This window comes from Elaeis guineensis, chromosome 2, assembly GCF_000442705.2.
Source record: "Elaeis guineensis isolate ETL-2024a chromosome 2, EG11, whole genome shotgun sequence".
Classification (NCBI taxonomy): Eukaryota; Viridiplantae; Streptophyta; class Magnoliopsida; order Arecales; family Arecaceae; genus Elaeis; species Elaeis guineensis.
Window position 1 is genome coordinate 79,992,062 of NC_025994.2, and position 144,179 is coordinate 80,136,240.

At 38.6% G+C, this 144,179-nt stretch overlaps 7 protein-coding genes across 37 annotated transcripts; 5 read left to right on the plus strand and 2 right to left on the minus strand.

The window, feature by feature from the left end:
* Positions 1 to 23,667: 23,667 nt before the first annotated feature.
* On the plus strand, positions 23,668 to 32,783 carry LOC105033161 (putative disease resistance protein RGA3). 4 transcript variants are annotated; one of them, XM_073251935.1, is made up of 6 exons: positions 23,668 to 27,053; positions 28,312 to 28,452; positions 30,560 to 30,765; positions 30,860 to 30,989; positions 31,758 to 32,059; positions 32,326 to 32,783. In XM_073251935.1, the coding sequence occupies exon 1, from the start codon at positions 23,782 to 23,784 to the stop codon at positions 27,001 to 27,003; it is 3,222 nt and encodes a 1,073-aa protein (XP_073108036.1). In that variant the 5' UTR covers positions 23,668 to 23,781; the 3' UTR covers positions 27,004 to 27,053; positions 28,312 to 28,452; positions 30,560 to 30,765; positions 30,860 to 30,989; positions 31,758 to 32,059; positions 32,326 to 32,783. The 4 variants fall into 4 exon arrangements, with proteins under 4 accessions (XP_073108036.1, XP_010906147.2, XP_019702118.1 ...); XM_010907845.4 differs by having other exon boundaries at positions 28,320 to 28,452; XM_019846559.3 differs by having other exon boundaries at positions 28,320 to 28,452; positions 30,896 to 30,989.
* Positions 32,784 to 37,899: 5,116 nt separating this feature from the next.
* On the minus strand, positions 37,900 to 54,468 carry LOC105033162 (protein CHLORORESPIRATORY REDUCTION 7, chloroplastic). Of its 6 annotated transcripts, none has more exons than XR_012138604.1 (4): positions 54,303 to 54,468; positions 52,661 to 52,791; positions 45,608 to 45,936; positions 37,900 to 38,461 (listed from the first exon to the last, which is right to left on the minus strand). XR_012138604.1 is itself a non-coding variant. In XM_010907846.4 (3 exons), exons 1-3 carry the CDS (start codon positions 54,355 to 54,357, stop codon positions 45,664 to 45,666), a joined length of 459 nt encoding a protein of 152 aa, XP_010906148.1. In that variant the 5' UTR covers positions 54,358 to 54,466; the 3' UTR covers positions 45,436 to 45,663. The 6 variants fall into 6 exon arrangements, 1 of the variants encoding a protein (XP_010906148.1); XR_012138603.1 differs by having other exon boundaries at positions 37,900 to 38,474; XR_012138605.1 differs by lacking the exon at positions 37,900 to 38,461 and adding an exon at positions 41,239 to 41,463.
* A 29-nt stretch (positions 54,469 to 54,497) lies between these two features.
* Positions 54,498 to 59,929, plus strand: LOC105033163 (sister chromatid cohesion protein SCC2-like). Its single transcript, XM_073251936.1, has 6 exons — positions 54,498 to 54,718; positions 56,395 to 57,126; positions 57,210 to 57,320; positions 57,397 to 57,628; positions 57,802 to 59,095; positions 59,486 to 59,929. The coding sequence occupies exons 5-6, from the start codon at positions 59,006 to 59,008 to the stop codon at positions 59,672 to 59,674; spliced, it is 279 nt and encodes a 92-aa protein (XP_073108037.1). The 5' UTR covers positions 54,498 to 54,718; positions 56,395 to 57,126; positions 57,210 to 57,320; positions 57,397 to 57,628; positions 57,802 to 59,005; the 3' UTR covers positions 59,675 to 59,929.
* A 21,341-nt stretch (positions 59,930 to 81,270) lies between these two features.
* Positions 81,271 to 86,784, plus strand: LOC140855281 (uncharacterized). Its single transcript, XM_073251152.1, has 3 exons — positions 81,271 to 81,680; positions 81,785 to 82,314; positions 86,622 to 86,784. The coding sequence occupies exons 1-3, from the start codon at positions 81,297 to 81,299 to the stop codon at positions 86,782 to 86,784; spliced, it is 1,077 nt and encodes a 358-aa protein (XP_073107253.1). The 5' UTR covers positions 81,271 to 81,296.
* LOC105033164 (putative disease resistance protein RGA3) lies at positions 86,672 to 107,306 on the plus strand. 21 transcript variants are annotated; one of them, XM_073251921.1, is made up of 8 exons: positions 86,676 to 90,249; positions 92,557 to 92,761; positions 93,754 to 94,063; positions 94,211 to 96,062; positions 104,259 to 104,311; positions 104,621 to 104,768; positions 106,174 to 106,667; positions 106,777 to 107,306. In XM_073251921.1, exon 1 carries the CDS (start codon positions 86,963 to 86,965, stop codon positions 90,197 to 90,199), a length of 3,237 nt encoding a protein of 1,078 aa, XP_073108022.1. In that variant the 5' UTR covers positions 86,676 to 86,962; the 3' UTR covers positions 90,200 to 90,249; positions 92,557 to 92,761; positions 93,754 to 94,063; positions 94,211 to 96,062; positions 104,259 to 104,311; positions 104,621 to 104,768; positions 106,174 to 106,667; positions 106,777 to 107,306. The 21 variants fall into 21 exon arrangements, with proteins under 21 accessions (XP_073108035.1, XP_073108022.1, XP_073108026.1 ...); XM_073251925.1 differs by having other exon boundaries at positions 104,624 to 104,768; XM_029261238.2 differs by lacking the exon at positions 94,211 to 96,062 and adding an exon at positions 97,847 to 98,051.
* Positions 107,307 to 119,317: 12,011 nt separating this feature from the next.
* LOC105033166 (LRR receptor-like serine/threonine-protein kinase RPK2) lies at positions 119,318 to 127,681 on the plus strand. 3 transcript variants are annotated; one of them, XR_829940.3, is made up of 3 exons: positions 119,318 to 123,022; positions 123,666 to 123,890; positions 126,782 to 127,681. XR_829940.3 is itself a non-coding variant. In XM_010907856.3 (2 exons), the coding sequence occupies exon 1, from the start codon at positions 119,608 to 119,610 to the stop codon at positions 122,989 to 122,991; it is 3,384 nt and encodes a 1,127-aa protein (XP_010906158.1). In that variant the 5' UTR covers positions 119,318 to 119,607; the 3' UTR covers positions 122,992 to 123,022; positions 126,782 to 127,681. The 3 variants fall into 3 exon arrangements, 1 of the variants encoding a protein (XP_010906158.1); XR_829941.3 differs by having other exon boundaries at positions 123,800 to 123,890; XM_010907856.3 differs by lacking the exon at positions 123,666 to 123,890.
* Positions 127,682 to 128,793: 1,112 nt separating this feature from the next.
* Positions 128,794 to 138,375, minus strand: LOC105033167 (glycerophosphodiester phosphodiesterase GDPD6). Its single transcript, XM_010907857.4, has 8 exons — positions 138,111 to 138,375; positions 137,190 to 137,368; positions 135,948 to 136,131; positions 133,827 to 133,901; positions 130,926 to 131,035; positions 130,183 to 130,401; positions 129,738 to 129,893; positions 128,794 to 129,182 (listed from the first exon to the last, which is right to left on the minus strand). The coding sequence occupies exons 1-8, from the start codon at positions 138,124 to 138,126 to the stop codon at positions 128,946 to 128,948; spliced, it is 1,176 nt and encodes a 391-aa protein (XP_010906159.1). The 5' UTR covers positions 138,127 to 138,375; the 3' UTR covers positions 128,794 to 128,945.
* Between the last annotated feature and the right edge of the window lie 5,804 nt (positions 138,376 to 144,179).

A 144,179-nucleotide genomic window follows, 5' to 3' on the forward strand; every position in this document is an offset into this window, starting at 1 on the left:
AATATTTTATATATATGATTATAGATAAAATCATAATTTATTCTTGCCATGTATTGGTATCATAGTTCAAACATATACTGCTCATAGATATTTGTTCTTTGATCATTTTACACCCATGATAGGATTATATTTCTTAATCAACAGAGTTTATATTTCATATGCCAACTTTATACCTACTGGTGAGGCTATGTTTCATATGGATGCTAGCTCTAGGTGTCCATCTTTCCTAATTTTAGGGGGTTCAGACATAGCTATCTGACAACCTTTAAAATATTTATCTCTTTTTCTTAAAACATACATATTAATAGATGGAAAACATACTAAATGACATGAAAAGGTTCATACTTCATAAATATATCTTTTTCATTAAAAATATTCATTCATATCACATATATTGGTCCTTATTTTAAAATAAATATGACTTTATTATTAGCAAACCATATGCATGGAAGACATGATAATTTAAAAATTAAGGAGTGTAAATCTACTTTCATCGACCACCTGAGACCATTAAACTTTGCTAGGCAAATATGCTAATCCTATTTAAAATATCTAAAATATAATAATTTATATTCGATAGTTTTAATAGAATTAAATAATAAGAAGAAAAGATTGTTGATTGGATAATCGGTCTGATAGATCACCCATGTTAGGGCCTCCTTGATGGGTCAACTTAGATCTCTAGAACAAGAAGACAGACTTGATACTAGGATGCATGGTCTTCTTAGAGAGAGAAAGAGGAAGAAGAGAAAAACCCTAGAGAGAGTAAGACAAGAGAAAGATGTCTTCTTTCTTCTTCTTATTTTTGTTCTTCTTCTTTCTTGGCAAAATAGGGGAAGAAGTAGGTGGTTAGTGGTCCTATACGGTGCATTAGTGCAGCCGTATGTCCATTAGTGGGTGGAGGTAGATAGTTGGTGACGATGATCCATCGATGAGAAACCGTGGGAGAAGGCTTGGAAAAAATATGGGAACTGGGCCTTTTTCTTCTTTGTGACAGTTGATCGCTCACCAGTGGTCATGGACGGCTTCATTAGGAAAGGTTGGTAGGAAGGTCAAGGAGCTCGACCAAAGGCTCGATGTCAAGAAAAGGCGACACTGACAATCGAAAAAATGAAAGAAAAAGCAAAACAGGGGTGGTGAACGTGGGACTTTATTTTCAATTGATTTCAGCAAACTAAAAGCTGACGGTGATGCTTTAAGGCTTTAGGAAGAAGAGAGAGCAAAGGGGAGTAAGGCCAGACTTTACCTCAGCTCTGATGACATTCTCTGACCTAAATCTATAGTGACCAAAATGCTAGGGAACAAGGAATTCAAAGGGAGAAAGAAGAAAAAAGAGAGAGGAAGGAGGATAACTCTCGATGGTGGAGTGTCATAGAAGGGAGGGGTCCCATTTATAGAGGACTTCCTAGGGTTTTGTTGGCCCTAGGAGTCTGCTTTTTTGTCGGACTCACATAGATTTTTTTATTATATCTATGTGTGTGGGCTTGGGACTATTTTGGAGATGGATAGATCCAGTGGATCAGGCCATCACATTCTCCCATCTTTAAAAGAGTTCTATCCTCAAAACTTAACATACTTTCACTCTTAAACAATTATGGATAATTAGTCGTCAACTAGTACTTTATCATGTTTTCACTGTGCAACTCTTTCTATCCTCGTCCTAAGTCTAATCCTACGAATCAAAGATTTTAGCTTAATTTTCTACCCATGATCAAAACTTATTGTTCTAATACTATAAAATATCATGCTCCAAATCTAGAACATAATATGGTTCAATTGGAATCACCCATGATAATACGAAGCTAACAATCATAATCTCAAATAAAATCAAAGCTCTAAATCCATCATTCATTAAATAATTAAACATATGCTGGTTTAGAGCATTTAAATCCAAATTTATTTGTGAGACCCAATTGTTTGGGCTAGTGATCAGTCCATGCTCAAAAAAAAAAACCCCGATGGACACCTCCCCTAATTAGGAAAAAGGGGAGTCCCTTTGTTCTTGCATGATGGAGGAGGAAGAGTCCTCCATCTCTACTTCATTGAAGGCTAGGAAACCCTAGCCTCCATTGCTATATAACCTTCCTCCAAACCCTTAATTTCTCTCACCAAAAACTCGTCACTGCAACCATCTCCCTTCTCTTTCATTTTTCCCTCTCTTGACTACTGGTGACTTGGGCTCACTGTGGCTTCCAAAAACTGGCACCCCCGGCCATAATCCACCACCACCGCCATCTCCTGTGAGTTTCCTTCTCCTCCTCTTGTTTATTTTTGGTCTTAGTTGCCACCATAAGGCAGTAAAGGGCAATGCCCTTCATTCTTCTCCCTCGGCTCCTTGTGCACAGCCGACCACCACCACTAGCCACTGCTACTCCAGCCGCATCATGCCTGGCTTATCTACCCTTGCTGCACCACCACAAGATTCCACCCCTTCTTCTCCCCTTTTCTCAATTTTCTTAAGCGACAGGGAAGATCCCTATTTCAATTTGAGAAAGAAATGAGGAGAGAGAGAGAGGAAGAAAAAAAAAGAAAGAGGAAAAAAGGGGGACAGATAGAGAGAGAACCCAATTTTTTATTTGAAATCTTCTTGTTGATCGGATCTCAATCTGATTGAATCTAGATCAATCTGAGATGTTTAGGCCTGACTCATGATCCAACCCAAAATATGGTTTGAATTGAGATTCTCTCTCTTTATTCTAAATCTCTCCTCGATTTAAGGCTAAAAATATTTTTAAAATTATTCAATCAAAGCTTTCAATGCCAGAGAAGCATTGGATCTAGAGATCGGGACATGAGTTGAAGGTCAAGAATTTTAGATCTGAGTGATTGTAAAAATTTTTTTTTTGAGTTTTTAGTGTATATTCATGTATTTGAAAATTAGATTTTACACACAAAATTTATTAAAATATTTATAAATCAAAAAGTTCAGAGAGTATGTGTGTGCAAGGAAATTTAATTTAAAATTATGGATCAAGCATAGAGTTATCTTAGCATGATTTCAAATTGAAATGAGATGATTTCTCTATTTTTGTATGAACTTAGAAACAAAATTACATATATTTATCCTTGCATAAATTTTGAATAAAAATTATTCTCTTATTTCTAGAAGTGATATGTGAAAAACTTGATTTAATATTATTAAAAAAATAAGCATGACTATTTATAAGAAATTGGTTACGATGAAATTATAAAAAAAAATCTCTGGTTAGACTATGATTTGGGTCTAGCCAATGGGACTAATTGTTGGCCACATATTGAAAACTAGTTTCTCCTGGATCTAGCCAGTCGGGCTGATCGTTGGTAGAGTTAGTTCTTTTGGACTTTACTACAACAAATATGATTTTTAACTATGAATTTTTTAGCCACAATCATAAATTCATCATGGATAATTAATGTTCTATGATAAAACTTATATTTTATAGTTTAATGCATGAATTACATATGTTTTAGTGACAAAACACAATTTTGATAGCAAAGTTTTATTTACTAAGCATTCCCATTAAAAAATATATTGAATCCATCTTTTGCATAATATTTAGCTACAAAATTGATATTATTACTGATGCATTATTTTGGTCATTAATACAGGACACAATATATGATAAAAAAAATTATTTGTCTCATTAAATAGTTCAATTTAGATACAAAAAAGTTTTGTCACAAAAAGTACAATATTGAAATCACGATGACTAGAATTTGTAGTTAAATAGCGTGAACTTTGGTCATAAAATTATGATTATTTGTGACAATTAGCTTTTGTCCTTAATATTCTAGACCATTTGTGATGAATATTATTTTATCATGCTATAATATCAAATTTAACTACAAGAAAGTTTTGTCACACAAAATACACCATATAAATGGCTACGATAAGAATTTATAGTTAAATGGTATGAATTTTGATGATAAAATTTTATTGTTATTTGTGATTGTAGTTTTTTGTTACTAATAGTATAAAAATTTATGATAAATATTATTTTATCTCTCTACAATATTCAATTTAGATACAAGAAAGTTTTCTCATAAAAAATACAATGTTGAAATGGCTATGACTAGAATTTGTAGTTAAATGCTATAAACTTTGGTGATAAAATTTTATGGTTATTCGTGACCGTAGTCTTTTGTCACTAATTGAGATTTTCTTCAGTGACAAAGTAGTTTCCTCGAAAAAAATGATTTTTTTAGTGACAAAAAAATAATTTTTACCTACAAAATTATTACACTTTTTATGACCAATAATTCATCATTAATACTATGCATTTGGGGATGAAAAAAGTTTTGTAGTTGAAGTGACATTATTTTAGTGATGAAGTATTAAATTATCTTTATATACCTTTCATGATACATGATATAGCTATGAAGGACTAATAATTTTTTCAACAAAAAAAGCTTTATTGTGATAAAATAATTTTTTTTAGTGATGAAATAATTTGTCACTGATCAGCAAATTTGTTGTAGTGTCTAGCTAGTAAGGACTGATAGCTAGCACATGCTGATATATCATGCGTTTGTTTTTAGAACTAATATCTTTACTCTATTATGGGGTTAATCATGACCATGTGAATCAGAGCTAATTCTCTTTTGGGCCTAATCAGGAGAGCTAATCACTGGTATATGCGATGGATCGCGTGTTTGTATTTAGGAGCTAGTCTCTTCTGAATCTTGTCATGGGACTGATCGTGGCTATAGTCACTTAAGATTAAGAGAGGATTCTATATTATATTATTATGTATGACATATTTTAAAAATTAAAATTATATTGGCTTATGTATCTATTGCTGTTAATTAGTATATTTAGAAAAAAATAATTATGCTTAATCCCTTAAAGATTATTGAGAACTTACTGAGTCTATAAAGCTCTCTCCCTTTTTCTATTTTTCTTCCAGATCTAGAAGAATATATGGGGCTTAGGACCAAATAGTGAGGAGCATTAGACTTTAAATATCATTAATTTGCTTAGTGTTGGCTTTGAATAAAATTTGCTTTGGACTTTCTGTTATTCATCATTATTAGTCTTTGTGAACTATCCTTTTATTGAATAAATATTTTAGAAGATTTGCTTTTATTATCACTATCCGAGTTTGGATTGATGTGAACATGTATGCATAAATTGACAAGCCTTGCATATTCTATGGCATTAAACCCTAGGACTATGCAGCCGTCTGTCGCATGCGCTGGCTTGGGCCATCGAATCGGGGCATGATATTTATATACCAAACTCATAGCCCTAAAATTCATGAAGTTATCAATTATAAATTTATAGTCAATTAAAGAACTAAAATTTTATCATACAATTACTAAGCTTGCTAGTGCAAACTCCAAGTTTGGACCATCCTTCATTTTTAGTGACTTTATTCATCTAGGAAAAAAAATAAAAGGAGATATGAGTTACACAGCTTTCTTAAGTAAAACTTACACTATCTTATTAGATTGAGTATAAGTTTTTCTCATGAACAATGGATATTTAAAGAAAATAATAAATATTATAAAATTAGGTATTTCATAATACAATATTAAAATACACATCATAAAGTAATTTATGCATGCAAAAATCATAAATATTTCATAAACATGATTGCAAATAAAATCATAAGTCATTCTTACCATGTATTCATATTATAGTTTAAAATACTGCTCATAGATATTTATGCTATGACCTCCAATCATTTTTTACTCATGATAGGATAATATTTTTTTAATCAACAAAGTTCATGTTTCGTATGCTAACTTTATACTCACCAACCGGGATATATTTCGTACGGATGCTAGCTCTAGATGTTGATCTTTTTCAATTCTAGAGGGTTCATGCATATCTATCTATGAGCCTTTAAAAATTTTTATTTTTTTCTTAAAACATACATATTAGTAGTTAAAAAAATACTAAATGACATGAAAAGATTCGTGCTTCAAAAATATATCTTTTTCATGAAAAACATTCATGGAACAATTGCTCATAACAAAGCATGATTTTAATATCATATATGCTAATCCTTATTTAAGAAAATTATGATATCATTTTTAGCAAACCATATACACAAAGACATGATAATTTGAAAATTAATTAGGATTGTAAGATCTACTTACCTCAACCACCTTAGACCTTCCAACTTTGCTAGATGAATATATTTGTCCTATTTAAAATATTAAAAATATAAAACTATTCAATAATTTTAATAGAATTAAATAATAAAAAGAGAAGACTTGACCAGGTGATTGGCCCGACAGATTGCTCAGTGGGGCACCCTTGCTAGGGTGAACTCAAGTTCTAGAATAAGAAGATAGGACTTGATACTAGAATGTATGGGTCTTCTTAGGGAGAGAAAGAGGAAGAAGAGAGAAACACTAGAAAGAAACAAATAAGAGAATGCTATCTTCTTTCTCTCTCTCCTTTTTTTTCTTTCTTTCTTCTTCTTTCTTATTGGCAAAATAGGGGAAGAAGCGGGATGTCAGTGGTCCTGCAGAGTGTAGAGGCATAGCCGGAGGTCCATCAGTAGGGGGTGGTGGACGACCGACAATGATGACCGACCAGCAAGAAACCATGGGAAAAGGCTTGGAAAAAACATGAGAATCAGGCCTTTTTCTTTTTTTGGTTGTTGACCACTTATCGATAGTCCCGACTTCACCGAGAAAGTTTGGTAGGAAGGCAAGGGGCTCGACCAGATGCCTGATGTCAAGAGGTGATGGCGTCAATGGTCGAAAAAAATGAAAGAAAGAGTGAAATAGGGGCAGTGAATATGGGATTTTATTTTCAACTGATCTCTGGCAAAATCAAAGCCGACAATGGTGCTTTAAGGTCATCGGAAGAAGGGGAAGCAAAAGAGAGTAAGGCCAGGCTTTACCTCAGTTCCAGTAGCATTCTTTAGTCCGAATCTATGGTGGGCAAAGAGTGCTAGGGAATGGCAAATTTGAAGGGAGAAAGAGGAAGAAAGAGAGGAAGGAGGACAATTTTCAATGGTGGAGTGTCATGGAGAGGAGGAGGTCCAATTTATAGAGGACTTCCTAGGATTTCATCGATCATAGGAGTCCGCTATTTGCCGGACTCGCCTAGATTTTTTTTTTTTTTTTTTTTTTTTTGCATGTGTGGGCTTGGGGCTATTTTAGAGATGGGCCGGTCCAGTGGACCGGGCTATCATAGCACCCATGAATTTATTATGATTTTTTTCTCTTTAAATGTACAGGTGAGCATTTATCACCTAGATTTTATTTTATAAAGTTGTATTTTTAGTTTCAATCATTTAATTCTAGTTCATTATGTTTTGTAGGCCATTAGGTTATATATATTAACTACTAGCTAGCTAGGCTTGAGTATATGTTGGAAAAGGATATTGGGAAGATGGTAGAGAGCTCACTATCTTTTGGTGCTAATTCTCGACTAAAGGTACTTGTATTGTTTCCTAGTTATGTATAACTTTATTAGCGATGGCATTTTAATCTGTCTTGACTAGATGCAGGCATTACAAAACTTGTGTGAATATCTTTGGGATGTGGAAAGCCAACTGGGTGCAGACTCTATCAATAAGAATGCAAATAAATATCCAAAAGATACTACAAATAGAGTGCTTGAGGCTGCTGGTGCAGATGACACTGACATTTATGGGGGAATTGTTCAGTTGCATCAGAATAGTATTTTGGAAAGATGCTTGGATGTGAATGGACTAGTTCTTCAGCTTGCTCTTAAGATGAGATCTTATCTTCTTGACTATTCTACTCTTCCTTTTTTTGGGGGGTAAGACGGAGTACTCATCCAATGTGAATATGAACACAACCAAAAAGCTCGATAAGAAGAATATTCTGAAATGCCCATGGCACCTTAGTCATCTTAGTCCATACAAGTCCACCAGAGTGCTTACCACAAAGGAGCATCCTTGAACATGATGCCAAGTATCACTAAAAGGAGGATAAGTAGCACCAACCCTTGGCTGCTGCCGCAGCCAACAATGACCATGGTTGAATCACCCTACACAACTAGCTTCTTGGCCCACAGCCTCGGTCTTGAAAGAAAATACCAGCTTAGGTAGCCCACAACTCTATTGCAAAAATGGTACTGTCAAGGAGGTGACACCCACCAGTAACCACTAGTTTAGAGTCAGGGCCGAGAATGACAAAGCCTGCACCACCCCTAAGACCTCTCATACTGCTGTTGAAGTTGACCTTGAGGAAACTTAGGGGTGGGGGCTTCCAAGTGATAAACACTACACAGGGTCATTACCTGAGTGGTTGGGGAGTCCTAAGTGTCCTAAGTAATTGAGATCAGATCAATTAACAACACATCTATAACCTTCCTAGCCTGCACCAATGCCCTCCCCATGGTAAATCTTGCTGGCTGCCAAGATGCCTCAGAGGTTTCTCTATTCCTAGCAAGCCAAATATGATAAGCGATATACACTGCCTTGATTCCCCATCTCCTAGTAGAATCACTTTGTAGACTCCACTGTAGCCCCTCCAGAGAGTACTAAGCTAGATCCATAGAGGCATCCGCCATCCGAGAGAGTCTTACTAAAGTCCGAACATGTCGAGCCTTAGAACAAAAGAACAAAATATGGTCCACTATCTCGTCATCATTACAATCGCTCAAGCAGGACAGAGGGATGTCCATACCTCTGGCATGCAGCATTGCCCTAGTCAGAAGAGAGCGCCAAGCCACCTTCAAAAGAAAGAGACGAACCCTCGAATGGACCTTAACCCTCTAAATCCATGCACCATCCATCCTCCTAACCATCTCCTCCTGAACATCTTATAAAGATCTCTCGTCATTGCCCTTGATGTGCAAATAGAACCCCAAACTCTAACATCCAGACATCGAAGATAGGGACAGCAGTGGCCAGCACTCTCTCCACAAGGACCGGCCCGAAAAGCTGGGATACCACATTAGCATGCCAACACCCCCCTCCCTAGGCTGGAGGAGATCTACTATCTGTATCGAGTCTATAGTCTCCATACTGATATAGGTCGGCCAGCAGACCATTGACACATCAGCCACCCAAGGGTCATAGATAAGGTCAACATCCTGTCTGTCCCACAATCCATCTAACACTGTCAAGAACTATCTAGACCTATGGATAGATCTCTTTCCACATAAATAAGTCCCTCTGACTAGCCCAGATGTCCATACCTATAGTCCAAGAGCCATATCTGGCTCTAATCACCTCACTCCAAATGCAATTCAGTTGAAGCAGGAGTCTGACTGCATGCTGACTAATCAAGACCTTATATCTTGCCACAAGGGATTAAATGCCCAATCCCTCCTCACTGATTAACTGGCAGACCACATCTCATGTCAGAAGATGAACTTCACCTCCACCTTGGTAAGATCCCCACAGGAAGTGCCTAAACTATTTTTCGACCTTCACCATCACCGCTTTCAGAATGATGGTGTTGGATAACATATAGATTGGGATTGAGCTAACCACTGATCTAACCAGAGTGATTCTACCTATCATGAATAAGCATTTGACCTACCAACCCTCCAAACGCCCCCAGATTGCCATCTCAATTCTGGAGCAATCTACTCTTTGGGGTCTTCGTCCAGTGATAGGCACTCCCAAATAGTGGCAAACTCTATTTGCTCAGCAACCCTCAGCCGCTCCCTGATAGCCTATCTTAGCTGGACCTTGGCCTTCGTACTAAAGTACGGAACTGATTTGAAAAGATTCACTTTTTATCCTGTAGCACCACAATATCTCTCCAAAATCCTCCTAAAAAAGTCAGCATTTTGGACAAATGCCGGCCCACCAAAAGACAATCATGTACAAACAAAAGATGCAAGATTGGCCTAGCTCCAAGGGCAGGCACAACTCTTCTTTTCTTTTTAATATAAAATTGGCCCATCACTTTCTCATGAACATGAATGAAATGTATGGAAATCTAATTAGCCTTATTATCTATGCAATGTATTTCTCCACAATGGCATAGCATATATGAAGAAATAATGGCATATTTGAAGGCATCCTTTTTTCTTTGAAAGCCATTTAGGGGATGGCCTCCAGATGTCACGTAAGTTTGCCCAATCCATTGCAAGCAACCAAACTACAGCATCAGGAAATGTGAGACAAAAGTCTGATGGAATTTCCTTGGCATTTGTTAGGACAGGAATATCTCAAATAATAGGCTTATTCGAGGAAATTGTATTTCAAGAAACGAATTTATGTTCTCAACAGTGCAGAAATTTGAGTCTGGTGGCTGAAATAATTCATCAGTTAGTTTTCTTCTATGAGTATCTGAAAATCATGCATATGCTAGATTGTAATTTAATCAGCATTTGTGTTGAAAAGTAGATATCCTTTCTCCAGATATTGCATGGAAATTCTTGCATCTCTTTCATTTATTGGCCCTAATGACCCTCTTTACTTGATTTATGATATCAATCTAGTAATGTAAGTTAGGGCTGGATCTCTTCTAGAAAATATGAAAACCTGGATTTCCTTCTCATGGCTATGGTATTCTTAAAAGCTCCATAGCAAAAATCTCAATGTGGATGCTGAATCTAGAGTAAATTATTTATCTAAGCATAACATGATAATAAATCCTGAAGGCATGTCTAATAATACATGTATTTCGAAAGAGGACCTATAAAAGTTTCAAGTGATTACATTTTCTATTTCATTTCAGTCAGTTAACAGTTGCAGTGGTTTTGACAAATGCTCAGCATGCAAATTTTCTGTTTGCTTCTATAATTTTTGGTGGTTGGCTTCACATGGATGAGAATCAACTGCACATTTCACCATTAATGTCTCTGTTTCTGTCAATGGGCTATTTATATTGAAGCTTCCGTTCCTATGTTGCTTTCATATTTTTTCTATATATGATTCAATGTGGTTTTGTTCTTCTATAGAAATCGTGGATTGTCTGTTTGGCCATAATTGTAGTGCTATTGTATTATTATCTTAGTCTCATTTACAAATTATTTACTATTGGTTATTGACATTTTGTTTGTTTTTTCAGGCTGATTGCCATGATGCAATAGCTCTGCAACTCCTCCTAAAGGTAAAAAGACATTTAAAAATTGTGTATGGTTTAGATGATGGCTAGGCTTGTTGTTTTCTTAACTTAGCAGTCATTTCTTGCCTGTTCTTTGTAGCTGCAAAGCATGTACGTCTAATTATCTCAAGCCAGTTAATGAAATCTTCATTTCTTTCCAAAGTAGGCATTTTCTCTAAAGGAACATCCAAAGCTTGGAGAGATGATAAACAAAATATTCCCTTCAACATCCATGATGCTCCATCCAATTTGCCTACTTCCTATGAAGATATGGTTCAAAAATACCAGGTTTACTACTGAAACTTTAGATTTCTTTATTTACACCCTGTATTTCTGCACTACCAATGTTATAGTCTCATATCTTTCACCATGAAGTGTTTGGAACTTATTGACATTTGGTTGTCGTTTCCCTATCTTATGTTGAAAACCTATTTTGTTGGACATATATCTATCAACAATTTGGTCAGGCTTCAGCTTCACATTAAAGTAAATATGCTTTCATTTTATTGGCTAATAGGTCATATAACTATAAAGCAATACTTGGTGGAAAATATTTCATGTTGCATTTGTAGGGTTTCGGTGGTGCAATAGAAGGTTATGGTGTCATAAAAAATTTTGATATGAACACCTAATCCATCAAAACCCTAGAACCCAAGAACCCTTGACAATAGCAATAAAGATATAAATTTAAATAAATAGGATAAGAAGAATACCTATAACACTAAAATTTCTATAGGCACACAAATGTTTGCCCTCCAACGAAAGTCTACACAGGAACTACACCAAAGACAGAGCCCCTTCAAGAATCTTGCTTCAAGAGTTCTAGCCTCTAGAACTCAAAAAACCTGGCACTAGTTAGGTTTCTTCAAGAACCTGACTTTACCCTTTCAAACTCTCTTAAGAACTTTAGTGGCACTCTATTAGTTCTTCTTAATTCTCTTCCTAAGCTCTCGTCCTAAAGCAGACTCTTTGTCTTTATTTAAAAGACTTTGTCTTAACAGGAGAAGGAAGAGAACTAATTAGATCGAATTGTTCTAAATAACTTGAATGCCTTATCCATCTGCCTTGGGCTATTTATAGGATACGAGGGGGCACCAAATGAGAATCCATGCCTATTAGAAAAAGGCTTATCTAATCTACATATCAAAAATAAGAGAGACTTTAAACAGAAAGACTCTTATACTCTGATACGTCGATTCAGTCTTCCCCCCGCTTGCGCCAAAGGAAGAGGCATTATGGTATCCATTCAATTTTCTGAATTCCCCATAAAATGCCATGTGACAAGGGCATTCAAAATTGAATGTCAAACACTAGATAAGATCACAAGTGGCACCTCCTTCTGCCCAAAGCAAAAGGACTCTTCATGCACCCCTTCACTATTCCTTTCTTCGTGTGCGCATGCCAAGCAATACCATAGCCATTCCATGCCCAGAATAAGTCCAAAAAAAAATACAAAACATCCTTTTAGATGTATGATAAGTGGTATATTTTTATATTTATTTTAGATAATTTTGATAATTTTTGATGCTAACATCTTCTAAAAAATCTAATTTCATAAATAAATTAGATTTTCTTGCAACAATAGATAATTTTTTAAAAAAATATAAAATTAGAGCATATTTATGAAAAATAGATGTTGATTTAATTGAGTAATTTAAGCACTAAAATAATAAAAAAAATTATAAAATTTAATGCATATTTTTTCTTATTTTTTAGATAAAAATTAGAGTGAAAATCAAGTCAAAATACTCTAAAAAATAATTTTTATTATCTTCGGTATATGGTGGACTAACTGCTCGATCCACAGAGTTAGGGCACGGTCCACCGAGAACAGTACGTAGTGCATGATGTGGCTCATGGGCGAGGCGGAAGGTTTTGCATGATCCAACAACTAGAAATCGATCTGAACTTCGATCCAATGGCCAACATCATTTCTGACTTTGAATAGGATTTCTGAGCATGATCCGACGGCCTAGATTCAATCCGATGTGAGATCCGACAGCTGACAGTATTCCTGAATTTGTTAAGGAGATAAAAGGCACCATGCAATGGCCAGAATTCAATCTGGAGTGCGATCGGATGGCTGTGATGATTTTCAATCATGATAAAAAAATTAAAATACTATTTTTTGGATGATCTAGGCGGTCCATTAAAGATCCAACGGTCAGAAAAAATTGATAAGGGTATTATACAATTTTTAAGAGTTTTAGGACTCCTTTTGTGATTAAAAAAAAGATAAAAAATTCATCTATAAATAGAAAGTTTGGGAATAAGTCTTGAGAGCAAAAAAAATTAGTAAAAATTTAAAAAAAAAATTAAAAAAAAAATTAGATAGTTTTAGGAACTCAAGGGGAAGAAGAAGAGAAGCCAATTCGTTCTACGGAGTACAAAAGAAGAAGGAGAGGTCATCAACCATCTTTTCGATGAGGCTGAACTGATCAACTTCAGATCTTTGTTATAATTTTATTTTTATTTTATTTTATTATTTTTTTAACTTTTTTATACTTAAATTTTAATTTTAATTAATATAAAATTTATTTTTTTATACTTTAAATTCTTATTTTTTTTATTTCTTTTACAAGTAGATGCTAGGATCTAGTTAGTAGACCTTAGTATTAATTTATTTTATACTCTTTAAATTTTTATTATTTATTTTTATTGCAAGTAGAAGCTAGGATCTAAATAGTAGATCTTAGTATCCAATTTATTTTTCATATTTTTAATTTTTATTTTTTGACTTAAATTGCTTGCTTCAAAGCTTTATTATCTTTTTATAAAATCAAAAATTTCAAATCAAAATCCTGTCTTCTCTGTGAATTTGATCCGACTCACTAATTTTATATATTTTTAATTTTTGTTAAAGTCAGATTAGATTGATAATCATGGTGTCCTAATGACAACATCGTGAACCTATCAATTTTTAGCACCATTGTCAGAGAAGGTATCAATTTTAATATTTGATTTCTTTGATTTTTGTTATAAATATAGCTTACTAATTTTTTTATTTTTTTATCTTTTTATGGAAAAAAAAATTTAGAAAAAAGAGAGATAGAAAGCTTCCAATTTTGTTTGGTGAGATCAATCCTAACCCTAACCCTAACTATTTTTTTTAGTATTAATTACTATTTTTTTTTAAATTAACCTAAAATTCATCACATAAACCTAATAAAAATTGCATGATAAGAGTAGAAACTTAATTGTTAGAAGCATTCATCTTCTTAGATTTTCTTTTGGTTATCGCTGGAGATAAGGTAAGCTTTCAAGTTTGATTAATTTCATGCATCTAATTTAGTTGCATTGAACTCCTTGTTTGAAATTGATTGTGCATATTTATCTCAAATCAATTTAAGGACAACACCCATAAACAAGATAAGATGAGAATTTCATCATCCTTCCTTAGCTCAAAAATAACTAAGTAGCATCCTTCATTAACCCTAACCTAATTAAAATTTAGTAGACGTTGATCCCTCGGATCAATTGAGTTCAGTTTGAGTATTGTGGTGAAGTCAAGTGCAAAGTAAGTTTGGACTCATCCCTGAAATTGATGTCTAAGGCAAGAGGTTACAAAGGCTAAGCCTAAGTGGACTCGTGGTTATTTAATTAGTTTCGTTAGCTTACCTAACCAATCTACTTGGTATCTAAGGCAAGTAATGGGGGGACCCCATGACCCCACCTCTTACTTGGCTAGTTGAAGGAAGTGCGAACATACATAATTTGCATATAAGCTAAGCCACTCTACATCAAACTATTAGGTCTAAAAAATCCGTAGGTGTCTAGGTTTAATTGTTTGCTAACTTGATTGTAATTAACACTTAACCACAACTAATTTTTCTCATCTTTCATCCTTAGGTCTAGAACTTTCTTAAGGATCTCATCTTTAGAACTTCTCTCTTTTTTTTTCTTCTCTTTTCTTTCTCTTTCTTCTTTAAAAAAAAAATCTGAATCACACATATTAGGGTTTGCACTGGTATACGCACGGTATAATTTTTTTTATTCTGATTTAGTTGAACCTAATTTTGAAATTGAACGGCTAATCCATGTTAAAATTGATAATAAAATAGCTGAAAATCCTGAAAACCACCTAGGTAGATGAAAAAATATTTTATTTCTTTCATTTATAACCCATTAATATTTTTATCATTTTATGGGATCAAACATTCAGACTCTAATCCTAAGATCAATTTGAACCTAATAGCTCAAAAATTAGATAAAGTTGACTTTCTTATAGATAAATGCCTAGCCCTAGGTCCACAATCTCCTGTGCAATACACACAACCTTCTAATTATCAGGAGATTTATTTTATCTGTGCTAGCCCAGCCCAACATGAGAGTGAATGTCCCACGGCTGCACAGTTTTCACCTTTCATCCAAGAACAAGTTCAAGCTGCTCAAGGTTACTCCAATCCTGTCAATAATCCATTCTTAAATGCATATAACCAAGATTGAAGGAACCATCCTAATTTTTCTTGGAGACTCCAACAGACTCAGGCTCAGATCTAAATTTTTTGTGCAGAACTTTCAAAATAGGCCCCAATACCAAAATTATGCTTATAATAGAGGTCAGCCTAATCAGCCTATCCAGTCATCCTATTACAATCAACCATCATACCCACCTTCTCAATAGATCAATCTAGCCGACGATAGGTTTAGCCAACTTCAACAAATGATTATGACCCATAACAATCCCTTGCCAGATTAGAAGTATAAATAGATCAGTTAGCTGAGTCTTCCATGAGAAGAGAACTAGGTCAATTGCCGAGCCAACCAATATCAAATTTTAAAAATAACCCACCCATCCACCAACCACCTAGACCTAGTCATCAATCTAATGTCCCACCTCAGAATCTTCAATTTGAAAATGATAAAGTAATTGCTGAGTTTAGAAGTGATAGGATTCTTGAGGACCCATACCAAGATCAGATGAAAGAGGCTAGTACTGATGCTAGCCAAAAAAAAAATTTAGAAGAAGAGGCTAGTATTGATACTAGCCAAAAAAAGAATTTAGAAGAAGAGGCTATTGGGTTAGTACTGAGACTAACCCAATAAAAGAACCTGAGCTCAATATTGATACTGATCTAAGCGATAAAGAGAAGAAAGCGGATGAGTTATCTGAGATATATTCACCAAGAGTTTCATTTTTTTCAGTCCTAGAAGTCGGTTCTTCCACTTTAGAATTACCTCCTCTAGAACTGAAGTCATCTTTGATCACATTTAAATATGCATGTTTAAAATCAAGTGATACCCTTTCAGTACCCATTGCTTCAAACTCAACTCCTAATTCAAAAACTCAATTCATAAGCATTTTAGAAGAATAAATAGAAGAAATTCTCAACAAACAAGGGTCTGTGAATGGATTTGTGAATTATCTTTCTAAAATTAAGAAAGAGAATGTGAAATACTTTCTGAAGATTGATAATAAAATATTAAAATTTATTGTAAGCCATCTTCATGAGATTGGCAATCCAAAATTATTAAAATTTATCAATCTAATATTTGACACAGGATAGATGAGAGAGTCGGTATGGTCTGGCTAAAGACGGTAAATTTAGCGCTTCCTGAGAAGCAACCCAATTTTTAATTTTTAGCTTTTATTTTTTGTTATCTTTTATATTTTATTTTGGTTAATCGAGTCTTACTTAATATCTTTTATAGAGATTTGAAGACAATATTGGCTAAGTTGAGAGGAGAATCAAATTTGAAAAGACTTCTGAATCAAGTGATATCTTTCTTTTCTTTCTCTTTTTATACACCCTTTATTTTTTCTACTCTATTGAGGACAATGTTGATTAAGTTGGGGGGGAGAATAAAAATTTTTTAAGTCCTCAAGTAAATTAGTATTTAGCATTTAAGCACCTGATTATACTTAAAAATTGAATTAAATCAAGTATTTTTTTAAAAAAAATTGATGTACAGACTAGAGAGTTTGTGAGATATTAAGGGATTAAGTATTAAAAAAATTTAATAAAGAGTCAAGTTTAGAACTTAAGCAATTTTTTTTAAGCATTTTTAAATTTTTCTACCAGCATCAAAGAAGAGTTTACTTCTTATGGACTTGTGTAGAGTAACTATACATATATATATATATATATATATATATATATATATATATATATATATATATATATATATATATAAGTTTTCAAATACTTCATACTGAGTAACCGGGCCTTTTTGCCTAAGCAAGCATTAAGTTTCACGTCAAAAGGTATGAAAGACAAAAAAGCTTGTTGTAAAGCTCGTTTTAATAACTCGTAGCCTATTTGATTCAAGCAAGTAGATCCGAGGGATATTCTATATCTAGTACCCTAAATCCATCTGGTTTGAGAGTCATTGATTGAAAACTCGCTACATGGGTCAAACAAAAAGCTTAAAGGATTAAGACATTCAGTAGCAGTACAATGTTTAAAAAGTTATATATATATGTAGTTAAAAAAAAAATCAATCAATAAATGAAGGATGGAAGTAACAATATACTTGTCCATATGAAGATTAATAATTTGGAGATAGAGGTAGAAATAATTTAGAAAAATTTTAAAAAATTTAATATTTTTAGTTTAACTCCCACATTGATTAATATTAATATCCTAATGACATATCTCACTCACGCTCTACTGAATATCAAAGGTTTTTTTGAAAATTATTTGATAAAATTCGAAACTTTAAGTTAAATGGTACTTAATTCTAAATTCTTTCTTTACTCGAGAACGAGCAAAGTTCAAATTGGGAGGTATAATAAGTGACATATTTTTATATTTATTTTAGATATTTTTAGTAATTATTGATGCTAACATTTTCTAAAAAACTTAATTTCATAAATAAATTAGATTTTTTTATAAAAATATATAATTTAAAAAAAAATAAAATTAGAGCATATTTATGAAAAATAGATGTTGATTTAATTGAGCAATTTAAGTACCAAAATAATAAAAAAAAATTTAAAAAATTTAATGCATATTTTTTCTTATTTTTCAGGTAAAAATCAAAGTAAAAGTTAAGTCAAAATATCCTAAAAAATAATTTTTAGTACTTTTCGATGCACGGTGGATCGGCCGCTCGGTCCACAAAGTCAGGGGTGCAGTCCATCGCGAACAGTACGTGGCGCACGACGCAGCTCACGGGCGAGGCGAAAGGTTTTGTACGATCCGACGGTTGAAAATTGATTTCGACTTCGATCTAACGGCCAGCATCGTTCTCAACTTTGAATAGGATTTCTGGGCATGATCCGATGGCCCAGATTCGATCCGATGCGAGATCCAACAGCTGACAGTGTTTCCAACTTTATTAAGGAGATAAAAAGTGCCATCCGATGGCTAGAATTCAATCTAGAGCACGATCGGACGACTGTGGTGATTCCCGATCATGATAAGGAATTAAAACATAATTTTTTGGATGATCTGGGTGGTCCATTGAAGATCCGATGGTTAGAAAAAATTGATAAGGATATTATATGATTTCTAAGGGTTTTAGAACTTCTTTTGTGATCAGAAAAAGATAAAAAAATTTATCCATAAATAGGAGGTCCAGGAATAAGTCTCGAGAGCAGAAAAAATTGGTAGAAACTTAAGAAAAAATTAGATAGTTTTAGGGACCCAAAAAAAATAAGAAGAGAAGTCGGTTCGCTCTACGGAGTACGAAGAAAGAAGGAGAGGTCATCAACCATCTTCTTGATGAGGCTGGACTAATCAACTTCAGATCCTTGTTACAGTTTTATTTTTATTTTATTTTATTTTATTATTTTTTTAAATTTTTTGTACTTAAATTTTAATTTTAATTAATGTAAAATTTATTTTTTTACACTTTAAATTTTTATTTTTTTATTTTTTTTGCAAGTAGATGCTAGGATCTAGTTAGTAGATCTCAGTACCAATTTATTTTATATTCTTTAAATTTTTATTATTTATTTTTATTATAAGTAGAAGCTAGAATCTAAATAGTAGATTTTAGTACCCAATTTATTTTTTATACTTTTAATTTTTATTTTTCGACTTAAATTATTTTTTTCAAAAATTTTATTTTTTTATAAAATCAAAGATTTCAAATCAAAATCATGCCTTCTCTGTAGATTCGATCCGACTCACTACTTTCTACATATTTTTAGTTTTTATTGAAGTCAGAATTAAATTGATAATCACGGTATCCTAACGACAACATCGCGAACCTATCAATGTGTGCCAGAGAGTGGAGGATAAGGAGGGATGCCACATAGTTCTTAATCCCATCTTAGAAGGACTCTTTCCTTCTTCCCATGCCAAACCGCACGCCAACATCTTAAGCGTGCCTAGAGTCCTTTGCTCTTTGGACTCTATCCATTATGGCGTGTAACATGATTTTAGGTACCCCATTTGGGGCTACTCCAGGTGGCTAAATTTGATCCAATTAGTCCTCAAATTGGTTTAGTCAAATAGCAAGACAATTGATCAAATTCGACTTGATCAAGGGACTAGGGCTTGCCACATGTGCTAGCATACTTATAGGCAATCCAATTGGATTCAATGATCCAATCAACCAAATCAAATGGGTCTTTGATCAATTTTTTTATATATATGATCTATTGGATTCCATATCTAGCCAGTAGTAGGTCCAAGTGCAAATTGATTTAATTTGATTAGAACCTTTTCTAATCAATTAAAGTCCAAACCAAACTAATTCGAATTCAGCAATTAGAACTCTTTCTAATTGGAGTTTGAATTTAACACTTTCATTTAATGAAATCTATAAGTCAAAATTGACGTCTGGCAACGTATCATGACTATCTAGAAGATGTAAAATTTAATAAAAATATCAAATATACTCTTCAGTAAGTTATCGTGCAATGCAATCCTTCGATTATCCTGCATTCCGAATATGTTCTAAGTTATGAAATTATATTAAAATCAAATATATATTCATATCGATTCTCCATCAATCATTGATGACTCAAATGATAAAACACTAATCATCATCCTGCTTTAGCCAAAGACTTTCCGAGTCATCTAGAGATGAAAATACCTAAAATGCCATCTCTTCTTACTAAGAGTGATCGATTCCTTGTTGACCTACTCATAACTTTCATACATAATCTATCACATTCAGAACATCCCATACAAAATTTTATGTTTTGCCTGAGTATGAACCAAGATAAGGATTCATGTGCATAAGATTCTATGGTAGTCTCAGATCTAAGAACCATATACATAACTTCTACTTAGAAAATAATCTTTTGACATGCAAGTAAGGCTCCATAAGATATTTTCTATCGACGAGTCAATTTAGTGAACTCATATCTTAATGAGCACCCACTTTCATGTATTAATGTCCCCACACAAGTGGCTTGTGAGATCAGCCACTCTCTCCATCGAGCATATAAAGGATGTGCCAGTCTATTTGGAATATTGATCCTCAACTCAATATTTCTATGATCAGAAATATTTAAGATTAAGATTTTAGAGTTTTAGATCTCACGATCATGATTTCTTCATGACCCTGAAACCATTATCCTAATTTATGAGGTTCATCATCATCTTAATAAGATACAACTTTAATGATGAATCAAAATATCTTATTTTATTGATAAAAGAACAAATGTTATTACATGAGTTGAAAATTTATATAAAAATATCCCATGGTATTACTCGCATGATTGACTTCCAAGATACTATTCTTTTAGCATTTCTTTTTACTTCCCAACCATGGCCCTATTATTGACTGTGCTTTAGAGGTTTAAATCTATTATCTTATAGTGCTAAGCTTTTTCTTGTGCCCATAACAATAAAAAAAGATTCCAGATTGCACAAATTCATAATATGATTTCATAATGCAGGGGTCCAAGAGGTTGCTTAGGGAAGATACTATAGATTTTTTTTTGATGCAATGAAGTAAGCAGCTTCCTTCAGTGGTATATTAAATATATAAGGGATATACAGAGAGTGATTTCAAGAAACTTTACAAAATGAGAAAAGAGAAGGAGATGAGGGAATGAGAGGGTTGCCTTACAGAACACAGATGAAGGCAAACTACGTGTGGGCCCGAAGTTACATAATCATGAAAGGGCGGGAATGTGTGGACATAGACTTACATATAGATTACTTCACGTATCTATCCTGTCAACTGGGCGGGATACAGATGAATTTACGCCTCCTCCACATAAAACGACCCGGAGTTTCACAAAGGAAACTTTGGCCTACCCTTAACAACCAAAGAGGAAAACTGATTTCAGAGGTATCGAAGAGGTCTTTCCTAACAGCGCTCAAAATGCATGAGGCTTCAGCCGCTATGCATTAACAGTAGCTGGATTATCTATCTTCAGCAAAAGGATGTTGGCCAACTTATTAGGTTCTCTGCCCTCCACTTCCAAGTTTTGGGCCTGCAATTTTTTATATTCCGAAGCCACTCTCCCATACAAGAAGGAGATCTCCAGATGTATTCCCAACGACTTCGAAGTTCAGGTTGAGATGGCTTGATGCTTCTCTTGTCCATATTAACCATAAGGTCCGCAAGTATAGGACTCCAAAAAATCTGCACATCACTAAAGAGGAGCCGACGTGTGCAAAAGTGCTTTCATGCATCTGGATATCTGGCTGAACTCAGTGGATGTTCGTGTAGACTTGTGTTCTGTCCAAGAGAGAAAAAGCGTTGCAATATTTTTCGCCCCATAGGCTGGCATAAATGCATGAAAATCAAAGCATCGTTTATTGCGTTCCTTCCAGCGAGATCAAATTGTTGTTGCAATGAGAGCATCCAGACCCGCTTGAGAGGTATATGTGGATGCGTTTAATCTCTAGGAGTGCCATAGTGAGGATTGCGTTTAATCTCTAGGGGGTCCTTGATCAACAAGTTCTGCAGTAATATTGTCCAGACAGTTGAGGAAAATGGGCATTGAAGAAAGAGGTGGTCTACCGTTTCCAAATGCGAGTCGCAAAATGTACAGTTATCTGCTCCCTGCCATATATCCTCTCCTAACAAGATTGGATTTAGTTTGAATCTTCTCATTAATGCTAAGGTAAAGAAAATATTTGACTTTCTCTGGTACTCGTAATTTCCATAGAATTTGTCCAGTATGAGGTCGGATACCTCCGTCCATGATGACGTTGTAGAAGTTCTTTGTTGAAAAGCGTGTTTGAGGAAACCACTTCCAATGTATTGTATCCGGAATGTTTGAAAGTTTCATTGATAGCATCATGGATCTGAGGCGTTGAACATTCCTATCAAGAGGACCTACTGAGGCCATCGGCCAGTTGGATGAATCGCTGAGGCGAATATATGCTTCGAAAACCGTGATATTCTTATCAGGTGTAAAGGTAAACAGGCAAGGAAAATGATCCTTGATGACCTAAGGTAACAGCCAGGAGTCATGCCAGAACAATATATTTGAGCCAATGCCTAGTTTAAACTGAATGAAGCTTGGAAATAGGTCTCTAACCTGCAGTGCAGATTTCCAGAATTCCGACAGATTTCGATGCCGTGGTATACTCAGAGTGAAGGGATAGCGATGATAGTATGTTGCTGAGATTAGAACAATCCATGGCAAATGTTGAGCCGCAAACAACTTCCACCACCATTTACAAAAGAGCACTTTATTCAGCATTGTGATATCGGTTATACCCATTCCTCCAAACCGTTTGGGTCTACAGACAGTTCTCCAGTTTAATAAACACCGACCATTCTTGACTTTGTCTTCTCCCATCCATAGAAATGCTCGTGGCAACCTTTCTATTTTTCGGATGATACCAGGGGGAAGGAGGAAGTTGGACATCCAATAAGAGATGATTGGTGTAACAACTGAGTTGAGCAAAATGATTCTGCCCGCTATAGTGAGCAATTTACCCTTCCATGTCGCAAGTTTCTTAGAAACTTTCTCGACCAGTGGTGTCCATTCTTTTTGCTTCAAATGCCTGTGTTGCAGTGGGAGACCCAAATAATTAAGTGGAAACTCTGCTGTTTTGCAGCTAAGAATGGCAGCAATCTGGTCTCTATATGATTTAGGTATCTCAATCCCTACAACCACTGATTTGTCGAAGTTGATTTTCAATCCTGATAGTAACTCGTAAGAGTATAAAATGAACTTCACCTTCTATCTTCTCGTCCGCTTAACCCCCTCTGCCTCCTTCTTTCTCTCTGTTCGGAAGCTCCCCTCCACCTTCTCTTTCGCTCTCCTCTGCCTCCTCTTTTTCTGCCATCTGGATCATCTTTCCTTCATCCCCTCTTTCTCTATTCGACCCCTCCATCTCTTCTCCTTGTTCAAGATATTCTCTCTCCGCTCTCTCCTCCTCCTCCTCCTCCTCCTTCGGATGAATCTCTTCATTGATTCAACCATTGAACCGACGGTTGAATCATTGATCCACTGATTCCATGCCTTGTCTGGGTCGAAATCCGGGACGGATTTAATAACATTGCGTGGAATGGAACATTTTATGTTTGGCAAGCAACCTACGCCGCATTTAGTGCTGTCTCTTTCCAACGGAGTCGACAAGCTTTATTGAATGGTGGGAATGGTTGGCTGGAAATTTCCTTTAGGATACCGAGTCGAAGTTTGGATCCTGCGGTGCATGTTTTGCACCGTACAGGCCTTGGAAGCCGCCACGTCGATTATCTGTCTCCATGATGGATGATGTGGCGGTGATCAAGCGTTGTACAGCTCTCTGCGGTGCAAACGCGCACCTCAGAGGATCTTAACTCGAGTTAATGCGAAGGAGTCAATACCATCGCTCTCATCTCATATTTAGATTCCTGCATCGACGGCCGGACCTGGTCACTGATAGCCTGTGAGAGAAATCAGATCTAGCTCTCTCTTCCTTTGCTCCCAGTTCGAACTAGTCTAGGAAGAAGATGGTGATGATATTGAGCGCCTTCGCCTCCAGATTTGGCGAACTCCTCTTTGATTTGGCGAAGGAAGAGGTTGAAATGCTCTGGGGTGTGCATGGCGAGATCAAAAAGCTCCAGAACAAGCTCCGTATGATCAGCGAAGTCCTTGTCGATGCCGAGAGGAGGAGGATCAATGACAGGGCGATTGATTACTGGCTCAAGCAGCTTGAGGATATTATGTACGATGCCGATGACATCCTCGACCGTTGTCGCATCGAGGCCGACAAGCGTAGCGAAGGATCTTCCTCCACTTCTTCGGTACGCTTCTCCTTTCCCTTTCTCTCTAGCATCCGAAAGCTTCCAGTTGATCATGAGATTGGCACGAAAATTAGAGAACTCAATCAGAAGCTTGAAGAGATTTGGAAGTGGAGGTCCGAATTCAATCTCGAACTCACTTCCCCTGACATGCAGCAAGTGACATCTCCAATTTGTCGCAAGACATCTCCGGTAGTTGAGATTGACATTGTAGGATCTAGAATCGAAGAGGACACTCAGAGCTTGGTTGATTTGCTAATTAAGGATGACAGCCGGAAAAACATTCTTGTTTTTGCCATTGTTGGTGCAGGGGGGATTGGCAAGACTACACTTGCTCAAAGGATATATAATGATCAGAGGATTCAGGAGAAGTTCTCAGTGAAGAAGTGGGTGTGCGTATCGCGAGAGTTTGATGAGATAAAGTTGCTGAAAGATATCTTGGATGGTGACGAGAATGATCGTGCCCGGGATCAGAGTAGGTCCTCGCTTGATCCCAGAGTCCAGAGCAATCTTCGGGGTAAGAAGTTGTTTCTTGTTCTTGACGATGTTTGGACGGCAAACGTTTGGTGCGACTTGTTACGTAACACATTATATGGTTGTGCTGCTGGCAGTAGGGTCCTTGTCACTACAAGAAATGAACGGATCGCGATGCAGATGATGGCAGTGAACACCCATCACGTGGACAAGCTATCTTTAGGAGATGGTTGGTCATTGCTTTGCAAGAAGGTGGTCTTGACAGGTGAGGAGGGAGAGATCCAGCATCTAAAAGACATAGGGATGGAGATTGTTAAGAAATGTGATGGCCTTCCTCTAGCCATTAAAGTGGTTGCAGGGGTGCTATGCGCCAAGGAGAAGACCAGGCGAGCTTGGAATAGAGTTCTTGAAAGCACCGCATGGTCCACATCTGGGCTTCCTGAGGAGGTTATGGGAGCATTGTATTTGAGTTACGAAGACCTACCAAGCTATTTGAAACAATGTTTTGTATACTGCTCATTATTTCCCGAAGACCATCAAATTGAAATGGATTATATTACTAAACTTTGGATTGCTGAGGGATTTGTGAAAGCTGAGGGGAGTTCGACAATGGAAGAGACAGCAAAAGAGTACTACAGAGAGTTGACTATGCGAAATCTTCTGCAGGCAAATTTCCGGGTGCATGACCTCTTGCACTGTCTGGCTCGGCATATGGCACGAGATGAGAGCTTAGTTCTCACGAACATGCACAAAGTAGGCGGCAGTGATGAGCTGATGAAGCTGCGCCGGGCATTTGTGCCACGCTATAAAATTACAGACAATGAAATAACAGAAATCTATGACGTCCTTATAAAACATGACTCGCTGAGGACTCTATTGTGGCATGCGAGCTTGATGTCTGAGACTCGGATGGATGTTGTTTTTGATAAACTTTCTCGTTTAAGAGTGCTGGATTTGTCATTCACGGAAATTGAAAGATTGCCAGACTCTTTGGGAAACCTTATATATCTGAGGTACCTAAATATCTCATGTTCTAAGATCAGCGTGATACCAGAAAGCATAGGGAATCTCAGAAATCTACGGTTCTTGGAAATGCGGGAATGTCAGCACATTTCTCGCCTTCCCAACGGTATCGTGAATTTGCACAACCTAAGGAGTCTTACAGTTAATTCTATGAAGGGGGTTGGGATGCCGGCAGGGCTGGGAAGGCTTCAAAATCTTCATACTCTGAGGGAATTTAATCCGCCGAGCAACCGTGCAGAGGGATGGTGCACGATTGAAGAATTGAGATCCCTCTCGTGTCTCACGGATCTCTCAATCGGTAAGCTGGAGCGTATATCCAGCAGCTCCGAGGCAAGAGCAGCCGAACTTAGAAACAAGCCCAAGCTTGGGTCGCTCCGATTAAGTTGCAGCTACGACCTTCGGCCCAGCGAGGAGGAGATGAAGAGAATCGAGGTGGTGTTTGAAGCGCTCCACCCTCCACCTTGTCTAGAAGAACTAGAGATCAGTGATTACTTCGGCCATGAGTTCCCAAAGTGGATGGCAGAGACATCTCCATCAGCATCAATTCTTTTTCCAAATTTGAGGCATCTATCTCTACTCCATTGCGGGTACCATGAGCGGCTTCCACCTTGCGGGCTGCTCCCTAATCTAGAACATCTTGCCATCTGGGGTGCTGCGTCAGTCATAGACGTTGGACCTGAATTTTTGGTTGGTACTAATAGCAGTACTAGTAGTGCCGACAGCAGAATGGGAGTAGATACCTCCAAGTATGCATTCCCCAGGCTGGAGACACTGGTGTTTCGTTGTTTGCCTAATTGGCAGGACTGGCATTGGGATAAAGGAACAAAAGCAATGCCATGTCTGAACTACCTGTGGCTTGATGACTGCCCCAAGTTGATGTCTCTTCCCGAGGGTCTCCTGCTCCATGCAACCTCCCTGACAAAATTGGACATCAGCTTTGCCACCAGCCTAACAACAATTGAGAACCTCCTTTCACTCAAAGAATTGATTATAACCGTTGCTCCCAAGCTGGAGAAACTTTCAGACCTCCCTGCGCTCACAATCCTCCAGGTTGCATACTGCCCAGAATTGCGAGTGGTGGAGAATCTTCAATCTTTAAAAAGAATGAAACTGATCAATTACGACATGAAATCACTCCCATCATACTTGCTGAAAGGAGTGCAAACAGGTATAAAGAAAAGGAAAAGAGTAGAGATAGCACATCTGGAGAAGCTGGAGATCATGTGCAGCTCAGAACTGGCAAGAAATATTTGCCACAGGGCCAGCTCAGAGTGGCCAAAAATCCAAGACATCCAGCAGGTGCATGTATCCTCTGAGGATGGACCTGTGCTTGTCTACAACAAGTCCCCCTTCAGCTTCACAACAGAGTTCGAGGACACCAGCAGCAGTAGCAGTTCCGGGATGCCCTCAAGTAGCAGTGGCATTAATCCCTGATCCGTGCCTCGTCCATACTCCCTGTCAACCATGGTTATAGTTCTTTCCAGGTATATAGCATGCCTTGACCTGTCTTCGTTTTCTCTCTCCTTTTCTTCTTTCCTTCCAAGAAACAGCTTATGAGACCTTTACATTGCAATAGCAGCCAGGTAAACCCTTTTTCCTATTCTTTGTTCCCACACAACGTATTCCCTGATACGTATTTTAAAATTTATTTTATTGATTCCATTAATGGAGAAAGTTTGTTAGAATTATTTTTCTTGTTAAGTGGAGCATGTAAATGAACTAGAAGAATGGGGACTCTAAGCTTCTTTTTAGCCAATGGACTTAGCAGTTGGATCTCTGATTTTCTTTCGGCAGAACATGATCTGCTCTTGTGGATTTGATTTCGGAGGAATAACTGGATTTTCAAAAGGTCTTCTAAATCTTTATCTCAAATTCTGTTTGATATTAGAATTTTTTGAAACGAATGGAGTTCAGGATTTCATTTTCTAGTGCTATATATGCATCCGGTCTAGATCAATTTGGAAGGCCATGCTTTACTTGGACCTTTTTAGCAGGCAATGTTTTTATTAGACAATTTTTGGTACTTATGGTTGCGTTCTTTTCCTATCTCATGAAATAAATTATAGAGAAACCCTTGTTTCTCTTAAAAAGAAAAATATTGATATAATGGTATTTCAAATAGACTACATATATTTCTGTTGCATTAAATGAACATAGGTAAAAATGCAATTTTTCAGGGTGTTAATATCTTTCATCCTTAGCCTTCACAAATTGAAGGAAAATTAAGGTTAGATTATCAATCATCAATATTCATCCTCCTAGCCAAATTTATGATAATGTCTATATTTATGTGGTTGCAGAGGAAAATTAGAAATTCATTATTGAAGATGAAACTACAATTTATTGACCTAAGATGACATTCTTGAGTGGGAGATTAAGTTATATCTTATATGACTCTAGGTCCTGAAGCTGGAAGCTTAATGTAGCATGCCACAGATCTTATCATTAATCCTAAGTTTATGTATCAGACTTTTCAGGTTCACCGGCAAGAACATTGAGGTGGCGTGATCCTGGGTTCATACATACAAGTTTTTTAAAGGACTTGTGGCCAAATATAAAATATCTAATTTATTCTACTTTTTTTGTTTGGATGTTTTGATGGCTCATTTATAGTTTAGCTCATAGTGCAAATTCCACAAGATCATTCCATATTCAGCATCATTTTATTGGACTTTGAAAACTGATGATTGCTTCTATGAGAAGTCTTATGAGTCATAATATTCTTATATAACAATGTTGTAGCCTTGCAGGGATGCAGACTGGCTTGGGCCTATATTGTTTAATGGTTCATACAATTGCACTTAGTGGTACAGTTTCAAAGCATCTCCTTACCCTGGACAAGACTCTTTATGGTGTGTTGTCATCCTTGGTGATATGGAAAAGGTAAGAGATTTTCTTTTAGCTTCTCTCCAGGATTGTACCCAACATACCTTCATGCCTGTTCTGTATCCTATTATTTTTATCATTTTTTGATACCTATCTTGTTTCTCAGTATGTTAAACATTTCATGTTTTATGAGCCCATTTCATTCTTTTCTTGAATAAAGTGTACGTTACTGCATATTCTCAAAATATGAAATTTTTAGACAATGCTTAGAATGAGTTTCAAAACCTAAGAAAAAGTCATTTAGATGAGGACATTGTAAAAGTAAAAATCCTCTATGTGATTTGTTTGAGTTAGATTTCTCTAGAAGAGACTACTTGATAGTTGGTGAAGAATTTTCATGGACCTAGTCAACTACATTGTGGCATGTGAAACTTTCATGGATCATTATCAAAGGAATTGAAAGTATGCTAGAAGGTGAGAATGATTAAGTGGCAGTCAGCCGGAGAGCCGGTGCTGAAACCTAGGACTATAGCTGGCTGCATTCATGGACATGTTTTGATGTGGTATGGACCTAAATGATAGGACTAGGAAGAGTGGAAGTAAAGCACATTTACGTTAATGACTTGGCCAATGAGTCAGAATTTTATTGGACAAACAAGTTTCAGTGGCAGCTTTCTGGTGGCGAGGCAGCTGATTACAAAAGCAAAGGTCAGAGGAAAAGGGGTGCAGGGGATAATATATTAGTCAAATTGTTTCTTGTTTCACTGCCCTGACTGGAAGGAGCTCATCCATTTTATTGACCTTCAGCATCCCCTACTGTGTTTTTTGTTCTTTTCTTCACATTTTGTAATGGTAGCGGTTCTCCCAACCCCTTCTATAACCCCTGCCTCTGTTGTATAAAACTCTTCCATCAATAAAATTGTGGTGGCTGTTTTATCAGCCTCCTTTACAGTCAAAAAAAAAAAGACTTGGCCAATGAGTGGCTTGGGTGGGGTCAGTAAAAAAGCAGAAAAGCGATACTCTTGTCATCGTGGGTGGTATAGAAGTTTTACAGGGAGAGGAAAGGGCATGATAGGAATGATGCACTATACTGGTCACAAAATGGAAAAACTAGTTCCTGAAAGCATCACAACCATTGAAAAGACAAAAGAGTTTAACATCAAAAAGTGATCAAAAAGTCAATTAGCTGTACATAGTAGAAAAGTAAAATATGCTGCATATTATAATGGTTTGGAAATCATGATGGAAAACTGCTTTAATGGGAAATGAATCCAAGAAAAGCATGAGGTGAAGGGACCAGACAACATGTTCATGGAAAATTAGAAAAGGTGCAACAAACAGCCAGCAGGATAGGAGTGGAAGGTATTGGAGAGTGGGACTTGGTATTGAGATCAAGTGGCATAAAGTAGTTGGCACGGAATGTATGCTACTTGCACAAATGTCTCTTCTCTCTTGTCAAGAGTAGAACCATCCACCAAGAGCCATTACTTTCATAACATATATGGTCATAGCTGTTGATCAGCCCCCACTTATGAGTCTTTTTTTTCATATAAAACTAGTCACATATCCACCTATTTGCATCTTTTCTATATAAATGAATTACAGATGCCCATCGATGCCATCCACCGCTTCTCTCTGGATGATTTCAGCGCCATCTACTAAAGCTATTGTAGTTCATCATCATCACTATTTTCAACTTCCCATCAAGTGAATCTTCCACTTTTTGGATCTGCCTCAAACGCATTTATCAAAGCATATTTGCACTTCTAATTCTATAACCTTTTCCTTTCTGCAACCACATGCATGATGCATGGTTGCCTGATGCCAATAAACATAGCTGGAAAAACTTGTTCCATGTAATTGGGTCAAAAAAAATTTTATCTTGACCATTTTTTCAACGCTGTGCTTTTTATTACCATAAGTTTTTTTATTTCTTCCTTCAAAAAAAAAAAAAGTTTTTTTGTTTTTGGAATTGTTATCAGAATCACATTACCATTACACTGCTAAAATGAATTTTTTTTATCAACAATGAGTTGACAGTTCTCTAATATAAATCACATGGCCAGTTAAAAGGTCTCAAGTTCTTTACTCGTAGAAATACTAATGACTAATGGAAATTGTTCTAACATATCCTCACAAATGTTCTTTCTGGATGTTATTTCAGGCAGAAGCTGATGGTGCAAATGAATACAACAAGTTTCTGCCAGGCTCCCTCAACACTAGTTACCAGCTAATCAAGGACCTGAATAACATGGATATGGTTATCCATATTGGAGATATATGCTATGCAAATGGATACATATCACAGTTGGATTAGTATGCATAACAAAAGGAACCCACTGCTTCAGCTATGCCCTATATGATTGGAAGGTTAGTCTCATAAGTCCACTATTCCATATCATACTTTAGAACATCATTCTCATATTAGCATAGCAAATAACATTTGAGTATGTTTTCCCTTCAGTGGTAATCATGAGCATGATTAATTGGCCTGGAACAGGATCCTTCTATGACAAAAAGGATTCAGGTGGAGAATGTGGCGTATTAGCTGAAACCATGTTTTATGTTCCTGCAAAGAACAGGGCAAAATTCTGGTATACGACTCAAGAATGAGACTCTGCTGAATTTATTTTGTCTTAGTGACCTCTCTGAAAAAGCATAGCATATGCTATTATAGGTTCCATGATTTTAGTTGGTTAATGTAGTACCATTAGATTGCTTAATTCAATTAGTGAAATCTCTTCTAGATCAAACAGCCAGTCATTTAGATTGTTTCACTGATTAATGCCTTTTCCTCTCTTGTTATATCTATCAATAACTTTAGAGATTCACTGAAAACTTTGAAATACACAGTTTCTTTTGAGTTGAATCAAGAAATGACTGCCATATAAGTTGTTAGTATGGCTGGTTTTTTGATTATCATATGCATCATTGTTTTGTATGAAGGTAATACAGAAACATCTATAGTTGTTAAAGTACTCCAGTGCATTCGATCCTTTAGGCATCTCCTTTGAATAACAATTCTCTGAGAATTTCTTTGTGCAAAATCTTTTATGGAGAGTGAGTTCTCTTCAGCATTGTAGGGCACTGCACTCTTAATTCCATATTTTTCTTCTTGTTTTTGATATGTAAATGCCTTACAGATCAAGGTCATGGTATTGACTGCTTGTCTTTTTGTTGCATTGATATTATAACTACAATGAAGCTGGTGTAAGTGTAACTTCTACCATAGGAATGCCCTCTACTTATATTATTGAAATATTTAAAATTCTGATATCATGATATCCACCTGCATTGTCACATCTTGTTTCTGTAGCCAAATAATTCATCTTAAAGTTTGTTGTTATTATTGTCATCATCAGGTAGTCGACAGATTATGTATGTTTCGCTTCTATACAGCTGACACCGACCATGACTAGAGACCGGGGACTGAGCAGTATAAATTCATCGAGCACTGCCTACCATCAGTTGATAGACAAAAGCAGCTATGGTTGATCTTCCTTTCTCATTGGGTTGTTGGTTATTCCTCTGGAGCGTACTATGGTCTAGAAGGATCCTTTGAGGAGCCAATGGGAAGAGATTTGCTTTCAAGAGCTATGGTAGAAGTAAATGGTTGACATTGCCTTTTGTGTTCAACTGTGAAAGAACATGTCCAATTTTCCAGGTAAATATGTTGTCAGCAATTGGGCATTCCATTTTCTTAGTCCAAATACCAGCCATGTAAGCATGAATACGAATCCTTCTTAAAGGGATTGGCCACATCAAACTATACTAATCATATTGAACTGCTTAGAATTTAACTGTTTCATTCATTTTATTCCTTTACTGAGAAGCTGATCGTCTCATAGATTTGTTCCCCACTTTTCTTATCCTTTTCCTTTCATCATTTTATTTCCTTATCCGTATCAATATATCTTCCTTTGCTTGCAGCATACTTGCGTGTGGAACGCATCACACCATTATATCATGGTCCATTTGCAGAAACCACCCATGTAGTTGTTGGAGGTGGAGGTGCCAGCCTTCCCACTTTCTCCAAGGTTCAGACAATGTAGAGTTATTTTCAAGAATTTGGATTTGTGAAACTCACTGCTTTCAACAATTCTTCACCGGTGTTTGAGTACAAGAAAAGCAGTGATGGTAGGGTCTATCTCACGTGATTATCGTGACATCTTAGTTTTTGCCGTTGACAGTTGCTCGAGAGCTACATTGGCTACTTGAGCCTGCCTATGAAATGTATTAGTAAATGTATCCCTTAGAAGGGAGGGTTGTCATCACAATGAAATGTATTAGTAAATGTATCCCTTAGAAGGGAGGGTTGTCATGTGATGACAAGATCCTGCTTAAGGATGATATGCTATCTCAATGCTCGCAAAACTGCTAATAGATCATATACTGCTAGTGCTAAAATGTGTTAAATTCCCACCAAGTTCTCCATCTGTTTGACTAGTCAACATAACTTGCGTCTTCTAGCAATGTACTAATTTCTATGTCAAGGTAATGTTCATCTTAGCGAACAACAGAAAAATTAGGCCCAGTGGGACAGGATCGCTGGATGTGTGAATTGATAAATGTATTGCCAGCTCCTAGGTCCTTCTTAGAGAAGTCGTCTTGCTCTTTTTCTTTTGAGAAATTCATTTGATGCCAGATGGGTTCTCTGTTTTTTCTTCCTCTCCTTTTTTATTTCTTGTCAGCTTCTCTTTTTGTTAAATAAGTGAATAGAGATCTAAACCAAGTGTGCTATATTAATATCAAAAAGAAGAAGAGGATATGTGAACATAACAATTAGTGCTAAGCATATATAATGCATATATGAGGAAGTATAGATAGTTTTTGGTGAAAGACTACAGCATCCCTCGGGCCTTCCAGGTTCTACCCAGGGCCTTCAGATGTGGAGGTGACGAATTGAATCATCCATGGCAATTACATTTGCATTAGTTTTTAGCTACCCTATTACTTTCAATGGCATGGATCAATGATGATATATGGCTATTGATAGTTGATGCTGTTCCCCAGAACCATATTGTTGGATGATGTATTATCTCATTTAAGGTATGAAACTTATGTATGAGAAAAACAAACTCGGAGAATTTCTAGCTTGCTCATCTTTTCACCTTAGATCATGCCGTTTTATAAATTGGTTGATCACAATAGTAATTTCCTCGTCATTCTAGTATTTCATTGTTTCATTGAGAGAAAGGAATTTGAAGATATTATGCAACATTATTACCTCTAACAACGTCAGAAATGATTTTGTGAGGACCCAATTTTCCTGCATGGATCTTAGAGAAGACAAAAAAATGGGGAGCCCCGATTGGATTTTGTTTCTCCCTTTGAGTCCATCATGAGGACTCCTAGAGCTCATTGTACTCCGGTGAAAACCCTAGGAGTCGACCTATAAAAGGCCCCGAGTTCTACCCTTATGCATCGCCTCCCATCTCCGATCTTCCACCCGTGAAACCCATAGTTTTTTCTTTTTTGATTTTTTGTGGAGTGGGCTCAGAGAGCCACCACCGATCCATCATTAGAGTTTTGCTTCTAGACCTCATGGGACTTGGATGAGGGACCTAAGACCTTGATCCTCTCTCTTTCCTGATTTCATAACTGTCGTCCCACTCGAATTAGAGTCGGTGAGTCACCAGAGTTATCTTTAAAATAGGGGTCCTCTGTTTCGACCCCTTTCTCTTGTTTACTATCGTCGGTCAATCGATTTTGATCAGACTTTGCTATCTCTTAGAATCTTCTAAGATTGTACGTCAGAGTATGACCATCGATTTGAGGCTCGACCATGATCTAGATCAAGTTTGATATGATTATGGCACATTTCTTCTTCTTGATATTCTTCTCATCCTTCTTACTCTGGCCAAACCCACCACCCCACTTGTCATCATCGTTGTTGCCATCGGGGCTGTCACCTCTTCACCGTCGGACGCCGCTGCAAGTTGCTGGACTTGCCATCCATTGTCTGGATGGGAGGAAAAGAGGGAGAAAAAAAAACTCCCCTATTTGAAGAAAGAAGACGAGGAAGAGAGAGAGAGATTTATTCTTTTCTTTCTCTTCTCTTTCTTCTCTCTACCTTTTCTTCTCTCTCTTTCCTTTCTCCTCTCTCTTTCTTCTTTCTCCATTTTTTCTCTCTATGAGTTTCTTTCTAGTTTCTCTCTTTTCCTAGATTTCTCTATCTAGAAATTCTATAGATCAATGTAGGGTCCAAATGTCTAGGTAAATCTAAATTAATTAGTTGGACCCTAGTGTTGGGTCCTAGATTGATACTATAGGCGACCATCTAACTTATTGATCTTTGTCCAAGCTTTCATTGGCTATTTTCAAACTCATCATCAATAATCTCTAACTTGTTACCCTTGTCTTAATTGGACCATTTATTTATTGATCCGTAAAATTTGACTACAGTACCATTCTGATTGATTAGGATTGCTAGATGCCGCTATCCAATCGGCCCCATGCTCCTATCAATCTCGTTCCACGATAAGCATTAGTTTGCATGGAGACGCGATTGATTTGATGAGAATATGTTGGGCAAGAGGATTTATGTTCCAATCTCTAAATCAAAGTAAATTCCTAAATCTCTATGATTAATTAGTCATGTATTAGATATGGTCGAGAAATTTGGGATTAAAAGTAATTTGAATATTAGAGCTTTAAAAATAGAAATTTAATGATGATTTATTTTTTTTATGTTGATGATTGATCGAGGATGTGTTAAAGTTATATTATTGAACAGACAAACTAGTCGTGGATTGATAATCATATGCATCAAAATTTACAAAAAAGGTGTGATCTTAAATTTCAATATCTAACAAGCTTATAATTGAATTGTGTGACTAGATGTAGGGATGTGGTACTCTGGGCTAGCCATTTTATTGGTGCTCTATCATGGGCTTAAAACATGGTCGTAATAGTTCAAGATCAAACACTTATGATTTTTTGGTGTGCCATTTATGAGTACCCTATCATGGGCTTGAAATGTAGTTATGATAGTTCAGAATTGAACATCTGTGATCCTTTGTACTGGCTATTTTCTTGCTATCCTACCATGAGTTTGAAACATGGTTGTCATAGTCCATAGAACTAGCCATGTTGTTATCCTATCATCGGTGGTTGTGGTAGTCCACAGAACTAACTATTTTTATTATCCTACCACGGACTAAAAATGTGATCGTGGTAGTCTAGAGCCGAGTACCTTAATATGATCAAATCTGATATATGTTGGTTTGAGATAATTGTATAATACGACCCATTGCACAAAAAGATATATTTACTATGCATGTTTTATGAATCATGATATCTTTTGGCATGTGATTTATATAAATAATAACCATAGTTAATTTCTCATTTATCATTAATATATTGGTGTTGGTGTGTGAAAATTTTTATTGGACTATAAAGCTCACTATCCTCTCCTTCTCTTTCTTTTTCAGATATACAAGATGCATGCATTGGGCTTTGATTAGAATCACGGTTGAATGGATCGAATAGAAAGAGTATCACCAATATCAATTGAATGATTGCATTTTGTAAATTGAACGTGGTTTATTGTTTGTTACTATGGAATATTTCATTATGAATTGAGATCGTTCGTGCTAATAAAAAAAAATTGAAGCTATAATGGATTTTAAGGCCTTGCATAATCTATAGGGTATCACTCTAGAACTCATGTGGCCGTGTCTCATGGCCGACCCAGGTACTAAGTTCGGGGCGTGACAAATTTACTCATCATTCAGACATTTCATTCAAAAAAAAAAAAATCATGCTGCTGAAATTTAAGATATCAATTCATGAAGCAATCTGATTTCTAAAGGTATCTAATCTTTTTTCATGCAGAAGGCAGTTTACCATTGAAGATGGACTCATGCGCAACTCCTAGACCACCACTCTAGTCTCCCAATTCTCACTCTCTTAATATTCAACCGCAACTACATTCGGTCGTTAAAACAATGAGAAACCAATAGTTGTCCAAGCTCTCAGACAGGTAGAGGGTTTACAGATATTTTTAGTATGTTGTATGTTTTGATCTATCTAAAAATGAAAATATATATATTTGCCTAGTTTCATCTTTTATATATGTTCCTGTTCTTTATTTTTCATATGGTTTAATAGGATTTTAAGCTTTTTAAGCTCAGATTAGTTCAATTCCTTGTGTCACAGGTCCTTGTGCTGGAAACACTAAAGAGCAGCATGACCTCGGACATGCAAAATAATATCTATGGTACTAGTTTTGAAGATCTCAGATCAGGAACTAAATATTTCTCAGTTGCCAATGATCTGATTAGTGAAACCAAACATAAACCCTATGGATTTTTTTATTTTCTTTTTTCTTTCCAGATACTAGATTCACAATTGCAGAATGCAATTATCTTTAGCACTGAAGTATGCCACCTTACAGGCCGAGTGTTATGAATGATATGGGAAGTAAAAAGATAAGAAAAAATCATATAGATACAGTAATTTATCTGGTTCGGTAGTGTGCCTACTCCATAAGCGAGGACAGAGCAAAGAAATTTTACTATAATAAAATGGAGTACAAAAATAATGATTATCTCTCAAATACAAAATCCCAATACATCCAAATCTCACGCAAAAGAGAAACTCTCAAGTCTAAAACTCTCGCTCTCTTACTTTCTACAAATAGTGTTGTAGAATAGGAATATATATAATAAGGAGAGAGAAATCAGAGGGGAATCTTCAAAAAATAGTATTACTGGTTATGACTGATTTTCTTGATAGATTTTTTTAATTATCAAAATCATACTACTAGTTATCATCAATTCTCTTGACAAATTTTCTTAATTATCAAGATCGTATTACTGGTTATGACTGATTCTCTTAACAAATTTTCTCAATTATTGAGATCACAGTTGATCCTTGATTATTGAAATCTTGACTTGATTCTATCATTTCTTTCCTCTTTAATTTGATTCTATGAGATCAATATGATTTAGATTATTTTGTCAGATTGATATGATAACAAATATACCATATGTCCTATTTATAGACAATTAGGACACCAAAGGATAAAATAGGAAACTTGGCTCATAATTTTAGAGCTATATAACAAATCTCTATCTTGGCTTAAAATTGGGTCAAGCTACTCCAAACATAGCAAAATCCTTCTCTATCTTCTCCACTACTTTTCGAAAGAGAAGAAAAAACTCAAATGCTGCAAACACCAACCAAATCCAAGCAATACTTTAACTTGGCAATTGGAAGATTTTGTTAACATACCAGTTGAATTATCTACAGTACCAATTTTTATCACAGTAACATCACCTTATGAAATAATATCACAAATAAAGTGATACCTCACGGTAATGTGCTTTGTTCTCTCATGAAACATCTGATCTCTAGACAAATAGACAGTGCTCTGACTATCACAATGAACAACAGTCACATCATGTATCAAACTGAGTTCTCAAAATAAGCCTCTCAGCTAAATAGCTTCTTTAATAGCTTCTGTCACTACAATATATTATGTCTCTATAATCGATAAAGCAACAATAGGCTATAAAGAAACTTTTCAACTAATAGCACATCCATCAAGAGTGAATATATAACCTGTAATGGATCTCTTCCTATCAAGATCTCTTATAAAATCAGAATCAACAAAACCAACCACACTGCAGCTATATCTTCCGAACTCTAAACAAATATCAGAAGTACCTTGCAAATATCTAAATATCCATTTCACTACCTGCCAATGCTCTTTACCATGATTAGACATATACTTGCTAACAACACTGACTGCATATGAAATATCTAGGAGAGTACAAATCATGGTATACATAAGACTGCCAACAGTACTAGAGTAAGGAATGCCAGACATTTGATCTTTCTCATCATCTGACTGTAGAGATAAACTAGCTGAAAGTCTAAAGTGGGCGGCAAGTGGAGTACTAACCGGTTTGGCATCTTTGATATTGAAATGCTCCAAAACTTTCTCAATATACTTCTTTTGAGTTCAGTGAAGCAATCCTGCCTTCCGATCTCGCTGAATCTCCATACCAAAAATTTTTCTGGCTACTTCCAAATTTTTCATCTCAAACTCACTGCTAAACTGTGATTTTAACCTGTCAATCTCAGATATATCCTTAGCAGTAATAAGCATATCATCCATATACAACAGTAAATAAATAAAGAATCCATCAACAAGCTTTTTAAAGTACACACAACTATCATATTTATTTCTAAAATAATCACAACCCACCATAAAAGAATCAAATCGCTTATACCACTGTCAAGGAGATTGTTTTAATCCATGTAGCGATTTCTTGAGCAAGCATATGTGATCCTCCATGCCTTCAATAACAAAATCTTCAGGCCGATGCATATAAATGGTTTCTTCAAGTTCTCCATGTAAAAAGACTGTCTTAATATCAAGCTGCTCTAATTTCAAATTATGCATGGTAACTAAGGAGAGTAACACATGAATAGAGCTATGTTTGACTACTGGAGAGAAGACATCATTAAAATCAATACCAGTAACCAGACAGTAGCCTTTAGCTACCAAACATGCTTTATATCTAGCATCTTTTACTCCAAGGATACCTTCTTTTATCTCAAAAATCTACTTACAACCAACAATCTTCTTTCTTTCAGGTGGTTTCACCTAATCTCAAGTATTATTCTTATGCGGAGACTCAATCTCTTCATGCATGGCCACTAACCACTTAACAGAATCAACATCTGAAATTATTTTTGAATATATAGAGGGCTCGCCAGTATCACTTGTTTCTTGAGCTACAGACAAAGCATAAGCAACAAAATCAGTATGGCTAGATTGTGCAACATGGCTATATTTGATAGGTGGCTTTATCTCCCTCCTCTGTCTATGCTTGATAATGTAGTAAGACTCATCTTGTTGTGAAGTCTACTTTGAATTAACTTTTAGCATCTATTCTGAATTAAATTCAGGAGTAAAATCTTACAAAGAATTAGAATCAACTGCTCCCAGCTCCATCTGCTTGATGTTACCTTTAATCTGTATAGATTCAGAGCTAATAGTATTTTTCTGTCTAGGATTAATCATAGCATACTCATCAAAAGTAACATCTCTACTAATGATAAATTTGGTGACTGGGATTAGGGCACCATAATCTAAACCCTTTCACCTCATATGCATAGCTAAGAAAAATATATTTTTTAGCTCTAGGTTCTAACTTTTCTTCATCAATATGAGTATATGCAGGACAACCAAACACTCTCAAATAAGAATAATTAGAAGGATTACCAGACCATACCTCTTCAAAAGTCTTGAACTCAATAGCTGAAGTAGGAGATCTATTCACCAAATAGTATACAGTAGAGACTGCTTCTGCCCAAAATTGCCTAGATAAGCTAGCATTCAAAAGCATGCATCGTGCTTTCTCCAATAAAGTTCTATTCACATGCTTAGCTATCCCATTCTGCTGTGGTATATGCCTCACAATCTTATGTCAAATAATATCTTCATTCTTATAGTATTCATCAAACTCAGAAGAATAGAATTCTAGCCCATTATCAGTTCTGAGTTGCTTAATCTTCTTACCAGTCTGCTTCTCTATCATCACCTTCTACTGCTTGAAATTTTTGAATACTTCACCCTTATGCTTCAGTATGAACACTCAAGTATTCCTAGAGTAAACATCAATAAAAATTAGCATACATCGAGCACCACCTATGGAAGGAACATGTGAAGGCCCCTGAAGGTCAGAATGAATATAGTCTAAAGTAGCTTTTATTCTGTAAACTTCTGCACTGGAGCTAACTCTCTTTTACTTTCCAAGAATACAATACTCATAGAAATCTATCTTTCCTACACTTTAACCACAAAGAAGACCTCTCTTACTTAAAAGGAGTAGTCCTCTCTCACCCATATGATTAAGTCTCATGTGCCACAGCTTGATAAGCTCTGAGTCAGATATGGAAGATATAGAAACTGCAACTAAACCTATAATAGTAGCACCCTGCAAGATATAAATTTAGAAACAATCTCTTTGCTCTCATAGCAACCAAGGCACCTCTACTGACCTTCATTACTCCATCTTTAGATGAATACTTGTACCCTTTAGCATTAAGAGTATCTAAAGAAACTAGATTTTTCTTCATCTCAGGGATATGCCGAACATCTGTCAAAATCCTCACTACACCATCATGCATCGTAATTCGAACTATTCCTATCCCTACAATTTTACAAATTGCATTGTTGCCCATTAGGATAACTCCGCTGCTCACAATCTCATATGTAGAGAACCAATCCCTATTAGGACATATGTGGAAAGAACAAACTGAATCCATGAGCCAATTATTTCTAAAATAAGCATCACTAGTTGTAGCACGAACATAGTTAGCACCATTAAGATCTCCTACAACATTAGCTTCTGCTTGTTTTTTAATCTTTTTCTGACCCTGACCCTGACCCTGTTTGTTATTCTGTTTCTTATTTTTCAATTTATAACATTCAGATTTATTATGCCTCTTTTTCTTATAGTAATGGTAAGTCATATTTTTATTTTTTGATTTAGAACTATGCTTCTGGCTACTGTTACCTGAACCCCTATCATTAAACTTTTCCCTAGCAACTAAAGCATCACACCATCCTTTGATAATAGTCCCAGACATATGCTTTTCAAGTAACTCCGTAGAAAATAATGCAGCTTTAACATCTTCTAAGGATATGATTTCTCTATCGAAAGGAAAGATTTCTCTAAAATGCTTATAAAAAGGAGGTAAAGAACATAACAATAATAGGGCCTCGTCTTCCTCTTCAATTTTAACATCAATAGACTTCAAATCTGTAATAATAAAATTAAATTCATCAACATGAGTTTTCATGGATGTACCTTTAGTCATGTGTAGTATGTATAAATGGTGCTTCAAATATAATTTATTGATAAGAGACCTTGTCATATACAAGTATTCCAACTTCAACCACAAGCTAGTAGCTGTCTTCTCTGAAAGTATCTCTCGCAAAATCCCATCAGACAAATACAAATAGATTACTGTCAAAGCTTTGTCATCTATCTCCTCTTTCTGCTCTTCTGTCAAATTACTCGACATCTTCTCTTTTTCTAGCAGCACCTTTTTCAAACCCTTCTATGTTAAGACTGCACGTATCTTAACTTGTTATAAATTAAAACTTCTCAATATCAAACGATGAAGAAGCCATAGTGATTGATCTCACGAAACTGGCTCTGATACCAGTTTGTTATGAATGATATGAGAAGTAAAGAGATAAGAAAAAATCACATAGACATAGTAATTTACATGATTTGACAGTGTGCCTACTCCACAGGCGAAGATAGAGCAAAGAAATTTTACTATAATAAAATGAAGTACAAAAATAATGGTGTCTCTCAAATCTAAAATCTCAATACACCCAAACCTCACACAAAAGAGAACCTCTCAAGTCTAACTCTCGCTCTCTTGCTTTCTGTAGATGGTTGTGTAGAATGAAAATATATATAATAAGGGAAGAGAAATTAGAGTGAAATCTTCAAAAAAAATAGTACTGTCGGTTATGATCGATCTTTTTTACAGATTTTTTTAATTATCAAGATCATATTGCTGGTTATGATCGATTCCCTTGATAAATTTTCTTAATTGCCAAAATCATACTACTGGTTATAACTGATTTTCTTGATAAATTTTTTTGATTATTGAGATCATAGTTGACCCTTGATTATTGAAATCTTGGTTTGATTCTATCATTTCTTTCCCCTTTAACTTGATTCTATGATATCAATATGATTTGGATTATTTTGTCAGATTGATACCATAACAAATATACCATATATCCTATTTATAGATAACTAAGACACCAAAGGATAAAATATAAAACTAGGCTCATAATTTTAGAGCCATATAACACTAAGTAATTCAGAATTTTGCCTTCGGCTAATCTACTACCTAGCTTTTTAAAATTTTTGAAATGGATTTTCACATTTAAGTATTTAATTGTACTCCATGTTCTTGTGAAGCCTGAAACAAGGGTAGAAACTTCTTCTTCTATGCATCAGATGTTGTCAGTACATGGCCTTCTGAAGCTACTGCATATTGCATTTCTTTGCAAAGAAATGACCTACTGGAAATTGGACTGGCTAGGTGTCACACCCTGAACCTGGTTTCCCAGTCGGATATGTGATGGCCGTACACTTCTTAAGATAAGATCCTAAAGAATATACAAAGTCTTAAAATCTGATATAATCTCAACATCCATAATGATCTAATTTTTAAAATAATTAATAAAATTTACATAATTATAAATTTAATTCTTTTAATCATTTAGTCAAATATTAATAACATTCTATCTATTCATCCACTCACCCGTAAATCCAAATCCCAACCATGAGCATTCTGTAACTCTGAGAAGAAAAGAAAAATAGAGGAAGGTAAGCTTTATATAGCCTAGTAAGAATCTCTATACATCCATACCAATATTATAATATAACTTGAAAGTAGTAATAAGCATCAAGTATGAAATCTGATATCATATATCCAGAATAACTCAAATAATCATATAATCAATTGTCAAATATATATCTTGTCAAAAGAGAGTGTCACCATATGTCAACAAGTGAATCCTTTTATTCAGTATTTATGTCATGTCTTGTCATCTATTTCTCTTATCATAATTTTAAATTTTTTAATCTTTTTATTTCTGACTTTGGACTAACCAAGATCATGCCTCGATCTTTGTTGGATCAAATTTTCATGATTTTTATCAAATCAAATTTTTATATTCTTTCTCCAGTCAAATTCTCATGCATAAGCCGTGGGGGCTATCCCAGGTATAAACTCCTGGCCAATTATTTCTTGATCTTTATCGAATCAATTTTCACATATAAATCAATGGAGGCTATTCCATATGATGAGGCTAATCCAAACTATATTCTTTCTATCCGATTTAATGAAATTGATTTCATTAAATCAATTTTAGTCCACAGTATGATTAAGATAAGTATATCATACCTATTTAATCGTGCCATCAATCACTGATACATATATATAGTTGACACATAATGTATTTATGCTAAAAAATCTTACAAAAAATAATAGTGTCACAAAACATAACAAATCCATCTATACGAATCCAACGATGCAAAACCAACGATACAGTTTCAATGGTAAAAATAGCATATATAATAGTGTTTATGTACAGAAATTTTTACCTTAATTAGCCATAAACTGGATCCACTAGATTATGATTAGGCATCAAAACCCTACTCGATGTTCTCTCATCCGATGGATTGCTCTCCTATATATTCAAATTAATATTACAAAATAAATTCAATAAATCAAATTAATTATCTAGAATCCTCTATCAGGGTTCATCAGGCTCCACCCCCAGTCTCAAAATTTTTTCTTTCTAAAATTTCCCATAATCCATTTAAAAAGAGAGAAAATAAGTAACTAAATAATTAACTAATTAAATAGTTAATTAATTATTATAAACTAGAGAAGAGAGAGAAGAATCCTCTCTTCTTCTCTTCCCAAAATAGGGTCTATTCCCCGTTTCTCCTCCCTCACATGGCCATGGAAAACTGGGGCCAGCCGCCCATGGTGGCTCTCGACGGCGGCAAAAGCCATGGCCATGGTGACGGCCCTAACAATGGCTGTTGCTGATGATGATTGAGGAAAATAAAAGAAAATAGGGACTGCCCTATTTTGACTAAACTAGCAGCTTGCCGGCTCCAATCAAGCACCAGCAACAAGGAAACGACCAAAAATAGAGACGAAAAGGAGCAGGAAGGAGCTTACCATACTCTGATGGCTAGAGTAAGGTTCCGGTGACCTCTTTTCCAGTAGCAACCCATGAAGAAACCTTGAGAAATCCTAGAGAACTCCTGGTGATTTCTCAAATAACTCAAGTTGCATTTAGTAGCTAGCAATCTATCTAGACTGCTAACAATTTAATGTGGTAATCTGGATTACTGTATTTGGTATGCTTTTTAGGTGGTAATCTAGATTATCTTGGTAATTCAGATTGCCTCATAGGAGTTAATCTGGATTGTCTCGGGAAGGGATGGCTATCCAAATTACCACTTCTTTGGCAATGTTGCAATAAAAATTTTGAACAAAATTATCCCTAAAAAAAATCATACAAAACCTATTGCCCAACCCTCCCCCCACCCTCTTCCGCATGCGCCCCCGGCCTGTGGCTCCTCCATCTCCCTTTGCCTGCCTATGGCTCCTCTGCCCTTGTCCCCTACCATCTCCCCATAGCTCCTTCACATCCGTCCCCACCACCCCCATGGCTCTACACGTGCCCGCCCCCTCCCCAACCCCCTAATGCTCGTGGTTTTCCATACCCTCTGGCCCACCACTTCTCCGTGCTACCACCATACCCACACCACTCCCACCACTTCTCATCAGAGAAAGAGAAGAGCATCTAGACAAAATTATTGGAGATATTTTGAAAATCTGATTTCACATTACCGATAATCTGATTGTCATACCAAACATGTCAATCAAAATTTTTAATAATTTTACTGTAGCATTACTTGTGTGTACCAAACACAATAATTAATATTACTGATAATTTAGTGGTGGCAATTTATCCTGAAGGCAATTCACATTACCTTCCAAGATTGTCTAGCGATACACCAAATGTAACTTCAAGGTGTAAATCTAAGGGAGGGGGAAAGGGCTTTTGTAGAGGAGTTTTCCTAATCTAATCTGAACTCCCTCAGCCCCGATCTTGATGGAATCAAGAGAAAAGATGACTCCTAACTGGAGTCTTCTTTCTCCTCTCCTTTCATGTGCCACACACATGATCTGGTGGTTTTGGGCCCATTTAGTTTAGGCCAGTCCAAGAGTTCAAACAGGCTGGGCTATTACATTAGGCATCATTGTATGTAGAGCAGATATTAAATTCCGAAAATAAGTGTCCAAGATGTTTCTGCACATTAATCTGCAATAATTTTCCATCAAAGGTCATGTTCTATTTTCTATGCCAAATATATGTATTACAAAAAAAAAAAAGTAAAGATTTTTGGATGGCACTTTCGAGTATGTAAATGACTAATGGCAATAAAGCTTGCAGAATATAAATGAATCAAAAAAGGAAAGAAACAATTGTATTTTGCATCTTGCGCAACTTACAGCTATAACCATATTACTTTATGACGCATAAGACCCAAAAGGTCCGTTGCTACCTCTGTTGATTGCATGAGCTTTCATACATGTATTGGAAATTCTTTAATGAATTTACAAGAATGCTGACCTGAAAGGATCTTTCCCCCAATTCTAGCAAGTTAATGACACGCTTTAGAGGCCCTCTCATTCCAGCTGAACTTGGTACCATTGTATGGAGCCAACCTCGCCATCAATCTCAAGCTCACAAACAGACCTCACAAGGTGAGAAACGGCAGCATCAATGCTATCGAACCTGGCAAGATCAGGTGGCAAGACATTGCCAGGCGAATTTTCCAGCCAGCCCTTCAGCCTGACCCTAAGTTCATCCTCTGAAACGAATTCTTCGCTTTTTCCAGGTTCTAGCAAAACATAAGTATCGGATTGTAAATACGCCCTTCTCCTCCTAACTGCAGAAACCTGCTCATGCTTTCTCAGTCAGTAATGGGAGATGCTGCAATTAGCAATAGCATGTTGTTTTAATCTGCAAAAGCAACACAATTCGAGTGCAGAAAATGCATATAAGAATGGAGAGAGAGTTCATCTATCCATGCTGATTTACTTTTAAGATTGAAAATCTGACAGACGCAGATAAAAAGGAATTTATTTTAAAAGATCTGTTCATACATATGCAAAAAAACCTGAAGAAGCACCATGAGTATGAGGTAGTGAATAAAGTAAAATATCAAGTGAAAAGACATAATTCATATTCTTTAACATAATCTCCCAAGACATATTTGGTTGGAGGGAGCTGAACTCTAAAATGGGAATGAGAATGAGTCTCCCATTCCAGCTGCTTCGTTAAAAAAATTCCATTCTCATTCTGATTCCATAGAAGAATAGGAATGCCTCAATCCACCAAAGCTTAATCTCTACTCTCCTCTAGCATTCGAATTCTGTTACGTGACTCTAAAATTATGAGCTAATTTTTTCTTTTATCGTATGGTATATTTGTCATGGTATCAATCTGACAGAATAATCTGAATCATATTGATCTAATAGAATCGAGTCAAGAAGGAAAGAAATGATAGAATCAATCCAAAATTTCAATAATCAAGGGTCAACTATGATCTCAGCAATTGAAAAAAATCTGTTAAGGGAATCAGTCATAACCAGCAGTACGATTTTTTTGATAATTAAAAAAATCTGTCAAGAGAATCAGTCATAACCAGATCTTAGCAATTGAGAAAATCTATTAAGGGAATCAGTTATAGCAACAGTACGATTTTGACAATTAAAAAAATCTATCAAGAGAATCGATCATAACCGATAGTACTATTTTTTAAATATTCTCTTCTGATTTCTATCTCCTTATTATATATATTCCCATTCTACACTACTATTTGCAAGAAAGCAAGAGAGTGAGAGTTTTAGACTTAAGAGCTTCTTTTTTGTGTAAGATTTGGGTGTATTGAGATTTTGAATTTGAGAGATAACTATTATTTTTGTACTCCATTTTATTATAGTAAAATTTTTTTGCTCTGTCCTCGTCCGTGGAGTAGGCACACTGCCGAACCACGTAAATTACTGTGTCAGTGTGATTTTTTCTTCTCTTTTTACTTATCATATCTTTCATAACAAACTGGTATCAGAGCCAGTTTCGTGAGATCAATCACTATGGCTTCTTCATCATTTGATATTGAAAAGTTTGATGGTACTGACAATTTTAATTTATGGTAAGTTAAGATGCGTGCAGTCCTAACATAGAAAGGCTTGAAAAAGGCACTGCTAGGAAAATAGAAGATGCCCAGTAATTTGACAGAAGAGCGGAAAGAGGAGATGGATAATAAAGCTTTGACAGCAATCCACTTGTGTCTGTCTAATGGCATTTTGCAAGAGGTGCTTTCAGAGAAGACAGATGCTAGCTTATGGTTGAAGTTAGAATTTTTGTATATGACAAAATCTCTTACCAACAAGTTATATTTGAAGCACCGTTTATACATACTATGCATGATTGAAGGTATATTCATGAAAACTCATATTGATGAATTTAATTTCATTATTACAGATTTAAAGTCTATTGATGTTAAGATTGAAGAGGAAGATGAGGCCCTATTATTATTGTGTTCTTTACCTCCCTCTTATAAGCATTTTAGAGAAATCTTTCTTTTTGGTAAAGAAACTATATCCTTAGAAGATGTTAAAGCTACATTATTTTCTAAGGAGCTACTTGAAAAGCATATATCTGAGAGTATTACCAAAGGACAAGGTGATGCTTTAGTTGCTAGGGGAAGGTCTAATGATAGAGGTTCAGATAACAGTAGCTAGAAGTATAGATCTAAATCAAGAAATAAAAACTTGACTTGTCATTACTGCAAGAAAAAGGGGCATACTAAATCTGAATATTATAAATTAAAAAATAAGGAACAGAATAACAAACAGGATCAGAAAAATATTGAAAAATAGGTAGAAGCTAATGTTACGGGAGAAGATTCTGATGGTGCTGACTATGTTCTTGCTGCAACCAGTGATGCTTATTTTAGAAATAACTGGCTCATGGATTCGGCTTGTTCTTTCCATATGTGTCCCAATAGGGATTGGTTCTCTATTTATGAGACTGTGAGCAGTGAAGTTGTCCTAATGGACAACAATGCAGTTTGTAAAATTATAGGGATAAGAACAATTCGAATTAAGATGCATAACGGTGTAGTGAGGACTTTGACAGATGTTCGGCATGTCCCTGAGATGAAGAAAAATCTAATTTCTTTAGGTACTCTTGTTGCTAAAGGGTACAAGTATTTATCTGAAAGTGGAGTCATGAAGGTCAGTAGAGGTGCCTTAGTTGCTATGAAAGCAAAAAGACTGTTTCCAAATTTATATGTCATGCAAGGTGCTACTATTATTGGTTCAGTTGTAGTTTCTATATCTTCCATATCTAACTCAAAGCTTACCAAGCTGTGGGACATGAGACTTAGTTATATGGATAAGAGAGGACTACTCCTTTTAAGTAAGAGAGGTCTTCTTTGTGGTCAAAGTGTAGGAAAGATGGATTTCTGTGAGCATTGTGTTTTTGGAAAGCAAAAGAGAGTTAGCTTCAGTGCAAGAGTTCACAGAACAAAAACTACTTTAGACTATATTCATTCTGACCTCTAGGGGCCTTCACGTGTTCCTTCCATAGGTGGTGCTCAATATATATTGACTTTTATTGATGATTACTCCAAGAAGACTTGGATGTTCATATTGAAGCACAAGGGTGAAGTGTTCAAGAACTTCAAGCAGTGGAAGGTGATGATAGAGAAGCAGACTGATAAGAAGATTAAGTGACTCAGAACTGATAATGGGCTAGAATTATGTTCTTCTGAGTTTGATGAATACTGTAAAAATGAAGGTATTATTAGACACAAGACTGTGAGGTACACACCACAGCAGAATGGGGTAGCTGAGCGTATGAATAGAGCTTTATTGGAGAAAGCACGATGCATGCTTTTGAATGCTAGCTTGTCTAAGCAATTCTAGACAGAAGCAGTCTCCACTGCATGTTATTTGATGAATAAATCTCCTGCTTTAGCTATCGAGATCAAGACTCCTGAAGAGGTATGGTCCAGTAATCCTCCTAATTATTCTAATTTGAGAGTGTTTAATTGTCCTGCATATGCTCATATTGATGAAGGAAAGCTAGAGCCTAAAGCTAAAAAATATATTTTTCTTAGCTATGCATCTGGGGTGAAAGGATTTAGATTATGGTGTCCTAATTCCAAATCATCAAAATTTATCATTAGTAGAGATGTTACTTTTGATGAATATGCTATAATTAATCCTAGAAAGAAAAATACTATTAGCTCTGAATCTACACAGATTAAAGATAACATCAAGCAGGTGGAGCTGGGAGCAGTTGATTCTAATCCTTTGCAAGATTTTACTCCTGAGTTTCATTCAGAACAAATGCTAGAAGTTAATTCAGAGCAGACTTCACAACAAGATGAGCCTTGTTGCATTGCCAAGCATAAACAGAGGAGGAAGATAAAGCCACCTGTCAGGTATAGCCATGTTGCACAATCTAGTTATGCTGATTTTATTGCTTATGCTTTATCTGTAGCTCAAGAGATAGGTGACACTGGCGAGCCCTCTATATATTCAGAAGCAATTTCTGATATTGATTCTACTAAGTGGTTAGTGGCCATGCATGAAGAGATTGAGTCTCTGCATAAGAATAATACTTGAGACTTGATAAAACCACCTGAAGGAAAGAAGATTGTAGGTTGCAAGTGGATTTTCAAGAAGAAAGAAAGTATCCCTGAAGTAGAAGATGCTAGATATAAAGCACGTTTGGTAGCTAAAGGCTACAATCAGATTACTGGTATTGATTTTAATGATGTCTTCTCTCCAGTAGTCAAGTATAGCTCTATTCGTGTGTTACTCACCTTAGTTGCCATGCATAATTTGGAGTTAGAGCAGCTTGATATTAAGACAGCATTCTTACATAGGGAACTTGAAGAAACCATTTACATGCATCAACCTGAAGGTTTTGTTATTGAAGGCATGGTGGATTATGTATGCTTGCTTAAAAAATTGCTATACGGATTAAAACAGTCTCCTCGATAATAGAATAAGTGATTTGATTCTTTCATGGTAGATTATGGTTATTTCAAAAGTAAATACAATAATTGTGTGTACTTAAAAGAGCTTGTTGATGGATCCTTTATTTATTTATTGTTGTATGTAGATGATATGCTTATTACTGCGAAAGATATGTCTGAGATTGACAGGTTAAAATCATAGCTTAGCAGTGAGTTTGGAATGAAAGATTTGGAAATAGTCAGAAAAATTCTTGATATGGAGATTCAGTGAGATTGGAAGGTAGGATTGCTTCATTTAACTCAAAAGAAGTATACTGAGAAAATATTGGAGCATTTCAATATGAAGGATGCCAAATCAGTTAGTACTCCACTTGCTGCTCACTTTAGACTTTCAGTTAGTTTATCTCCTCAGTCAGATGATGAGAAAGATCAAATATCTGGCATTCCTTACTCTCATGCTGTTGGCAGTCTTATGTATACCATGATTTGTCCTCGTCCAGATATTTCACATGCAGTCAGTGTTGTTAGTAAGCATATGTCTAATCCTGGTAAAGAGCATTGGCAAGCAGTCAAATAGATATTTAGATATTTGTGAGGTACTTCTGATGTTTACTTAGAGTTCGGAAGACATGACAGCAATATGGTTGGTTTTGTTGATTTTGATTTTGCAAGAGACCTTGATAGGAGGAGACCCATTACAGGTTATGTATTTATTCGTGGTAGATGTGCTATTAGTTGGAAAACTTCTTTATAGCCTATTGTTGCTTTATCGACAACAGAAGCTGAGTACATTGCAATGACAGAAGCTATTAAAGAAGCTATTTGGCTGAGAGGCTTGTTTTGTGAACTCAGTTTGGTACATGATGTGACTGTTGTTCATTGTGATAGTCAGAGCACTATCCATCTAGCTAGAGATCAAATGTTTCATGAGAGGACAAAGCACATTGATGTGAGGTATCATTTTATTCGTAATATTATTTCACAGGGTGATGTTACTGTGACTAAGATTGGTACTGTAGATAATTCAACTGATATGTTAACAAAGTCTCTTCCAATTATCAAGTTCAAGCATTGCTTGGATTTGGTTGGTGTTTGCAGTATTTGAGTTTTTTTCTTCTCTTTTGGAAAGCAGTGGAGAAGATGGAGAAGGTTTTTACTATATTTAGAGTAGCTTAACTCAATTTTAAGCCAAGATAGAGATTTGTTATGTTGCTCTAAATTATGAGCTAAGTTTTTTATTTTATCGTATGGTATATTTGTCATGGTATCAATCTAACAGAATAATCTAAATCATATTGATCTTATAGAATCAAGTCAAGAAGGAAAGAAATGATAGAATCAATCCAATATTTTAATAATCAAAGGTCAACTATGTTCTCAGCAAATTGAAAAAATCTATTAAGGAAATCAGTTATAACCAGCAGTATGATTTTGGCAATTAAAAAAATCTGTCAAGAGAATCAGTCATAACTAGCAGTATGATTTTAGTAATTAAAAAAATCTATCAAGAGAATCGGTCATAACCGGTAGTACTATTTTTTGAATATTCTCTTCAAATTTCTCTCCTCTTATTATATATATTCTCATTCTACACCACCATCTGCAAGAAAGCAAGAGAGTGAGAGTTTTAGACTTGAGAGCTTTTCTTTTGTGTGAGATTTGGGTGTATTGAGATTTTGGATTTGAGAGATAACTATTATTTTTGTACTTTATTTTATTATAGTGGAATTCTTTTGCTCTGTCCTCGTCCGTGGAGTAGGCACATTGCCGAACCATGTAAATTACCGTGTCAGTGTGATTTTTTCTTCTTTCTTTACTTCTCATATCTTTCATAATAAATTTCATTCTAATTTTAATTTCGATTTCGATTTCAGTCACAAACCAAACACGTCAAAAGATATTGCCGTTCCATTCCATTCCGATTCTAATTCTGATTCCGATTTTAATTGCAAACCAAATATGCCCCTAGCTTCTATCTTGTAGATTTTTGGGATGTTTCGGAGCTTCTTCAAAAAAGGGTTGGGGAAAATGAAAAGAAAAATGGTACAAGCAACTCAGCACCATGTGCTTAATGTCTTCCATCAGTGGAGCACAGTCTTCAATCTACTTTTGACCTCAAACATGATAACGTGACATCTTTTGCAGCTTCTACCAACTCTAGATTTTGCATGTCTTTTGTTACTCATTCAACTGGACTAAAAAGAAATAAGTATCCAGGCATCGGATTGGAAACAAAGCTGAAATCTTATTTCTACAATTTAGTCCCTGCACCAAGGAACCAATGTTGTTCAATATTTGAAGTGTAATTCTGTTTTTACTTTATGGTACCTTATGGATTTGACAATTCATGATACTTTAAGTGCACATGTATGCCGATTAGATGCTTCAGTTATAGCTCTAGTAAGATCTAAGTCATACCATATTCAGGTCACATTCATCTCTTGTAAGCTTTATGGCAATAAAATTGTATGCATAGCCCCTTCTAGTTCATTTATTTCCTTAACCACAGTATCCAGTCCCGTATGTGAAAAATCAACCACACTTTCAACAGAAAGAAAAAGTTCATAGATCAGCAACAAATGATGATAGATATCAGGATGAAGTTTTGAGCAGAAGGTATGCTGTACCTTTACATGAAACTTGTTATTTTCCCTCATTTGTGGCAGTTCTAAATTGACCATGGGGCACACATCACCAGCTAGCAATGATAGCCTTTGTCTAAAAGATGTTTTTCTGAAAAATCCTGATGACTGCTTGCCTACAAAGAGGAGGTACATGACATAACACCAATGCTAAAAGGGACATGAGGGACCGGAAAAAAAAAGCAATAAATGTTTTTTCCTCATTGGAAAGCAGTTATATTCTTTGAACTTCTGAAGTAGTTATGATACAAAATTCATGAATGTATTCCATAACAGATATTGAATAAATAAAGCACTATCCTAGTATTGCAAGTGCATGTCAAATTTTCTAACCATCAAGCATGTGCAAATATTTTGAAAGTGGTGTACATGGGTGTTTGGTCATATCAGTTAGTCTTATATTCAACAGTAGAATACTACAAAATGGCATCTCTATCAATTTTTCCATTAAGAAATATTTGACCTTAAGAATGTTCATCTTTTCTATATTAACCAACTCATATATTACTCGGATGCCCATCTATGGTTGGGAGCCCACCATGGCCACATATCATGTCATAACACAACATTGTGTTTCCAGGATGTTTTGAAATTAGGTAGTATTTAATCACAAAATTTTAAATCTCATGGGACAAAGATTTTCTGATTTCTCTATGGAATGAAAAGCCCCATCATTCTATTTTATCACAATAACAACCTCGGTCATATATCCCCGTAGACATCCTCCATCTTTTTTTCCCTTCTTTCTTTTTTTACTTTTTTTTTCTCTATTTTTTTTCTTTCTTTTTTTTTCTTACTTTTTCTTCTACATTCTTTTCTTTTTTTTTATTTTTCTTCATCTTCTCATTTTCTTTTTTTCTTCTTTCTTCTTCTCTTACTGCAAAGATGGGATTAAGAGTCCCCAACCAGATCTGGTCTCATTTTCTAGTGAGTTAGGATGACCGGGATGCCTCCCATCCTACTGAGATGCAAAACTTTGCTTAATCATTTTACTAATATTTTGGATTGTTTTCTCTTGTTTCTTTTCATAGTCTTAGAACAGCTTCTCATAATATCCTTTTTATTTGCTTAAACTCATTTTCTTTGTGTTTTGTTTCTGACCTTTCAATGTCCTTGATAAGCAATTTAAATACCCAGCTCAGCATACTACCATCATTGAAAGAAACCTTATTCTCTTTTCATGTATTTAGACATCAAAGCTCTTCCTGATTGTTCATAAGATATTATTCTCAGACAATGCATGAAGGAACCTTAGCCCAATTTAATCAAAATCAGAAAGTAAAATGACTCACACATCCTCAAACACCATTTTCTCATTCACCCAGATGCAATAAAACATTAAGCCCTCCAAGTTTCATGTTTGCTTTCAAGTTCTCTCCTCTGCTTTTCTTACAAAATCACCATTTTCTAGAATCATGAAACTCTAAGTCATGAAATTCCCAAAAAACAAAGCACTCTTATAGACAATTAAAGCCTATCTCAACCTTGCAGCTATCAATTTTTCAGTCGCCCAATTCACCATACGATTAAAATTATCTTTTCAAAATAAGAAACAATATCACTATACGCTATGCAAGTAAATGTGCTAAATTATTTTTTTCTTTTCAGAGCAATAAAACGCGCTAACCATTGAAGCTTTGAACTCCATTGGTGAAAGTACGCTGCCTTAAAGCCCCCTCCATCAAAGCCTTTCCCTTCTCCTGCCCCGGCTTCCAATATGTATAAGAATCCTTCTCTTCCCATTCCAGCCCTTATCCTCTGAGGCGGAAATATAGGGCCCCGGATGAAGGCAACCGAGAGAGGATAACGTTGACAAATTTTCGCTCCTAGGATACCCCCACCCCCATGCCGTATTCCTATTCTTACCCCACGAGCACTAAGATTACTCAAATGCCCCGGCGCAGTTTGAAACTTTGCTCTCTTCCGCTCACCCTCCTGACATCCTATTCCTCGAACGCCCCTCCCGCCCCCTCCTCCACCTCCTCTCTCCGGCGGATTCCGGCTGCCAGAGTTCGATCCCCTCCGGATTCTGATGATCTGATGGTACTTCTCGATCTTCTCTCTTCCGTTTCAGTCCAATTGTCGATAGTTTTCTTTCTGATCCGTGCGAATTATTCGACATTTTCGAATTGTTGTCCAGTTTTCTTCAACCTTTCTCCCAATTTACGATCCAATTAGTTTTCTTCGATTCCTCCATTGCTGTGAAATAATCGAAATCGGAATTGGATCCCGCCTCTGGTTTCGGAACAGAAACGAGAATTTTGGATTGGAGAGCTAGAATTGGAGTTAGGGTTTCCGATCTTTTGGGAAGGCGGGAGAGAAGGCGAAGCTTCTCTGTGGCTTTGGAGGCGATTTTATTCTCAAGATTGTCACCTAATTAAAAATGGTTTGAAAGGGAATATTATGCTATGAATATCAACCAATAAGCGGATAAAATAGAAGATGGAATTTTACCTTAGATTCTCTCTACATTGAAACAAACTTTCAGGATATCAATTAGTCTCAGGATACATTTTCCAATTCTTACCAAAATTCTTCCTAGCAAAGAAGAGTCAGATAGCTGCAACTCATATCGTTTAAGGCCATCTCATTTTTGACTTCACACATGAAGCACAATCTATCGAAGTCAACATTGGAGGAGTGAACGGTGATATATTGTCTTTTTATTAAAAAACATAGATTTGTAAAGCAGTAAAAGGATTAGAACCCCTAACTGCCTTTTACAGCCTTTAGGACTATAAATGTCATTGAACATATGAAAGATCTGATACGTTTGATATTGCTATCTGATTATCCAATGATTTTGCATCATCTTTAAAAAAATGGTCTTGCTTCTAAAATATTAAGGTGAAATTATTTGTATCTTGAGCTTTCTCCATCTTTAGTTTTTAAATCTTTTTTCTTTTCATATTATGATTTTTAGACTAACTCTAACTCTCTCGCCCTTCCAACTGATCTCCAAATCTAGTGTCTTAAGCTTGGGCCCATTCTCTTATCCTGTCAACTATCTTTCTAGAGAGTAGAAGTATCCTAGACAACAAACCTCTGACACAATTCCTGATATTTATTCTTGTTGTGGTGCTTATATCTCTTTAAAACCAAATCATTTAAAATCTCAGGCTCCAACGAATTCTTTCTATTTTAACTTGCCACTCTGTAGTATCCTGCTTCAATCCCCTCAGTTTATTTTTCATTTTTCTTCTTTGCTTCCAATTTAATGATTTTGTGAATCAACTTTTTAAGACCTTGATGATTGATCAAAGTCCTGAAGATAACACTCCTTCCAACTTGATCAATCACCCAAAATGCAAATGCAAATTTACCTTCTAATATTTTCTCCTCCAATTTTATACACCCTTCTTCCCCCAAGTCCAACACTAAACCCTTTTCACACTCCGCTCAATTACAAATTCTCCGGTTATTTCCTTCAGATAACCCATGGGAAATCTTCCATGCATGTTTCCTCAAGAGTCTAGATTCTAATTTTTGCAACTCATCCCATCCATCCTCCTTTCTGCTTATCTTATTAAAATTATCACCAACAAAACTTGAACCCCAATTCCCTCTGCATGCCCGTCACGGCTCAAACAGTTATATATTGTAGTCACATTTTTAAGCTTGTTTCTCACTGAAGCAGCTTATCTGTTGTGGTTGCTGCAATCTATGCTTGCCATGTCAACTATATTGCTAAGAATATATTCTGTGGATGTATTTCACAGGTGTGCTGCAGCTGTATGCACATGGCATGTTCATGGCATTAAAACTCCCCAGGTCAGCGCATTTAGATTAAGGCCCTTGACACCAGAGCACATTTGTGTAAGATCAGAAGATGCTAGCCACCAACAGGCAACTGCAAAGTGGATTGCCAATTGCATGAAAAACAAGCTTCGGCAAAATCGAAACTATAAGCTGAGGGCAATTTTGAATGACATACTCTGGGAATATGGGGTTCTTATTACATAGAAGCAGGCTTTCCTTGACAGGGAGAAGGCATTGGAAGAGCTACATGCATTATGGTTCCCATAGAGAGAAGTTATGAGCCTTTCATGGAGAACAATTCAGAAGTTCGAACGTGAGGCGAGATACAAGACCCTCCAACAAAGAAACAGGCTTATAGGACCCATCTCGATGGTGAAGTGTCGTGGAGGGGAGGGGGTCCAATTTATAGATGACTTCCTAGGATTTCGTCAGCCCTAGGAGTCCGCTTTTTCACTGGACTTGCCCAGATTTCTTTTGTTTTGTTTTGTTTTGTTTTGTTTTTTTGTTTTGTTTTGTTTTGTTTTGTTTTTTGTTTTGTTTTGTTTTGTTTTGTTTTGTTTTTTTTTTTTTTTTTTTTTTTTTTTTTTTGTGTGTGTGTGTATGGGCTTGGGGCTATTTTGGAGATGGGCCAGTCCAGTGGACTGGGCCATCCCAGCACCAATTAATTTATTATGATTTTTTTCTTTGTGCAGGTGAGCATTTTTCCCCTAGATTTTATTTATGATGTTGTATTTCCAGTTTCAATCATTTAATTCTAGTTCATTATGTTTTGCAGGCATTAGGTTATATATATTGACTGCTAGCTAGGCCTGAGTACATGTTGGAAAAGGATATTGGGAAGATGGTATAGAGCTCACTATCTTCTTATGCTGCTTTTCGACTGAAGGTACTTGTATTGTTTCCTGGTTATGTATACCTTTATCAGTGATGCCATTTTAACCTGTCTTGTTCATCGGATGCAGGCATTACAAAACCTGTGTGAACATCTTCAGGAGTTGGAAAGCCAACTGGGTGCGGACTCTATCAATAAGAATGCAAATAAATATCCAGAAGATGTAACAAATGGAGTGCTTGAGGCTCCTGGTGCAGATGACACTAACATCTGTGGGGGAATTATTCAGTTGCATCAGAATAGTACTTTGAAAAGATGCTTGTATGTGAATTAATGAACAAGTTCTTCAGTCTGCTTTTGAGGTGCGATCTTACTTTCTTGACTATTCTACTCTTCTTTTTCAACATAAAGTTGGCCCATCACTTTCTCATGAACGTGGATGAAAAGTATGGAAATCTAATTAGCCATATTGTCTATACAATTTATTTCCCCACAATGCCATAGTATATATGGAATAATAATGGCATCTTTGCAGGTATTCTTCTTTCTTTGAAATCCATTTGGGGCATGGCCTCCAGATGTCATGTAAGTCTGCCCAATCCATTGCAAGCAACCAAACTACAGTATCAGGAAATGTGAGACAAAAATCTGATGGAAATTCCATGGCATTTGTTAGGACAGGAATATCTCAAATAACAGGCTTATTCGAGGAAATCATGTTTCAAGAAACAAATTTATGTACTCAATGATGCAGAAATTTGAGTCTGGTGGCTGGAATTATTCATCAGTTAGCTTTCTTCTATGAGTATCTGAATATCATGCATATGCTAGATTGTAATTTAATCAGCATTGGTGCGGAAAAGTATATCTCCTTTTTCCAGATATCGCATGGAAATTCTTGCATCTCTTTCATTTATTTGCCCTGATGAGCCTCTTTACTTGATTTATGATATCAATCGAGTAATATAAGTTAGGGCTGGATCTCTTGTAAAAAATATGAAAATCTGGATTTCCTTCTCACAGCTATGGTATTCTTTAAAGCTCCATAGCAAAAATCTAAATATGGATGCTGAATCTAGGGTGAATCATTTATCTAAGCATAGCATGATAACGAATCCTGAAAGCATGTCTAATATTGCATGTATTTCAAAAGAGGATCTATAAAAGTTTCAAGTGATCACACTTTCTATTTCTTTCAGTCAGTTAACAGTTGCAATGGTTTTGACAGATGCTAAGCATTCAAATTTTCTGTTTGCTTCTATTAATTTTCGGTGTTTGGCTTCAGAAGGATGAGAATCAACTGCACATTGAACCATTGTCTCTGTTTTTGTCAATGGGCTATTTATATTGAAGCTTCCATTTCTATGTTGCTTTCATATTTTTCCCATATATGATTTAATGTGGTTTTGTTCTTTTATGGAAGTCGCGGATTGTCATTTGGCCATAATCGTAGTGCTATTTTATTGTTATCTTAGTCTCATTTACAAATTATTTACTATTGGTTATTGACATTTTGTTTGTTTTTTCAGGCTAATTGCCATGATGCAATAGCTCTGCAACTCCTGAAATAAATGATGCCCGGTGCTAGGCTTGTTCTTTTGTTAACTTAGTAGTCATTTCTTGCCTGTTCTTTGTAGCTGCAGAGCATGTACATCAAATTATCTTGAGCCAGTTAATGAAATCTCTGTTTCTTTCCAAATTAGGCATTTTCTCTAAAGGAACATCCAAAGCATGGAGATATGATATCTAAACAAAATATTTCCTTCAACATCCATGATGCTCCAGCCAATTTGCCTACTTCCTATGAATATATGGTTCAAAAATACCGGGTTTGCCACTAAAACTTCAGATTTCTTTATTTACACCCTGTATTTCTGCACTACCAATATTATAGTCTCATATTTTTCACCATGAAGTGTTTGGAACTTCTGGACATTTGGTTGTCGTTTTTCCTATCTAATGTTGAAAACCTATTTTGTTGGACATAAATCTATCAATAATTTGGTCAGTCTTCAGCTTCACATTAATGTAAATATGCTTTCATTTTATTGGCTAATTAGTCATATAACTATAGAGCAATACTTGGGTGAAAATATTTCATGTTGCATTTCCCTTTTCCCAACCATGGCCCTGTTAATGACTGGGCTTTAGATGTTTAAATCTATCATCTTGTAGTGTTGAGCTTTTCTCGTGCCCCTAACAATAAAAAAAGATTCCAGATTGCACTATGCAGGAGTTCGAGTGGTTGCTTTAGGAAAGATGCTATAAATTATGCTCCATGCACAGCTAATGTCAAGAGGAAACGCCCTACTCCAAAAAGTTTGAGAGATGGAAAAGGACTGTGGGATAAAGGTGAAGATGATGAGCATGGACAAGATGATAATGATGATTGGACAGGAGGGCCATGAAGGATCGACTTTAGCAACTAAATGAGCAATGGTGGCAGGTTACCAGACGGTGATGGTAATTTTAACAGGTTCAGCATTACCGTACATCATAGGATTCTAGTGAAATGGGAGGGTTGGGGTGGGGAACTGTTCAATAGTGTCAATAGCAATGACTAGGAAGCTTGATTGTAGGGTCCCCTTTTTTTCTTTTTTTATGGTAGCAAGACTATTCAACTTGTGCTCCAGTTTCAAAGTGATCAATTTTTTTTTCTGGTATCTTCATGGTCCTTGGGTTCCACTGGTATGTTTGCAGCTTTTTTTAAAAAAAATTGAATCAGGTGTGTCAAATAATATGATGGTCATAAATTTTAAAACCCTTCTTTTTAGTGAATTTCTGCTAGCCAAATTGAGTTCTTCGAGATTTGGAAGCTATACATTGGCTGTTGTATAGTTGATCAGCTAGGTTATGTGGTTCTCTGATGCATCATAACCTACCCCAGTTTTGTCAATCTCATGTCCATTAGAAAATGATTTCCATGGTGTCCAATGAAATGTGTTAATTGTTCCTTGAGGACGCCATGGTCGATTCTGTGATAAACAATAATGCTTCCATGGTCATCATGTAGGTTGTGAATTTTTGGTTTCCTACCTTCGGTGACCAGTACCTGCAAGAGTAACATGGCTGCAGCTGATCAGGCCTCTAGATTGTTCTGATGTGATGGACAGTGGCTACAGGCAGAATCATCTCTGTAAGCTTCCCAAGAACATCAGGATGGGGAACATCCATTGGTCGAGCTGGAGCGATTATCTGTCATGTGTTTATGGCTTTAATCATAGAATTGACAACAGCTAGTGGGCATGATAGAGCTATTTTCCGTTATCCATCTACCTTTATTTCCTATTATTCCTTCACTTCTATCCAGAGCTCCGGCAGAGTTAATAATATTATTTCTTTCTCCTGTAAAATCTCATTTTGGGCTCTAAATTTATTATCCCAGCATATTGGAAGTTGGAAAGGATTGGGACTGCACATGCAAAAATTTCACAATATTTGTTTGTCAAAATAATTATTTTCTGATCATTGAAACCTGCAATTTTTCAATATATACATGTTATAGCATCTTCTTTTCCCATGCAGCCTCTCCTTCATGTTATGCAAACAAATCCGTGGTTGTGTTGTTCTCATAGAACAAAAATCATATGGGGCAGGCACTATAAAATATCATATAAGATGGACTTCATAATTTACTATATTTCTCTTAATATCAATATTTAAGAATCAATTTAAAAATCAAAGAGCTTTTTTACTAACAGAGTTATTAGTTTCGTGATATATGTATTTTTTTTTCTTATTTTCAGCATATATCTTTTACTGATACATACTATATAATCATATGATATACACTAAATATATAGTCCAGTGATATATATTATAAGCTTTTTAGAGATACACCTAGCAATGATTCAATACACACATACAGTTAAATTGATTGATAGTTTATTAAACTTAATATTCATCAGTACACAGTATATGATTAGTTGATACATCTCTCTAGATAAAATGATATACAGTTTTCAGAACATAACACTCATTTTTACATAGTACATGAGTAAATGATATATACTAGATGGCTTATTAATACATATCATAAATTTTTCTGATACATGCTCAGCAACGATCCAATATACACCTATAGATTAATTGATATATAATTTATCCAACTTAGTATCTATAAATACACAAAATATGATCAATTGATACACATCAAATAAAATATTCATCTGACATTCCCACACGCATCTCCAGATAAAATGATACACAGTTTTCATGAACTTTTAGATGCAAAGGTCATAGAAAAGAAGAGAGATTTGGAATAGGAGAAAAGAATTCGAGAAAGACCTCATAGATAGGAGGGATGGCATATGGAATTTGAAAGAGGAGAAAAAGATGCAGGAGGAAGACCTTACAGATAAGAAAAATGGTTTGATGAGAAAGATAATGGATGAAGAGATTTGATGAGGAATATAATGGATATGGACAGTTATGAAAGGTCTCTTTTAGATATGTATTTTATTTTTTTTATTATTTAAATTATGAAACTAACAGACTCCGTTAGTAGGAGAAATCTAATCCCTATTTGACTTTTAGATTTTTTCTTTAAGATGCAAAAAAAAGAGGACGTGGTATGAAATTAGGCCCGCCGTATATGATAGCGTATAGTGTCCGTCCCATATGATTTTTATTCACCCTCATACACCGCTTGATGTTCTTTCTGAAGCCACTGACATCATAGAAATAAAGAGAGTAGACAACATTGGTGAGTGCCATTAAAAGATACCAAGATTAACTAAACTTATTTACAGTGTATGAAAGACAAGACTATGACCCATCTAGATTCATGGAATGAAATGCTGTATCTTTTGCAAGCAGGCTAATTTATCTATATACCATACTATACATAAAAGGAGAGTTCAAAGCTCTCCCTATACGCCATATGTCGAGCTCTGAACTCCCTCGATGGATTTTTTTCCTCTGTTTTATTCTTCCAACACATCCCAAGCTCTCTCAAACCTTTCGGACCTCTCACGGATGCCCTCCATCTGTCCGCTCTCCTCACTGCCACCTCCCATCGATCTCCACCATCGCCTCCCCCCCATTATCACTGGCATTGGGCTTCTTGCTCCAATCTCCCTTAGGTGCTTTCCTTCCCATAGATCTCTAAGAGAGATGCTGACCTTCTTCCTGCTCGCCTCACGGTCACCTCTCATCGATCTCCATCATCACCTTCTTCTCCATCATCACTAGCATCGGCCTTCTCCTTCGATCTCCCTCAGGTGCTTTTCTTCCCATAGATCTTGAAAAAAGAGAAAGAAATGAAAAGAAATAAAAAGCCCAACACAAAACCCCAGCCATCATCTTAGCTTCCCCATTCGGCCGCTCTAAGCATCCCACCTGATTGGGACTCTTGAGGACAAAAAAAAAGAACAACACAAAACCCCAGCCATCGCCTTCGCTACCCTATTCAGCCGCTCCAAGCCTCCCACATGATTTGGACTCCTGAGGATGGGAAAAAAAAATCTAGTGCAAAATGCCAGCCATCGTCTTGGCTTCCCTATTCGGCCACTTTAAGCCTCCCACCCAATTGGGATTCTTGAGGATGGGAAAAATGGAAGAAAAAAATGGAAAATATAGAAAAAATCAACACAAACCCCAACCGTTGTCTTGGCTTCCCTATTTGGCCGCTCCAAGCCTCCCACCCAGTTGGGACTCTTGAGGATGGAAAAAATAGAGGACAAATGGGGAACATAAGAAAAATCAAGACAAAATCCCGGCCATCATCTTGGCTTCCCTATTCGGCCACTTTAAGTCTCCCACCCAATTGGAACTCTTGAGGATGAGAAAAATAGAGGAGAAATAGGGGAAACATTAAGGTTAAGACCTATCCCAACACAGATGATCCTTTTTTTTCTTTTCGCTTCTTTTTCTATCTCGTTATCCTTTTCAGACATCCATGAAAAAGAAGAGCACTTAAGAGATATTAGAGGGATTTCTTAGGTTCCAATTGTGTTTTTCTCTTGAAGTATATGGGATTTTATGCGAGCTTCGATGGCGTGAGCTGGTCCTTTGAGGTTTGAGAGCTTAATATTGGTAGAAGCATGATATTTTTGTAGGGTTTGGGGATTTCTGATTGAAAGGATTCTTCCTTGGTGATAAAATTTTCAATTTATGGGACTCTATTGTCATGATACTGATGTGGGGGGCTATCTGACGGGGATCGTCGGCAAGTGGCATTTTTAGTGGAGGCATGGTAGAGATGAATGAGGAGGCCACTATACAGTTTTTTCTTTAATTTTTATAACTATATAAAGAGTTCAGAACCCACAATAGCATGCTCTCCAAAAAGGGAAAAAGGAAAAAAATTAATCTATCTATGCAGGAAAAGGTCTTGCCTTTTAATATTTCCACCTTTCCTTTGTTTTTGTTGATTTTTCATATGTTGTTTTTTGATTTTTCCTCTACTTTTTCCATTTCAGGATTCTCAATTGGGTAGTTTTTTTTCTAGCAATGATAGCACTATTTTTTTTCAAATTCTTTCCGAACACTAGCAGACGTCCATTTCCTCCCTGCTCTCCTCACTGCCTCTTTCCATCAGTCTCCATCGTCGTGTTCCTCCCCATCATCATTGGCATCAGCCTTTCTCCTCCATTTAGGTCCACTTGCAATATTACTTGTGTTGGATATAAAATACCCCCCAGCCAAAGTTCATGTCAGAAGTGACCCTTCAGGGATTCTACCGACGTTCGACCTTCGGCGACATCTTTCTGAATCTCTCCGGCGGCCGAGTCTCCGCAACATTTTCAAGTTCTGCCGGCGGATAAACTTCCACCAATGTCGACCGGATTCTCCACGACGGATGGACTCCACCCAAGTTTCTGCGATGGTCGACCACCTTCTAGTCTTCATCCGGACTCCTACGGGAGCCGGACTTCTTTCCCAAACTCCGGCTGCAGGTAGCCTTCGTCCGGACTCCTACGGGAGTCAGACTTCTTCTCCAAACTCCGGCTGCAGGTAGTCTTCATTCGGACTCCTACGGGAGCCGGACTTCTTCCCCGAACTTCGGCTGCAGGTAGTCTTCATCCGGACTCCTACGGGAGCCGGACTTCTTCCCCGAACTCCGGTTGCAGGTAGCCTTCGTTCGGGCTCCTACGGGAGCCGGACTTCATCCCCAAACTTCGACTACAGGTAGACTTCGTCCGAGCTCCTACGGGAGCCGGACTTCGTCCCCAAACTCCGGCTGCAGGTAAACTTCGTTCGGACTCCTACGGGAGCTAGACTTCTTCCCCGAACTCCGGGTGCAGGTAGACCTCGTCCGAACTCCTACAAAGGTCGGACTCCGAACTTCTACCGCAAGCGATCTACTCCGAATTTCTACCGCAAGCGGTCTACTTCAAATTTCTACCACGAGCGGTCTGCACCAGATTTTCACTGTAAGCCTTCACCCGAGCTCCCATTGTGGATGAATTCCTTCCAAATTTCTATTGCAGGCAGACTTCGGCCGAGTTCCCTCGACAAATGATCCCCATCCGGGCTTCTACGGAGATCGGACTCCGACTGAACTCCTATAGCGGATAGATTCTGGATGAACTCCTACGGCACACGAACTCCAGCAGCTAGACCCTTCCAGCAGATGAACCTCTCCAGCGCCATCCGATATCCACTGCCGGTCGACCCTTTGCCGAATTCTGCATGAAACCGAACTTCGTCTACGGAAAGCCTCTGGCCGAGCTCCTACAGCGAATGACCCTCGCCCGCAGTGTCAATGCCCAAGGCACCCAACGGTAGAAGGCTCGCCAGCAACATCCGAGCTCCTCTCAGGTGGATAGCTGCCTCTCCCCGCCAGACACCTCAACTGAGCTTCGACCGACAGGCTTGGACTCTCTGGTAGACAATAGTAATAGCCACGACTCTGCTCCACTCCCTGCGACGGATCCCGCGTGGCTTCACCACTCCCTGGCAGGCCATAGTAATGGCCACGACTCTGCTCCACTTCCTACGACGGATTTCGCGTGGTTCCGCCACTCTCTGGCAAGTCACGACAATGGACACTGCTCTACTCCCCACAACAGGCTCCACGTGACAGGCCACTGTGATGGCCACGATTCCACTCCATTACTCTTCCTAACAAACTCCTCCTGGCCCCAAGCGGCCCACTACCAGGCGGTTACAAACGTCGCTATCAGTCTGTTGCACCCTCCGCCTATAAAAAGGGAGACCTCAGATACGTTATTCTCTAAGCTCTAAATTCTATCTCAAAACTCTGCTAAAATTTCTGTTTGAGCACTCCATTCTTGTTGAGGCAGAGAACTGACTTGAGCGTCGGAGGGTCTTGCCGGAGCACCCCCAACTCTGGTTTAGACTTTCTTTGCAGGTCCCGGTGGCGACCGTGACTCCCTCGATTCCAGCTTCTCCGATGCTGGCGGATTTTTGCACCAACAGGATTGGCGCTAGAGGAAGGGGCCGCTGTGTCTTCGCAGTACCCTTGCTCTTAAAGGAGCGCTCAACGGGACCGCCTCCAGTCATCTTCTCCGACATCCTTCCCTCCAGTTTCCTGCCTGATCTCCACCTGATGCCCCCCCGAAGGGCATCCTCCAGGCGGTCGACGGCCTCCGCGGCCAGATCTCAGCGGGCTCCGCAAGCCCCGGCCCCATCTCCGATTTCCCAGGCTCCTCTTCCTCCGGCGACAGCAGTCAGCATGGAGCAGTCCGATAATCGATCTCCGACCGAATTCACCAACACCATCTCGAAAGAATTCCGACAGGGAACAACCGGTGTATTGGCCGGACCTCCCAAGCGGCAAAGGATTGAGGAATCCATAACCTTTACTGAGGAAGATGCTCGGGGAGTTCAATTCCCTCATAACGATGCGGTTGTAGTTTCCTTAAATATAGCTAATTACGATGTGCGCCGCATTCTTGTCGACAATGAAAGTTCGACCGATATTTTGTTCTACGACGCCTTCTCAAAAATATCCATCCTTGACAGTTATTTGGGGCCGATTAGCTCCCCCCTGGTAGGGTTTACCGATGATGCTATCCCGATGGAGGGAGTAATAACTTTGACTGTAGCTGCGGGTCGATATCCAAGATAGTCCAGGGCTTTGGTAGATTTTCTGATGGTGAAGGCGCCGTCAGCCTACAACGCAATCCTCGACCGACCTGGCCTCAACGCCCTCTGGGCCGTGGTATCGACCTACCATCTGAAATTGAAGTTCCCTACTAACCAGGGGGTCGGAGAAATCAAGGGAGATCAAGCCCTGGCCAAACACTGTTACAGCATAGCCTTGCAAAGAAGTGACCAATCTGACCTCTGTCCGGTTGATGGATTGGACTCCCGCGACGATCTCGCTGAGGAAAGGGGCGGGCCAATTGAAGATCTGATTTCGATCCCTTTGAATGATGGGAATACAGAGCATGTGGTGAAGATCGGCCCCAATCTAGGGGAAGAGGTGAGGACGCAGCTCATTGATTTTCTACGAAAGAATGCGGATGTTTTCGCTTGGGTTCCAGCGGACATGCCGGGGATTGACACAGAGGTCATGGAACATCGTCTGGCCGTTGATCTGAAGCATCGACCGACGAAAGAAAAAATCTGAGGTCATGCACCGGAAAGGCAAAAAACGATAGCCGAGGAAGTGGATAAGCTCCTGAAAGCCGGATTCATTAGAGAGGTTAATTATCCTGACTGAATTTCCAATATTGTCCTAGTCAAAAAGGCAAACGGCAAGTGGAGGATGTGTATAGACTTCAAAAAGCTGAATAAAGCCTGTCCAAAAGACAGCTACCCTCTGCCCAGGATTGATCAACTGGTGGATGCAACCTCGGGCCATGAGCTTCTCACCTTTATAGACGCATTCTCCGGCCATAATCAAATCAGAATGGCACCAGAAGATGAAGAAAAGACTGCTTTCATTACTAACCGTGGTCTTTACTGTTACAGGGTCATGCCTTTCGGCCTCGAAAATGCAGGCGCGACCTATCAGCGGCTGGTGAACAAAATCTTCAAGGAGCAGATCGGCCGCAACATGGAGGTCTATGTGGACGACATGCTCGTGAAAAGCAGATCTTCAACGAACCACGTCGCCGACCTCGAGGAGACCTTCGGCGTCCTCCGGAGATATAAGATGAAGCTGAACCCGACTAAGTATGCTTTCGGAGTGACCTCGGGGAAGTTCCTGGGCTTCATGATATCGGGGCGCGGGATCGAAGCCAATCCGGAGAAAATTCGTGCCATCCAGGAGATGGCCGCCCCAAAGTCGATAAAAGAGGTTCAGCGCCTTACAGGGAGGGTGGCAGCCCTTAATCGCTTCGTTGCGAGGTCGGCTGAACGGTGCTTACCCTTCTTCCAAACCCTCAAGCGGCCGAAGAACTTCTGTTGGACCACTGAGTATCAACAGGCGTTCGAAGAATTAAGGAGCTACCTCGGCTCGCCTCCGCTATTGGCGAAGCCCGAGCCTGGGGAGGAGTTGTTCTTGTACCCGACGGTCTCCCCTATGGCCCTCGCAGCAGTTCTTGTCAAGGAAGAAGCAAAAATCCAACGACCGATCTACTACATCAGTTGCGCATTGAGAGACGCCGAAATTAGATATACCAAATTAGAGAAACTAACTTATGCCTTGTTGATTGCAGTTCGGAGGCTCCGACCTTACTTTCAAGGGCACACCGTAACGTTGCTCACCGACCAGCCGATTAAGGCGGTTCTGCACCAGGCGGATGCTTCCGGGAGGATAGCGAAATGGGCGATCGAGCTCACAGAATTCGACATCAACTATCAACCTAGGCCGGCAGTAAAAGCTCAGATATTGACAGATTTTATAGTAGAATGCACTATCTCGGAGGAGGCCGAGCCTGAACAAGGTGAAGTTGACGGCCTGAAGTCCCGACTGAACCCCTCTGAAGAAGAAACAGACCCCCCTGATTACTTTTGGGCCCTCTATGTGGATGGATCCTCCAACATATCGGGCGCAGGCGCGGGCCTGATTTTGATCAGTCCGGAGGGGACCGTAGTGGAGTACGCGCTGCGCTTCGAATTTCTCGCAACGAACAATGGAGCGGAATATGAAGCCCTGGTCGCAGGATTGAGGATCACCAAAGAATTAGGAGTAGATCGGATTCAAGTTTACAGCGACTCCCAATTGGTAGTGGGACAAGTCAGCGAAAACTACGAAGCACGGGAGGACAGCATGGCTTAATACCTTGAAAAAGTAAAGGAGCTCGTCTCCGTCTTTAGTAGCTTCAACATCAGGCAGATTCCAAGAACGAAAAATACTAGGGCCGATCTTCTCTCCAAGTTGGCTACGCTGGCTCCGACTGAATTGCCCAAGGGTGTTCTCTCTGAAGTTCTGAAGTACCCAAGTATGGAAGAATCACGACCCGTGATGAAAATTGATCATGAACCCAGTTAGATCAATCCACTGGTGGCATATCTCAGAGACGGAATTCTCCCTCATGATGCAAAAGAGGTTCGGAAGCTCAGAAATCAAGCCTCCCGATACATCCTTTACGAGGATAAGTTGTACAAGAGATCATACTCTTTGCCCCTTTTAAAATATCTCCGACCTTCGGAAGCTGACTACGTCTTGTGGGAGGTGCACGAAGGAATCTGCAGAAGCCACCTGGGGGCTAGATTTTTATCCCACAAGTTGCTCCGCCAAGGGTATTACTGGCCGACAATGTATCATGACTCCATTGAATACGTCAAAAAGTGTGACCGATGTCAGAGATATGCCAACATCCAGAGACAGCCTGCCTCCGAGCTTACACCCTTGAGCGCCCCATGGCCGTTTGCGCAATGGAGAATGGATATCCTGGGACCCTTTCCCATGGCGTCGGGGCAGAGGAAGTTCCTCCTAGTAGCAATTGACTATTTCACCAAGTGGGTTGAAGCCGAACCACTAGCGAAAATCACAGAAGCTAAAGTGCAAGACTTCGTCTGGAAGTCAATCGTTTGCAGGTTCGGCCTGTCGAGGACCCTAATTACTGATAATGGGTGGCAATTTGCGGGAGTGAGATTCATCGAATTTTGTGAAGACCTAAACATCTCCCACAACTTCACATCGGTAGCCCATCCTCAGGCCAACGGCGAAGCCGAAGTGACCAACAGAACTCTGCTGCAAGGAATCAAGACAAGGCTCGAAAAAGCAAAGAAAACTTGGGCAGACGAACTTTATCATATGTTGTGGACGTACCGAACTACCCAAAGATTGCCCACAGGGGATACCCTCTTCGCTCTAGCCTTCGGAACGGAGGCTGTTATCCCAATTGAGCTCAAACTCACGTCGGCACGAGTCGTGACATTCAACGAACATCGCAATTCGTAAGGTCTTAAAGCCAACCTTGACTTGTTAGAAGAAAAGCGGGAGGTAGCTCAAGTTCGGATGGCAGCCTACAGACAGAAAGTCGTCCGCTATTACAACTCCCGGGTCAAAAACAAAGTCTTTAGAGTGGGAGACCTAGTGCTTCGACGAGCCGCTGTCTCGCAACCTCAGGATAGAGAAAAGCTTGCCCCAAATTGGGAAGGCCCGTACGAAGTCAAGGAGGTAGTCCGGCCCGGAACTTACTACCTCAAGGAGCTCGGAGGAGCAGACCTCCCGCGACCATGGAGCTCAAAAAATTTATGAATGTATTACCGATAACTTTACTTTAAATAAAAGTTTTATATCCACATGTCTTCTCTCTTGGCACGAGCCTATATCGACAGGACAATCGAAACAAATCATGTTGGGAGTAGGAGGAGAACCTCGTCTCGACACAATCGAAGGCCCGGTTACACTTAGACCGGATGGGGGCCTAACAGGAGCAAAGTCGAAGGCCCGGTTACACTTAGACCGGATGGGGAGAGAGGCCCTGCAATACCCATATGTGCCCCCACAGCCTTGTTAGGGACAGGAGGAGAATCTCGCCCTAACAGGAGCAAAGTCGAAGACTTGGTTACACTTAGACCGGATGGAGGGAGAGGCCCTGCAATGCCCATATGTGCCCCCACAGCCCTGTTAGGGACAGGAGGAGAATCTCGCCCTAACAGGAGCAAAGTCGAAGATCCGGTTACACTTAGATCGGATGGGGGGAGAGACCCTGCAACACCCATATGTGCCCCCACAGCCCTGTTAAGGACAGGAGGAGAACCTCACCCTAACAGGAGCAAAGTCGAAGGCCCGATTACACTTAGACCGGATGGGGGGAGAGGCCTTGCAACGCCCATATGTGCCTCCACAGCCCTGTTAGGGACAGGAGGAGAACCTTGCCCTAACATGAGCAAAGGCGAAGACCCGGTTACCCTTAGATCGGATGGGGAGAGAGGTCCTGCAACGCCCATGTGTGCCCCCACAGCCCTATTAGGAACAGAAGGAGAACCTCGTCCTAACCTGAGCTGAAACCGATTACACCAAAAATAGGGGAAGAACCTCGTCTTGACATCAACTAAGATCCGATCATTCAAGACCAGATAAGGAAAAGAAAACCTTCTCGACGGCCCCTCCGCGCTCCCGCGACCTCGCTAAGAGCAGAGGGAAAACCCTCACTCGAGAAAAGAAAAAGAAAAAAAGGGAGAAAGTTAAAAAAGAAAAGCGACGAACTACACCAGCGACAAACGAAAAATAAATTACATCAAAGATACAGGGGACCTCGTCTCAGCGAGGATGAGAATTCTTATAAAAAATCCCCAGTCTCCAAGAGGGCTCTCAACACAGGCCAAGGATAAGACGGCTTCCTCGGGGTGACGAGAAGCTCGGACCTTCGAGCTCGAACTCTGAAAGGAGGCATCAAACTCGAGTGGCCCCGGACAAATCTGCGGCCATAAACAAAAGGACGGGTCAATGCGACGGCAATCGGGTACCTTCGAATGGCATCGATATTGAGCAAGGCAAAAGCCGAAAGGAGCTCGGCAAATGACAATTCAACACGTGAGTAAAAGAGGTAACAAAAAATTCTCCTCTCATGTCATTAACTAAGTATACATTACAGAGCCCTTGAGGCTGAAGAAGAAAGATGACAAGAAAAGCAAGTCGACGTGGCGACGATCAAGAACCTCCAAATGACATCAGTATCGAAAAAAAAAGAGAATACAACAATAGCAATAGTGAATGAAAGAAGTTCGGCAGGCGACAATTCGATGTAAAGTGCGGACAAGGTGACAAAAATCTTCTTTTCATTCTCGATTAACAAGGTGTACGTTACAAAGCCCTGAGGACCGGAGAAAAAAGAACATTATTACAAGACTTGAAAAGAATACATTAGAGACCGCTTTAAGCTTTCGACTTCTCCTTCCGGCTCCATCTTTCTCAGCAGTATTTTTCAGTGCATGTGATGAACCCATCGGCTCTCGCCCCTCGCCTCGTTCCGCTCCATTGCCGAAACCCCAACCCTAGGGAAAAAAGGGGGGTAGAATTCAAGGGAAGGCAGCAGCGACGGCAGCGGCAACGACGACCTGTATCGAAAAAAATCGAAAATACCCCGGAGGCCGCGATGACGCCGGAGGCATGCACCACCACCGTGTGCTCCCCGACAACCACCATCCTAGGTACTTCGGCGAGGTCGGCATGCGCTACTTCCACCGCCTCCGCAACAAGTTCTACTGTCCCACCGTCAGCGCCGACCGCCTCTGGTCCCTCGACCCCGACGATGTCAAGAAACCCGCCACAGCTTATGACGGCAACTCTACCCCCTTGACTGGTGTCGCCCCGTTCAACTACTTTGAAATTCTCGGGCAGGACGTGCTTACCGGCTGGTTCCGTTATTAAATTCCTGTTGTTGAAGGAATTCTCCTTCGAGCCCCTTCGAAGCTGTGGGAACCCTCAGCGGCAGTTCGGCAGCCGCTGAACTTGCAGGCCATTGTTTCCCCCCTCCTACTCCTCTCGATCCGTAGCATCCTCTCGAGATTGACCTCCAAGGCAGAAGCCCCGATGGAAGAACTCCCCGAAAGGGCTCGGGAGATTGAGGGCGGCGGGGAGCCGGCGGAGATGGCGAAGATTGGCGTGAAGAATGCTTGGAGTCGAAAAGGGCGCCGATGGGTGGCTAAACTCTCAGGCAGAAGAAAGGCGTCGTCTGGACTCTCAGGCGAAATGAAGTCCCTGGAGGGAAGGAGGGGGTTTAAATAAGCGACGGGACCTGGCACTGTTATGGTGGTGGATATCCCTAGGTCAACCAATGCCCACCACGTGTCCACTCACCGTGGCGTAGGGCTGACTGCTGGCGGGACCATTATGGTGTGGCACTTGGAATTACGCTCCAGCGAAAATTTCGAAAGGACTCTTCGGATCGCCCTAATTGGAAAAAGACTCCAGTACGCGCGCATTAAATGCCAAGATTTTCGAGGACGGTCGTGCGCAAAATTCAAGGGGGCCACTTCGGTTGTGAAAATTTTTCTGTACTTCCTTTATTCAAAACTCGAACTAGGAAGTAGGGGGACTGGTGTTGGGTATAAAATACCCCCCAGCCGAAGTTCATATCAGGAGTGACCCTTCAGGGATTCTACCGACGTCCGACCTTCGGCGACATCTTTCCGAACCTCTCCGACGGTCGAGTCTCCACAACATTCCCAAGTTCTGCCGGCGGATAAACTCCCACCAGTGTCGACCGGATTCTCCATGACGGATGGACTCCACCCAAATTTTTGCGGTGGTCGACCACCTTCTAGTCTTCATTCGGACTCCTACGGGAGCCGGACTTCTTCCCCGAACTCTGGCTGCAGGTAGCCTTCGTCCGGACTCCTACGGGAGCCGGACTTCTTCCCCGAACTCTGGCTGCAGGTAGTCTTCATCCGGACTCCTACGGGAGCCGGACTTCTTCCCCGAACTCCGGCTGCATGTAGTCTTTATCCGGACTCCTACGGGAGCCGGACTTCTTCCCCGAACTCCGACTGCAGGTAGCCTTCGTCCGGGCTCCTACGGGAGCCGGACTTTGTCCCCAAACTCCGGCTGCAGGTAGACTTCGTCCGAGCTCCTACGGGAGTCGGACTTCGTCCCCAAACTCCGGCTGCAGGTAGACTTCGTCCGGACTCTTACGGGAGCCGGACTTCTTCTCCGAACTCTGGCTGCAGGTAGACCTCGTCCGAACTCCTACAAAGGTCGGACTCCGAACTTCTACCGTAAGCGGTCTACTTCAAATTTCTACTACGAGCGGTCCGCATCGGATTTTCACTGTAAGCCTTCACCCGAGCTCCCATTGTGGACGAATTCCTTCCGGATTTTCATTGCAGGCAGGCTTCGGTCGAGTTTTCTCGACAAATGATCCCCATCCGGGCTTCTACAGAGATCGGACTCCGACCGAACTCCTGTAGCGGATAGATTCCGGATGAACTCCTACGACACACGGACTCCAGCAGCTGGACCCTTCCAACGGATGAACCTCTCCAGCGCCATCCGACATCCACTGTCAGTCGACCCTTTGTCGAATTCTGCATGAAACCGAACTTCGTCTACGGAAAGCCTCTGGCCGAGCTCCTACAGCGAATGGCCCTCGCCCGCAGTGTCAATGCCCAAGGCACCCAACGGTAAAAGGCTCACCAGCAACATTCGAGCTCCTCTCAGGTGGATAGCTGTCTCTCCCCGCCAGACACCTCAACCGAGCTTCGGCCGACAGGCCTGGACTCCCTGGCAGACAATAGTAATAGCCACGACTCTGCTCCACTCCCTGCGACGGATCCCGTGCGGCTTCACCACTCCTTGACAGGCCATAGTAATGGCCATGACTCTGCTCCACTTCCTACGATGGATTCCGCGCGGCTCCGTCACTCTCTGGCAAGTCACGACAACGGACACTGCTCCACTCTCCGAGCAGGCTCCACGTGGCAGGCCACTGTGATGGCCATGATTCCATTCCACTACTCTTCCTAACAAACTCCTCCTGGCCTCGAGCGGCCCACTACCAGACGGTTACAAACGTCGCTATCAGTCTGTTGCACTCTCCGCCTATAAAAAGGGGGACCCCAGATACGTTATTCTCTAAGCTCTAATTTCTATCTCAAAACTCTGCTAAAATTTTCGTTCGAGCACTCCATTCTTGTTGAGGCAGAGAACTGACTTGAGCATCGGAGGGTCTTGCCGGAGCACCCCCAACTCCGGTTTAGACTTCCTTTGCAGGTCTCGGTGGCGACCGCGACTCCCTCGACTCCAGCTTCTCCGACGCCGGTGGATTTTTGCACCAACAACTTGCATTGAGTTTGTCACCCATCGAAAATGCCACATTTTCTTAAAAAATAACATGGACAATTATTTTTTTTTATAAACCATATTGAATATTTTGGTCTCATTTATATTGATTACATCATGTGCTGACTGTAGTAATTATCTTAATCGAAACATCAAGTGGTTAGTGATTTCAATTTTGATGAAGTTGGTCGGGTCATGATATGTGAGAATGGAATTGCTAAAGAAGAGAAGGAGCTTTTCCTTGGTCATCAGCTTTTGAAAGCAAATGCCTCTTTGGTAAGCCATACCAATGGTCCAAATTGATTTATATTTAGGGCAAATTAAATGTTCATAATGAATTCTATATGTTCTTTATTGGGCATCTCCTACAACAATTTAAAAAAATATGGCTTGCAATCATTAATGTTTATATTTTTTTTCATATCCTATATACAATAAACTTTGATTGGTCGGTGACTTCTACTTATCACATTCCAAGTTTACATATAAATCCAGCAGCCTATTTAGAGTTACACCATTTTTGCTTTAGATGTTCATCATACTTGAATTCGGTGCTACTAAACGATATTTTTTTTCATGTTGATGATGCATGTCTAAGTGCAATTATAGCTTCAACAACATATACAATGAGCTACAAAAATCTTCATTTAGTTATACAAGCACACATAGTAAGATATCAAGATGCAACAATAGTAACATCAATTGCACAATGAACAGTATATGCAAGTCTTATGTTCTTGCTATATTTATTAAGTATAGGAATCCTTAAATATAAGCTGACAAAAATAAATCTTTTTTCGTTCTTAAAAGTTTTAATTGGGTGAGAGGCTCAGAGCGGCTGAATAGAAAAATTCATATCCGATCTCAGGAGTCTCAATCGGATGGGAGATTTGGAGCGGCCAAGATAATTCTCTCTCATCCTCTCTCTAACTCCTCTGCATCATTTTTTTTTTGTTAAAATTTAATGCGGTTAGATCCTAAAAGGAAGGGTCGATCAAAACTTCCAAAATGGGATTTGGATTAGCAATTTTACTCTATTAAAATTATTTTCTATATTTTTTTATTATATTTAGAGATGGTTGGTAGTTTTATTATTATAGTTGCCACTGTAGTTTATTGAGAATAATGTATATTTTTTATAAATAATTGAAACACATGAAGGTTTAATTATTTTATAAATTTAATATATATTCTGCTGTATGGGCACCCACTTAATCATCTAAACTATAGATGGAATCAATGCCTAGGATCACTTAGGCTATTTGGATTTAGTGGATGGCTTGGTATGGAGCTAGAATTTAGAGATTCCTTCTAGAGTAGTTGGTGATGAGCTCGCCTAATATATTTGTTATAGTTATTAGAATTTCAATTGACGTTAGTACAGTGAGAAAAATATATTCAAATTTTGAATAGAGTAAATAAATAATCTAATAAATATATATAGCAAGTTTAGTATTCTAATATTTTACTTAACAAAGTCATAGAAGTTTCTTTATGTGGGCATATTTATTATAAATTATCTAGTATTCATTGTTAAACCGATTTTTTTAATTTTTTTTATAATATTATTTATAGTGTTCTATATTGTGGGTCAAGATGGACATAAGCTACATCATAGCGAAGTCATCAATTGGATAAGACTATGAATCATATTATTTTTTTAACTATTAACTCTTTATTATGATTCAAAAAAATATTATTATTTTTAAAATATTTAATTTGTAAAAAAATAAATTTTAAAATCAAAGATAAAATTTCAATAGAAATGATATTTTCTGTATCATATTTAATATATATAGCTATTTATTATGTTATTGTGAAGTACCAGCTACGTGCATTAAATGATTGTATGCTTCTGTGTGAGAGAGAGAAAAAAAAAATGAAGAAGTACCAGCTACGTGCATTAAATGATTGTATGCTTCTGTGTGAGAGAGAGAAAAAAAAAATGAAGAAGGAGGAGGAGGAGGAGAGTCCTTTTCCAGAATAATGTAAAAAAAAAATTATTTATCAAAATATATCAAAATCAAACTTATTTACCAAACTAATGCAAAAGAGAAAAACGCCATTTTGAATGGCGTTTTTTTCCCTTCCACATCACCCCACATTTCCACGGTGGCATCGTCCCAAAAAAAAAAAAGAAAGAAACGCCATTTGGAATGGCGTCTTTAAAAACGCCATTTTGAATGGTGTTTTTAAAAACGCCATTCAAAATGGCGTTTTCCAATTTTCCCACCAAAAAAAGGAAAAAATCGTGAAAAAATAGAAAAATTGGTTTTTTAAAATTTGAAATTAATTAATAAATTATAATTATAATTTTGATTGAAATTAAAAATATAAAGATTTGAATTTGTAATTCATTAAAAAAATTAATTTAGAATTTTTATTAAAAATATTTTTTAAAAGATGTCCAAAAAAATCTTAAGAAATAAAAAAAAAATGATCATAGAAAATTAAAAAAGGAGAAAGAAATATGAAAAAAATAAAAATATAAAATTTAATTGAAAAACATCATTCGAAATACTTGTCCTAAAAATATTTTAAAAAATTTATAAATTTTAAAATTTTTAAAAAATCAAAAAAAAGAATTATAATGCAAAAATTTTAAAAAATAAAATTTTAAAGATTAATTGAAATTAAAATATTATTTCAAATTAATTTCTCAAATTAAAAATAATTAATTTAAAAAAGATTCAAAAAAATTTGAAAAATAGGCTAAAAAATTTTTATAAAAATATAAAGAATTGAAAAAAATAGAAATTATAATTGTAATTGAATAACAAATTTTATAATTTTTAATTTTAAGAAATAAGAATTATAATTGTAAATGAAATTAAAAATTATATTTTAAATAACTAAATTAATTTAAATATAAATTTTTAAAAAATATTATAAATAAAAGAAAAAAAATACGTAATAGAATATCAAAAAGATAAAAAAGAAAAAAAACTAAAATTAAAATTTAAAATTATAAAAATTATAAATTAGATTAGAAAAAATATATCATAAAAGAATAAAATTAAATTAAATTAATTATAATTTCTTTTTTAGGGTAATTTATAAATGTGACTTAAAAAATTTAAATTTAAATTAAATTTTGATAAAAAAAGAAATACATTAAAAAGTTTAAAAGAATAAGGAAAAGTTAAAAAGTTAAAAAGTAAAAATTTTTAAAAAGTCACAACAAATAAGGATTATAAATTAAAAATAAAAAAAAAATTTAAAGTTTAATTGAAATAAAAATATTTTTTAAATATAATTTATAAAATTAAAATTTATTTAATTAAAAAAATTTTCAAATAAAATTTAAAAATATCTTTAAAAAATTTCATAGAAAGATAAAGAATTGAAAAAAAATAGAAATTGTAATTGTAATTGAAGAACAAAGTTTATAATTTTTAATTTTAAGAAAGAAGAATTAAAATTGTAATTGAAAATTAAAATAATATTTTAAATAACTAAATTAATAAAATATTAATATTTAAAAAATATTTTAAATAAAGAAAAAAAAATGGGTGGAAAATTTAAAATTTAATTTGAATTAAATTTTGATCAAAAAATAAATACAGTGTAAAGTTAAAAAATGAGGAAAAATATGGAAAAAAATTTTGTAAATTAAACTTTAGAAAAAATAATATTTTTTTAATTAAAAGTAAAGAATACGTAATAGAATGCTAAAAAAAAAGAAATGGAAGAAAACTGAAATTATAATTTCAAATGATAACTATTTTAAAATAAATAAAAAAAGTATCATAAAAAAAAATAAAATAATAATAAAATAGGAATTGTAATTATTAATTTTAAAAAAAATTAATTTTAATTTAAATTAAAAATTATCATTTAAATTATTATTTTCTTTATTTAATTTAATTTATTTTTTAAAAGATTACAAATACATAATTAAAGAATTAAAAAAAAAAAAGGGAAAAACACCATAGAGAATGGCGTTTTCCCCTCCCCAAACCCTTCTTCTTCCTTCTCCCCTCCTTCTCCCTTCTCCCTCTTCTCCTTCTCCCTTCTCTCTTCTCCTTCTCTCTTCTCCTTCTCGATCTTCTCCAGCGTCTCTCCGGCGGCACGGCAGCGAGGTCTCGGCGGCGGTGAGCTCTTCCCCCTCTCTCTCCCTCTTCCTCTTTCTCTCTCCCTCTTCCCCTCTCTCTCTTTTTCTCATGCCGGCGGCGGGCCGCGCGTCCCGGCGGCGGGCCGCGCGTCTCGGCGGTGGGCCGCGCGTCCCGGCGGCGGGACCCGCATCCCGGCGGTGGCCCTCGGCCCCCTCCTCTCTCTCTTCCTCTCTCTCTCTCTTCCTCTCTCTCCCTTCTCCGTGGCCGCCGGCCACAGACCGCCGGCGGCGGGTCCCGCGTCCCGGCGGTGGTCCCCGGCCCCCTCCTCTCTCTTCCTCTCTCTCTCTCTTCCTCTCTCTCTCTCCCTTCTTCTTGGCCGCCGGCCACAGACTGCCGGCGGCGGGCCGCGCGTCCCGACGGTGGGGCCCGCGTCCCGGCGGCGGGTCCCGCATCCCGGCGGCGGGTCCCGGCCCCCTCTTTTCTCTCTCTCTCTCTTCCTCTCTCTCTCCCTTCTCCTTGGCCGTCGGCCACAGACGGCCGGCGGCGGGCCGCGCGTCCCGGCGGCGGGTCCCGCGTCCCGACGGCGGGTCCCGCGTCCCGACGGTGGCCCCCGGCCCCCTCCTCTCTCTCTCCTTTCTCCTTGGCCGCCGGCCACAGACGGCCGGCGGCGGGCCGCGCGTCCCGACGGCGGGTCCCGCGTCCTGGCGGCGGGTCCCGCATCCCGGTGGTGGCCCCCGGCCCCCTTCTCTCTCTCTTCCTCTCTCTCTCTCTTCCTCTCTCTCTCCCTTCTCCTTGGCCGCCGCCCACAGTCGGCCGGCGGCGGGCCGCGCATCCCGGCGGCGGGCCGCGCGTCTCGGCGGTGGCCCCCGGCCCCCTCCTCTCTCTCTTCCTCTCTCCCTCTCTTCTCCTTGGCCGCCGGCCGTCTGGGCCGCGCATCCCGGCAGTGGCCCCCGGCCCCCTCCTCTCTCTCTTCCTCTCTCTCTCTCCCTTCTCCTTGGCCGCCGGCCGTCTGTGGCCGGCGGCGGGCCGCGCGTCCCGGCGGCGGGCCGCGCGTCCCGACGGCGGGCCGGCGACCCCCTCCTCTCTCTCTTCTTCTCTCTCTCTCCCTTCTCCTTGGCCGGCCGGCGGCGGGCCGCGCGCCCCGGTGGTGGGTCCCGCATCCCGTCCTTGGCCCCCGGCCCCCTCCTCTCTCTCTTCCTCTCTCTCTTCCTCTCTCTCTCCCTTCTCCTTGGCCACCGGCCGTCTGTGGCCGGCGGCGGGCCGCGAGTCCCGGTGGCGGGCCGAGGCCCCCTCCTCTCTCTCTTCCTCTCTCTCTCCCTTCTCCTTGGCCGCCGGCCACAGACGGTCGGCGGCGGGCCGCGCTTCCCGGCGGCGAGCCCCGCATCCCGATGGTGGGACCGGCCCCAGCCCCGGCTGGTGGTGGGCCCGCGCCCCGGTGGCCCGCGCCCCGGCTGTCTTAAAAAAAAATTAAAATATATTGTCTATTTTTTTTAATACATCTGTGATAATATTGCTTGAGACAACGTATTATGGCTTACGATCCACGATATCCCGATCCTCGAGACAGCAGCATTCTTACATTGCAGGAGCACCATCGATCACAGACTATTTTAGATGGCGGTGTAAGCATTACAATCTTATTTACTTTTTAAATTTTATTTTAAAAATCATGTACGTTATCTAATTAGTATATTTTCTTGCAGGAGTCCAGACATCTTCGTCTACGACGATCCGATGCAGATTTCTGGAGGACAGAGGACATCCCAGATAGAGTGTTAGATTATTTACGATATCTGGGATTTTATGGAGTATATCGGATCGGTCGTATACAGATGGACGTTGGTCTTATTACTGCTATACTTGAGAGATGGCGTCCAGAGACACACACATTTCATCTTCCATTTAGTGAGGCGACCATCAGTTTACAGGATGTCAGCATCCTTACTGGACTACCAGTTGATGGAGATCCAGTTACCGGAGTTGATCCCACACTTACCATTCCGGAGTGGCAGGCTTTGTGCTTGCGGTTGTTAGGGTTTGAGCCCGACGCACATTTTTTTGATCATTCACGACTCAGGATTGAGTGTTTGGATGATCGTTATCGTCATTTTCATATTGCGGATGATGCACCAGAGGAGATGGTGCAGCAGTATGTTAGGGGTCAGGTGCTGCGATTGTTAGGTGGTGTCCTGTTACCTGATACTTCATCGAATAAGATGAAGTTGATGTTTTTGCCATTATTAGAGGATTTAGATTTCGCTCGTCGACTCAGTTGGGGCAGTGCAGTACTAGCATGTCTATACCGAGCTATGTGTCGGGGTTCCTATGCTGATCAGAGCGAGATTGGCGGTTATCTTGTATTATTACAGGTACGTGAATTAAAATTTTTAATTTTTAATATTTAATTATATTTTACATTCGATATATCATTTATTTAATTTTTAAATTTTGCAGATTTGGGTATGGGAGCGTATGCCGACTATCAGTCTATTACGACGACAGTTGCTCGAGATGCCATCAGAGCAGCAGGATCCTGATGTTCTATTCAGACTAGACGGACCATTAGGATACAGGTATCGAAATATTTTTTTTTTATTTAAATTTTATTATTTTAAATTTATTTAATATTAGTACATTGTGAAACAGATGGAACGTTGCATTCAACGTTCATCACGTATCGACAAGAGTGGCACGGGTTTATAGGTGCCAGTTGGATACATTAGTTGATACATCTAAACGGGTAAATTTTGAATTTTTTACAAATATCAATTTACAGTATTCATAATCTATTATAATTTTATATTAATTTTTTTTATTATAACTATATTATATCAGTTTTTGTGGGAGCCATATACAGATGGGATATTGGCTATACTGCCGCAGATGTGTACAGTTGGACACGACATATGGACTGCTAGGGTGCCACTTATTTGTTTTGATGTGGTAGAGTGGCATCTTCCCGATCATGTCCTGCGGCAGTTTGGTCAGACTCAGGGCATTCCAGAGCAGTTTGATACCAGCCAGAGACTTCATCGTATTGATCGACGAGGGAGAGCTCGTATCGACTGGCGTATTAGACATGCACAGTACATCGATATTTGGGATGCACGTCGAGATCACATTGTTCATGGTGATCCTATTTTGAGAGGCCGTTCATATACTGATGACTACATGGCTTGGTTTTTTAGCATTACGGTGCGAGTCATTGGACAGTCTCAGTATGCAGTTTCTGGATACGAGGGCGAGAGTTCTACTGTACGTCTTTTGGTAAGATTACGAAAATTACTTCATGTTATTTGTATTATATTTTTGTTTTATATTGTACACTATACTGATTGTTTTATACTAACAGTTCTATTTTTATTTTATAGACTGATTCTGTGTCGAATCTTGTGTTGGACACTCGTCGTGCTTTATCTACGACTGATGAGGACGAGCGGATTCAGATACTGCGGGAGATGGAGAGAACAGGTTCCGGAGCATTGGTGGCGATTGGTGTTGATCCACATACCTGTGCGCCTTGGTATGGAGCAGTTCGGGCGCCAGATATGAGTTATACGCCGTCACCATATGCTTCACATATGCCATCACCGCATATTCCGCATATGTCATCATTTGATGCTGCACAGATGCCACCGTCTTTTCATCCACAGATGGCAGCATCTTCTTCTTCCTACATCCCCCAGATGCCATCACCGGGTACCAGTTGGCCACATGAGTATGATACTTTTTTTTCAGGTCCATCCGTGTATCCAGATGAGAGAGTTGAACGGGTCTCTCAGTCCGTAGATGATCCGACAGCATCAGTTATTCCTGAGCAGCATGATCAGCAGATCTCCTCCACTGATATAGGAGAGGAGCCATCACAGCATGAGCAGCCGGCGAGGACCTTCCTGAGAAGGTCCAAGCGACCACGGGCGTCGCGACGTCCTTGTGGGACTTAGTCTTTGTTGTATTTGTATTTAGTATTTTTACATTTTTGTTGTACTATTTTTTTTTTGTACGTTTGATATTTTTATTCTATTGAATAATATTAAATATTGATTTTATTTTATATTATTTAATTTTAAATGATTGGATATTATGATCGGTGCATATGGATACACATATTCGAACGTGTCTCAGAACATTAGGAGAGAAAATATTATGCTGAAAGGACTATAAAAATTATAACGTAAATAATAATATATCAAATGTTGTTTTTTGAATTGAATTTTAGAAAAAATAAATATTTTTTTAAGTAAAGGAAAGGAATACGTAATAGAATGCTAAAAAGATAAAAATGGAAGAAAACTGAAATTATAATTTTAAATGATAAAATTTTTAAAATAAATTTAAAAAAAATATCATAAAAAAATAATAAAATAATAATAAAATAAGAATTATAATTATAAATTTTAAAAAAAAATAATTTTAATTTAAATTAAAAATTATCATTTAAATTATTATTTTTATTATTTAATTAAATTTATTTATTAAAGATTACAAATAGATAAGTAAAGAAATTTAAAAAAAAAATAAATAAAAAGAGAAAACGCCATTCTCTCCCCTCCCCAAACCCCTTTTTTCCCTCCTTCTCCCTTCTCCTTCTCCCTTCTCCTTTCTCCCTTCTCGATCTTCTCCTTCTTCCTTTACAAATTTAAGTAAAGAAAAAGAATACGTAATATATCATAAAAATAGAAGAAAACTAAAATTATATTTTTAAATTATAAAAATTATAAATTAAATTAAATAAATTGTTGCCCAGCTATGCAACCCAAGAGGGGGGGTGAATTGTGTTTTAAAAATTTTAAGCTTAACTAATTACTTATGAAAAGTATTTGTCAAAAGCTTGATGAATGAGGAGAAGGACTTTAGTTCAAGATTAATTACCTAAAGCAAGAATGCAAAGATATAATGAAAAATTAAAGAGAAACAATAAAGCACACCACAAACACAAGGATTTATAGTGGTTCGGTGCCAACCTTGCACCTACATCCACTCTCCAAGCTCCTACTTAAGAATTCCAAACCACTATACTTGTATGCAACCCGAATACAAATGTCAGAAACTCCGACACTAGCTATCCCAAGCTAGTCCACTTATTTCTCCCTTGTTTTTCACCTTTTCAAACCTTTTATAGCTTTAAGAAACAAAGGAAAACATTCTAGGCAGAAAAAGAGCCGTTAGAGCACTTAAAGTGAGTATTAAAAGCAACTAAAACGGGCTAAAAACTAGCCGTTGCGGATAATTCCCGTCGCAGGGGTCGACTCATGAGTCGACTCATGCTTCAGGGGTCGACTCATGAGTCGACCTCTGTTGCAACAGCCGAAAATGTGGGTTTCTGGATTTTTTGGCCCAAACCAGCAGAGGTCGACTCATGAATCGACTCATGCCTTGTGGGTCGACTCATGAGTCGACTCACAGGTCGTGCCAAGCCAGAAAATCAGCGTGCCAATAGGAATTTCAGCGTGCCAAGCAGCTCATTGTGCCATGAGTTGACTCATGAGTCGACTCATGCACTTAAAACATTCATAACTTCAAAAATATAAGTCCAAAAACAATGAAATTTTCACCAATAGATCACAAATCATTTGTTCTACCAAATGATACTATCAAATCAGGGTTTTGATAAAATTACATTTTTGCCCCTGAAGAGCATAAAGACTTTTTCAAATAAAAAATATTTGTATCCCTTCAATCTGCTTTGTAATCATCAAAATCAATCTAGGAGCAACATAAATATATCATAAAAATAGTAAATAAAAGAGAAAAAATGGTAATAAAATAGAAATTATAATTTAAAATAAAAAATTAACTTTAATTTAAATTAAAAATTATCATTCAAATTACTATCCTCATTAAAAAATTTAATAAATTAAAAAAAAAATAATTAAACAAATTATGAAAAAAATTTAAAAAAATTTTAAGAAAAGAAAAAGAATAAAAAAACGCCGAAGGAAACGGCATTTTCTCCTTTTCTCCCTTCTTCTCTCCTTCTCCCTCTTCTCCTTTCTCCCTCTTCTCCCTCTTCTCCCTTCTCCGACGTCTCTCCTACAGCACCGCGGTGAGCTGCCTCCTCTCTCTCTCTTCCTCTCTCTCCCTCTTTTTAAAAAATTTTAAAAATAAAAATTACCAGAAAGAAAATCAAGGGATCGACTCACAGAGTGTGGCAGCCAAAAATTTTGCGTGCCGTTAAACTTTTTTAGCCATGAGTCGATTCATGGGGTCGACTAAAAAATATAAATCTATTTTTTTTAGAAAATACGCTTCCAAAAATATTGAAATTGCCTCTAATAGATTACACATTTTTTGTTCTTGCTTTTGAGACTTCAGAATCATATCTGATAAAATTATGATTTTTTTTCTTCATTTTTTAACTTTTTAATGTATTTATTTTTTGATCAAAATTTAATTCAAATTAAAATTTTTTAAGTCACATTTATAAAATACCCGAAAAAACAAATTGTAATTAATTTAATTATTACATTTTATTCTTTTATGAAATATTTTTTTTATATTTTTTATAATTTTTATTTTTATTTTTATTTTTCTTCCACTTTTATCTTTTTGACATTCTATTACGTATTTTTTTTCTTTATTTAAAATATTTTTTAAATATTAATGTTTAAATTAATTTAGTTATTTAAAATATTATTTTTAATTTCAATTATAATTTTAATTCTTATTTCTTAAAATTAAAAATTATAAACTTTGTTCTTCAATTACAATTAGAATTTCTATTTTTTTTCAATTCTTTATCTTTTTATGAAATTTTTTTAGGCGATTTTTATATTTTATTTAGAAAATTTTTTAATTAAATTAATTTTAATTTGAAAAATTAATTTTAAAAAATATTTCTATTTCACTTAATCTTTAAAATTTTAAATTTATAATTCTTATTTTTTTTGACTTTTTACAAATTTTAACTTTTAAACTTTTTAACTTTTCATCATTTTTTAACTTATTAATGTATTTCTTTTTTTATCAAAATTTAATTCAAATTTAATTTTTTTAAGTCACATTTATAAAATACCCTAAAAATGAAATTATATTTAATTTAATTTAATTTTATTCTTTTATGATATATTTTTTCTAATCTAATTTATAATTTTTATAATTTTAAATTTTAATTTTAGTTTTCTTCCATTTTTGTCTTTTTGATATTCTATTACGTATTTTTTTTTATTTAAAATATTTCTGAAAAATTTATATTTCAATTAATTTAGTTATTTAAAAAGTAAATTTTAATTTCTATTAAAATTATAATTCTTATTTCTTAAAATTAAAAATTATAAACTTTGTTCTTCAATTATAATTATAATTTCTATTTTTTTTCAATTCTTTATGTCTTTATAAAAATTTTTTAGCCTATTTTTCATTTTTTTTTGAATATTTTTAAAATAAATTAATTTTAATTTGACAAAGTAATTTGAATGCTTATTTTTATTTCAATTAATCTCTAAAATTTTATTTCTTTTAAATTTTAAATTATAATTTTTTTTATTATTTAAATTTTTTTTAAAAAAATTTTTAGGACAAGTATTTCGAATGATGTTTTTCAATTAAATTTCATATTTTTATTTCTTTCATATTTCTTTCTCCTTTTTTAATTTTCTATAGTAATTTTCTTTTTATTTCTTAAGATTTTTTTGGACATCTTTTAAAAAATATTTTTAATAAAAATTCTAAATTAATTTTTTTAATGAATTACAAATTCAAATATTTATATTTTTAATTTCAATCAAAATTACAATTTTAATTTATTAATTAATTTCAAATTTTAAAAAACCAATTTTCTCATTTTTTCATGATTTTTTCTTTTTTTTGGTGGGAAAATTGGAAAACGCCATTTTGAATGGCGTTTTAAAAACGCCATTCAAAATGGCGTTTTTAAAGACGCCATTCCAAATGGCGTTTCTTTTTTTTTTTTTTTTTTTTTTTTTTTTTTTTTTTTTTTTTTTTTTTGGACGATGCCACCGTGTAAATGTGGGGTGACGTGGAAGGAGAAAAAACGCCATTCAAAATGACGTTTTTCCCTTTTGCATTAGTTTGGTAAATAAGTTTGATTTTGGTATATTTTGGTAAATAAATTTTTTTTTTATTATTCTGAAAAAGGGCTCGGGAGGAGGAGGGGCGAAGAATAATTTTAAAAGAATATATATATTAAAAAAATATTTTTTTATTTTTATTATATTTTTTTATTATTATTTGTTAGTACGCATTAAGTTGCGGCTCTGTCTTTTCCAACGATGCAATGCCGACGGACATGGTGCGAAAGAGTGGCCAGAAATATCTTTTGGGGATCTCGAGTCCGAGTTTGGATCCTGCGGGGCATGTTTGTCACCGAACAGCCCTCGGTCGCCACCACATCAGCTATCCATCTCCTTGATGGATGATGCGGTGACCGACCGCTGTACAGAGGCAATGCTATAGAGCCAATACCATTGCTCTCATCTCATATGATATTATTGCAGCGATGCTCGGACTTGATCGCTGAAAGCCTGTGAGAGAAATCAGATCTAGCTATCTCTTCCTTTCCTCCCAGTCCCGACTAGTCCAGGAAGAATATGGCGATGGTATTGAGCATCTTCGTCTCTAGAATTGGTGAACTACTATTCGATTTGGGGAAGGAAGATGTGGAAATGCTCTGTGGTGTGCCTGGCGAGATCAAAAAGCTCCAGAACAAGCTCCATATGATCAGCAAAGTCCTTGTCGATGCCGAGAGGAGAAGGATCAATGATGGGGCCATTGATGACTGGCTCAAGCAGCTCAAGGATTTTATGTACGATGCCGATGACATCCTCGACCTCTGTCGCATCGAGGCCAACAAGTGTAGCGAAGGATCTTCCTCCACTAGTTCTTCGGTACGCTTCTCCTTTCCCTTTCTCTCTTGGATCCGAAAGCCTCCAGTTGCTCATGAGATTGGAACGAAAATTAGAGAACTCAATCTGAAGCTTGAAGAGATTTGGAAGTGGAGGTCCGAATTCAATCTCCAAATCAGTTCCCCTGACAAGCAGGAAGTGACATCTCAAAAAAGTCACAAAACATCTCCTGTAGGTGAGATTGATATTGTAGGATCTGAAATTGAAGAGCACACTCAGAGCTTGGTTGATTCGCTAATTAAGGATGACAGACGGAGAAACATTCTTATTTTCGCGATTGTGGGTGCGGGGGGGATTGGTAAGACCACACTTGCTAAAAGGATATATAATGACCGGAGGATTGTGGAGGGGTTCTCAGTGAATAAGTGGGTGTGTGTATCGCAAGACTTTGATGACATAAATTTGCTGAAAGATATCTTGGACGGTGACAAGAATGATCGTGCCGGGGATCAGAGTAAGTCCTCGCTTGAGCCCAAAGTCGAGACAAGTCTTAGGGACAAGAAGTTGTTTCTTGTTCTTGACGATGTTTGGAGTGCAAAGGTTTGGTGTGACTTGTTATGCAATACGTTAAAAAGTTGCGCTGTTGGCAGTAGGATCCTTGTCACTACAAGAAATGAACAGATCGCGAAGCAGATGAGGGCAGTGAACACCCATCACGTCAACAAGCTGTCTTTAGAGGATAGTTGGTTATTGCTTTGCAAGAAGGTGGTCCTGACCGGAGAGGAGGGAGAGATCCAGCATCTCAAGGACATAGGGATGGAGATTGTTAAGAAATGTGATGGCCTTCCTCTAGCCATTAAAGCGATTGCAGGGTTGCTATGCACGAAGGAGATGACCCGGAGTGCTTGGAATAGAGTTCTTGGGAGTACCGCATGGTCCACATCTGGGCTTCCCGAGGAGGTTAGGGGCGCATTATATCTGAGTTACGAAGACCTACCAAGCTATCTGAAGCAATGTTTTATGTACTGCTCATTATGTCCTGAAGACCATCAAATTTGGATGGGTGCTATTACTCGACTTTGGATTGCTGAGGGATTTGTGAGAGCTGAGGGGAGTTTGACGATGGAAGAGATAGCCGAAGATTATTACAGAGAGTTGATTATGCGAAATCTTCTACAGCCATATAATAGATGGTCATGCAAGATGCATGATCTCCTGCACTGTCTTGGTAGGTATCTGGCACAAGATGAGAGCTCGATTGTCAGGAAGGTGCACGACGTAGGCAGCAGTAACGAGTTGATGAAGCTGCGCCGTGTATTTCTGAGAGATAATGAAACAACGGAAATCCCTGATGTATTCGTAAAACAGGAGTCGCTGAGGACTCTAATGTGGCCAAGGAGCTTGATGTCTGAGGCTCAGATGGATGTTGTTTGTAATAAGCTTTCTCGTTTGAGAGTGCTGGATATGTCTTGCTCAATATTTCAAAGATTGCCACATTCTTTGGGTAACCTCATACACCTGAGGTACCTAGATATCTCAGATACCAACATAAGCGTGATACCGGAAACCATAGAGAATCTCAGAAATCTACAGTTCTTGGATATCCGTCAGTGTGGGTACCTTTCTCGCCTTCCCAACGGTATCGTGAATTTACACAACCTAAGGAGTCTTAGAGTTGATTTTACGCAGGTGGTTGGGATGCCGGCAGGGCTGGGAAGGCTTCAAAATCTTCAGACGCTGCATGGATTTATGCTGCAGAGCAACCGGGCAGAGGGATGGTGCACGATTGAAGAATTGAGATCCCTCTCGTGTCTCACGGATCTCTCAATCGAAAAATTGGAGTGTATCTCCAGCGGCTCCGAGGCAAGAGCAGCCGAACTTGGAAACAAGCCCAAGCTTAGGACCCTCCGGCTACAATGCACGCGAGACCTTCAACCCAGCGACGACCAGATGAGGAGAATCGAGGAGGTGTTTGAAGAGCTCCACCCTCCACCTTCCCTAGAAGAACTGCAGATCGACAACTACTACGGCCGTGAGTTCCCAAAATGGATGGCAGTGACACCTTCATCAGCATCAATTCTTTTTCCAAATTTGAGGAAGTTGGTTCTACACATTTGCAGGTACTGTGAGCGGCTTCCGCCTTGCGGACTGCTCCCCAATCTAGAAGATCTTGAGATCGTTGATGCTGCATCAGTCATAGACGTTGGACCTGAATTTTTGGTCGGTACTAGTAGCACGAGTAGCGGCGGCGGCGGTGGCGGCGGCGGCAGAGCAGCAGTAGATACATCCAAGTATGCATTCCCTAGGCTGAAGTCACTAAACATTTGGAATATGCGTAATTGGCAGGAATGGCATTGGGACAAAACAACACAAGCAATGCCATGTCTAAAGCATCTGTACCTTATCAATTGCCCCAAGTTGATGTCTCTTCCCGAGGGTCTCCTGCTCCACGCAACCTCCTTGACAACATTGATAATCCAGATAGCCAGCAGCCTAACAGCAATCGAGAACCTCCTTTCGCTCAAAGAATTGTGTGTACTGTCAAATCGCAACCTGAAGAAAGTTTCGAACCTCCCTGCGCTCACAACCCTCCAGGTGGAGTATTGCCCGAAATTGAAAGTTATGGAGAATCTTCAATCCTTGAAAAGAATGAACCTGATCAATGATGACATGAAATCACTCCCATCATACTTACCGAAACGAGTGCAAAGAAGTACAAAGAAAAGGAAAAGTGTACGAGTATCACATCTAGAGAAGCTGGAGATCCAGTGCAGCACGGAACTGATAAGAAAGATTTGCCAAAGGGCCAGCCCAGAGTGGCCAACAATCCAAGACATCCAGGTGGTGCATGTATACTCAAAGGATAGGTCGGTACATGCCTTGTATAACAAGTCCCCCTTCAGCTTCACTACAAATTTCAACGACACCACCACCATCGGCAGTTCTGGGATGCCCTCAAGTAGCAGTGGCATTGCTTTCTGATCCGTGCCTCCTCCATACTTTCTTTGAACCATGGTTACAGTTCTTTCCAGGTATATAGCTTGCCTTGACCTGCCTTCATTTTCTCTCTCTTTTCTTTCTTTCCTTCCAGGAAGCAACTTAGGAGATCTTTACATTGCAATAGCAGCCAGCTAAACCCTTTTTCCAATTCTTTGTTCCCACACAAAGTATTTCTTGATACATATTTTAAAAAATATTTTTATTGCTTCCAATAATGGACAAAGTTTGTTAGAATTATTTTTCTTGTTAAGCGGAGCATGTAAATGAACTAGAAGAACGGAGACTCTGAGCTTCTCCTTAGCCTATGGAATTAGCAATTGAATATTTAATTTTCTTTCGGCACAACATCTGTTCTTGTTGATTTGGTTTCCAGGGAGTAACTGGATTATCAGAAGATCTTCTAAATCTTTACCTCAAATTCTGCATGATATTCCATTTTTTTGGAAAAGAATGGAGTTCAGTTTCTAGCGCTAAATATGCATCTGCTCTCGATCAATTTGGAAGTCCATTCTTTACTTGGACAGTTTTAGAAGGCAATATTTTATTAGACAACTTTTGATACTTACAGGTGCATTTGTTTCCTATCTCATGAAATAAATCATAGGGAACCCCTTCTTTTTCTTACAAGAATGTATTAATATAATGGAACTTCAAATAGACTAAATATATTTCTGTTGTATTAAATGAACATAGGTAATAATACAATTTTTCAGGGTGTTAATGTTTTTCATCCTCAACCTACACAAATCGAAGGTAAAGTAAGGTTAGATTGATTATCATCACCTTTCATCCTCATAGCCAAATTTATGATAATGTCTATATCCATACATACAAGTTTTCCAAAGGACTTGCCGCCAAATATAAAGTACGTAATTTATTCTACATTTTTGTTTGATATATTGATAGCTCATCTATAGTTTAGCTCATAGTGCAAGTTCTGCAAGATGATTCCATGTTCATTGTCATTTTATTGGACTTTGAAAATTGACGAGCTTCTATGAGAAGTCTTATGAGTCGTAATATTCTTATCTAACAATGTTGTAGGTATAGATACGGGCTTGGGCATAGATTATTTAATGGTTCGTACATTTGGACTCAGTCATACAGTTTCAAAACATCTCCTTACCCTAGACAAGATGCTTTACAGCATGTTGTCATCTTTGGCAATATGGGAAAGGTAGGATATATTCTTTTAGCTTCACCCTATGATTGTACTTAACATATCTTCATCCCTATTCTGTATCCCATGATAGGAATGATGCACTATGCTGGTCACAGATTTGAAAACCTAGTTCCTGAAAACATCATGAGTCATGACCATTGAAACAACAGAACAGTTTAACATCAAAAACTGATCAAAAGTCAATTAGATGTACATTGGAGAAAAGTAAAATTGCTAGATATTATAATGGTTTGGAAATCATGATGGAAAACTATTTTAAGAGGAAACAAATCCAAGAAAAGCATGAGGTGAAGGTACAAGACAACATGTTCATGGAGAAAATTAGAAACGGTGCAACAAACAGCCAGCAGAATAGGAGTGGAAGGTATTAGAGGGTGGGAATTGGTATTGAGATCAAGTGGCATAAAGTAGTTGGCATGGAATGTATGCTACTTGTACAAATGCCTCTTCTCTCTCGTCAAGAGTAGAACCATCAACCAGGAGCCATTACTTCCATAACATATATGGTCATAGCTGTTCAGCCCCCACTTATTAGTCTTTTTTTCCATGTAAAACTAGTCACATATTTACCTATTTTCATCTTTTCTATATAAATGAATTATAGATGGCCATCAATGTCATCCTCCGCCTCTTTCTGGAAGATTTCAGTGCCATCTACTAAAACTATTGTAGTTCATTATCATCACCATCTTCAACTTCGCATCCAGTGAATCTTCCACTTTTTGGATGCCTTATCTCATTTATCAAAGCATACGTGCACTTCTAATTCTATAACCTTTTCCTTTCTGCAACCACTTGCATGGTGCATAGTTGCCTGATGCCAATAAACATAGTTGGAAAAACTTATTCCATGTAATCGGGTCAAATAATTTTATCTGGACCATGTTATCAATGCTGTGCTTTTTATTACTACTAGTTTTTTTTTTTTTTTCCTTTCAAAATTTTTTTTTCTTTTTTGACATTGTTATCAGAATCACATTACCAGTACACTCCCAAAATGATTTTTTTTTTTAATCAATAATGAGTTGATAATTCTCTGATATAAATCATGTGGCCAAGTAAAAGTTCTCAAGTTTTTTGCTCATAGAAATAGTAGTGAAAAATGGAAATTGTTCTAACATATCCTCACAAATGTTCTTTCTGGATGCTATTTCAGGCAGAAGTTGATGGTTCAAATGAATACAACAAGTTTCTGCCAGGCTCCCTGAGCGCTAATTACCAGCTAATCAAGGACCCGAATAACATAGATATGGTTATCCATATTGGAGATATATGCTGTGCAAATGGATACATATCACAGTGGGTCAGTATGCATGACAAATCGAACCCATTGCTTCAGCTATGCCTTGTATGATTGGAAGGTTAGTTTTATAAGTCCACTACTCTATATCATACTTTAGAACATCATTCTCTTATTAGCATAGCAAATAACATTTATGTTTTCCCTTCAGTGGTAATCATAAGCATGATTAATTGGCTTGGAACAGGATCCTTCTATAGCAATAAGGATTCGGGTGGAGAATGTGGCGTATTAGCTAAAACCATGTTTTATGTTCCTGCAGAGGACAGGGCAAAATTCTGGTTTACGACTCGAGAATGAAGCTCTGCTGAATTTATTTTGTCCTAGTGCCCTCTCTGAAAAGACATAGCATATGCTATTATAGGTTCCATGATTTTAGTTGTTTAATGTAGTAGCGTTAGATCGCTTAATTCAATTAGTGAAATCTCTTTTGGATCAAACAGCCAATCATTTAGATTGTTTCATTGATTAATGCCATTTTCCTCTCTTGTTATATCTATCAATAACTTAAGAGATTCACTGAGAACTTTGAAATAGCAAAGTTTCTTTGGAGTTGAATTAAGAAATGACTGGAATATAAGTTGTTCGTATGGCTGGTTTTTTTGATTATCTTGTGCATCATTGTTTTGTATGAACATAATACAGAAACATCTATATTTGTTAAGTACTCCAGTGCATTTGATCCATCAGGCATGTCCTTTGAATAACAATTCTCTGAGAATTTCTTTGTGCAAAATCTTGCATGGAGAGTAAGTTCTCTTCAGCATTGTAGGGCATTGCACTCTAAATTCCATATTTTTCTTCTTGTTTTTGATTTGTAAATGCCTTACAGATCTAGGACATGGTATTGACTGCTTGTATTTTTGTAACTTTGTTGCATTGCTATTATAACTACAATGAAGCTGGTGTAACTTCTACCATAGGAATGCTCTCTACTTATATTATTGAAATATTTAATATTCTGATATCATGATATCCACCTGCATTGTTGCATCTTGTTTCTGTAGCCAGATAATTCATCTTAAAATTTGTTGTTATTATTGCTATCATCAGGTAGTCGACAGATTATGTATGTTTCGTTTCTATATAGCTGACACCATGCATGACTAGAGACTGGGGACCGAGCAGTATAAATTCATCGAGCACTTCCTACCATCAGTTGATAGACAAAAGCAGCTATGGTCTGATCTTCCTTTCTCATTGGTTGGTTGGTTATTCCTCTGGAGCATACTATGGTCTAGAAGGATCCTTTGAGAAGCCAATGGGAAGAGATAGCCTTCAAGAGCTTTGGTAGAAGTACACAGTTGACGTTGCCTTCTGTGTTCATGTCCACAACTATGAACGAACATGTCCAATTTACCAGGTAAATATGTTATCAGCAATTGGGCATTTCATTTTCTTAGTCCAAATACCAATCATGTAAGCATGAATACAAATCCTTCTTACAGGGATTGGCTACTTCAAACTATACTAATCACATTGAACTGTTTCATTCATTTTATTCTGTTAGGATTTGATGCCTCGAGATTCAGCTCACATTGAGCCCATAGCGAGGTTCGCGGCGAAAAACGGAGTCCAACGAGATCAAGATCATCTGAAACGGAGCTCGGATGGAGGAGATACGAGCTTTTAAAGTCGGCACGAGATTCGAGTAGCGGAGGACCGGCGGCGAGTGGCAGCGGCGCGGCCGCAGGCGGCGGCACGCGGGACGCATGACCCAGGCCCGCGCGGGACGCGCGACCCACGCGGGCGGGCGGCCCAGCCGGGCGCGCGGCCCAGGTGCGCGCAGGCCCGCGCGCGGGAGTGGGCCGGCCCAGGCCAGCGCTGGCCCTTTGCACTGGTCCACCGTGGACCGGGCGGTCCACGGCTGGGCCTGTGGACCGCATGGGCGTTTTCCACGCATTTCTCGCAGTCCATAGCACTATTCCGTGGATCGGAGCACTATCGGACGGTCCAGAGAGATTGCGGTCTTGATCCGACGGTCTAGGAGGTTTTTTGGCTTTATTTAGGACTCCTAATCCCTCTCTAATCAAGTTTTAAACCACGTTTAAGCCTTTAAAAAGGCCTGTGACGAACAAACAGTGGTAGTGGTTCGGATTTGCGCCGTACGAAGCCTGTACGGAACCCAAGAGAAGAAAGAGGCGGAAGCGCTGAGAGAGAAGGAGCAAGAGGCTCCTGGACAGCGATCGCCAGGCACTTCAGGGGTTCAGGGGGTCTTCCAAGAGAGAGAGCTTTTATGAGGGGAACTTCAGGTGAGAGAGAATTGGGTGTACAAGGATTGAGGGTGAGGTCTCCTCTTGTAAATTTTTTTTCATAGTGAAGTTTGCATGCCCCGTGGAGGTGAGCCCTTTTGTGGCTGATCCACGTATTTTGATTGTTTTTCTTTTGTTTTTGTTTCTTCTTTCTTCCGGCTGCATCGTGTGGTACTGAAAAAATCTTGGGAAGTGGTGTCCTAGCCAGATATCCACCCAACAAGTGGTATCAGAGCAAGGCAGTACAAAGACGCAGATTGCAGTGGTGGTGAGCAAGACTGAAGATGGAGAAGACAGAAACAATCAAGATGGAGATCAACAAGTTCGATGGAAAGAGCAATTTCTCCTTGTGGCAGGTAAGGGTGAAGGACGTACTCATCCAACAGGGGTTGATCGATGCTCTCTTATGCGATGAGAAGCCGACCACCATGGAGGTGCGGGATTGGAAATGGCTACAGATGCAGGCGGTGAGTACTATCCGCATGTACCTGACGGATGAGGTGGTGATCCATGTGCTGAGCGAGACTTTCCCGATGGTGCTGTGGTTGAAGCTCGAGGAGTTGTACATGACGAAGTCTCTCACCAACACTCTTTTCCTCTGGAGGCAGTTTTACCAACTGTGGATGACTGAGGGACAGCGTGCAGGAACATTTGAGCCACTTCCAGAAGATCCTCACCGACCTCCTTAGCGTTGGCGAGAACGTTGAGGAGAAGATCAGGGCGCTGGTTTTGCTGGCGTCGCTTCCTCCTTCGTACGAGTCTTTAGTGACTGCTCTTCTAGTGGGGAAGAGCACTATCAAGATAGACGAAGTTACCACGGCGATACTCCAGAACGAGGTTTTCAGGAGGGAGAATCCAGCTTCGAACTCAGGTGACGGTAGCTCAGCTTTGGTGGCTTCTGGAAGAGCAAGAGGCGGTAGACGGAGCGACAGGAGATCGCAACGAGAGCGGTCTAAGTCCAGGAGGGACTTGAGCAAAACCAGGTGTTACCAGTATGAGGAGTTAGGGCATCTAGCCAGAGATTGCCCTCAACTTAAAAATCGGACGGTGGCTGCTGTAGCGACGGCCGGCAGCGATTTAGATGGAGATGTCCTGGAGATATCTGACGAGGTATCTACTTCTTCCTAGCAGTGGATATTAGATTCTGCATGCCCCTATCATGTATGTTGCAGAGAGAAGCAGCTTCACTCCCTGAAGAACAGTGAGGACACTGTATATCTGCCGAATGGATCGAGCTGTGCGATCAGAGACATTGGGACGGTCAGCTGGAGGACACATGACGGTGCAGTGAGGAGATTGAGGGAGGTCCGATACATATCCGATTTCAGACGGAATCTTATCTCACTTAGCAGACTGGATTCGAGAGGCTACAGGATGGTAGCTGGTGGAGGAATCCTGAGGGTGTTACGCGGCGATAGGATTGTGCTGGAGGGGAAGAAAGGTAGCAGAGGACATTATTATCTGACAGGGAGCCCAGTGCGAGGTGGAGCTTCGGGAGCCAGGTGGAGCCCAGAGAGAGGTGAAGCTCCAGGAAGCAGATCGGGCACGAGACAGGGGACTCGGGAGGACGAGAGGCGACGTCGCAAGGTGAGATTCCTATTGCCGCAAGATGATGTCTCGAGCAGGTCTCAAGTCAGGAGGAGCACAGCATACGACGAAAATGGGATCGAGTAGCCTAGCTCGACTCCCATGTTTGCCCATCCATGATCAGCAGGCGATTGTCCCAGGGCATGTAGGTTGAGGAGATCCAGAAGCTCTCGGAGTTTGGAGGAGGCCGAATATCGAGTCGAGGTGGAGATTGTTAGGATTTGACGCCTCAAGATTCAGCCCACATTGAGCCCACAGCGAGGTTCGCGGTGAAAAACGGAGTCCAACGAGACCAAAATCACCTGAAACGGAGCTCGAATGGAGGAGATACGAGCTTTTGAAGTCGGCACGAGATTCGAGGCGACGGAGGATCGCCGGCGACCGACGGCGGGCGGCAGCAGCGTGGCCGCAGGCGGCGGCGCGCGGGATGCGCTACCCAGGCCCGTGCGGGACGCGCGACCATGCGGGCGGGCGGCCCAGCCGGGCGCGCGGCCCAGCCAGGCGCGAGGCCCAGGCGCGCACAGGCCCGCGCGCGGGAGCGGGCCGGCCTAGGCTAGCGCTGGCCTTTTGCACCGGTCCACGGCTGGGCCTGTGGACCGCGTGGGCGTTTCCCACGTGTTTCTCGCGGTCCGCAGCACTATTCCGTGGATCGAAGCGTGATCGAACGGTCCAGAGAGATTGCGGTCTTGATCCGACGGTCCAGAGGGTTTTTTGGCTTTATTTAGGACTCCTAATCTCTCTCTAATGAAATTTTAAACCACGTTTAAGCCTTTAAAAAGGCCTGTGACGAACAAACAGTGGTAGTGGTTCGGATTTGCGCCGTACGAAGCCCGTACGGAACCCAAGAGAAGAGAGAGGCGGAAGCGCTGAGAGAGAAGGAGCAGGAGGCTCCTGGACAGCGGTCGTCAGGCACTTCAGGGGTTCAGGGGGTCTTCCAAGAGAGAGAGCTTTTGTGAGGAGAACTTCAGGTGAGAGAGAATTGGGTGTATAAGGGTTGAGGGTGAGGTCTCCTCTTGTAAAATTTTCTTTTTCATAGTGAAGTTTGCATGCCCCGTGGAAGCGAGCCCTTTTGTGGCTGATCCACGTATTTTGATTATTTTTTTTTGTTTTTGTTTCTTCTTTCTTCTTGCTGCATCGCGTGGTACTGAAAAGATCTTGGGAGGTGGTGTCCTGGTCAGACATCCACCCAACATATTCCTTCACTGACAAGCTGATGGTTTCATAAATTTGCTCCCCACTTTTCTTATCTTTTTTCTTTCATCATTTTATTTTCTTATCTGTATCAATATATCTTCCTTTGGTACCAGAATACTTGTGTGTGCAACGCATCGCACCATTATCGTGATGCATTTGCAGAAACCACCCATGTAGTTGTTGGAGGTGGAGGTGCCAGCCTTTCCACTTTCTCTAAGGTTCAAACACTAAGGAGTTATTTTCAAGAATTTGGATTTGTGAAACTCACTGCTTTCAACAATTCTTCGTAGTTGTTTGAGTACAAGAAAAGCAGCGATGGTAGGGTCTATGATCACTTCACTATCTCATGTGATTATCATGACATCTTAGTTTGCGCTGTTGACAGTTGCTCCAGGACTACAGTGGCTACTTGAGCCAGCCTATGAAAGAAGGGGGGGTTGTTATGTGATGGCAAGATCCTGCTTAAGGATGATATGCTTTCTCAATTATAGCAAAACTGTTAATAGATCATATACTGCTAGTGCTAAAATGTGTTAAATTCCCACCAAGTTCTTCATCTGTTTGACTTGTCCACTTAAGTTGCATCTTCTAGCAATGTACTAATTTCAATGTCAAGGTAATGTTCATTTTAGGGAAATACAGAAACATTAGGCCCAGTGGGACAGGATCGCTGGATGTATGAAATGATAAATGTATTGGCAGCTCTTAGGTTCTTTTGTGGGCAGTCGTCTTGCTCTTTTTCTTTTGAGAAATTCTTTTGATGCAAGGTGGGTTCTCTTTCTTTTTTTTCTCCTTTTATTTTCTTGTCAGCTCTCTTTTTGGTAAATAAGTGAATAGCAATCTGAACCTAGTGTGCTATATTAAAATCAAAAAAAGAAGAGGATCAATGAACATAATAACTAGTGCTAAGCACATATAATGCATATATGAGGAAGTTTAGACAGTTTTTGGTGTAAGATTATGGCATCCTTTAGGCCTTCCAGGTTCTACTCAAGGCCTATAGATGTGGAGGAGGTGTCGAATTGATTCATCCATGGCAATTACATTTGCATTTGTTACAATCTCACGAATCTCAAGTAAATCTGACAGAATAAGCCAAAATCATATTGATCTCATAGAATCAAGTCAAGATTTCGATAATCAAGGATCAACTATGATCTTAGCAAACAAGAAAATCTATCCAAAGAATTTATCACTACCAGCAATACTATCTTTGAATATTCTCCTCTGATTTCTCTCCTCTTATTGTATATATTTTATAGTTGTTTATTATTTTTATACAGCCATACTTACCACTTTTGTATAGTCATACTTATCATTTTTTTTGGCTCATTGTATTTAAATATTGACCCATACTTGTAGAAAAAAAGACAAGATTATATTTTTCCTCATGGTATCAGAGCTCTCGTCTTTGGGTCTTTTCTTCTTCGTCAGCCTTCATTGTTAAGTTATCGGTCTTCATTGTCGATTGTTCCTGGTCGTGCCTTTATTGCACTTATTGCCAATCAGATCTTCCTCAGTTATCTCTGCCTTTGCCATTCATATCTGATTGTTTCTTCTCTTGATTTTTTTGATTTCTTCGATCTTTTGAAAATGTTGGAAGCCTCTAAAATTATGGCCAGTAATTCTACGGGACCAACTTTTGAATCTTTATCGAATGGACCAAATGGAGAGCTCCAAAACATGAATCCTTCCTATTGACTTAATGGGAAGAATTATCTCCAATGGTTGCAAATTGTTAAGACGTTCCTCAAGGGGAATGGAAAACTTCGTCATTTGAACAAGATGGGACTTAGTGCTGATGATCCAAAATTTTTCACGTGGGATGAGGAAGACTCGATGATCATATCTTGGCTATGGAATTCAATGCAACCCGATATTAATAAGAACTGTATGTTTTTTTCTACTGCTAGAGATATATGGGAAACGGTTCGTCAAACATACTTTAAGATGCAGGATGCCACTGTAATCTATGAGATCAAGATGAAAATTTCAATCACCAAGTAAGGTACTCTTTCGGTTACAGAATATTATAATATGAAGAATGGTTTTTGGCTTAAATTGGACCATTATCAAGATATTAAGATGCTATGCAATGAGGATACCAAAGCCCTTTTAAGTTTGGTGAAATGGGATCGGATTTTTGAATTTCTTGCAAGACTTAATGTGGAGTTTGATCAAGTTAGGATTCAGATTCTTGGGAAAGAATGGCTGCATCATTGAATGAAATATTCTCCATCATACATGATAAGAAAAGTCGGCGAACTATCATGTTGGAATCACAGGCTTCCGAAGGCTCAGCTATGGTCCCTACGAAGGTTGCGAATGGAAGAAGTAAGTCTAATAATTTTGGGCAAGGGTAGGATAACAAAATCACTGATAATCATTTCTCTAAACAGTCCAACCGAGATGGACTTTGGTGTACTTATTGTAAAAAGCCCCGGCATACCAAAGAAAATTGTTTCAAGCTTCATGAAAAAGCACAAATCCTTAGTCGGAATAGAAGATTTAAAGAACAGCAGAGAAGTCAGGCCAACTTCACCAATAGGGAAGGTATCTCTCAAGAAAAATCAATCCCTGATGGTGATGAATTCAGAAAATTCAACAAGAGATTGAAAACCTACAAGATTTTCTTAAATCCCTATTCATCTAGCTTGTGTTCATTGGCTCAATCTGGTAAGTGCCTTGTTTCTAAAATCTTTAATGTTGACAGTTCCACCCACTTTGACTTTTGGGTTATAGACTCCGGAGCTACTGATCATATGACACATACTCCGTTAAATTCGAAACTTATAAACTATGTCTAGGGAATAAGAAAATTACTATTGTTGATGGTTCTCCTATAACCATTGTGGGCTAGGGCACTAAAAATTTGACTCCTCTCTGCAAAATGTGCTACATGTTTCTAAACTATCCATCAATCTTGTTTCCATTCATCAACTTACCAAAGACTTAAACTATCAAATAACCATTTTTCCCACTCACTGTGTCTTCCAAGATCAGATTATGGGGAGAATGATTGGATTTGCTAAAAAATAGAATGGGCTCTACTATCTTAAAGAAGTCAGTGGTTCTACGGATAAAGATACTTGGTTAACCCTCTCCTGCTCTTTGCGAAGTACTTCTTCCATTAATTCTGGCTCAAACAAATCTGAAATTTGGCTTCACCACTTTTGTCTCGGTCATCCACCTTTTCAGCTACTCATGATCGTGTTTTCTTTATTTTTCAAAAATATTGCTGTTGAAAGTTTTCATTATGACACTTGTGAAATTGCTAAACACCATCGTGTGTCATTTTCTTTTAGTAGTACAAAGTTCTTTTAACCTTTTTTTAGTGCATACTGATGTTTAGGGTCTGCCTAAAATTTCTAACTTCACCGAGGCTAAGTGGTTTGTGTCTTTGATTGATGACTGCACTAGAACTACATGGCTATATCTAATAAAGGAGAAGTTTAAAGTAAGCAATATCTTTCTCATTTTTTATAATATGATAAAAACTCAGTTTCGAGTCTTTGTAAAACGAGTTAGATGTGATAATGCAAGGGATTACTTTAATCACACTCTCTCTACTTTCTTTCAAAAAGAGAAGATTATCTATGAGTCTTCTTATGTTGACACACCTCAATAAAATGGGGTGGCTGAGCAGAAAAATAGACACTTACTCAATATTACCTAAACACTTCTGTTTCAGTCTAATGTTCCAAAAAGATTTTGGGAAGAGACAGTCCTAACAGTAGCTTACTTGATAAATAGGGTATCCTCTCGCCTCCTAGGCAATAAAAGTCTTATTTAGATATTATCAGAACTTCATCCTGAATTTGATTTTTTCAATAACCTACTACTTAGAGTGTTCAGATGTGTCTCCTATATCCATATTTACCAACAAAATGGGGCAAATTCGATTCTAGAGCTTTAAAGTGTATGTTTATAGGGTACTCAAATACCAAAAAGGGCTGCAAATGTTATCATCCTTCAATTCGGAAGGTGTTTATTTTTATGGATGTCATCTTTAGTGAAATTGAATTATCTTTCAACCTCCACATTCCTATCTTCAAGGGGAGCGTTCAAAAGAAGATGCGGAATGGAGAGGATTTCTCCTTGCTGATTTCGGTGGTACTCAATTGTTTTCTTCTTTTTCGCATCAAACATCATCTCTGCCATCTTCTATTTCTTGGCAACCTTCATCATCTCAACCGTCCTCTATTTCTTGCCAACCTGCATCAAAACCTGACATCATTGTCCAAGAAGGGCACCAATAGCAACCAGACTCGAAAACATCTGAACTACTACAGTATTCAAGGAGGAAGCATATTTCAGAATTGATACAAGTCTATAAGTCTGAACCAGAATCATGTAAAAAAACTATTCCTCTTTTTTTATTTATCAACGAGTCTTATCCTAAGGACTCTATCCCTTAAGATTTGGACCTGCCAATTGCTTTAAGAAAAGCCACCAGAAAATGCACTCAATATCCAATTTCACAATTTGTGTCTTTTTATAGACTATCCCCACAACTCAGAAGCTTCCTCACTATCCTAAATTCGATTGACATCCCTAAAGCCATACAAGAGGTATTAAAAAAAGATAAGAATTAGATACATGTCATGAAAGAGGAAATGAATGTATTAAAGAAGAATGAGACATGGGAGGTTGTTACTCTATCCAAAGAAAAATAACTAGTAGGATGCAAATGGGTTTGCACATTAAAATATAAAGTTGATGGATCTTTTAAAAGGTACAAAGCTAGATTAGTGGCAAAAGGATATACTCAAACCTATGGGGTGGATTATCAAGAAATCTTTGCCCCTGTGGCAAAGATGAATACTGTACAGATATTACTATCCCTTATTGCTATGTTCGGTGTCTATAATAATTTGATGTTAAGAATGCATTTCTATATGGAGACTTGGAGGAGGGGGTTTTCATGGAGCCACCATCCGAAATTAATAGAAATTTTGGAATGGATAAGGTCTGTCAGTTGAAAAAGGCACTGTATGGCTTGAAACAGTCTCCTAGAGTATGGTTTGGAAGATTTACAAAGGTTATGTTGAGAATGGGATACAAATAAAGCTAAGGAGACTACACGTTGTTTATCAAACATTCAATTAAAGATGAAGTTATAGTTCTACTGGTGTATGTAGATGATATCATTGTAACTGGAAATGATGCAACTGAAAAAAAAAAAATTTTGAAAACATTTAGCTCAAGAGTTTGAAATAAAAGAACTTGGGAAGCTTAAGTACTTTCTAGGCATTGAAGTGGCATATTCTAGAAAGGACAATATTTTTATAGCTTAGAAAATACGTGCTAGACCTTCTTGAAGAAATAAAAAATCTCGGTAGCAAGATAGCAAGCACTCTTATTGATCTGAACCATAGAATAGGTAGGACAGAAGGAAGTAGTGCGGTTGATAAAGGGAGATATCAAAGACTTGTTAGAAGATTAATTTATCTCTCCCATACAAGGCTGGATATAGCTTGCTCAATGAGTGTGGTAAGTCAATTCATGCATAATCTAAAGGAGGAACACTTGCAAGCAATTTATAGAATTCTTCACTGTCTCAAAGCTACACTAAGAAAGGAGATTTTGTTTCAGAAAAGAAAATAACTAACTCTAGAAACCTACACGAGTGTGGACTATGCAGGACCTTAGGTGGATAGAAGACCGACGTCCGACTATTGCACTTTTCTGAGAGATAATTTGGTGACATGGAGAAGTAAAAAACAGAATGTAGTTGCAAGGTCTAGTTCTAAAGCCGAATTTAGAGCTATTGTTCATGAAATTTGTGAATTTTTATGGCTGAAGATAACTCTGGATGATCTCAGAATTAAAAAAGATGAAACTATGAGATTGTATTGTGACAACAAATCTACTATCAACAATGCACATAATCCTATTCAACATGATAGAGCTAAGCACATGAAAATAAACAGACATTTCATAAAAGAGAAGTTGGAGAGTGGCTTGATTAGTACTCCCTATATGCCATCAGATAGTCAGCTGGCTGATATTTAAACTAAGGGACTACCTACGATAAGATTTTAAAAAATTACTAGCAAGCTGAGAATGGAAGACATCTATTCATCAGCTTGAGGAGTGTTAGAATCCCTCATGAATCTCAAGCAAATCTGACAGAATAAGCCAAAATCATATTGATCTCATAGAATCAAGCCAAGAAGGATAGAATCAAGTCAAGATCTCGACAATCAAGGGTCAACTATGATCTCGGCAAACAAGAAAATCTATCAAGAGAATTTGTCACAACCAGCAGTACTATCTTTGAATATTCTCCTTTGATTTCTTTCCTCTTATTGTATTTATTCTATAATTGTTTACTATTTTTGTACAGCTACACTTACCACTTTTGTATAGTCATACTTACCATTTTTTGTGGCTCATTGTATTTAAATATTGACCTATACTTGGAGGAAAAATGAGAAGATTATATTTTTCCTCAGCATTAGTTTTTAGCGACCCTATTACTTTCAATGGCATGGATCAATGATGATATATGGCTATTGATAGGTGATGCTGTCCACCGGAACCATTTTGTTGGATGATGTACTATCTCACTTAAGGTATGAAACTTATGTATGAGAAAACCAAACTCAGAATTTCTAGTTTGCTCATCTTTTCACCTAAGATCATGCTGTATTATAAATTGGTTGATCATAATGGTGATTTCCTTATCATTCTGTAGTTCATTGTTTCATTGAGAGGAAGGAATTTGAAGATATTATGCAACATTATTACCTCTAACAACATCAGAAATGATTTATTCATCATTCAGAAATTTCATTCAAAAAAAAAATCATGCTGCTGGAATTTAGGATATCCATTCATGAAGCATTCTGATTTCTAAAGCTATCTAATTTCTTTTCATGCAGAAGGCAGTTTAACACTGAAGATGGACTCATGCGCAACTCCTAGACCACCACTCTAGTCTCCCAATTTTCACTTTCTTAATATTCAATGGCAACTAGCTTTGGTCGTTGAAAGAAGGAGAAACCAACAGTTGTCCAAATTCCCAGACAGGTAGAGACTTTAAAGATATTTTCAGTATGTTGTATGTTGGATGTTTTGTTCCGATTCCAGCTCTTCAGTATGTTGTATGTTTTGATCTCATTCTCTGAGGAAGGGTCTGAGCTTAAGTGGATAAAATAGAAGATAGAATTTTATCTTAGATTCTCTCTACGTTGAAACAAACTTTCAGGAGGTCAATTAGTCAGGATACATTTTCCAATTCTTACCAAAATTCTTTTTAGCAAAAAAGAGTCAGGTAGCTGCAACTCATATCATTAAAGGCTATCTCATTTTTGACTTCACACATGAAGCACAGTGAAAGAGTGAACGGTGATATATTGTCTTGTTACTAAAAAAACATAGATTTGTAGAAGGATTAGAACCCCTAACTGCCTTTTACAGCCTTTAGAACTATAAATGTCATTGAACATATGAAAGATCTGATATGTTTGATACTGCTATCTGATTATCCAATGATTTTACATCATCTTCAGAAATATGGTCTTGCTTCTTAAATATTAAGGTGAAATTATTTGTATCCTGAGCATTCTTCATCTTTAACTGAGCATTCTTCATCATTAATTTTTAAATCTTGTTTCATTTCATATTATATTTTTCTAGACCAACTCTAACTCTCTCGCCCTCCCAACTGATCTCCAAATCTCGTATCTTAAGCTTTGGCCCAGACTCTTATCCTGTCAATTATCTTTCTAGAAAGTAAAAGTACCCTAGACAGCAAACCTCTAACACAATTCCTAATATTTATTCTTGTCGTGGTGCTTTTATCTCTTTAAAACAAAATCATTTAAAATCTCTGGCTCCAATGAGTTCTTTCTATTTCAACCTACCACTCTGTAGTATCCTGCTTCAATCCCCTCACTTTGTTTATTTTTCATTTTTCTTTGCTTCCAATTTAATGATTTTGTGAATCAGCTTTTTAAGACAGTGATGATTGATCAAAGTCATGAGTATAACACTCCTTCCAACTTGACAGATCGCCCAAAATGCAAATGCAAACTTACCTTCTAATATTTTCTCCTCCAATTTTATACGCCCTTCTTTCCCCAAGTCCAACACCAAACCCTTTCCACACTCAGCTCAATTACAAATTCTCCACTTATTTCCTTCAGATAACCCATTGGAACCTCCTATGCATGTTTCCTCAAGAGTCTAGATTCTAATTTTTGCAACTCATCCCATCCATCCTCCTTTCTGCTTATCTTATTAAAATTATCACCAACAAAACTTGAAACCCAATTCCCTCTGCATGATCATCACAGGTCAAATAGTTATATATTGTAGTCACATTTTTAAGCTTGTTTCTCACTGAACTAGCTTATCTGTTGTGGTAGCTGCAGTCTATACTTGCCATGTCAACTATATTGCTAAGAATATATTCTGTGGATGTATTTCACAGGCATGCTGCAGAAGGATGCACATGGCATGTGCATGGCATCAAACCTCCCCCAGGTCAGCATATTTAGAATAAGGACCTTGACACAGCACATCTGTGTAAGATCAGAAGATGCTAGCCACCAACAGGCAACCGCAAAGTGGATTGCCAATTGCATGGAAGACAAGCTTTGGCAAAATCAACACTATAAGCCGAGGGCAATTTTGAATAACATACTCCTTGAATATGGGGTTCTTATTGCATCAAAGCAGGCTTTCCTTGACAGCGAGAAGGCATTGGAAGAGCTACATGCATTATGGTTCCCATAGAGAGAAGTTATGAGCCTATCATGGAGAACAATCCAGAAGTTCAAATATGGGGTGAGATACAAGATCCCCCAAAAATGAAACAGGCTTATAGGCCCCATCAACCCAAAGAAGTTTGGTCTTTGCACTGTACTAGGTATAACTAGACCGGGCATAACAGGAGGACTTGTACGATAGCTGAGTCAATGCAAGGTTGAGCTGCTTGTTTGCTTTCTTTCTATTATAACAGAATTTCTAATGTATGTTAGCATCTTGCAGTTGCTTTTGCTACAATCTAAAATAGTCTTGCATTTCCTTGCAGATGGAGTCAGCAAGAGCATATGTATCGTCAAGTTTCAGTAGAGTCATGACATGGAGATGTTCTGTGAGCCTCAGTGTTCATATTGTGATGTGTAAATTATTCATGTTTCCATAAAGCTACCGATGAGTGGTCTTTATAAGCATTCTTTGAGGTGGAGACGTCAGCTTATGTTCATTCTGTCCCCACGCTTTTCAAGATAATTGAATAGTCTCACTAACAACCGTTTGCATAGTTGTTTGGTGCCTCACCTAGTCTAGGCTTGAAGTCCTGGGTATTGTTCAAAAAGGATAATTGAATAGCCTTGGTAACCATACCATATGGCCTGTGTTCAATTAGAAACAGACAAATGGAAGAATCTTCTGCAATTGTTGTAGTTTGCTGTAAACTTTCAACCTTTCTGTCAGTTGGAAAATGGATTCAAGGCTTTGAGGAAAACTCAGCTTATCAAAGCTTTTCTGTAAATATTGCAACGGCTATTTCAAGTGATTACTGCAATAGATAATTAATGCCCTCGGAACCATGTATCTCAATTTGAGCAACTGTCCAGAGTGATGAAGGTTTGTGCGCTGAAACATCTTACTTCAGCAGAGAATAATGAAGTAAACCCCTCTGAGGCTCAAAACAGGCAGTGCTGAACTTTGTAGTGACATAACAGGATACAGTAAGCTAGCTGGTAACGGAATAATGGACCCAGTATTTAATTTTTCTTTAAGAGAACTAGAGTATCACTAACAGTTGGAGCCTTTTGTTTTGGTAAGCAACAGTTGGTGTCTTTGATGCCATCTAAAAGTTGAGAACATTGCATGTCTTATTATTAAGCCTGGTTTTCTACTATGATGGCTATTTCACATCATAGGACACCATCATATGCTGTAGGTTACTGTGCTCAGCAGGTAACATCCACATATTTTTTTTCTTTTGGAAATCCATGAGCCTTGCGGAAATGCTTGTGACTTCTTATATTATTCTGAGAGTTCCAGAACCAGATGATTAAAGAGAACAGGACAGGAATTACGGAATATAAAGGAATGATCATTCTGGGATCTGGATGGGATGACAAGAAGGCATCCTTTGTGATGAGATAAACTAAGGATTGGATTTTTTGGCAGCCATAAATGGAAGATCTTTAGGCTTAGAATGAAATAGCCATGCTTTGATGCAGTAAGTGTGCATGATCCAGGCCATGGCCACTCACCTTCTTAATCGAGCAACACTCGAATTTAAAATATAATATATGATGAAACATTGGTATTATTTAATCACAACAAACACATGGAAACACCTCAAGTGCCCTCTGCTTCTACAACTTAAAGTCATTTCAGCAGAAAATTGAACTGCAACATTTCAAGCTGCACTTTGAAATTAGACTTTAAAAAAAAAAATTGCTAGCGGAAGAAGCAAATTGCGGTATCTAGATTCACAAGTAGGCTAATTATAGCAGTGAACTTATAAATAGTTGCAGTTGAACATCGTTAGTAAGGTATTTCATCCATCTAGACAATAGTTGGACGATTAGCTCAAACAAATCTTGGAAGTATACACTGAAAAGATAATCTTTTTTTCTAAAAGAATAAATGACATGGTTATTTTATGGACTGACAGATTAAACTGAGGTAGCTAAAAGTAACATAAGATCATAATATTGATTGAGCGCAAGGTTTGTCATATTAGTCAGTATTAATACATATCAATCACATTATATTAATATCGAAATAATATAGAGCCGGCCCTGAGGCAGGTCAAACTGGGTGACTGCCCCAGCCCCCGATTTTTTTTTTTTTTCTGGGTAAACCAAACGTCGTTCTCCCTCTCCCGAGTCCTGGCACCCCAACGGCTCCCAGCAACAGCTTTTTAGCCCTCAATGTCCTCCGGATCCGACGACCTGTGGCTCCTCTCCCCCGCCTCCTCCTCCGTCTCCGACCTTTTCTCCCTATTCTGCTGTCCATCGGTGATTTTTTCTTATTTTGGACATCAAAAATCAGATCAAAATCCATCAAAAAGTCAAGTAAATCTCTTCAATCCTCCTCTTTCAATCTTCTATGAATTCTAAATTTAATTTTTTACCGATTTATTGTCAGAAAAATTCTTGAAATCCTAGTTCAGCAAGTTCCCTATTTTTTCGTTTTTTTTATCTTTCTGGCACCGTTAGACCGCCGCCGGTCACCGGAGCTTGTGGTTGTCGTCATCCGGTCGTCGAAGACTGCCCCTTTAGTTGTGGGCGGTGTTGGCTGGCCGGGGAGGAGGATTTCCTTGTGGGTTGTGGCCTTGCCTCAGGAACAAGGATGAGTTCTCTGTTTCGTTAAAAAAAAAATAGAGAGAAAGAGTCCCTGTTTTACCGTGAAAAAAGAAGGAAAAAAAAAATTATTCGACCACTGTTGGCTGAATTGGATTTTTTGATGCTTTATATATAAGTTTTTTTATTTCCCTTTTTAGATCTTTGAATATGTTGTACTCTCAGCTTCTCTTGTTCTCAGCTCATTGAGTCTTCCAGATGAACTTTTTCTCTGACCATTCTCTACGCACATGTAACAAATTTAAAATTAAAAAAAAAATCACTGGAGCCTGTGGTTGTCGTCATCCGATCGTCGGGGACCGCTTCTTTAGTTGTGGGCAGTGTTGGCCGGGGAGGAGGATCTCCCTTACGGCCTTACCTCAGGAATGAGGGATGAGTCCTCTATTCTGTTAAAAAAAAAAAAAGGATCCCCTATTTTACCATGGAAGAAAAAGGAAAAAAAAGAGCAAAGAAAAAATGATCCACAGTTCATACAATAAAAAAAAAAAAGAAAAAAGATGATCCACACTGTTCCATTAAAAAAAAGAGAGGATGAGTCCTCTGTTTTACTATGGAAGAAGAAGAAGGAAAAAAAAGATGGTCCACAGTCCACACAATAAAAAAAAAAAAGATGGTTCACACAATATAATTACATGGATTTGTTAATTATAATCCAATTGGTTTAGGTATATAAAATTTGGTCCGTCTATGTGAGAGTCTCAATCAATAGGTCAGTATTCTTGCATATGATAGAATATATTTAATTTTGTACACCTAGGACTTACTTTTTTAAATAAATATAATTATGGTCTTTATATCCATCTTATTTTTTTAGATAGCTTGTGGTTTCACTTCATTTCTTATTATTTTTACTATATCTTATTCTTAAAATAATTGATTAATTATCATATTTTATTTTTCAGATTTAAATTTTTATTACAATTACAGTAGCTTTTGTTCAAATTTTGTTCCATCAAAAAAGCCTTCAAGCAAGTTCTATTGTTCTATCAAAAAGCTTTAAATCAGGTTCTATTGTTCTAAACTTCAAATTTATTGATTACTAATTTTAGCTAATATTTATTATTTTATTTATCAAAATGATACCTAGAAAATATCCTTCGGGTCATGAAAAACTTAAGAAAAAAAGAAAACAAGAACAATTGACTCAATCATTAAAAGGAGGTCTTGATAAATTTATTATAAGTAAAAAAAGTGATATAGTTGAGAATTCAAATAATATTGCTAGTGAATTTGTCAATAAAAATACAAATATTACTTGTGAATTAGATAATGATAATAATATTATTAATAATGATAATACTAATAGCACAGATGATCTCATTAGTGATGATAAAAATTTAATGAATAAAAAATCAAGTGAATCAAATACTTTTGACATTTATGATCCTAGGATATGGGATAGTTTTGTTACAAATTTTAAAAATTTATTAATTAAAAATGGTCCTAAAAGAGATATTAATATAAAGTTTCCTCTTGATCAATATAATAAATTTTTTTTTTAACACATTATGATCGAACTTTACCAAATGGAGAGCAACATGATCGAAAATGGTTAGTATATTCAAAAGAGTTAGACAAATTATTTTATTTTTGTTGTAAGCTATTTAAATCAAATGATAATAGTAGTAGAAGTCAATTAGCAAGTGATGGCTTTAGAAATTGGAAACACTTTAGTGAAAGACTTAAAGTTCATGAAACTAGTAATGATCACATTCATAATATGACCACTTGGATTGATTTACAGAATAGATTTTAAAAAAATCAAACAATCGATAAATATATTCAAGAGTAAATTAATAAAGAGAAAGAATATTGAAAAAATGTACTATTAAGAATAGTAGCTGCTGTTAAATTTTTTGCTCATAGTTCTCTAGCTTTTCGTGGAATGAATGAAAAAATTTATCAAAATAGTAATGGTAATTTTTTATGATTAATTGAAATGATTACTGTTTTTGATCCAATTATACAAGAATATCTTAGACGTATTCAAAATAACGAAATTCAATATCATTATCTTAGTCATAAAATTTAAGATGAGTTAGTAATTGCATTAGCATCTAATATAAAAAATTTAATAATTAAAAGAATTAAAGAAGCAAAATATTATTCCATTATACTTGATTGTACTCCAGATGCAAGTTATTAAGAACAAATATCTTTGATCATACGATGTGCGAATATTTCAAAAAGACCAATAACAATAGAAGAATACTTTTTAGAATTTTTAAAAGTGGATAATACATCAGGTTTAGGCCTTTTTAATGAATTACAATCTATTATAGAAACTCTTGATTTAAACATTGATGATATAAGAGGACAAGGATACGACAATGGATCTAATATGAAAGAAAAAAATCTGAGAGTACAAAAAAGATTATTAGAAATAAATTTTAGAGCATTTTATACACTATGTGCTTATCATAGTCTTAACTTAACACTTTGTGATATGGCTTCATCTTGTAGTAAAGCTAAAAATTTTTTTGGTATAATACAACGTATATATAATGCATTTGGTGGTTCTACAAAGAGATGAAAAATTTTACTTGATAATGTACCTAATTTAACATTAAAGCTATTGTCACAAACACGTTGGAAAAGTCGCATTGAGAGCGTCAAAGCAATAAGATTTCAAACTCCACAAATAAGAGAAGCTTTATATCAATTAGCTGAAATTTGTGAGGATTCAAAAACAAAGAGTGAAACTGAATCTTTAGCAATACATGAGCTTGAAAATTTTGAATTTTTATTAGGAATGATTATTTGATATGATATACTATTTACTGTTAATTTAGTTAGCAAAAATTTACAATCTAAGGATATGCGTATAGATGTTGCCATTGATCAGTTAAAAGGATTAGTTTCATTTTTTGAAAGATATAGAGAGACTGGCTTTACTTTTGTCATGATTTCAGCTAAGAAAATTGCAAATGAGATGGAAATTGATCCTATATTTCGGATAAAACGTCAAGTAAAAAGAAAAAGGCCATTTGATGAAAATATTAATGTAGATATTGAACAATTATCAGAAGAATTATTTAGAGTTAATTATTTTTTATATTTAGTAGATCAAGCTATCTTTTCATTGAAACATAGGTTTGAACAATTTTAATTATATGAAAATAATTTTGAATTTTTGTTTGATTTCAAAACATTAATTTCATTGGATGAAAAAAGTTTGAAAAAATTTTGTCTTGATCTTCAAAATATTTTAACAAATGGTAATCATTATGATCTTGATAGGATTGATTTATTTTTAGAATTAAAAGTTCTAAAATCAATTATGCCAAAAGAAAAAAATACTGCTATGGATATACTTAATTATATTAATGAAATGAATTGTTATCCAAATACATCAATTGCATATAGAATATTATTGACCATACCTATCACTGTTGCCTCTGCTGAAAGCAGTTTTTCAAAATTAAAATTATTAAAATTATATTTACGATCAATAATTTTATAAGAAAGATTAAATGGTTTAGCTATGCTATCTATTGAAGAAGAATTATTGTCAAATATTGATTACAAAGAAATTATAAAAAATTTTGTATTACAAAATATACGTAGATTAATTTTTTAATAATAATTAATATTTAAAATATATTAATTTTTAATAAAGAAGATTTTTTTTTAATTTGACCTCGGGTCTAAAAAATATCAGGAACGGCCCTAAACTAATATGTGGTACAGAAAATAACAGAATGGTATTCATATGGAGTCTGAGATCAATAGCGAATCTTGGTTGAGTGGTTTTTTTTTTTAATAGGAGGAGAAAAACAAAAGAGTCCCACCTACTTATAATTATCAAAAAAAAAATTTAGAAAAAAGCCACAATTTATTTTTCCAAGAAAAAACTCATTTACCTTATAGACCTTCAGAATTTAGGGTGTCAATCAAATTCAACTCAGTTGCTGAAGCTGCTGGGAGACGTATATTCAATGCATCATAGTCCATCATAATCTTGCGACAAGGAAGTCTCTTTCCAAACTATGCGCCACCTACCCTCCACCTAGCCCTTGGTGTCATTCATGAGCGTCACTGGCGGTGCAGCGCCAGGTCCAAGTCCATACTCTAATATGAACCAAAGCCAGTCTGCATGTGGACACGGTTGCGTCTCCAAGGTGCCTTCCCCATTTAATTCTGCCCACGTTGCAGGGGATTTAAGTCCCACCACAAAGTGCACTCTCCTTCTCGAATATTTCCACCAAAAGTCCTTCTCACAAGTCTTTTGGCCCCACGGTGAGCTACGGTCCCTCTCCCTCACTGTCCATCTTTGGACTGGAGAAATTTTCTATCTTGGAGATGGTGGTTGCGAGTCCCACATGCCGCCTTCAAGTGGCGCAAATACTTGCTTCCCATGATGTAATAATGATGGAGTTCATGTAAAAAAAGGGAGTATAAATTGATGAAAAGTTTATCTTTCTCGGATTTGAATGAATTGGATATTAGTTTTTTTTTTTTTTTGAGCATTTTACCTAATCATTCAGTGAGGCCTTATATCAATGCACCATTGCTAAAAGAGCATTCGAGATGGGGACCATGCATGACAAATCCATCTACTGCTTGGCTGTCTTTATTTCCCGGCTCCCCAATCCATATCAGCGAACTTATTTTATAACCATTACTACTAGCCCTTTCCTTACGTTGGTAGATGGACCACTGCAGATTTATTTTGTTTGGGAGCACATTCCTTGGCAATATTCAAGTTTTTTTGCAGCTTTGGTGTGTAAGTTGGGTGGGTTTATTCTTTCTTATATCCGGAGGGGAAGGCACGTGTACAAGAACTTCATCTAGACGAGCTTATATATTCACTAGTTTATTCATATCTTCGTAGCAGATACATACAATACGAGTTTATTCACTAGTTTTTAACAATAAATTGTTGCAGAAGATTTTATCTACTCAAGTTGGACGGTATCATTAATGTATGCTGTCGTCTTTCGTGCTTGGATCCTCCCTTCCTTCATCTTTCTTTTTTTTTTTTTTTTGAGCAATACAAATTTACAAGCCTGGAGCAGACTCTCTCTCTCTCTCCCGTACACACATACGCAGGGACGCAAGCACACGGTGAACTCGCTTTGGCACTTCGTGACTAAAATTTAAAAAAATGTTCCATTAGATGACTTCCACGTTCATCTGGTCTCAAGTAGTATATGACAGATTTTGCCCATAATAGATGAGAACCGTGGTCAATACACCTACATAATTAAACAACTTCATTGGGTTTTCTACTTCTTATATCACAAAAACTTTTAGTATATATATATATATATATATATATATATATATATATATATATATATATATATATATATATATATATATATATCGTTCTTTATTTTTGCAAATAGTTTTTTTTTCATTTTTCTTCACATTAGATATTATGGTCTTTTTCTGAAAAACACCCTTTCAATAGTGCCAATTAATCTATGAACTGTGACAAATGAGCCAAGTTTAATATTTTGCAAAGAAAACACCGTCTCCCAAAAACCTCTAAAATGTCTTCAACTCGCAACTTTTTGTGAACTATTAAGAATAAAATTGGTGTCATGGTCCTTAACTAATTAAGGATTTTCTTTCTATGATGTTAAAAAAAAAAAAAACAAATTATGTTAACACCTATACAAGAACCTTCTAGTGTGAAATACCTAAGCCTTAAAAACCCATAACTTGTATAATACAACCCTAACTAATAGTCACAACAATCGGGCATTAACAAGTTTCACAAGAGCGACTTTTGATGGACCAATGATGCGATTTTAACTAACAAAAGTACTAATTCTTATACAAATTAGCATAGCCTACATCACTATCCAGCACCCACCTCTATATTTCCGTCAAACTATAAGCATTCTAGATGATTAAATGTTGGATGGATGTCTGGCCAGAACACCACTTCTCAAGATCTTTTCAGTACCACGCGATGCAGCAGGAAGAAAGAAGAAACAAAACAAAAGAAAAAACAATCAAAATACGTGGATCAGCCACAAAAAGGGCTCGCCTCCACGGGACATGCAAACTTCACTATGAAAAAGGAAATTTTACAAGAAGAGACCTCACCCTCAACCCTTGTACACCCAATTCTCTCTCACTAGAAGTTCCCCTCACAAAAGTTCTCTCTCTCTTGAAGACCCCCCTGAATCCCTGAAGAGCCTAACGACCGCTGTCCAGGAGCCTCCTGCTCCTTCTCTCTCAGCACGTCTGCCTCTCTCTCTTTAATCGGGTTCGTACGGCTCTGTACGGCGAGAAACCTGAACCACACTTTCTCTGTTCGTCACAGGAGCCTTTATAGACCTTAATCACGACTTAGATCATGATTAGGACTCCTTAATCAACCCAAATCACGTCCCAGACCGTCGGATCAAAATCGAGAGCCACCCATGCCGTCGGATCGCGCTCCGGTCCACAAAATAGTACCGTAGACTGCGAGAAATGCGTGGAAAACGCCCACGCGGTCCACAGACCCCGCCGTGGACCGCCCGGTCCACGGTGGACCGAGGCAAAAGGCCAGCAGGACCGGCAGGGCCTGGGCCGGCCCGCGCGCGCGGGCCTGGGCCGCGCCTGCGCGCAGGCTTGAGCACGCCTGGGCCGCACGCCCGGCTGGGCCGCGTGCCTCGCTGGGCCGCGCGCCCGCCTGGGCCGCGGGCCTGGGTCGCGCGTCCCGCGCACCGCCGTCTGCGGCCGCACCGCTGCCGCCAGTCGCCGGCGGTCCTCCGTCGCCTCGATTCTCGTGCCGATTTCAAAAGCTCGTATCTCCTCCATCCGAGCTCTGATTCAGGTGATCTTGGTCTCGTTGGACTCCGTTTTTCGCCACAAACCTCGCTGTGGGCTCAATATGGACTGAATCTCGAGGCATCAAATCCTAACAATCTCCACCTCGACTCGATATTCGGCCTCCTCCAAACTCCGAGAGCTTCTGGATCTCCTTGCCCCCATGCCCTGGGGCAATCGCCTGCTGATCATGGATGGGCAAATATGGGAGTCGAGCCAGGCTGCTCGATCCCATCTCCATCGTATGCTGTGCTCCTCCTGATCTGAGACCTGCTCGGGGCATCGTCCTGCAGCAATAGGAATCTCACCTTGCGATGTCGCCTCTCGTCCTCCCGAGTCTCCTGTCTCATGCCCGATCCGCCTCCTGGAGCTCCACCTCGCTCTGGGCTCCGCCTGGCTCCCGAAGCTCCACCTCGCACTGGGCTCCCTGCCAGGTAATAATGTCCTCTGCTTCCCTTCTTCTCCTCCAGCACAATCCTATCGCCGCGTAACACCCTCAGGATTCCTCCACCAGCTACCATCCTGTAGCCTCTCGAATCCAATCTGCTAAGTGAGATAAGATTCCGCCTGAAATCGGGTATGTATCGGACCTCCCCCAATCTCCTCACTGCACCGTCATGTGTCCTCCAGCTGACCGTCCCAATGCCTCTGATCGCACAGCTCGATCCATCTGACAGATATACAGTGCCCTCACTGTTCTCCAGGGAGTCAAGCTGCTCCTCTCTGCAACATACATGATAGGGGCATGCAGAATCTAATATCCACTGCTAGGAAGAAGTAGATACCTCGTCAGATATCTCCAGGACATCTCCATCTGAGTCGCTGTCGGCCGTCGCTACAGCAGCCACCGTCCGATTTTTAAGTTGAGGACAATCTCTGGCTAGATGCCCCAACTCCTCACACCGGTAACATCTGGTTTTGCTCAAGTCCCTCCTGGACTTAGACCGCCCTCGTTGCGATCTCCTGTCGCTCCGTCTACCGCCTCCTGCTCCTCCAGAAGCCACCAAAGCTGAGCTACCGCCACCTGAGCTCGAAGCTGGGTTCTCCCTCCGAGAACCTCATCCTGGAGTATCGCCGCGGTGACCTCGTCTATCTTGATAGTGCTCTTCCCCACTAAAAGAGCAGTCACCAAGGACTCGTACAAAGGGAGAAGCGACGTCAGCAAAACCAGCGACCTGGTCTTCTCCTCAACATTCTCATCAACGCTGAGAAGGTCGGTGAGGATCTTCTGGAAGTGGCTCAGATGCTCCTGCACGCTCTGTCCCTCAGTCATCCGCAGTTGGTAAAACTGCCTCCAGAGGAAAAGTGTGTTGGTGAGAGACTTCGCCATGTACAACTCCTCGAGCTTCAACCACAACACCATCGGGGAAGTCTCGCTCAGCACATGGATCACCACCTCATCCGTCAGGTACATACGGATGGTACTCACCGCCTGCATCTGTAACCGTTTCCAATCCTGCACCTCCATGGTGGTCGGCTTCTCATCGCACAAGAGAGCATCGATCAACCCCTGTTGGATGAGCACGTCCTTCACCCTTGCCTGCCACAAGGAGAAATTGCTCTTACCATCGAACTTATTGATCTCCATCTTGATTGTTCCTGTTTTCTCCATCTTCAGTCTTGCTCACCACCACTGCAATCTGCGTCCTTGTACCGTCTTGCTCTGATACCACTTGTTGGGTGGATGTCTGACTAGGACACCACCTCCCAAGATCTTTTTAGTACCACGCGATGCAGCAGGAAGAAAGAAGAAACAAAACAAAAGAAAAAACAATCAAAATACGTGGATCAGCCACAAAAAGGGCTCACCTCCACGGGGCATGCAAACTTCACTATGAAAAAAGAAATTTTACAAGAGGAGACCTCACCCTCAACCCTTGTATACCCAATTCTCTCTCATTAGAAGTTCCCCTCACAAAAGCTCTCTCTCTCTCTTGAAGACCCCCCTGAACCCCTGAAGAGCCTGGCGACTGCTGTCCAGGAGCCTCCTGCTCCTTCTCTCTCAACACGTCTGCCTCTCTCTCCAAAATCGGGTTCGTACGGTTCTGTACGGTGAGAAACCCGAACCACACTTCCTCTGTTCGTCACAGGAGCCTTTATAGACCTTAATCACGACTTAGATCATGATTAGGACTTCTTAATCAACCCAAATTACGTCCCAGACCGTCGGATCAAGACCGGGAGCCACCCATGCCGTCGGATCGCGCTCCGGTCCACGGAATAGTACCGTGGACCATGAGAAACACATGGGAAATGCCCACGCGGTCTACAGACCCCGCCGTGGACCGCCCGGTCCACGGTGGACCGAGGCAAAAGGCCAGCAAGACCGGCAGGGCCTGGGCCGGCCCGCACGCGCGGGCCTGCGCGCGCTTGGGCCGCGTGCCCGCCTGGGCCGTGCGCCCGCCTGGGCCACGGGCCTGGGTCGCGTGTCCCACGTGCCGCTGCCGCCGGTCGCCGACGGTCCTCCACCGCCTCGATTCTCGTGCCGACTTCAAAAGCTCGTATCTCCTCCATCCGAGCTCCGATTCAAGTGATCTTGATCTCGTTGGACTCTGTTTTTCGCCGCGAACCTCGCTGTGGGCTCAATGTGGGCTGAATCTCGAGGCGTCAAATCCTAACATTAAAAATAGTCATAATTCATATTAGCATTGAACATACAAGCTATATATGCATTCCAAAATCTAAATAGCCATCCAACTAACGTGCATAAATATAAATCATTGGATAGTATTGTTAAAATATCATTGTGACGTGCAAATAGTTCATCTAATTTCATTTGCTCACCAGAGTATTCATCAGCCTTTTTACCAAAAAAAGAGTATTCATCGTCTTACCAAGAAAAAAAAAAGAGAGAGTATTCATCAGCCTTACTTTCCGTCGCGAAATTTGCAAGTAGGTCTTCCCATTCCTCTCCGAGAGACACACGGCCACCCTCGAGAAGAGAGCAGCTCACGTTGGACCTGAGACGGGGTTGCATCTTTCGCCTGAAACAAACATTCACACTACTTCACTCTAATCCACCGTTGAATCACCAACTGTTCGCTTTGAGAGCTGTGTGATTCGTGATCTAACGGTAGGTTCGGGAGAAGGAAGGTCGATCCTTATGGCGCACCAAAGATGCAACCCCTATCCCGTTGGACCCGGCCTTTTTTCCGCCACGTGTGCGGGTCCCACGCTACCTCGCCGCCCCGTTGACCGTCTGAAGCAGGGGTTGACCCAAGTCGGCCCTCGTGCTTGCTCCCGGTTCCCCTCCGCTCTCCCATCCCAAACACCAGGCATCACACCACACCACTCATCCTCTCCCTATCCCTCCCTTTCAAGCAGCGCCCAGTCAGTTTAAGCCAATCAACAGTTGCCACGTCATCGAAGGTGGCATTGCTGTCAGAGGGCACGACAGCTGATCTGGCCGTCCAGTCTCCCCGGGGCCCAGAAGGATCGAGTAAAGAACGACGGTGGAAGAAGCACGAGCAGCTGCTGCGAAGAAAAAGATTATTTAAAATTAGAAAAAAAGAACCCCGAGCAGTATCGGTAGGAGGAGGCAACGGAGAAGAAGAAGAAGAGACAAAGCAGGCAGCCATAAGAAGAAAGATAAAACCTCGTCTCTCCCCTCAAAACCCCCTCTATCTGCCAAAATTTATTTCCCAGTCCTCCTCCCTCCCTCCCTTATCCCTTCCTTTCCTATGTCGGGATAATTAACCCCCAAGGGCTTCTTTTGCTAGACTTTTACCATTCTCCCCCTCCAAATTAGGGTCAGGGTTTATCCGTTGATGCCCGGCCCGTCACCGTTGGCGATGACGCAGCGCCGGAGAAGCCCCATCAAAACCCTATTCTCTGCCTTCTCCTCCTTATTCCTCTTCGTCGCGGTCGCCGCCGCGGCGACCTCGCCGGAGGCGGGTTCCCGTGGCGCCGAGAGGTCCGCCCTTCTTCAGCTGAAGAGCTCGGTCACCGACCCCGCCGGCCTCCTCCGCCGGTGGTCCGCTGCCCCGGGCTCCGACCCCTGCTCCTGGCCCGGCGTCTTCTGCGACGCGAGATCCCGCGTCGTCTCTCTCAACATCTCCGCCAGAGCGAGCGACGGCGTTTCCCCTTCTGCTTCCCGCTCTCGATCAGGGCCGTTCGTCCGTCGCTGCCCGGATCCCCGCCGACGGTTGGTTGGGAAGCTGAGCCCCGCGTTGGGGAAGCTCTCGGAGCTCAGGGTTCTCTCCCTACCTTTCCACAGCTTCGACGGCGAGATCCCCGGCGAGATCTGGGCGCTGGAGAACCTGGAGGTGCTCAATCTCGAGGGGAATTCGCTCTCGGGCACCCTCCCTTCGCGGTTCCCTCCGCGTCTCCGTGTTTTGAATTTGGCGTCTAATCGGATCCAAGGTGAGATCCCACTCTCCCTCTCGAGCTTGGGATGTCTAGAAACCCTGGACCTTTCTGGAAACCAGCTCAACGGTTCAATTCCTCGGTTTCCGGGTAATTTCACTAAATTGAGAGAGGTGTATCTCTCTTTTAACCGGCTCGAAGGGCCGATCCCCGATGAAATTGGTGCTGGATGCCTCAACCTAGAGTACCTGGACCTGTCGGGAAATCAACTGGTTGGTGGCATTCCTCCTAATCTGAGCAGTTGCACTGAGCTTCGAGCTCTGCTGCTATTCTCCAATCGTTTGGATGGTGTCATCCCTTCTGATCTTGGAAGGCTCAGAAAGCTTCAAGTTTTAGATATTTCAAGGAACAGCTTGTGTGGCCCCGTGCCTGCAGAGCTTGGAAACTGCTTAGAATTATCTGTCCTTGTTCTTTTAAATCCGCATGATCCAATGCCTAGCGACAATTTTTCAAACTATGTTGATGATGATGAATTCAATAGCTTTGAGGGTGGATTTCCTGGAAACATCACGGCCCTGCCGAAGCTTAGGGTGCTTTGGGCTCCAAGAGGGATGCTGGAAGGGGAGATTCCAAGCAATTGGGGAACTTGTGAGAGCTTGGAAATGGTTAATCTGGGTCACAATTTATTCACCGGAGGGGTTCCAAAGGTGTTTAGTGAATGCAAAAATCTTAAATTTCTTAATCTCAGCTTGAATAAATTGACTGGTTGGCTTGACGAAGACCTTCCTGTGCCTTGTATGTCTGTCTTTGATGTCAGTGGGAATCAGTTATCAGGCTCTATTCCGACGTTTAGTAACAAACAGTGCCCTTCATCGCGGTTTTCGCCCAATGATCTGTTATCTGCTTATTCTACATTCTTCATGTATGAGACTTATAGGGGACTGTCTTTGCCTTCTTTTGAATCTGCTGGTGACTTTGCAATATATCATAATTTTGGCAAGAACAATTTCACGGGTACCCTGCCTTCTTTACCACTTGCCACCAATAGATATGGAAACCAGAGCATTTATGCATTTCTTGTAGAACGGAATAATCTCAGTGGATCATTAAATGCCATGATCTTGGAGAAGTGTGGGAACTTGAATGGTTTGATCGCAGACCTCAGTAACAATATGATCTCTGGTGGGATTTCATCAGAAATTGGTGCCATGTGCAGATCTCTTATGGTTTTTGATGTAGCAGGTAATAACATTGCTGGAACAATTCCTGCTAGTCTTGGTTTATTGCGTAAGCTTGTTAGTCTGGACTTGAGTAGGAACTGGCTTCAGGACCAGATACCTGCAAGTATTAGCCAGTTAAAGAGCTTGGAGTATCTATCTTTAGCTGGTAATAACATTAGCGGTCACATTCCCTCTGGCTTGGCTCAGTTACCATCTCTCAAGGTTTTGGATCTCTCGTCAAATTCTCTCACTGGTGAGATTCCTGGTGACCTTGTGAACTTGAGAAATCTCACTGTCCTTCTTCTTAACAATAATAAGCTTTCTGGAAAGATTCCTTCTGCTTTTGCTAATGTGACATCACTTTCCATGTTTAATGTGTCATTCAATAATTTGTCTGGGCCATTGCCATTGAATGCCAGCACGGTAAGGTGTGATAGAGTCCTTGGAAACCCTTTACTCAAGTCTTGTCGGGGATTTTCTCTTTCTACTGCACCATCAGATGCGGAAGGGCACAGTGGGAATTCGCAAGCATATGCAGATCCACCACCAGGAAGCTCTCCGACTAAGAGTGGCAATAGTGGTTTCAGTTCTATTGAGATTGCCTCAATTACTTCTGCAGCAGCCATTTTTTCTGTCCTATTAGTTCTGATTGTCCTTTATATATACGCAAGGAAATGTGCACTGAGGTCTGCTGTTCAGTCTGCTGGAAGAAGGGAAGTCACAGTTTTTGTGGACATTGGGGTTCCACTGACTTATGAGACTGTTGTCCAAGCCACAGGGAATTTCAATGCAAGCAACTGTATTGGAAGTGGAGGCTTTGGTGCCACATACAAGGCTGAGATTTCACCAGGAGTCTTAGTGGCTATAAAGAGACTTGCAGTTGGAAGGATCCAAGGTGTCCAACAGTTCCATGCAGAGATTAAGACTCTTGGGAGGTGGCGGCATCCCAATCTTGTGACTCTAATAGGATATCATGTTGGTGACACAGAAATGTTTCTCATTTATAATTATCTGCCCGGGGGTAATTTGGAAAGGTTTATTCAGGAAAGATCAAAGAGACCTCTGGATTGGAGGATGCTTCACAAGATTGCTTTAGACGTTGCATGTGCACTTGCTCATCTGCATGACCATTGTGTGCCCCGAATCCTTCATCGGGATGTTAAACCAAGCAACATTTTGTTGGACAATGAATTCAACGCTTATCTATCTGACTTTGGATTGGCAAGGCTTCTAGGAAATTCTGAAACACATGCAACCACTGGTGTGGCTGGGACTTTTGGGTATGTCGCTCCAGAATATGCAATGACTTGTCGTGTCTCTGACAAAGCAGATGTGTATAGCTACGGTGTGGTGCTACTGGAATTACTTTCAGACAAGAAAGCTTTGGACCCCTCCTTCTCTCCATATGGTCATGGTTTCAATATCGTTACTTGGGCATGCATGCTGCTGAAGAAAGGCCGGGCACGTGAGTTTTTCACCGAAGGGCTGTGGGATGTGGCACCCCATGATGATTTGGTGGAAACCTTACACTTGGGTGTCAAGTGTACAGTTGATTCGCTTTCTATTAGGCCAACAATGAAGCAAGTTGTTCGACGGCTAAAGGAACTTCAGCCTCCACCTCGTTAGCACCAATAATAACGTGTTCACACTTAGAAAGGTAGAATATGACCTTTGACATGATTGATCCTTATATGTTGATTAATTTTCTGATCACCTCTCAGGCTTGAAAAAGAGTTGTAGTTGTTGTCTTTGTAATGCAAATTGTTTCTTCTTGTGTTCCTCTCTGGCTCTCTTTACTAATGAAGGGGAAAAAATCGGATGTGGTTAGCTCGACCAATTTTTTAAGATATTTGGTTTCATACATGTACATTCTCAGGAAAATTTTGTTCTTAGATTTTTCAGAATTAATAATTCATTTTATTAACTGTTCTTGCTTTTCAATTGCACGGACAAGCAATATTGATGTCATCAGACTCCACTAGCAAAAAGAATCTAATTTGCCGGTGGATTTACTTATATGGCTAAATTTATGAGTACATCATCAAAGTTTCATCAGGTTGTTGCATTTGTTCTGTTTGAATATCTGACAAAGGAAGTTTGAAAATGAAGTCTTATGTCCAGGATTTATGTATTGATAAGCCAGAAATCGTGGATTTATGAGTAACATTATGAAGCTAACATCCTTAAACATTAGAGAATAAAATGTCATACAAATATTATTACAGAGGATACTTTTAATGTCTTATGCTTCTGTTGATCACATCCCTTTATTAATGCATGTTCTGTGGATCCTTTTGCAGCCTCGGAAAAGTTCTGCATGAAATGAGAGGTTTTTGATATAGATGCATGCTGCTTCGTGCAGAATAAGTTTGCAATTTCTTCATATTTTGTTGCCTCAAATGATAGAAAGGAAGCTTTTAATGTATGATGGCAGGTGATATTGTATAGATGCATGCAATCTGTTAGTTCTGCAGCAACCGAGGCATCCTAAGTTCTTGAGTGTCCTGGAGTTAATGCAAGTCCATGTAAGTTTATTATAGACATCATGATATTTCTCACATTGCACATTTATGCTTGTGTCTTTGTCACCTTCTAATGTTTTAGGTGCTATTATTGTACTAGTCCCTATCAGCCATACTTCTCATACCATATAAATCCAATACCTAATAGTCTGGCACAACCCTGGTAACAAGAAACGTACCATATAGATACTGCCAGTTGGGTATCAGTGCAGGTACCCAAGTTGGTATTAAATCCTGGTTTTGCATGCTTATTATAACACCTAAAAGTGTAAAAATTATCCTATAATTTCTATAATATAATAGTTTACTTTATTAATTACTTGCAGTCATGATATTTTATACCAGCCCAAACCAGTCGGTACATCTCATACCGTACCGTGCCAGTGGGGAACCGGTTTGGTTCAAGCTGGTTTTTTGAAAAATGGCTTGAACCGAACCGAATCGGTCGGTTCGGTACGGCATCAGCCCGAACCACCCAATATTGGATGGTTTGGTCCGATACGGTACCGGTTGGGCTTGATTTTTTTTTTTTTTTTGGCTGTTGGATGGGATTTTTTTTAAATTTTTTATTATCGGTACGATGCGGTGTGGTGTGGTACTGATCAGATACCAGTACAGGCCTTGGTACCGGTTCTTGAAACCTTGTTTGTAGTCTTACTGTCAAATTCTTGTTGTTTTGATGGATTTCTAATATCAGCTTTTAATCATTAGAAAGATATGTTCTATTTAATGGCAGAGTAACTGTCACTTGGCATGCAAGGGGTAGGGTGGACCTAGATTCAAAACATGCGGACCAAAATCTATGCCAAAGCAATATCATAAGATCCAATCAATGAGCAAGTCTGCGACTCTAATTGGTTCCTATATTGATCTTGTAAAATTGGACTCAACTTATTTAGAACCAAGGTTCACCATCTTGGTATCGAATCCCATTGCTGGTACCATGCTATTACAATGTCGGTATGTGGTTCAGTATGATACAGTAGTGGTGGATTCATATAACAAAATATGGGTTTAATTGACCCCACAAAAAAATTAAAAATATTAGGCATGTATATATATGGGTACAAAAAGTCAAAATTGACCCCACTAATTTTATGAATTGACCCTATATCTATAGTAAAATTTTGAAGAAGAATAAAAAAGATCATATTAAAAAGACTAATTATGACCTACATTCTCTCTCTTTAATGACTCATATGTCCTACCTCTTTTTCCTTCTTTTCCTCTCTTACAACACTTTGACCTCTCTTCTTCTCTTCTTTCTCTTTCTTTATTAATTACTTCTTTATTTATCTTTTAATACCCCACTCCAACTCCATCCACTCACCTCCTATATTTAAATCCTACATCAATTTATTTTTTATACCCTAGAAGGATTATATCGAAAGATAAAAAGAGTAATTATGACATACATTCTCTCTCTTTAATGACTCATATATCCTACCTCTCTCCCTCTCACACCACTTTGACCTCTCTCCTTCTCCCTCATTCTTTCTTTTTTTTTATTCATTACTTTTCTATTTGTCTTTTAATGCCCCGCCCCAACCTCATGGTTCCCATCCATCCACCCCTTGCATTTAAACCCCACATTAATTTATTTTTTATACCCTAATCAATTCAAATGCAATAGAAAACTATATGTTCTTCTTATCTTTTTTCTCAATTTGAGTTAGGTATATCTCTTTTAGCTTCTTTTTTTTTAACACTTCTTTAGTTTTTCTCTTTGCCTTCTCCTTTCTTTCATACTCATATCAAATATATATGATTAAAATAATTTTTGGTTAGCCGTTATAATTTTAATATTTGGCAATATCTAGGATTTTGCTACGGTGCTCCTTTATAATATTTTATTGTAAAAGATATTTAAGATATTACATATTATCTTTTTTATATATTTTATTATTTTTTTCTTTTTTCTCTCTCCCCACGGCTCCTCTATTTTTTTTTATTATATTGACCCCATCAAGCAAAGTTCCTGGATCCACCACTGAGTGTCGGTATGGTATGAGAATGCTGCTCGGTATGGTACACCCCATTCTAGATGATATGGGGTGGTACGGCAAACCATGGTTAGAATCGTGAATGGGTCGAAATTGGGCCTAAAACTTTTGACAAAAAGGCAATTCTATTTTGATCCAGGTTAGGTTGGACTTAGGTGCAACCAAGACCCACCTCCAGCATCAATAAATTGGAAGTCTTATTTCATTTCTCCTATGTAAATTTCCTCATGTTTTGAAAAGTTATAAAGTCCACTTTAATTGGAAAGACTAACTTCCTGTAAAAAATATCATATAGATAAAACTTCCAATATGAAATGACCATTAAACTATGTTACCAGGACCCTTTGTTTAGTCTAAAGTGCCTGGACTTGACACTGGAACATGGACACTGGTATGACACTTGGACATGGTTCCAGAAGGAGAAGTTTAACAAATTGAAAGAATCAGGCACTTAGACATGTACCTGACAGACATAGGTGAGTCTGCTTGGACCTCTAAAGAATCGCTGAAACCATTCCCAAACACTTCCTATAATAGGTAGCCACTTAAATCTCAGAAAAGAAATTTTCATAGTTTTACATGGACCATAGTCAAATAGTATGATATATTGCATTTCAGAAGGTAATTAGATGGAGTCCTCCTAGCTGGAGTTAATGATACAAGCTGAAGAAAGCTCATGGGAATTGTTTAGGGACATGGAGGTGAGAGTGAGTCTCCATGGTGGATCTATCTGCTAATGTTGAAGCTTCCTGCAACTGAACTACCAGTGGATGTTGGATGCTAAGTTATAATTAGTTTTTACCGGCAGTATTTACTTTATTGTTTGCTGATACTGGATCATGTGCTTCTTTAGTAGCATATAACTTGAGAATAGCTTGTTTTTTCATGCAGGTAAGCTGCAGAAGAATCTTCAAGAGAACCGCTCGCAAAAATTCCAGCACGAGACAACAGCTCCTTGCACCATGGCACAGAAACCGTTGTTTGGATGGTTGGCAGGAGAATGAGTCGCAGATATGTTATTCTTTGCTGGTGATGCTCCTGATATCAGGTTCAGGTCTTTTTGTGACACTGGCTGCTTTCTTGGGTGAGAAAAGAGAACAATAATGGGTTCCTCCGGAAGCATTGAGTTCCAGTTTCTGTGAACTCGGAATGACAGATGAAATAACTGTCGCTTTTGTCTAACCATGCAGCCAGGATGGTATTCCTATGAATGCAATTGGAAATCATGATCTATCACCAAAGTCGGTGCTGACTTTTCCTGTGAGACTATATAATATGTTTGTGCAGTCAATTGGACTTGCGTTTGAGGGGTGATTTGAAGACTGCCTCAAATCAGTTTTTTTGCAGCAGTGAGTAACAGAATACAAGGCCCAAAGGAAATAAACTTTTATTCAAGGTTACTGGATGGGCATACGCCTATCTGGTGTGTGATCGGTTTAGCATCTTCACCACATGCTTGTTTTGGTTTGTGTGATCAGACCAGGAGATTACCCAAGTCTTTGTAATGGTCAAAACAACATCATCCTTTGTTAACTTTTATTTTCATCAGGTGCTGGTGCCTATAAGTCTTACTTTCCATCAAATGTATAATATTTGTTTACCATGTTTGCAATCTCGCTGATAGATTAGATCCAAGCAGAAAATGGTTGACAGTGTATATGTCCAGTCATCAGAAGCTACTCTTTTTTCCCCGGTGGCTGTATTGCTGTATTGGTTCTTTTAAATGAATATACTCACTGATAAATCCTGAAGAAGGAATGAGGTGAATGCAAATTTGTGTTCTTTGCTCCATTCAGTCTATGGTTCTATATATTTTGCCAAATTCGTCTTTCATGGCCCAATTAACTTTATGCTGTTTGGTTGCTGTCACTAATAATATATCTTGCTTCAGATATTTATCTGGTTTCCTACTCTTTTATTTTTTCAGAGTTTTTAACTAACAAATTCTCAAATAATAAATATGCAAAGTTCCCACCAGGCTATGGAGGACGAGTAGAATGGTTGAGAGAGTTGTGTTTGGTGTAGAAAATGGTAGTCGTGGAATGGTGTAACTGTGGTTCTTGTGCTCCGTCTAACATGGCTGCTGGCATGCTAGGAATGACGCCCTCCATAATCAAGTTGATGTTTTCTAGCTCGTGCTTCTTGTCAAGCTGCTGCTACCGTCACTGCATTCTAACCACACTTCACATGATCAAGACTTGCTCCTGTTTGCAGATAATTTTTAACAATGTTGAATGCATCTAGATCTGATTCCGAATTTGCTACTAGGTCCGGTAAATCCAAATTAAATCTGATCAAAACTCAAATCAAGCTACCTGGGCCCTGTCACTTAACTATGGTCACCTACTAATCATAGTTTTCCGGAGACATGATGGACAAGTTCTGAAACATGAAAAAAAATTATGATGGATCTCATGCTCCATGAAGACATTCTTCCATCTTGGATCGTTTCTTGCTTTTGCTAAGTTACTCTTCCTGATGTGTCAAATCAAATTCCATTCTGATGATTTTAATGAACTTAGATGTGGAAATGTTGATTGATGAGAAGTATTGAACCATGTTCTCCAAGTACATTTTCAATTTTTACATGCTTTTTCCAATTTTGCTCTTTCACATTCACGCAAGTTACATGCAACTCTCTAGATTGTTACTATTTGAAGTATGTATCATAGAAGGTCTTCATAGACAATAACCATTCATCCTTTTTTTTTTTTGGCAGAAAAATGAAGAGGCAAACAGCCTCATCCCATTTTATTAAAGCCCAATGAACGTGAGCGAGGAAAAAGGGGAATTGCAGGGGAGAGGTCAGGGTCTGAAATTCGCAAAACCAACTAGGCAAACTCATTCCCAGTCCTTCTCAGGAGGAGACCCATTGCCAATATTTCAAGCAAGAGGAAAACATGTAACCAGTAAAATTTCGTAGAGGGCAACAATGATAAAGTATCTGATTAGATAAACAAGAAATGGTTTGCAGATAAAATTGCTTTCTTGGAAACTTTTACAACATTGCATATCTGAGGAGCATATGAACACCTTAGTTTGACTAACTAAAAGTTCACCCCCCAAAAGATGATATCATAAGTGAAATTTTATGCAATAAGCTAGAAGCATTCTTTTCATCCATGGCAGATGCCGCTACCCATTCCTGATACTGATGAAGGCTTCCAGTGAAATCTGTGAACAACCCATCAACCCCAATCTTTTTTATCCAGTAATCATATTCAGCATATGGGTCCTGATGAAAGTTGAAGTGTAAGAACATGTATTCATTCCTGTAAGTGTACGGGTGCACCTGCAATCACCAATGTCTGAGAGAGTAAGCATTTGCTCTAACAGCCTCCAGCTGTCGATGAGGGGAAATTAACATGGTGGCAAACATTACAAGAAACTTTAAGTCCATTCTAAAGATGATGGGATCTTAGAAAAATGATATAGATGATTTAAGTAAACAATAACCAACAATCAAAAAGTAAAAGACAGAAGAATTTATATTATTGGAGTGATTCATATGTATGTATCCACACACATGTATGCTTATGCATGTTTAACTGACCATTTGCTTATGTCGGAACACATTGTGATTCAACATCACAGTATAAGGTTAAACATTAAAATTTAATCCTTCAGATAGAAGTATTTTGTATACTCTTATTTTCAAATTTTCAGGTATCTTTCTGGTCATCTTATCAGATGAACACCTGGAGAGCTGCCATAGAGCCCACATGAGGTTCACACAGTATTCTGGTGCACCCAATGTTGAGAAATCCATGTTAATGTTTACATAATCACATGAAGCATTGAAACTACTCAATGCATCTAACAATGAGCATAAGTTCAAATATCTCACCTGAAGATCATGAGCATGTGCTTTTGCAACAAGATCAGTGGGTGTAGTCAAATAATTGTTCTCTGCAGGCACAACAGTGTCCTTCCATGGTCCAATTCCAACCACGTAGTCTTTTATGTATTCAAGATAACTATCTGAGGTAATTTCCCAATATGACTAGACACAGCACAAGATGAGTCATTAGCAAGTAGGGAAAAAAATGATTTGTCATGTAATAAATCGTCAGAGAACAGTGTCTAGACAACAGCACAAAAGATAGTTTCCCCAAATCATCCATTCATTAAAAATGTGCATCACAGAATCATCATATAGTACATAAATGAAACATCTTATCTTTCTTTTGCAAGGCGAACAAACTGTAAATTCTAATTCATCATTATGCTGAGTCCAAATCTCAATGAAAAATTATTATCCAGCAGAATATCATCACAGGGAAAAGTGAAACCTGATTTGTATCTTGAGTTGGAACAGTGACATCATCGATTAGGAAGATCTTTGGAGAGTCCGTCATGTTTGAAATATAAATTAGCGAAGTTGGAGCAAAGGACTGTATGAATACTGGCTGCTTTACCCAGTCCTTGGATTTGTATGCCCCTTTATATCCATACTTCAGTAGCGTCTCCACAAACTTGTCCTCAAACTTCTTTCCATTAGCCCATTTGACCTGTCAGAAAGAGCCGTAGGCCATTCACAGAAGTACACAATAAAGAGCAAATAAATCTCATTAAGACATAAAATAAAAACTAGTTAAAGTAAGTTGAACAGTTAATGGAATAGAAATCATTTAAGTTAGTCAAGAAATTAGTAATTTGATGTCTATAGATTCTCATTTTGAACATGGCAGATATGAGTGACTTTGTACCTGGAAAAAGAAAAAAGAGATGGTCTAATTACAGAGAAGCATGAAAGAACTTGCAATGACATCCTTTTGGTGCATTAAACCAAGATGAGATATGTTGAATGCTTTTGGTAATCAAGCCCATGTAATTGAAAAGGTATCCATGGATCTCCATTTGTCTACAGTTGGAGGACAAAGCCAATACCAGAGTAACTCACAAAATAATGTTATGTTCAATAGCCAGTTTTTATTAGTTTATTGTCTTTATTTTAGACTGATAATAGTGATCCCAGAAATTCTATATTTCAGGATAGTCATAATTTTAGTGCACAAATGTGAAGGTCACTTACATGCTGATTGATGAAAATTGGATTTTTTATCTCTGGATATATCCCAACAATTCTATCAGCATCTAGTGCAATCGCAATAAACTCCTCAAATGTGATAATTGAGAACTTTCCTGCTTGACAGAAATGAGAAGAAAGTCAGCTATTGTTATTAAGTCATGTAATATCAAATTGAAAACTTAATTTTCATCTTAGTCACCTGCAAAAGGGAAATGCTATAATGAAGGTCCACAGATTCAGCACCAAGTATGCACCTAAATGCATACTGGTATGGTGCCAGTACAGCATTTTTTGGCTTTTCATTTTTCATTTTTTTATTTTTGAGGATTAATTTAAGGTTTACAGATGTTTAAAAGTACTGCATCACACTTTTAAAGTACCTGATTAAGGCTTGGTTAGGCTTGGTTACTGTTTGAAGTACCCAGTTATGGTTTATGGATGTCAAAGTACCTCTTACATAACAACATTATTGGTTTAGTTTTTGCTCGGCTAGGTATGTAAACATCTATCTAGTCAAGAATATTTGTTCATGGATACTTGCCTGCGATCATGTTGAACAGTCCCAAATATATATTTGTTATTCTAGGAATTCTTCTGCTGACAGTTGCAATATTTAATAATTCGAAATATTAAGCAAATTTTGCAGCATAGAGACATGTGGTTTGGTCTCATTATGAAGTATTCAGTTCTTGTGGACTCATCAAAATATAATAGCAAACACTCTATGATTGCTCATTGTTGGTTTAAACAAATGATCAATTTGAAGCAAGTCCATCCATGACGTTATGTTTCTTTATGAGGCAGAACTAAACTGTCATCTTAGACCCATCATCAACATATTTAAACAACTCTCTTGGATTTCTTCCTTGCTCTCTTTTTTGCATGAAGTAGTTTGATGTAGGTCTATGTTTGTGGGTGGAGCATTTTTTCTAGGATTTGAGGTTCCTGCATGACATTTTTCTCCGTTAAACCCAATACATAAAATTATTATTAAGAGTTATTTTTCTGATCTGTTCTCTTCCAAGGTTATTCAACAATGGACTTCTCCCTGAGAGTGAAGTGGTGCATAATCATTAGTATGCTTTCTCCATATAAAAAAATAAATTACATAATTCATTTGTGTCTAAATGTTATTAAGACCTCATAAGTGTTTATAGAAGATCAATTAGGAACAGATACCATTGGATATAAGGTCTCATTTGGCATTGCTTTAAAAGGGATAATAAGCACTTCTTGGAGGGCGAAAAACTCGTTTGGGTGATTTTGAGATGTTTGACGAAAATTTTGAAATTGTTTTCTACCTCAAAAAGCTAAAAAGGGTCTAGTAAGATTTGGAGCTTTTGGGCAAAAGCCCTACTTGAGATATGTCAAAAAGCTATTTTTTCTACAATATGCAACTTCAAGTCCCCACAATAAAACTTTTACAAAAACTAATTTTAAAATAATTTATAATTGGTGATACTTTATAATAACAATTTTTGATGATACAATATAAAATAATATAATTATAATATAATAATATTATAAAATTATCTTATATTATATAATGGTAGTATTATATTGCTATCATCATCATTATTATGTTATAATAATCATATTATAATAATATAGTGTTATTATATGATAATAATATTATTATATAGTATTTATAACATACTAAAATAATAATACCATTTTATTACTTTATAGCTGTTATATTTCATAATAAATTTAAAATTTATTATTTATTAGATTAAATATTAAAATAAATAATTTATAAATTAAGAATATTTTATACTAATAGTTAGACAATTAAAATCGCTTTATGATTTCCTTTATTATCATTTCTTGATACCAAAAGCATTTTTTTAGTTTGGTTATCGAACAAATTTTAAAGTTCTACAACACTTCAAAAAATAGTTGCCACACAACAAATAGCTTTTCACCAAAAGCTCTACCAGCAAAAGCTTACTATCTAAAGCTCTATATACAAAAGCTGATGAACTATAACAATGTCAAATGGGACCAAAATGGAGGATAGTAGACTGTAAATTTGAAATTAAAGAGTTAGATGAAAATGTCATGCTGGAAGTTGTTTTTGCTATTGCAAATACTTTTGAATGAGTTTAACATTAGTGGTTCTGTATATAATTAATGCTTGCTAATGCAGCCTTTTTGAATAATTTTATGGAATTTTATTCCATGGATAAAGTACCCATCATGCTGGAAAGAAGAAGAAGAAGAAGAAAAAGAAAAGAAAGAAAGGAAGAAAAGAAGAAGAAAAGGAAAGGAAGAAAGGAAGTGAAGAAGAATAAAAGGAAAGGAAGATGGAGAAATGAAGAAACAGAAAGATAGAGAGGAAAGAAAAGAAGGGAAGATGAAGAAAAAGGGAAGAAATGAAGGATGGGAGAAGAAAAATAAAGAAATGAAGGAAGAAAGAAATGGAGAAGAATAAAAAAAGAAGCGAAAAAAGAGAAGGGGGAAGAAAGAAGAAGGAAGAAGGGAAAGAAAAAGGGTGAGGGGCCTGAACCACCCCAAACTACTCTGAATCAATGATTCTATGCAGTTCAGGTTGGTTCAACTAGTTCAAATCCTTCACCAAGCCAAACCGCTGAACTAACCCTATACTGTGCTAGTTCGGGTTGGTACATAGCCCTAATCCAACAAAATCGGTTAGTTTAAGTCACAAGCAATGGAGCCATTCAGGTGCTCTGCTTTGATTCATAACCCTTATCCAACATACTTGCTCATTGCATCAGGGCGGCTCCAATTTCGCCAGATATACCCAGGTTTGTCGATCAGATATAGGATATGGAGCTTGACTCAGCCAATACACCAAATTTTGCATCAAGATAAGTCACTAAAAAACTTGGTTATGATCATATATAAAGCTACCCAGCATATTTACTCCAAAATGTAGCTCACCATTGTATTGTTGATCTCGGAACTTATACCTCTGCTTCACCCTTAATGTTTTAAGTTCTTCAAGTGTAAAGTCCACTGCAAAAACTCAGAATATTAGTTAACAATGAAGACAAAAAGCTGCCTTAAAATTAGCTCTTGTTTTAAATCAAAAAACATTAGATAACCAATTACGCATATTAAGTTTTTAGAGATCATGGCATCTCTATTAAATTAGAAGTGGAAATCATCATAAAATAAACTTTTAAAAAATCAAGAACAAAAATATATGTTATTTTGATGAAACAAAATCTCTTAATAGTTAATAAGTTATCAAGCATCAGGCAAAAGGGAAATGAAGCAAAAAATGAGCAATAGAATCATCCAAAGGAGAAAGAAATGCATGTGTGTGTGTGTGTGTGTGTGTGTGTGAGAGAGAGAGAGAGAGAGAGAGAGAGAGAGAGTACTCAATATCATGATGTTGGAAATTGTGAAAATAGGTAAGTATAGATTCAATTAAGGTCTTAAATTACCCCCTTGTATCTCATACCCTTCTATATCAGAACAACACAATCGAGGGTAGATAGTATCTATCTACCAAAACTAGAAACATCAAGAAGGATTAAAAAAACTATTGATATCAGCTGGTACAATAGGTACAGCACTGTTGGTATGCGTTTATATGTATTGGTGCAGATTGTTTTAGCATCCCGACACCCTCATTAGTGCTAATTGCATACCATCCTATTCTGGTGGCTTTGAATCATGGATTAAATAGATTGACAAATATCACTTTCTCTTATAAGCAAAGCCTCACATTCCTATTCTAGGTTGTTTGGTTTCACAAAAAAATTACTCGAGAAGCTTGTTTTCTTGGAAAACCTAGTTTCTTTTGTTGGTTCCACTATAAAAATTAATAAACTCGAAATATTCTAACTAGTTTACTAGGAAACTTTTCATTTTTCATGAAAAACAATCCTATTTTCCCTTTTCCTTTTCAACCAATTTCCCTGCAACCAAACCTACCCCAAAAGACTCATGGTAGCCTCTTGCTATCTTTCCCAATATAATGGCAATTAGTGGCATCTTCCCCACTGATATATTCTTCCTGCTTTTTAACTAATCAACAACAGAAGAAGAGAGGTAACGTCCTTGATTAACATCTCATGAACTCATATAAAACTTGAAGAGTCTTCATACATATAGAACCAAGTATATTAAAGAGGAATCTTGGATGCATTGCCTAGATCTCTCTCCCCTAGGTACAATTCCTGTGATGTCGAGAAATCAATTCACATGATCATAAATCTGATTCACGTCATGAAAGTCATCAAGAAACCAAACTACAAAGTTACATTTTGAAAGTTTCTATGTCAAGTTTACTATTGTAAATCAATCATGCGCCTCTTCTTGTATAGGGAAGTACAATCATGATAGATGCCAATTTACACTTGTCACTCAATCAACACCCTTTGTATTCCCTGAAATTTGACATGTTAATTTTTTAATGAAGATTACATGAGTATAAAAACCAAATGTTATCTCATAAATATGGGGTTGGCCACAGATGTATCATGCCAACCTTACTTGTTTATGCCCATTCTCAAGTACAAGAGTTTCCCACCCCCCACCCCACACCTTACTCCCCCAATATATCTGCCTGTCTGTGTGCTCATACACATGCCCAATATACAAGAACATTTCCACTTAGCTCTGTGAGTGACGTGGTATCTGTTTCTTGACCAAATCCTCTAGGTTTGTACCATCTCACAAGTTCATTAAGTTCATTTAGTACTCTCCAACATTCATCAAAGTTTAAATATCTAGTAGTGCAAAGGGACATCTAAATCTAAATTGTTTTCCGTGCCAAGATATGACTTATTTTGCTGGGTCATTGCACGGCATCTTCATTGTCAAAAATCATTTCCATTTCTAAATGCTATAATTAATAAGATAAATGTTATCATCAATCTTCAAAGTTCAAACAAGTCAAAATCTGTTCACCATAAAAGCAAAAAAAAAAATAGAGACCCAGAAAATATATCTTTATTCATTAATACAAAATAACTGATGTATATCACCTTACAAAGCATAAGGAATATGCAGTTTATTCAACCCAAGAAGGAAAATTGCAAGTCAACATACCTACAAAAAAGCCAGTCATATTAAACCCTTGGACTTCATAGGTTCTTTTACGATGAGCAAACTCCTTCTGATCAGCAATATCAGTTGTAGCATCAAGTGTTACATCATGAAAGCATATCAGTTTACCATCTTTACTAGCAAGAATATCGGTTTCTATAAAATCGGCACCTTCATCAATGGCTCTCTGCAACCATGAAGAGAAAAAAAAATATGTCTATTAATTTCCTGATATAAATAACAAAATGGCATAACTAGCATAGAACTCGTAATTCAACAAAATTTTGTTACTGTGACAATATGGCCTGCGTTAATCAGAAGATGAGATCTCATAGAGTAAATTTCCTTGGACAAACAATCATCTTCAAGGGGTCCAATCCAAGAAAAAAACTACAATGTTTTTTTTTTTTTTTCTAGATATGTATATAACTAAATTATGATAGATTACTTCTTTGAATCACAAAGTTAAATGGAAAAAACTGTGCCATTATGCCTTTAAATCACTGATCAGGCTATGATCGATCAAGAAAGTTGGAACTTTTAAAAATTATGTAGTATGTATCCTTACTAATACATGTTTGTTTAATAGAGAGGGAGAGAGAAGCAAGGGAGAATGAAGTTGATATGGAGGTAAAAGTCACAAACTTGAAGGTATCTACCTAATATTCAGTTTCTAAATCCACTTATTGAGAATTTGGGATTTTCAAATCATAGCCAAAAAATTGGTTTTGTAATTGCATTCATCTTAAGATTTTTTTTAACTTCCAAATAGATTCATGCCTAGATATGAATCCTTGCATTCTGGATCATTTCAGCCCTCTCTCCAATCATTAATCTTTTGCTCCTACCGTACTTTATCAACACCAACCTTAGTCCAATAACTTAGCTATTGTTCCATGATTTCACTAGCAAACATCTTATATGTTCTATAAGTTAAAGCAGTAACTGATTTACAAAGAAAAGACAGAAGTAGGCTTTTAGTGAAATTTAACAAAATTCTTTACGATTAGTCTTCTACTTGCTTTTATGATTTAATTCTTTAGGTAACCCTTCCGCAACCATTTGCATCCAAACCTAGTGCAGATACATGATATTTAGGAGCAGGATTATGCAAGCAAATTGCCACTAAAGTGAACGTACAAACCTGCTCTAATTACATACTTAGTACATATCCAATTGTACAAAAAAGCTATAAATAGTGATACTTAAGGTGCAGAAGGTCATAGCTTCCTATGAAACACTCACCATATATGCAGCAGCTGTTTCTTCAGGAAGTTCCCCATTTGATCCCCGATGAGCTATGTTATACGGACGGGACGTCTGCAAGGGCTGTCTGTCTTTATAGTCTAATTTGCTTGGTAGTGGGTAGAATGGCCTCCCCACGGTCCCCTCGAGCAATGATAAAAGAAGAAAAGGGAGAAACCCTGCAAAAGATTATCCACCAAACATAAGTCTTCACACTGATAGCTATACTTGACCAAATACAAAGCTTTAACACCACCAGGATTTTCCATTACAGACAACTCAAATCCAAGAACTACCGCACATCCACAACCCACACATTCAAGGTACAAAATTTATATAGCTTAATCAAATATTACGCCGTGCTTAAGCTGTGCAGATTGCAATTGCTATAAGCTTGCTTGATTTATTCTTCCGGTTGTCATGAGCCCACTGATGAATAAATATTTGCACTATTTTAACATCTCTTTGTAGACCCTTGCTTCAGTAAATGCAGGAAAAGATAAAATAAGAAAAGGCGCATGAAGATTTGATAACATCATATCCAACAAAAGCCAAGGCAAGAAATGGACCTCATGGATTCATATTTTGCATTTCTTGAAGCAATATTCAGTTTTACCATTCTCGATCATAACCCAAATGTGAAACTCATCAGGCGAATATACCGCAATGATTCAAACATCAAACGCAAATAAAACCACAACACCCAAAAAGCATTAATATGTACGGATAAATTCTCAAGCAATAATAATTTATTCCAAGAAAAGATGAAAAATATGATTCAATACCGATCAAAAATCTCATTCCAGGGAATCCAATGGACTAAATAGTGCAAAACAGAGAAACAACTCCGTTCAGCAGCTAGATCGATGGGAATAAAAAGGAATAGGGATGAGAATAAGAGAAGGAATAGGTGGTGCTTACAGAGGGGGGAGGTCATTCTATTCTCTTCTCCACACCTTCTCTGGGTCGGCCCTCTCGTCCACGCCCACACCGTCTTCTGGGTTAAGATTGTTAGGTGTCACGGTGCCATTATGTAGGGGGAAGAACTGAGAATATTCTGCGGGAATCACTGGGGTGTCCACCCGCCTTTCTCATTTCACCGAGATCCATAATTTTGCGACATTATGCGACTCGAGAAATTCGCACTCCCGGTCACGTGAAATCGTTGCTCGGGATTAATTGATGGATAACATAGTCGACTACAGGAGAGCAGCAGCGTTTACGTCATGGGCTTGCTTTTTCTCAAGCAATGACTGCGCTGCCGTGCCTTCCGTTGTTTGCCCACGGAGGATTTCTATAAATTTTGATTTGGCCAATGAAATGACCCTCATGAACGCTTGCTACGTCGAAGACATGACTAAGATTATGTACGGGTATTACAAATCTAACCATTCTAAATCTTACTTTAGAACTTTCCCACCTCCTTTCATAAGAAGCTAGAAATATTCTAGGAAATATATGATTTCCAGCCAAATCCATCGGAATCTAGAGAATTTCACAAGCTTCTACTTCTTTAGCGACCTTTTCATGTGCTCGAGAGAGAAATGTATGGAAAGTATTTTTCTCCGTCTAAGCTGGCGACACCCTCATTGTGTCTTCATAAAAATGCTTAAATTATCTCATCAAATTGTATAAAGTCTCAACACGTTCACAAATTGCTTCACCACTGGGTAGCCGCCTCCATTTTACTAAGGTTACGTTTGGTGGATCAAATTGTATAAAGTCTCAGCGGGTTCGCAAATTGCTTCACCGTTAGATTGCCTCCTCTATTTTACTTAGATTACCTTTGATAGCTGGTAATCTATCCAAATTGTGAGCAATTTAAAATGCATCTACTGGATTACTGCGTTTGGTATATCTTTTAGATGGCAATCCAAATTGTCTTGACAATCTACATTATCTTCTATGAGATAATCTAAATAACCTTAGGGAGGGATGGCTATCCAGATTATCATTTCTTTAACAATATTATAATAAAAATTATAAATAAAATCATCCTTCAAAAAATCATAAAGCATCAATATTGGTGCTCTTCTTTCTCCCTCTGCTTATGGCTTCTCCGTGCCCAACCTTTCTCCCTCAACTGTCAACCCCGCACAACCTCCCTCCCTCGATGCCATCCATGGCTCCTTCGTGCGCCCTCGGCCCCTCCCCCCAACCCACTACTCCTCTACCCCCTCGTCTATCCGTGGCTTCTCCGCCCTTGTCCCCCTCCACCTCCCCACATATCTTTCGCACTCATCCTCACCAACCCCACAGCTCCTCTACATGCACTCGACCCCTCCCCTCCTAATCCATGGCTCTTCCGCACCTTGTCTGCCTGTGGCTTCTCTGCCCTCATCCTCCCACCCCCCATGGCTCCTCTGTGCTCATCTCCACCACCCCCATAGCTCCTCTACTGCCCTCCCTCCTTGCCTATGGTTCCTCACACTCCCATCCTGCTGTTTCTTCATGCCACCACCACATCCACATCATCAAAGAGAACAAAGAGCACTAGAGCAAAAATGAATTTTAAAAATTTTAATTTTATATTATTAATAATCTAATCATCATAACAAATATATCAATCAAGATTTTTAGTAATTTTACTACAATATCATCTTTCGTGCACCAATCATAATAATCAATATTACTGATAATTTAATTGATGATAAACTATCTTGAAGGCAATCTATGTTATCTTTCAAAATTATCTGACGTTGCACCAAATGCAATCTAGGTATCTATGATTTAAAGTTATATCAATGCCTCGAGCCATACGGTCCACCAATTTGCACTCAACCAAGTTAGCATTGTCGGACTTTGCATGCGCACATAGAAGATGGGGTGAGTTTTGACTTTTGAAGGCAGCCATACCTCGCAGGATTTGAGATATGGAATGGCCCTTCACAATGGTGAACAAGGCTATTGTGGAGCCTGTGGGTGACCTTGTATTGTGAGGGTCATACCTTTACCCAGCCACCTGAAAAACTACTAGGACTCATCCAGTTGATCATAGGAGCCTAGGTGTGTAGGTATGACAATTTTAGTCAATCCATTAATCCAACTCAAATAGGACATATTTTATCTGAATTGTTTAGAATCCAAAATAGATATAGATTCTAAAAAAATATTCGAAATAGATTTGGATCGGATATAAATAATAATTTTTTTTCTCTCAAAATCTGATTTGATATTATCTTAATCTAAATTATTCTTTCACAATTATAATTATTTTGTCATATTTACATTACGGGTTCCTTATTCGATCTAATTTAACCTCTTTTATCTTCTCGATCCCATCCGACCCACATCTCAATTTAATCTAACTCGAGATAGATATTCGGTACAGAATAAATATAGATAGAGAGTTTTTAATTACTAGATAAATATGGATATTAGCCGATTTGGTCCGTTGGAGACCGATTGCCATCTTTACTGGTGTGAGCAATCGTTACCCAATAACTACCTCAAATGGGTTCCAGTTAATTACCTTGCTCTCATACAAGTATAACTCCAAGAAAGCATTTACCCTTTCAGTTAACATAGCCCGTCGGTTTGGAGGGTGAATCTGGGGGAAAAGTGTCGTGCCAAACCCATCAACTTGAGCTACTTTAACCAAAAATGCCCGGTAAATTATAAGTCACGCTGATCTTTACCAAAATAATATATATATATATATATATATATATATATATATAACTCACGCCAACGATGAATTGTAGCGATTCCGAACACTTAACCACGTGTTTGAAAGACAACTAAGCCATATCATCCATTGAGTAATCCCTAATGGCAGGAGTTGAAGACAACTCATCCAGACACTACTAGCTCTCTTGCTCCTCGATCATAGCATGAGTACACTCTTTTTAGGATGGTCCCTATCCTAATATCGGACATCGCATAGCAAATTATTAAGTTAGGGCTTCCTTTTTGTGTCTGCTTTCTTCCCTTTTGGTGGCTTTACCCACCCTTTAGGGTGTTCACCCTTAAATGCCCCCTTACAATGGTCCTTGCCATAAGAGGGTTTGGACGGCTTTGCTTCCATCTCTTTGGTGTAACCATTGTTTGGACCCTTGGACTTGGAAGACTTGAACGTTTCAAAAGTCCATTCAGGTATCTACCACCACAAGTGCGGTCGAACTATTCTTCCAGCCAGATCTTAGCCACTCGTTGGCAACCCATGGTTTAGGACCATCAATAAAAGTCCTCCTTGCCCATCTAGCTATTTAAAGTGTTAGGATTTGACACCTCGAGATTCAGCCCACAATGAGCCTACAGCGTGGTTCGCGGCGAAAAACGGAGTCCAACGAGACCAAGATCATCCGAAACGGAGCTCGGATGGAGGAGATACGAGCTTTTGAAATCGGCACGAAATTCGAGATGACAGAGGACCACCGGCGACCGGTGGCGGGCGGCAACAGCGCGGCCGCAGGCGGCAGCGTGCGAGACACGCGACCCAGGCGTGCGGGACGCGTGACCCAGGCCCGCGGCCCAGGCGGGTGCACGGCCCAGCCAGGCGCGCGTGGGCCCATGTGCGGGAGTGGGCCGGCCCAGGCCCAGGCGGCCTGCTGGCCCTGTTCACCGGTCCATTGTGGACCGGGAGGTCCACGGTTGGACCTGTGGACCGCACGGGCGTTTCCCATACGTTTTGTGCGGTCCACGGCACTATTCTATGGACCGGTCACGATCGGAGGGCGTGGGTTGATCTGTTTTTTGATCCGACGGTTCAGAACCTGATTTGGGTTGATTAAGGACTCTTAAACCTAATCTAATTAGGTTTTAACCCTTTAAAAGAGTCTGTGGACGAACAGTAAAGGGGTGGTTCGGGTTTTCTCACCGTACAGAGCCGTACGAACCTGAGAGAAGAGAAAGGCGGAAGCATTGCTGTGAGAGGAGCAGGGCTCCTGGACAGCGGTCGTCAGGTACTTCAGGGGTTCAGGGGGTCTTTCAAGAGAGAGAGCTTTTGTGAGGGGAACTTCTAGTGAGAAAGAATTGGGTGTACAAGGGTTGAGGGTGAGGTCTCCTCTTGTAAAATTTCTTTTTCGTAGTGAAGTTTGCATGCCCCGTGGAAGCGAGCCCTTTTGTGGCTGATCCACGTATTTTGATTGTTTTTCTTTTTATTTTGTTTCTTTCTTCCTGTTGCATCGCGTGGTACTGAAAGGATCTTGGGAGGTGGTGTCCTAGCTAGACATCCACCCAACAAGTGGTATCAGAGCAAGATGGTACAAGGACACAGGTTGCAGTGGTGGTGAGCAAGACTGAAGATGGAAAAGACAGGAACAATCAAGATGGAGATCAATAAGTTTGATGGTAAGAGCAATTTCTTCTTGTAGCAGGCAAGGGTGAAGAACGTGCTCATCCAACAGGGGTTGATCGATGCTCTCTTGTGCGATGAGAAGCCGACCACCATGGAGGTGCGGGATTGAAAACGGCTACAGATGCAGGCGGTGAGTACCATCCGCATGTACCTGACGGATGAGGTGGTGATCCATGTGCTGAGCGAGACTTCTCTGACGGTGCTGTGGTCGAAGCTCGAGGAGTTGTACATGGCGAAGTCTCTCACCAACATACTTTTTCTCTGGAGGCAGTTTTACCAACTGTGGATGACTGGGAGACAGAGTGTGCAGGAGCATCTCAACCACTTCCAGAATATCCTCACTGACCTCCTTAGTGTTGGCGAGAATGTTGAGGAGAAGACCAGGGTGCTGGTTTTGCTGGCATCGCTTCCCCCTTCATATGTGTCCTTGATGACTGCTCTTCTAGTGGGAAAGATCACTATCAAGATGGACGAGGTCACCGCGGTGATACTCCAGAACGAGGTTCTCAGGAGGGAGAACCCAACTTCGAGCTCAGGTGGCGGTAGCTCAGCTTTGGTGGCTTCTGGAGGAGCAGGAGGTGGTAGACGGAGCGATAAGAGATCGCAACGAGGACGGTCCAAGTCCAAGAGGGACTTGAGCAAAACCAGGTGTTACCGGTGTGAGGAGTTGGGGCATCTAGCCAGAGATTGCCCTCAACTCAAAAATCGGACGGTGGCTGCTGTAGCGACGGCCGGCAGCGATTCAAATGGAGATGTCCTGGAGATATCTGACGAGGTATCTATTTTTTTCCAGCAGTGGATATTAGATTCTGTATGCCCCTATCATGTATGTTGCAGAGAGGAGCAGTTTGACTCCCTGAAGAACAGTGAGGGCACTGTATATCTGCCGGATGGATCGAACTGTGCGATCAGAGGCATTGGGACGGTCAGCTGGAGGACACATGACGGTGCAGTGAGAAGATTGGGGGAGGTCCGATGCATATCCGATTTCAAGCGGAATCTTATCTCACTTAGCAGACTGGATTCGAGAGGCTACAGGATGGTAGTTGGTGGAGGAATTCTGAGGGTGCTATGTGGTAATAGGATTGTACTGGAGGGGAAGAAGGGGAGCAGAGGACATTATTACCTGACGGGGAGCCCAGTGCGAGGTGGAGCTTCGGGAGCCAGGTAGAGCCCAGAGCGAGGTGGAGCTCCAGGAGGCGGATCGGGCACGAGACAGGAGACTCGAGAGGACGAGAGGCGACGTCGCAAGGTGAGATTCCTATTGCCGCAGAATGATGTCCCGAGCAGGTTTCAGATCAGGAGGAGCACAGCATACGATGGAGATGGGATTGAGCAGCCTGGCTCGACTCCCATGTTTGCCCATCCATGATCAGCAGGCGATTGCCCCAGGGCATAGGGGCGAGGAGATCCAGAAGCTCTCGGAGTTTGGAGGAGGTCGAATATCGAGTGGAGGTGGAGATTGTTAAGATTTGACGCCTCGAAATTCAATCCATATTGAGTCCACAGCGAGGTTCGCAGCGAAAAATGGAATCCAACGAGACCAAGATCATCCGAAATGGAGCTCGGATGGAGGAGATACGAGCTTTTGAAATCGACACGAGATTCAAGGCGGCGGAGGATCACTGGCGACCGACGGCGGGCGGCAATGGCGCGGCCGTAGGTGGCGGCGTGCGGGACGCGCGACCCAG

Bases quoted from the DNA above. Each gene is read 5' to 3' on its own strand.
- LOC105033166 (XM_010907856.3), top strand. From the start codon at position 119,608: ATGCCCGGCCCGTCACCGTTGGCGATGACGCAGCGCCGGAGAAGCCCC.
- LOC105033161 (XM_073251935.1), top strand. From the start codon at position 23,782: ATGGTGATGATATTGAGCGCCTTCGCCTCCAGATTTGGCGAACTCCTC.
- LOC105033163 (XM_073251936.1), top strand. From the start codon at position 59,006: ATGATATCTAAACAAAATATTTCCTTCAACATCCATGATGCTCCAGCC. The intron at 59,096-59,485 runs GTTTGCCACTAA...AAAAGATTCCAG, and splicing joins ATATGGTTCAAAAATACCGG to ATTGCACTATGCAGGAGTTC.
- LOC140855281 (XM_073251152.1), top strand. From the start codon at position 81,297: ATGTGTACAGTTGGACACGACATATGGACTGCTAGGGTGCCACTTATT. The intron at 81,681-81,784 runs GTAAGATTACGA...TTTATTTTATAG, and splicing joins GTTCTACTGTACGTCTTTTG to ACTGATTCTGTGTCGAATCT. The intron at 82,315-86,621 runs GTCCAAGCGACC...GTACGCATTAAG, and splicing joins GCGAGGACCTTCCTGAGAAG to TTGCGGCTCTGTCTTTTCCA.
- LOC105033164 (XM_073251921.1), top strand. From the start codon at position 86,963: ATGGCGATGGTATTGAGCATCTTCGTCTCTAGAATTGGTGAACTACTA.
- LOC105033167 (XM_010907857.4), bottom strand. The intron at 131,036-133,826 runs GTGAGCTACATT...TCTGTCAAGCAG, and splicing joins CCGAGATCAACAATACAATG to GAAAGTTCTCAATTATCACA. The intron at 130,402-130,925 runs GTAAGTGACCTT...TCTTTCTGACAG, and splicing joins CAATTTTCATCAATCAGCAT to GTCAAATGGGCTAATGGAAA.
- LOC105033162 (XM_010907846.4), bottom strand. From the start codon at position 54,357: ATGGAGGGGGCTTTAAGGCAGCGTACTTTCACCAATGGAGTTCAAAGC. The intron at 52,792-54,302 runs GTTAGCGCGTTT...TCCTCTTTGTAG, and splicing joins TGGAGTTCAAAGCTTCAATG to GCAAGCAGTCATCAGGATTT. The intron at 45,937-52,660 runs GTACAGCATACC...AAGCATGAGCAG, and splicing joins ATAACAAGTTTCATGTAAAG to GTTTCTGCAGTTAGGAGGAG.